At 40.6% G+C, this 144,179-nt stretch overlaps 3 long non-coding RNA genes across 4 annotated transcripts; 2 read left to right on the top strand and 1 right to left on the bottom strand.

Moving 5' to 3' along the window:
- Window positions 1–24,675: 24,675 nt before the first annotated feature.
- LOC110127316 (uncharacterized) lies at window positions 24,676–121,310 on the bottom strand. Its single transcript, XR_002310745.2, has 3 exons — window positions 121,146–121,310; window positions 120,486–120,705; window positions 24,676–26,843 (listed from the first exon to the last, which is right to left on the bottom strand). It is a non-coding gene; the product is annotated as an uncharacterized lncRNA (long non-coding RNA).
- On the top strand, window positions 61,600–68,662 carry LOC139030052 (uncharacterized). The gene is made up of 3 exons (XR_011482369.1): window positions 61,600–61,723; window positions 65,354–65,460; window positions 68,081–68,662. It is a non-coding gene; the product is annotated as an uncharacterized lncRNA (long non-coding RNA).
- Window positions 121,311–135,915: 14,605 nt separating the features above from the next.
- LOC139030051 (uncharacterized) lies at window positions 135,916–142,363 on the top strand. Of its 2 annotated transcripts, none has more exons than XR_011482367.1 (3): window positions 135,916–136,050; window positions 140,164–140,269; window positions 141,567–142,363. It is a non-coding gene; the product is annotated as an uncharacterized lncRNA (long non-coding RNA). The 2 variants fall into 2 exon arrangements; XR_011482368.1 differs by having other exon boundaries at window positions 140,161–140,269.
- Window positions 142,364–144,179: the final 1,816 nt, after the last annotated feature.

The raw sequence follows: 144,179 nt of genomic DNA, 5'->3' as shown, positions 1-144,179 counted from the left end.
TTTGCTTATCCATGATAGATGGAAATAATGTGTTATAATAAATATCTGACTAATAAATGCAAATTGCATTCCATAATTAATGTATCTCATATCCCGATGTCACTAGGAATATTTGTACTGTAGGAAAACACCTAGTGTCTTAATACTGCATTCTATTTTTCCTCTACTATGTAACAGTTTTTTCAAAGACAAAGATGATGTATCTTTGAATAGAGAAGTACATTTGGATCCAGGTACTTAGCAACTGAACAACAACTGAAGCTTAATTCATGCAATTTAAAAATCACTAAAATTATCATCACCTTAAGTATATTAAAGGTTCTCAATTAATATAGTCTATAATTATCACTATTATTATAAACACACTATTCTACTTCTGAAAGACAACCTTCAGCAAAACAATGAAGGTAATTGTCACAGCAATATAATTGTTTGAGAATGGCAATTGTTTGAGAATGGCTTAGCTATTTACAAAATTCAGCAAGCTTAATTTAATGGACAAAACAATCATGATATAAAACTAAATGCTTGATTCTTTCTTACCTAAAAAACTTAAGACTATGATCACCACCATGTATCTTCATCTCCGTAATCAAGAATTAGGAATGATAGAGTTTTAGACCAGAAACATACATAAAACAATGTGACACCATCATAAAATACATGTGCTAGCAAAGGAAGGTTTTGTAGCTAAGGCAAAGAAATGAAAGATTACCTAATAAATTCAAAACTCAATCAAACTGTCCACCTTCTCTGCTCAAATAGTTCAGTAAATGGTAAATTTTGAAGCATGTAAATTCTTCCCATATGTCTGAATATAAGGCAACCTCATTAGATGGTTTCCTGCCTTTCTATTTTGTTGTAGAAACCTGCAGTGTCACAAAATTTCAAAGAGACAGTATTAGCCAAAGTGACCCACGATATTAAGAGAGAAATGAAGTCAACTGGATTAAACTTTTTAGGAACAATCTTACTTCAAGGAAACAAGATAGATTCTGGTTACAGATGAAAATGATAGTGGTAAGAAAACTCCAACTGCTAGTTAGTTTGGTTATACTGTGCTCTGAAAAGTCTTTTGTTAACATGATCTCTCTATTTAGAACTCCATTACCCTGTGTTTAAAACAAAGGCACCCCATTCAAAGCAGGCTATAATTGCAGTCTTTCAGCAAAACAGCATTTACCAAAACATGCCTTTCAGAATGTGGTACAATTTATCACCCCTATGGTGCATGACACACAATTACATTTGTCACTGATTTAATTGGATTTTACATGTCAGTAATGACTCATCAGGTCCAGAAGTTATGAAAGATGAATTTTTTACTACTATATTTCAGAATTTGATCCAAAAATAAAACTTAAAAAAGAAAATTTATTTCTTAGTAAGGGCACAAGCTACACTTGGGAGAAACATTAATCCCTGTTTTAGAAAAATAATGACATATTTCATTTATTGACAGCAAGATGATTGCCTACAGTGTTTCTCATTACCTCTGGATCACAAATGAGTAAATCACTGTCAGACAAACCAAGGTTAAAATTGAGTGTGTACATTTTAACAAGGTGCAGCAATAAATATATAAAATAAACAACAACAAAAAACCTTATCACTGGGAGAGGATTGTTAATTCAGAGAATTTTTAAGATTCTGTGATCCGATAAGTTCTGCAACCTAGTCACTGCTGAAATTAAATTAGGTTGCAGAAAATGAATATTTCATTTTTAAGATGCTGTTGCTTAGAGACCTGGAAAGAGAAGGCTGGTTTAGCCTAAGATGGGAGAGATGTTATGAGGGCTAGCATTTTATACTCCTGAAAACTGCTGGAGAATGCCATGGGAAAAGTACATAAGGGAGACAAAACAATGATGATTGTACAAATGAGTTCATTATAAATGCCACCATGCATATCATTTATTCCAAGCCAAGGAAGTCTCTCTCCACCCTTAACTCTTACTAATAAGACTTAAGTTGGGGAAAAAAAATAATGTGATACCATAGACCCAATCTTTTTTTTTAACAGACACAATTTTCAAAAAGGCAAAACAAAGGATGTTTTTCTTACTAGGGAGGCTCAATAAGTAACAGAGACATATAAGCTCATGAGCTACATGTTGGATGGATCCATACTCACCTGGATACATTTTAATCAGCCATATAAACATTGATAACACTTTCTTTTCATCACTTTTGAAGCTAGAGCAGTTTTGAGAGCTCTTCTGCTGTTGGGGTATGGAGGAATGCTAATTTTTTCCCAGGATCTATAATTACAGAACCTCTGGAGCTTTACCTGGGCACACGGCTGCCCTCCATAGCTTGCTTTTCCCAGCCTTTCTGCCAGGTAGGTGTGACCACGTGAACATGTTTTGACCAGTGAGATGCAGGCTGAAGGCTTGTATGCAACTTGCTGGTTGTAATTTTTTGGAAAGAAGCCTTGTCCTGTACTCCTTCTTTTCCGTTTTGGTGGGCTGGTGTGCTCAGGTGATGATGTGAGCCAGATTCACCATATGGAGCCGTACTTAGCAGTATGGCAGAGCAGCAAGTTGGAAGAAACCTAGATGCCTGGACGACTCATGGAACAAAGTAACCAGCCTGTACTGCCTGCCAATTCTAGGCTGTATCATGACAGAGAAAAAAATAAATAATGCCCATCTCATAAATCTGCATTTGAGTATCTCTATTTGACAACAATATGTTGTCCTTCAGTTGCTAAGTCATGTCTAACTCTTTGCAACCCCATGGAATTTGCTCATGTCCATTGAGTCAGTGATGCCATCCAACTATCTCATCCTCTGTTGCCTCCTTCTCCTCCTGCCCTCAAACTTTCCCAGCATCAGGGTCTTTTCCAATGAGTTGACTCTTCATATCAGGTGGCCAAAATATTGGAGCTTCAGATTCAGCATCAGTCCTTCCAGTGGTTATTCAGGGTTTGTTTCCTTTAGGATTGACTGGTTTGATCTCCTTGCTGTCCAAGGGACTCTCAAGAGTCTTCTCCAGCACAATTCGAAAGCATCAATTCTCCACCACTCAACCTTCTTTATGGTCCAACTGTCACATTCATACATGACTACTAGAAAAAACCATAGCTTTGAATAGATGGACCTTTGTTGGCAAAATGTTCTGCTTTTTAATATGCTGTCTAGGTTGGTCATAGCTTTTTTTCCAAGCATCATCATTTAATTTTGTGGCTGCAATCACCAGCTACAGTGATTTTGAAGCCCAAGAAAATAAAATCTGCCACTGTTTTCACCATTTCCCCATCTATTTGTCATGAAGTGATGGGACTGGATGCCATTATCTTAGTTTTTGAATGTTGAGTTTTAAGCCAGTTTTTCCACTCTCCCCTTTCACCCTCATCAAGAGACTCATTAGTCCCTCTTCACTTTCTGCCATTAGAGTGCTATCATCTGCATATCTGACATTGTTGATATGTTTCCTGGCAGTCTTGATTCCAGCTTGTGATTCATCCAGCCTGGCATTTCACATGATGTACTCTGCATTTAAATTAAATAAGCAGGGTGACAATATATAGCCTTGATGTACTCCTTTCCCAATTTGTAACCAGTCTATTGTTCCATATCCAGTTCTAACTGTTGCTTCTTGACCAGAATACAGGTTTCTCGTCAATCAGGTAAGGTATCTTGGCATTCCCATCTCTTTAAGAATTTTCCACAACTTGTTGTGATCCACACAGTCAAAGGCTTTAATGTAGTCAATGAGGCAGTAGTAGATGCTTTTTCCAGAATTCCTTTGCTCTTTCTGTGATCCAGTGAATGTTGGCAATTTGACCTCTGGTTCCTCTACCTTTTCTGAATCCAGCTTGTACATCTAGAAGTTCTCAGTTCACATACTATTGAAGTCTAGCTTGCAGGATTTTGAGCATTACCTTGCTAATATGTGAAATGAGCACAATTGTACAGTAGTTTGGATATTCTGTGGCACTGCCCTTCTTTGGGACTGGAATGAAACTGACCTTTTCTGACCTTTCTGTGACCATTGCTGCGTTTTCCAAATTTGCTGGAGTAATGAGCACAGCACTTTTACAGCACAATCTTTTAGAATTTTAAATAGCTCAGCTGGAACTCCATCACCTCCACTAGCTTTGTTTGTAGGTATGCCTCCTAAGGCCCACTTGACTTCATACTCCAGGACGTCTGGCTCGATGTGAGTGATCACATGATCATGGTTACCTGGGCCATTAAGACCTTCTTTTGTCTAGTTATTCTGTAACCTAGCTCGCATATTAGATTTTGGTAGTCATGGTCTCAAGAGAGGATTTTTCCTCCTGTCATTTGTTCAACTTGATCATCGTTCTAACCTACTGTTGATTCTCATCTACCTTTCTCAGTTCTTAATAGTAGATAGAAAATCAGGATGACAATCTACTCTCCAACGCAGTTTGAGCCAACTTAGTCTTTTTGGTTGCTGCCAACCCCTATATAATCCTCATCCAGAATTTTAACATTTGTTCCAACTGTGAAATACATCTCTATATATGATCCTGCCTCCATGACCACAGTAACATCCGAAGAAATGAGCATGTGACACAAGCTGGGAGAGTCAAGTTTTCCTGGGTTCTTCCTGGAGAATGGGCGCTTTCTCTCTTGTGAAACATCTCTTCACTAACTTATGAAGCCTTTTTGCAATGACAAAGAATGAACAGAGAAGGAGGTCAGTGTATAGTGTAAGGAAGAAGACAAACCCCAGTGCTTATCACCAGTTATCCCAAGCCAGGAATCTGAACTTCACAAGCCATATGAGCAAAAAAAAAAAAAACACAGAAAGTTATTTTGGCCTAAGGCTAGTTTGAACTGGGTTCTTCCATTATCAAACAAAGGATCCCTGATTAATGCTCTCTGCAAATTAACCCCATTATTGCAACACTGACCTTGTATGCTTAAAATGGGCTTCTGGGCTTTCTTTTTCTCCCCTAGCAGCATCAAGAATCAAACAATAAAAGGTGAAAACCTAATGCCATTAAATATCTGGCTATAGATCCATAGCCTATATATAATCAAATTTCATTCTTCAAATCATGATTTTATTCTTCCAGGTTAAATAGGAGTTACTGGACTACATAAATACTGTCTTAATTTTGTGACTACCAAGCCACCCCAAATGGTTAGTTCAAAGCAGCAGCAGGATCATAAGAGTAAAGTATTTTTTGTTATAACTGCAACTCAGCACACAACATGGAGATTTACCACCTGGAAAAAAGAAACAAAAAGTATAATGCTATACCTAAAAGCATATACAACACCATCGAATGACTGCTTTTCTCTGTTTTTCAATGTTAGAAAATGAAAAGGTCGACAAGCTATTTGATCATAAAATAAGGACCATCTTGCAGGCCAGGATTGATTAAAAAAGGATTTTTGGTGATCTGACTGTATCATTTGAAAGTAAAATTGAAGGGAGGAGAGATGGCCACCTTTAAGTTGGGGGTGGGACATTCTGGGAATCCTGGGACCAGCGGCATTAATAGGGTGTGGTTGTTTCCATATTGCCAATGCCATGATCTGATCATGTAAGATCAGAACCTCTCTTTGAATAACTGATGAACAGTCATTCTTCCTGACAGATGGAAGACTTAATTTTAACCAAATAAAACTCCTTGCTGAAGAGGGTGCAGGAGCCATTTCTGAGGTGTGCGAGGACATGGGCAGTGCACATTTAACAAAGAATTTCTTTCATGTTCTTTAGCACTAGAACTACTCCCAAGAATCACAGTAGAGAATAACTCCTGTGACAAATAGATGCTGATAAGGGCCACCACATCAAAATTCTCTTCTCTCCAGATGTCACTCATCACTGATTGACACAGCAGTCAGTCCCGGTTGGTAGAGGCTCAAAGATGAACTTATTTTAAATCTAATAGCCAGTGGGTATGTGTTCTAGCCTTTTCTATGATTGCCGGGGTTATACTAATATTCTTCATCTTAAGTGAAGCCTTTAAGGAAGAAGAGTAGCAGCAGGTGAGGCACATTTTTCACTGTTTCTATAATTCTTAATTATTTTCAGTTTGTACAGATACAGATTCTTAACTATGGATGTTTTCTTAATTGTATGTAAATTCTTCATGTTCACAGCATAACTCCTTTTGTTTGCATTATACTCCTGTAACTGCCAATTTACAAGCCTGGGTCAATAAATAAGTTAACTTTCTTCTTCATTCACCTAATAAGCTGCTGTTGTGAAAATGAATCTATTAGGACTATTAGGATAGAAAGTTGAAAATAGTGCTAGACATTCTCTTCTAAGAAGTTAACAATCCATGTGAGAGGAAGACAGCATTCAGAGTAGGAAGCAATATAAAAACTTAAAAGGCAGCAGCCCACTTGAATGTACTTCTGCATAAGTGAAGCAGGCTGCTGTTTCTTAAATTTCAGTCACATGCATGCTAATCTGATGTGGTTTACCTTCTACCATAGTCACACACAATGGAATTATTATTACTTAATCAATATTTTTATATAAATGAAATTATTCATTTTTTCCCTTCATCAATCCCATAGTCAAAGGAAACTAGACAGCTACCATAGATGGAAACGTCATTTTCTAAAATTTAGTAAGTATAAAAGGGAATACACTAAAAATAAAACCGTGTTATAAAATTTCAGCTAGGTATTTTCACTTGCTGAGACCTGTTATGTATCTGTATAATCTCAGATCATTTTTCTTGTATTTAAAGTCATCATGGTGCAACCAGTAGTGTGTGCCCCACAATTAGGGATCTACTAGTTAGGAAATAACAGTGAAAGGGATTCAGAAGAGGAAGTGATCTGTGGGCCAGGTGAGCTACTAAGGCTTCCTGAAGGACACAGCCTTTGAGTGGGGCTTGAATTGATAGGGCTTGAGTTATCCAACTAGTGGACCCAAGGGCAGAAATGATTTGGGCAATTACGGAGAAAAGTTGAGACACAGGAGTCTAGTATAAGTGATGCTAAGTTTGCTTTCTTAATCAGCCATCATATATAACTTAGGACTTCAATAACAGTAGACAATTAACATTACTAATCACTTACTACGTACCAAGCACTAAGCTAGGCATTTTCACATATGTTTCCTCTTTTGATCCTAATAACTTAAAGAAACAGCTACTATCCCCATTTTATAGATGAGGAAACTAAGATACAGGACTAATTCAAGGTTAGCTTTGAAAGCAGTGGAACTGGGGATTATAACCCAGGTCCTTCTGTATCCAAAGTCCTTTTTCTCTACCTCACACTGTGTTTCCATTGAAATCATGAAATGAAAGCCGTGGGCCATCTTGGAAAATTCTCATTAAAGGACTCTGCAGTGGGAGCGAGGAAGGCAGAGGAGGTGAGGGGAGTTTCCTCCTTCACTAAGGCCCTGAGAAACTGAGGCTAACAAGCACCCAGGTAGACATGTGGGTGCTCCAGTATTTCCTTCTTTTCTGGAATATTCTAGTTTGGCCTTCAGTAATGAAAACAAGAGCCTCAAGTTAGGCCTCCCAGCTCTGAAACTGGAAAATATCAGCAGCATCAGTAACCAAAGGCTGACCTTGCTGAGTTAATCAGTAGAGAAACTGATCAGTTGGGAAAATGCAAATTTGTTTTCTGCACAGAGTTGGAAACTCATTACACTGAGCCACTCCTTAAATTAAGTTCCAAGTAGTGACTCAAAATCTGGGTCAGATAAGGAACACTGTTAAGACTGTAATAAGCAGATTGGAGAGCAGTAGCACTTGAAATTCTATCATTTGAGGCATTTGTATTCATTTCTCGTAGGCCCCTTAACAGTGTCTACAAAACAGCAAATGGCCAGCTCAGTTTGGATTAGACTGTTTTTCTAGATGTCACATGTTTATATGGATGAACATTTTTTTAATAACAGATTTTGGTTTAGAGTTTGATCAGTGCATCTGCTCTTTTACTCCAAATGTCAAACCTTAAGCTACTTCATCACCCTCATCAACAGTGGATTGTTTTAAGATTCCAGAGGTGAACATTATATCATGGACTAACCTCATCCCTTGCTCTCTGGAACCTCTGGATCACTAAGTCTGAGAAATCAAAACTATGTATTGGGCTTTTTTCAAAAATGCCAATTATGGTTTAAAACCAATGGCTGTCACCAGTACCCCAGTGGGACAGGTTAATAATGGGGCTTCATTGCCTCCTCCCAAATGTTCAAGCAACTTCGGGAAAATGCACACTGTCCCTCTTCATTCTTGCTAACTTCCAGTGTGCCTTGGCAAACCCCCATGACTCCCCTGCACATGACTTGGAAGACACCTGCCAGAAAGTTCCATTAAAGGAGCGGGCACTTAACAAAATGCACAGCACATGCAGTAAGAGGTTCTCAAATTTAGCACTTCTGTCTTGTGCTTAAATAATCACAAACAGGATGGAATTGTTGAGAATTTAAAAATAAAACATCTTATGATGAAAGCAAAGATTATTTTGACTAACATCTGTTTCTTTATGCTCCTACAATGTTCCTGGCATGGGACCAAATCATTTCCAAAGGTGACTGGACACAATACTTCAAAAAATTTATGATCCGGCATGCAAGGCAGATAAATTTTTACCAAACAGTGAGATACGTGCAAATACAGAAGCACCTACAAGGTGCAAGAGTAGTGTTTAATTTTTTTCTTGCTCCCTCAAAAATCTTTAATGTTAACAATAATTCAGGCAAGACTCCTTAACTTGGAGAAAAGATGATGAGTAGGCTGTGGGTATTAATTGCTGTCTTCAGACAGCTGAAAAGCTGCCACAGAGAAAGTAGAGGAATATTTCTCTGAGTTGCTCAGGAAAGCATATCTGGTTAAATATTTATAAGGTACATTTTAATTTGACATCTGAAGGAACTTTCTCCTAAGTAGGGTATTCCCATAAGAGGTTAGCTCCATTGAGAAGCACTGAGATAGCTTATTTCTATGCTATGAATGGCCAGTCATATAGTTTTTCTCCTTACTGGGCATGTTTCCTTGTCTTTGCCACCAGCTCAGTTCTCATTTGCCAACGTCCTTTATCCTTATGCCCTAAGAAGAGGCAGGTCCACTAAGCCATGTAGTATCTAGTGACCCCACCACACCCCAGCCTAGCTAACTGGTCCCTGAATGAAACACATAACCCAGGCCAGGCTTTCATAGCTGCTGAGCAGCCAGCTGTGCTCTCTTCCCTGAGAACCTGAGCTCAGAGTAGCAGAGATGGTGGCTGCTCAGTCTTGGATGGGTCCAGTCTGCAGACTCCTGGCTTGTGGCACTGTGGGCGCTGTGCCATAGATACAGTCAGCTCACAGAGACGCCACCAAGAAGAGGGATATAGCACACCATGTGTCCACTGATGGAGAGAGGCAGGACCGAGCAGCTCCTGAAACCGAGGACAGGCTTTGGTTTGTACCAGGTTCTCATTTCTGTTCCTATGAGCCTGGCTATGACCCTGAGTTCACCTGTCAAATCCTTAAAATAAGCCACCTTTCCTTGAACTAACATCAGTATCTTTCTGTTCTGTGCAACCAATGATCCCCATTGAAATAGTAACAAAAAGCTTATAGTTCTCTATCAAGAATTAAGCAGCATCTATACACACTCCTGCCTGCAACCTAAAAATTATACTTTAATTAAATTTTGATTCCTGGACATTGTTATTAGGATCATTTTCATTTTTCTTTTTCTTACACATGAAGAATAGTTTGAGAGAACCCAAGAATGTTGAAATCAAAATCATTTCCCCCCCCAGGATTCTGGAATTTATTTCTATTCCTTCTAGCATTTTCGTATTATAGGTGAGACATTGGATGCCAGACTGATTCTCCTTCCTTAACAATCACCACATTCATTTTTCATTCTGCAACTGTGCATTTTTCTCTACATATTCCCAAAACTCAAAAACAGCACATGTCTATATGCATCCCTTTTCTAAGCACCTGCCTAGGATTTAATGCACCCTTTTGATCTGAAGATTCAAGAATTTCTTTGTCTGAGGGAATTTTACTTACTTGCTCTATTATCACTTCTTTAAACTTCTTCCCATCTATGTTTTCTCTTTATATAATACACATTAAATATCTCATCTCTTAGGCTTATTCTGTGCTTCTTCCCTTTTATCCATAATTTAAATGCTGTCCTCTAGCTCTGAACTTTGAAGAATGTCTTCTGTTGGGTTATTGGTTCATTATTTCACTGTTCATCTATCTGGTGTCTGTATGCTGTTTTCAGTGTTGGTAAACATTTATTTTCTATGAATTCTTTCTTGGTCACCAATTACTTCTTTTCTTTTAAGCTCATGATACTCTTACTTTCCAAAGTTATTACACAATCATAATGAAATTAATAGTTTAAAACTTTACTTTTACTCCTGTTTCTTCCATCATATCCATTTCAGTAGAGGCCAAGGGTGGTGTAGATAGTCCAATCCATGAAAACCCCTTTGACTCCTATGTGTAGCAATAGAGAGTGAAAATAATAATATTGATAAAAGATATAATCAGAGTTTAAAGACAAGACTAATATCTCCTTGGCAGAAATAGGAGACAACTGCAAAGCACTGAATGAGGTAATATCAAAAGCCTACAGTGTCTAAGGTTTGGCTCCCACTATATGCGAGCCTAAATGTAACCCAAGCCAAGTGGAATACCATTTGCTAAATTTTCATTCAAAGGTGAGGCCAAAATAAATACATTTTTGAACATGCCAAGACTTACAGAATTTGATAAGAGATGTTCATTGTAAAAGAATTATCAGCAGACATACTGCACTGAGGCTTTAAGGTCCCAGATATATAAAGCTTCTCGTTCCCAAAACAGTATGCTTGTTAACAATGACTTTAGTGAGTATGGTCTCTAGTCTGGTATGTGTGCACATATATTATATAAAGCTACAGAACTTTCCCTGGTCGTACAGTGGTTAAGAATCCACCTGCCAATGCAGGGAACACAGGTTTGATCCCTACAGATACAGGAATATTCTACACGCCCCGGAGCAACTAAGCCAGTGCACAACAACTACTGAGCCCGCACTCTTGAACCCATGAGGGGCAACTACTGAGTCTGAATGCTACCACTACTGAAGCCTGGAGCATCTCCTAGAGCCCAGGCTCTGCAACAAAAGAAGCCACTACAATGAGGAGCCCCCACACCACCATGAAGAGTAGCCCCCACTCGTCGCAACTCGAGAAAGCCCTCGCACAGCAATGAAGACCCAGCACAACCAAAAAAAAAAAAATTTTTTAAGCTATATATCTATATGTGTGTACATGTAGACATATGTATATCTACATATATATGTCTAGCTATGTGTGTGTATATGTGTCAGTTGTGTCCAACTCTTTGCAACCCCCTATGCTATACAGCCCATGGAATTCTCCAGGCCAGAATACTGGAGTGGGTGGCCTTTCCCTTCTCCAGGGGACCTTTCCAACCCAGGGATCAAAGCCAGGTCTCCCACACTGCAGGCAGATTCTTCACCAGCTGAGCTACCAGGGAAGCCCAAGAATAATGGAGTGGGTAACCTAACCCTTCTCCAGCAGATCTTCCTGACCCAAGAATCAAACCAGGGTCTCCTTCATTGCAGGCGGATTCTTTACCAACTGAGCCAGCAGGGAAGCCCCTAGACATATGTATATTTACATACATGTGTCTATGATGTGTGAGCATGTGTGTATGTGTGTGTATATAATATGTATAGTATATCTATGTATACATGTATATGTATGGACATTTGTATATATGTGTGTATAAGTGTGAATATAAATTATTGTGTTGTTTATACAAGAAATGGGAGATCTGAAGATAATATGGCAAAATGTTCACATTGGTTAGCTCTATCTGGATGATGATGATGTCAAGGAGAGTGCTCTCTTTCTGTATGTCTTAACTATTCCTTATTAAATTTTTTAAGTAATTTGAAAGCATAAAAATCCATGAACTTGGCTTGTTCACAAGCACAGTTTCCAGGCATTTAAGAATATCAGTAGCTATTCTCTCACAAGCTCATCAGATCATTGATGCTGAAGCTTTTTCTTATGCTCATCTTAGTAATGCTGCCTAGCATGGATTGTTTACTTTAAAAAAAAAAAAAAAAGACAATTTTACAATCAGGCACGCATCTTTGAAAAAAATGTTTTCTCCCTATTTGAATTTAGCTTTACTTGAGTTGTCTTTTTATTTGGGGGGAGGGGCTGGGCTTGGCAGGAGGACTGTCACAAGAGAATGGTCATAGAAGCATGTGCTGTCTCCCCTGGTGAAGGGGGACCATCTTTAACAGTCTCTTTCCTTGGGTTCATAAATGGATTTCTGCCTCATCTTGCAGTAAATCTGAGACCAAAAGAATTCATAGAGCCTCCTAATGCAGTAATGCAGCATGACTGATGAAATGTGGCAGGCACAACCCAATATCTAGTTTTCTGAAAACCACACTGAAATGAACCATCCTGGCCAGAAAGTTAAAACAATATGCAGACTTGAACAACCACCAAAGTTATTTTCCTTGATTCAGTCGTATTCTCAGGCACTTTGCAATTTGGATTACAAAGCACTATCTGTGTATTTTGTGATGGTGGGTGACAGCTACTGTTTATTCCCAGAAACTCAAATTAATGGTTTTGTTAAATCGACTTTCACCACTGCACACATAAGTCATCCCCTGGGGATCTGTCTAAAGGTCTAAGCCAGTTTCATGTACTTCAAAATGAGTGCTCTTAAGCAAACAGCAAGAAAATTGGTTACCTGAATCTTGAAAGTCAATTGAGGTGCTGCCTGCAAGGACATAGGAGGGTCAGAAGAAACAGGTATAAAATCAGGACAAACTTCATTGGCCCTTCCCTAGCATAACAATCATGTCAGTAAAATGGACCAGTGACTTCAAGACAATGGGAAAGGTTGGAATTGAGAAGACTTTGGTTCCAGTCTCATTCTTTTCCTCAGTCCCTCTCAGGCTTAGCTATCCCACTTTTAACTCTTGATCCCAGCTCTCTGCTTAGTGATTCAACACCTGAGGATAAAAAGAAATTATAGAGGTGAAAATATATTGGAGATGGTAAAACACCTTGTATGTATAAGACATTAAATTATCTGCTGGATATTTAGTTGAAGTTTTTATCTTTCAAGCTGGTGGCTTGGATTCAGTGAAAACAACAGACTGAACCACATCTGACTTCTCAGGGTCTGGGAGTGTCCTGTAAATTGAGCGCAACCATCCTAAATTGAGCACCTTCTAGAACTGTTGTGAGAAGCACGTGAGAAAACAGATGCAAGATCATACTGCAATGTTAAAGAGATGGGGTAAATATCAAGTGTGGTTATTTTTGATGAGTGTTCTGCCTGCCTTTCTAAACAAGCCACCTTCTGGAATATGCTGGTGAAAAAGGCACAGAAATGCCAGTTCTGAGCAACAAAACCCCAGGAAGGGTCTGGAGGTCTCATCATGTGGATCAGATTTGTCTGTCTGGATATTTCAAGAAGCAGTTGTAATTATTTTCTTGCATTGGTTCTAGTCACCTGAAAAACTGTCACTGTTCTCAATTTCAGTTTTTAGTGGGCATTCTGAAATGGAACAAAATTAACCCATGCAGGAACTACATGCCTATGGTTTGGAGATTCTGCAGAATATATGTAAAGAAAGCCACAGAAGCTAAATTACCTGCGTACATGCCAAGCTGCTTCAGTTGTGTCCAACTCTGTGTGACTCTATGGACTGTAGCCTGCTAGGACCCTCTGTCCATAGGGATTCTCCAGGCAAGAATCCTGGAATGGATTGCCATGCCCTCCTCCAGGGTATCTTCCGGACCCAGGGATCGAATCTGCGTCTCTTAGATCTCCCCCATTAGCAGGCAGGTATTTTTTACCACTAGCGCCACCTGGGAAGCTAAATTAAGTGATGTGGTGGTGATTTAGTCACTCAGTCTTGTCCACCTCTTGCGACCCCATGGACTGTAGCCTGGCAGGCTCCTCTGTCCATGGGATGGCAAATGTCTTATCTGGCTTCCCTGGTAGCTCAGATGGTAAAGAATCTTCCTGCAATGCAGGAGATCCAAATTTGATCCCTGGGTCAGGAAGATCCCCTGGAGAAGGGACTGGCAACCCACTCCAGTATTCTTGCCTGCTGAATTCCATGGACAGAAAAGCCTGGCAGGCTACAGTCCATGAAGCCACAAAGAGTCGGATATGACTGAGTGACTAAAAATTTCACCTTCAAATGTCTTATTTAGAGTGAAAATGGTATGTTTTCTTTAGCAACAGAAACTCTCCAAATACTAGCCTAAGACATCTAAAATCAATAGCATCTACACAAAACTCATATGAAAGAACACAAGTAAATTATATCAAAACCATACTACTTCAAGTGCATGAAAACTAAAAAAGAAAAGTCAAGTTTGACAAGGATTTGATTCAGACTCAAATAAAGCCCTTGTCAGAGCAGTGTAGCAGCAGGAATGCAAGGTTAGGGATCACTGGCCTGGGGCAGGCACTTCACTTCCACATTTGCTTATTCTCCTGTGAAATGCAGATAATAATCTACTACAGTACTGACTCTTTGCTCAACAAGGCTGTAGATGGGAATGTGGTTTCCAAAGTGTAAGGCCCAGTGGAAATGCAAGTTATCTTGGTTACACTCTGTTCAATTCAAGGAATCAATTCTGTTCCTCCGCTCTGTGCCGGCCATCAAGGTAACTGTCAGAGGCAAAAGCAGAATTTAATGCCATGTCTCACTCTTTGCGATGCTATGGACGGTAGTCCAGCTGGCTCCTCTGCTCACGGAACTTCCCAGGCAAGAATACTGGAGTGGATTTCCATTTCCTTCTCCAGGGAATCTTCCTGATCCTGGGATCAAACCCATGTCTCCTGCGTTTGGAGGCAGATTCTTTAACACGACCACCTGGGAAGCCCAGCACCCAAGAAAATATGTTGGCAATACTGCTTGTGCTCGAACAGCGTCCTCAACCAGGTGCCCACCGTCCCTGGGAAGGTCTGTGGATTTCTTCAAGTGGGTCTCTGTTTCCTCTAAAGTGTTACTATACACATGTGTTTATTCATATGTATGTATAGTAAATATGTGTGTGCATGTGTAAGCATGTGTGTGTACATGTACTCAAGAGTACATGAGAAGTGAAAGTGAAAGGTGCTCAGTCATGTCTGGCTCTTTGCAATCCCATGGATGATAGCCCGTCAGGTTCCTCTGTCCATGGGATTCTCTAGGCAAAAATACTAGAGTGGGTAGCCATTCCCTTCTTCAGGGGATGTTCCTGACCCCGGGATTGAACCCAGGCCTCTAGCACTGCAGGTAGACTCTTTACTGTCTGAGCCACCAGGTAAGTGTACACAAAAGTACATATACTTCATCAAGTTACCGGAGGGATTCAGGTCCTAACCTCTTCTTAGGGAGAGGCATCACCTGTATGATCTGTATCTCACTCTAACTGTTCCCATTTTTAAGTGGAAGGAACACCTGCAGTGTATTTAAACTGAACGGTCTTATCTCAGTGTATCCCTTAAAGGCACTTATTCCTGCTGAGGCTGCCATTAAGTTCCTCTTCCGTTTACTCCCATCCTCTGGCAGGCACTGAAATATGATGTTTGGATAAACGTTGGGAGGGTGGCTCTGATGGCCAAGGTCCAGAGATAGTAATCAGGGGGTTTATTGTTTTGGTAAACCTTGAGTCACTCTTTAATGGAAAAACAATCATAATATGGTGAGTAGGAAAAGTAGCAGGCTACACATTTGAAAGCTGTTGCAGCCCTGCTGAAGACTGAACAATTCCTTTCTCTCCACTGATTTATTACCTAGTTGGTTGAGAGTTGCCTGATAAAACCCAGCACATAACAGCCCTCCAAGTGATGGCAACAGGTCCTCCACCATTCAGCTGCTGGATCAACAGGCAGTCTTCTCTAACTTTAGTAGAGGACTCTACATCATCCTCTTGAGAGTCCCTTGGACAGCAAGGAGATCCAACCAGTCCATCCCAAAGGAAATCAGTCCTGAATATTCACTGGAAAGACTGATGCTGAAGCTGAAACTCCAATACTTTGGCCACCTGCTGTGAAGAACTGACTCATTGGAAAAGACCCTGATGCTGGGAAAGACTGAAGGTGGGAGGAGAAGGGGACGACAGAGGATGATGGTTGGATGGCATCACCGACTCAATTGACATGAGTTTGAGTAAGCTCTGGGAGTTGGTAATGGACAGGGAAGCCTGGCATGCTACAGTCCATGGGGTTGCAAAGAGTTGGACATGACTGAGCAACTGAACTGAACTGAACTACCCTATCACAAACAAACCAAACCAAATCTGATGAACTGCTGCATTTGGCTCATGGATTCTCAATTCAATTGTAATAAAGTTAATTTTCTCCCAAGTCACATAACTGATATATAAGTTTCCTTTAGTTCTTAAATTGTAGGATTGTTAGGCTTATTAAGAAGAGGTCAATATACCCTGCAATTAAATTAGCCACTCAGTAAATAATATGTTTTTTTGTAAACCACGGCTGATTGCCCTGGAAGCAGCTGAGCTGAAACCACTAGACCCAGAGCTTAAATTTTAATCATATGAAAGATCTAACCAACAACAGAGCCATTACTTCATGTTCTTGACTGCAATAATCAAAATGGACCTTGCCATTTTGCCAGACTGCCAAAATGGAGTCTTAAGAAAAGGCTGTATAAAATGTTACTGTCTAGTACTTTTTCGTGTGTGGTGGGAAAGGGGTATTATATGCAAAATCTTTAATTCTTCCGAAGCAGTGCATAAATGCTCTCAAAGCTTTACCCCTTACTGCAGTGGAATATTTTAGTTATTTTACAATGTTTTTATGCATTCACCAAAGAGCTACGCTTCATTTTTTACACACACAAAAATAAGCTTGAAAAAAAAAATCTTCTACCGAATTCTTTTTGTCACCAACTCATGAGGAAAATTACCTCAAAAAAGAAATAGGAGGGTGGTGGTTAATAATTAGCCTGCATCGAAATTTAGCATTAATAAAATTAATTTCCGATCAAGTATCTATAAAAAGATGACTAATCAAACTTTTTTTAAAAATAAAATTCCCTAGAAACACAACTTGTTCATACAAATGGCAACTGGTAAAGAGGAAACAATATAAAAAATGTGCTTAATCATTTATTTCTTATGTTTCATCATGTGTGTGGTATTTCGCATGTAAATAGGGTGGTTTGTTGTGGAAACAGAACAAATGTGGATTGAATTCATGGCCAAAATAGCAAACAAATGGGAATTTTAACATGTTAACATTAACATGTTTTAATGTTTTAATCATAGTATTCTTTATCTTTGAAGGTAAATATATACAATATATATGCTTGTGTAAGCAAGCATACACACATACATATTGTGTATTCACAGACAGAGATATTTTAATCTTGAATCTCCTTTAGCTTTCATTTAAAATCACAAAAGTAAACAACAAGGTCCTACTGTATAGCATAGGGCACTATATTCAATATTCTGTGACAAGCCCCATAATGGAAAAGAACATGAACAAGCATATATATACATATATGCATAACTGAGTCACTCTCCTCTATAGCAGAAATTAAACACAGCATTGTAAACAACTATACTTCAATAAAATTTTTAAAAATGCTAATCAAAAGAAAGCTGTAGTTAGATGGTGTTGGAACACTAGATTACTATATGCAAAAAAATTAATCTGCATCTTACATCATATATATACATATGTAAAATTCAAAGTGGATTTTAGATGTAAACATAACAGATGCATTTTTTAAACTTCCAAAATAAAACACAGGGAAAAAAAGTTTAGCTAACATATCAGATTAAAAATCAGATTTTTATAAGTTTAAATATCAGATTTTTACAGCCAGAATACAAGCAAGAGGGTTAAAAAGCAGTTGCTACTTGCTTGCCTGAAAAGCATCTTATCTAGAGCTGACCCCATTGGCCAACGCCGTCTTCTCTTGTTCATTGTACTTGATTTGGTGTGTCACCTGTCTCTTGTTTGTCTATAGATTAGCACAAAAATGTCATTGCAAACTAAGTGAATAGGGCACAGCCCCAGCACCTGCCACTTTTAAAACTCTTTAGAAGATTCCCTTGTTTATTTTGTAGGCACCCAGGGGGGCACTTAAATAACTGCATTGAAACAAACAATGCTGGTGATGATTAAGGAGGCTTTCACATGAAAATTCACTTCAGAAAAATGTTTTGCAGATGTACTGAAGAAAACTGTATCACTAAGAACCACTCAAAATACTTCGGTGGACCAAAACACCTTTATATTTCTTCTGGCAGCCTGCCAAGTTCACTGCCAGCTTGAAAAGAATTCTATAGCTGGAGGCTAGAGCAGAAACTGCAATGATTTAAAAGAGAATTGGCTACAGTAAGAACGATAATGCCCTATATCGTTAAAATGCAACTGGCATCTTAGCCTCCCTACAGCTCTGTGAAAATGTGCTTACTCTTCAACTATTTACAAGGAAAAATGCAGAGACAATTGAAATCACAAGAAATAAAAATTATTTTAAAGGACTGAGAAGTCGTTTGCCAAATGATTTATCAGTAGTGCTTGTAAAATAATGACATGTTCTCAGCTGTTAAATGAGGAAGAAATCCATGCAGAAATTCTGCTCATTATGAAACTCAACCATCAAAAATAAACCATTTTCATGATGTCCTAAATTAATTGATACAGATTGTAAACACAAAAACAGTTGGCTTAAAATTAAGATGTAAACACAAACGGACAACGTTCTGATGTCATCGGTTTATCTTAGCATTTGACAGAAACAATATCTTTGGTGACTTTTCTGGGTGATTTTGGAGAGCTAAGATTTGGTCTGGCAAGCTAAGGAAAATCACAGAAAGCCCAACGACCAAAGTTCAAAGGATTTCCTGGCTGTTTCTACGAAAAGCCAAGAGAAGCATATGTCCGGTGCTCCAAATTTACAGTAAGCATCAAGAACGTGTCTTTAAATGTAGGACTCAGCAACACATTATACACTCACTTATTTTTTTCTTATGAAAGAATGAGCAAAATTCTCCTTTCAGTTGAGAACCTATACCACTCCCTTTAAATTTATTCTCATAAATACACAAATGTCAAAGGGGAAGTCAAGAGTAATTTGCTAGAAAATTCAACATGAAAACTGTGGAGATGAAGCACTCAGTTTAGCACACCCATCCTTGACTGCATGTCAAAGTAAGTCGTGGTACCTGGCCTCAGTGAGCTTAATACACAAGGAGAAACAGATGCATAAAAGGGGCCAAAGTTAAAAAGTACTCTTATGGGGGTGTGTATCAAATTAAGTAGGACCATCAAAGAGGGAATATTTTCTAAAAATAAATGTATATAATCAGATAAAAACCAAAGGACTGAGGACATTGGGTAATTGTAACCCAAACTCCACATTTCTATCCCCAAAAGCCATGCCCTTCCCTATCGTCAAGAAAATAACAGATTATCAATTAAACCTGCCATGCATTTGGGACTTCTCTGCCCACTGTGTAAATAGAGAGTGGCCTGTAAAATGTAAAAAGTAATGACTCAAATAACCAAACACAGATAATTTAATTCAACATGCATTTACTATTTCTCTTCTGATGGTTCCATGTTCCATCAGTATGCTAAATCTCTATCCGGCTTCACTACCTGAGTTTCAGATCCGTAAGTCTCTCTGACTTCCTTCTTGATCTTTCTAGATGCATCTCTGGCACATCCAACTCAGCATGTCCCCAAGTGAACTTCTCATCCCCCATAACCTTACTTAAACCAGAACCATCTTGCATCAACTAATGATGCCATTATCTAAAGACAAACCTTGGGCACCATTCCTAATTTTCCCTTCTCTAAATTCCCACTCATATCCAATGATTCTGTTGAATCTAGTTGTGTTGAACCCAACTTTGTTGTGTGTTATTTATGGACTAAATGTTTGTGCCCTCCCTAAATCCATATGTTGAAACCCTAACCCCCAGGGTTACAGTATTAGGACACAGGGCGTTTGTGGGATAATTAGGTCATGAGGGTGGAGCCCTCACAAAGGTGTAGTGCCCTTATAAGAAGAAACAGGAGAGTGAGGACTTCTCTCACCCATGTGAAAATATAATAAGAAGAACGTCATGTGCAAACCAGGAAGCAGGCCCTCACCAGATACTGAATCTGCCAATATCTTGACCCTGGACTTCTCAATCTCCAGAACTGTGAGAAATGAATGTTTAAGGCACGTGGTCTATAATACTCTGTTATAGCAGCTCTAACTAAGACACTGCCTTTCCAATATACGCCTGCCTCCACCCCCTTTCCAGTACCCTAGTTCAGGGCACCAGTCTTTCTCTAGATTGCCACAGTGGTCTTTTAAGTTCATTCCACCCAACGTACAGTAGTCAAAATGACCCTTCTTTACAGCCAAGAATTCTTTATAAATAAATCCTTCATAAATCCTTTGCCACTAGGAAAAAAGTCACATTAAGTATCCAGATACCTCAGGACCAATTAGTTTATAGAATCCCTTTCGCCTGTCACAGGAGCCCTGGGGATGGAGCCTGAGTATAGAAAGGACAGGAGAGACAGACTTCACTAGTATATCCAGAAATGTTGCAAAAGGGCCCTGTGCTTCTCACACTTTGGTTTTCCACAGATTGCTTAAATCACAAAAAAATAAAAATTGAAGTTCAGCAAAAGGCTGCTATTTTGTTTCAACTTTGTTGAGGTCTAACGGAAGTACCCTCAATAATCCATATTTAAAGTGTTACATTTGATCTGTCTTAAAATATGTATCCTAAAGGAGATCAGTCCTGGGTGTTCATTGGAAGGACTGATGCTGAAGCTGAAACTCCAATACTTTGGCCACCTCATGCGAAGAGTTGACTCATTGGAAAAGACCCTGATGCTGGGAGGGATTGGGGGCAGGAGGAGAAGGGGACAACAGAGGATGAGATGGCTGGATGGCATCATCGACTCGATGAACATGAGTTTGAGTAAACTCCAGGAGTTGGTGATGGACAGGGAGGCTTGGCATGCTGCGATTCATGGGGTCGTAAAGAGTCAGACACGACTGAGCAACTGAACTGAACTGAACTGAAAATATGTATGCACTTGTGAAACTATCACCACAATCAAGGTAAGAAAGATTTTGCCCACTCCCCAAACTTTCCTAATGCCCTTTTATAGTCCATCCCTCTCTCCTCCCACCTCGGTACCCTAGTCTGATTTCTGTCATTACAGATAGGTCTGCACTTCCTGGAATTTTATGTAAGTGAAGTCATATCGTATGCACTCCTTTTTCTTTTTTTTTTTGCGAGGCTTATATCACTTAGCATAAGGATTTAAGACTCACCACATTGTTGCCTGTGTTAACAAACTTTTTATTTACCAAGTAATAACATCATTTAAACCATTCTTTCTATCATAATTATTTCATAAAAGAAAAGGCACTTCAACCATCAAAAAGGAAAAAGGATTTGTATTCCAAATAAGGACAGTCATCCTTCAGAATGAAAAATTGGCAATCTTATGCTGACAAAGAGTGGGGTCCTCGGGCAAACTGTGTAGGCCCCATCACCCAAAGCCAGTCCTTCTCCTGGCCACGAAGCAGGAAGCGCTGCCCCTCACAAAGCCCTCTACTCCTCCTCATTCAAGGAGGCAGAAAAGCAGATCCCTCTTGAGACCTGTTTCCATGGTAACCAGCTAGCAATTGACAATGTGGCCGGCAGTTGGGCCTCCTGAAGGGGAAAATCTTCAGTGGAGACCAGGCCACGGAGAGGCCCAAGAAGGGACAGCTCAGACCCAGGCCTCTTGAGGAGGCCCCAGGAATCACTGGGCTGTCCTTTTCTTGGGAAAGGTCCTGGTGGGTTTTCAAAGAAATAGATGGAGAAGGAAGGGCCCCTCTGAAGGAAGCTGGTCCATAAACTAGCCAACAGGCAAGGCAGTGGTGGTCAGAGAAAGAATGTGGGCCTGACAGACACCACCCTTAGAATCAACACAACTTAAAGCAACTTCCTTGATCTCCATAAGGCTCAGTTTCCTCCAAAAGAGCAGGTAACACTGGGCTTCTGCACTGGGTAACTCCAGAGGGCATCACTGAGGTTACAGTCTGTTTGCTTACCTTCATTCCAGTGAGCGTGCGCCTGCCTTCCACTCTGCGCTGAGAACTGAAAGGGCAGGAGCAGGTATCTGGAGGTGGCGTTTTAGACCTGGAAGGGTTGGAAGTCAGTAATACTGGCTAAATATTGCAGGTGAGTGAGGGGTTTAAATTCCTCTCCTGGTCAGCCATCGAGAGGCCTCACATTTCCAGAATCTGTGGCTCTATATGAGAGCAAGAGTATCAATGAATACACTTCACAAACTGTTCCCCATCCGCTGCCAGGATGGGCTATCAGATCTTCAGCTATTGGTGGTTCTGTTCAATGACAACCTGGCCACCAAGCACATTGGGTAAGAATTAGGTTCTGGTAGAAAGCACATCCAGGTTCACATCCCTGGCTATACCTTTTGATAACTAGGTAACCTTGGGTGGGTTATTTAACACTCTTTAAGCCTCAGTTGCTTCATGATAATAATTTATTTAATATATTTGCTGCAAGAATCATTGTGGAAATGTATAACAAATGTTCAGCAAACATGGTAGTACTTTATTATAACTTTTCATACTTTTTCTGGGCAAGGTTGAAACTTCCTTGGAGACCTTTTCTTACCCAATCCTGCCCCAAACAGACATCCCTTCTGCTGAAACAAAGGCTGAAATTAATCCAATGTAGACCCAATGCTCTGCTCAATGTTTAAGTCCAAGACCAGCCATCAGGCAAGTTTAGAAAGTAAAAGAGGTACATCATTGCATCATTGTCATCTTGGTAATCCTTAGAAATACCTGTAATAGTTTATAAAAATGCAAACAACAGTTTGGAGACACTAACTCAGTCTAATTCAGTGAGTTTGTTTACGGCAGAATTATCTATTTATTTGTGTTGTTTTGTCTTTAAACGTTTCTTCAGGTAACCTTGATGTATAGTCACAATTGAGTCCCACTGGTCTACAACAAGGTCAGCCAATCTTTCCTCTGAAGGACCAGACAGTAAATATTTTATGCTTTGTGGGCCATGTGCTACATTCTCCATCACATAATCTTTGCTTTTTGTAATGCTTTAAAAATGTAAAAACCATCTGTTCAAATATATGCTCTGTATCTGGTGTGGGCTGTACAGAAACAGAATGGGTATACATATAGTATAACTGATTCACTTTGCTATACACCTGAAACTAACACAACACTGTAAATCAACTATCCAATAAAAAATTAAATTAATAAAATCACTGGCAGCAGAAAATAAATAAATAAATAAACTGGGGGGGGGGGGGGAGGCCATGGCCAAATTTGGCCCATAGGCTATAGTTTATCAACTCCTAGTCTAGAGATCATTGACTCAATGGACATGAGTCTGAGCAAGTTCCAGGAGATGGTGAAGGACAGGGAAGCCTGGCATGCTACAGTTCACGGGATCGCGAAGAGTCAGACACAACTGAGTAACTGAACAACAACTAGGATCTTAGTCCTGGAAGTTCCATGATCTAAAATATTCTTTAGTTTGACTCAGAATCCAAAGACCATTCTGACCGCACATTCCCTCTGCCCAATGTGGTGACCCCTCCACCATTCCCCTGCCTGCCTCTCTCTGCATCTCCAACAGGCTACCAGAGAGCTGCATGGTGGCGGAGGGCAAGCTCTCCCTGGCGGCTGCAGAGTGAGGAGTGTTGGCAGAGGAGTTGGGTTCCCACTGCAAGAGCATGAGTCAGCACCATGCTGAGCTCAAGCACAGATATATGCCAGTGCTGCCAGACCATCATCATTCACAAGCATTTATCGAGGACCCCTCATCTAATGCATCCTGCAGAAACTAGAGCTTTCTACCCTTGCACACAATAAAACTTTTGGCAGTTAGCCTTCTGAACTGGGACTCTGTGCCATTCCTGAGTGCAAAGCCCTTTCTGATGGGTGGAAGAGAAGGCCTCCAGTTACTGCATTTAACATAGCCTACTCCACAGAGCCATTGTTGGGAGACCCATCATATAACCTTTCATGGCAAACCAAGATATGGGGATCTATTTTCTGTGTCATTAAGATGGAGGTGTTTTTATTTTACCAGAACTCTTAGCTTGGAGAAGTGCTGTTCCTCTGTTTGGAAAAGTGCTTTGACTTAAAGGGGGCATGAATATGGGTGAGAGAGTTTAGGGTGAGACAAGGTGAAGAATTAAGCAGTTTCCACCACGAGGGAGGGAGGAGAAAGAGAAAATGGAAGGAGATGGGAGTGGGTGTACACTCTCCATGTGGCTTCTCTCCCAATTCTCCCCATTCTTTAACCATGTTATGAGATTTGTGTGTGAATGAATTTTTGTGGAAACAGAGCAGAGACTGAGTCTCATGCTGAGATTGATAGTGAGTGGGACAGAGCCTGAGTGGCACAGATGAATGAAGAAAAGGAGAAACAGACAAAAACACAGAGTTAAGTCCTGAAACCTCTACAAAATTATGAAGAACTCTTGAGACTTTCTCTGGATACTGTGACTAGCTGTTGTTTGAAGTTAATTAAATCCCCATTTCACATTAGTCTTTTATTTTTATTATTATTAATTTATACGGATTTCATCTGATACCCGAATCACATCTGGTTGTCCTAGCTCATGTTTTAGTGCAAGAATAAGTATCAAGTGGTAGATTTATTTCTCTTTAAAAAAAAAAAATCAATAACTAGTTTGCAATGCCTTTGATAGAAATTAAATGACTAACATCAGGTTTTACTTTATCAAGAAGTTGGATATTGTCAAGAGCTATCCAAGAAAGTAACTGATTCAAAATCCAATTGTCAAAACATTCATAGGCCCCTCACTGCATGCAAAACTGTGTGCAGAGTGCTGGGAAGATGAACAGAAATAAGATGCACTCTCTCTCTCCCTGGGAGAACTGTCACCAAATTGTGTGAGCATGGGACTAGAGAAGTGATTCCAACACACATTATATGGAGACAGACAAGCCAAAGACCATGGGACATTCTCAGCAGTTGTAAACTAAAGTAGGGCTACCTGATACAAATGATGCTACCAAGAAGGGATTAATTTCCAAAATACATAAAACAGCTCATGCAGCTCACTATCAACAACAACAACAAAAACCTGATCAAAAAGTCGGCAGAAGATCTAAATAGATATTTTTTCAAAGAAGACATATAGATGTCCAATAAACACATGAAAAGGTGTTCAATGTCACTAGTTTTTAGAGAAATGTAAATCAAAACTACAGTGAGGTACTACTACCTCATACCAGTCAGAATAACAATCATCAAAAAAGTCTAAAATAAATGCTGGAGAGGGTGTGGAGAAAGGGGAACCATTTTATAGTTGATGAGAATGTAAATTCATACCATCACTATGGAAAACAGTATGCAGGTTCCTTAAAAAACTAAAAATAGAACTACCATATGACCCAGTAATCCCACTATTGGGCATATACCCAGAGAAAATCATAATTCAAAAAGATACATGGATCCAAAAATTCATTGCAGGACTGTTTACAGTAGCCAGGACATGGAAGCAACCTAAATGTCCATCGACAGAAGAACAGATAAAGAAGATGAGGTATTAATAACATATATACAGTGGAAATTACTCAGCCATCAAAAGAATGAAACTCTGTCATTTGCAGGTATATTTGGACCAACCCAGAGTCTGTCATGCAGAGGGAAGTCAGAAAGAGAAAAACAAATATTTTATATCAATGCACCTACATGGAATCTAGAAAAATGGTATAGATTATTTTATTTGCAAAGAAAATAAGAGACACAGACATAAAGAACAAATGTATGGATACCAAGGGGGAAAGGGGTAGGGATGGATGAAATGGAAGACTGGGACTGACATATATATACATAAATGATACAGATGAACTTATTTACAAAACAGAAACAGACTCACAAAACTTTGAAAGCAAATTTATGGTTACCAAAGGGGAAAGGTGGAAGGGATAAATTAGGAGTTTGGGATTAACATAAACATACTACTATATATAAAATAGACAACCAACAAGGACCTGCTAACACAGGGAACTCTACTCAATACTCTGTAATTACCTGTACCCATAAAATTACCTATATGGGAAAAGAATCTGAAAGAGAAAGGATATGTGTGTGTGTGTGTGTGTGTGTGTGTGTGTGTGTGTGTGTGTGTATAACTGAAGCAGTTTGCTGAACACCTGAAACTAATACAATGTTATAAACCAACTATATTCCAAGATAAATAAATTCAAGGGAAAAAAATAAACAGAATGCTCTTCCCTCTTCAGAGTCAAATTATATTTATGGTATCACTTTAAAAGTCAACAGTGATAACATTACTGAGACCATTTCCACTGCCAGAAAAGTTCTGAGAATTCTGAAAACTTGTAAGAAGAGGCAGGCAAGACCAGAGATCATGATAAGCAAAGTGATTAACTGAGGAGCTGAGGGGGGTAGAAAAAGTCTCAGCTTAGCCAAGGATGAGAGATAACAGCAACTTTTCGCCAAATGAAAAGCGATGGAACAGACCATCTGTCATTGATTTCAGGGAAAGCTCATGGACAGAACAGGTAGACTCAGATAGTGCTTTCAAGCGAAGACCTCGAGGGAATTCAGTTAGTTTAGGCAGCTCCCAAGTCCTATGGGAATCTAGCTGATGTCTGGGAAACCTGAATAGGCAAGAATTCATAACTCTCAAAACTATGCATAGAGAAGTGTAACAATAAACACAGAAAAACATAAAATTTCCTGGAAATGTCAACTATCAATGAACATATTTTCAGGTGTGCTCCAGAATTCAGGTTCATCAACGTGCATCATGAAATGGAAATACTGCTGTTGGTGGTGGTCGTTCTGGAAAGGAAAGAAACAAAAAGTAAGCATTGCAATGCCCTTTTTTTATATATGAGGAAAAGGAAACTCAGAAAGATAAAGTGGCTCTCTCAAGGTCCCAGACCTAATTAGTAGGAAGTCTTTCTTCACAACTGCATATAATATATCAACTCCTGACATATATATTCTCCTACTGGAATACCATTTCTGTTAAAATGGGGACTTGGTCTATTTGTTCACTACTGTGTCCTCAGTACTAAAACTGCACCTGGCACAAAACAGGTGCTCAGTAAAAATGTTTGAAGTGAACGAATGATTGAAATCTTCAGACTCTTGTCCCGGTGCCCTTGGGATTACGTCATCCTGTTTCATAAATCTAGGGGGATCTTAAGTTAAGAAGCTAAGCTAAGTCACTTCAGTCGTGTCCGACTCTGTGCGACCCCATAGACGGCAGCCCACCAGGCTCCCCTGTCCCTGGGATTCTCCAGGCAAGAACACTGGAGTGGGTTGCCATTTCCTTCTCCAATGCATTAAAGAGAAAAGTGAAAGTGAAGTCGCCCAGTCGTGTCTGACTCTAAGCGACCCCATGGACCGCAGCCCACCAGGCTCCTCCGTCCGTGGGATGTTTCTTAGGCCCCTCTAATCAGCAAGTGTTTATCATCTGCACATCACATGTGTGGCACTGTGACAGTTTGCCAGACGGGAAGAGGGGATGTACTACTGAGGCTCTGTCAGAAACAAGATGCAAACACCAGACTGAAACTAGCTTAAACATAAAAATGGGTGTGGGAGGTGGCAGAGATACATTGGTTCATATACATGGAAAGTCCAAGGGTAATGTCCGCAGGGACAGCTGAAACTAGGCGGCACAGAAAGAGTTATCTGGATTTTATTACTCTCTCCACCACTCAGGGCTCTACTTTTCCTCTGCACTGGCTTTCCTCTTGGTCAGGATTTCTCTAGGCTGCAGCCTTGGTCATTCCAGGCTTACATCCTACTTAGTTAGCAGTAGAAAGATAATTCCTTTACCCTACCAGTTCAAGCAAAACTCTAGCTAGGGTTCCTATTGGTGCAATCTGGACTATGCACCCATTCTCAGTGAGTTACACTGACCAACAGAATATAGTCCTTTACTTAACCATATTTCATTCATGTGTCCACCCTTGGAGGCTGGGATGAAGTCAGTACCATCTAAACTACATGGATTAGACAAAGGGTAAGTTCCTAAAAGAAAACTGGGGGGCCCCCATCCAAAAGAAGAGATTCTGTGAAGATAAAGAGCATCCATATTCCCACCTCAAATCAGGGCTGGGGATCAAAACAGTAAGTACTTAAGCTTCAAAAATTTAATTTTTATTGGAAGCAAAACACAAATCAATTCATAAACAGCATAAAACAGTATTTAAGATCAAGTCTGAACATGTAACACAAGCATACCACACTCTGTAAAATCACAAGAGGAACTTCTGAAGGTTCAATTTCCTTTTAATATACAATTTTGTCCTCTGTCCATCAACACCCCTCAACCACCTGACTTGACATCTGTGTACCTGCTCTTCACGCTTCCTTCTAAGCCATCAATGGGGCTCTGCCTGGCAGTCAACAGCTCAGGTTTGACCTTGCTGCCCCTTGATTTACATTAGTATTCAAACAATTGGCAGCAATTTTGTTGTGCTCTGCCTTTTGAAATAAAAATTAATAGAAGATGAAGAAAAGAAAGCACAAGAAACAGTTACAAAAGTATAGTTCTCACAAACTTAATGAAGTTCAAGCATTAACATCACTAGATATGGCAGAAGTAACAAATCCTGTTCCTCAACTGATTGTTCATTGGACCACACCTGACTGGGAGTTCAGAGGTCAAAGAAGAAAATAAAGAACATGTGCCAAACTCTGCAAAAATAATTTGTTCATTCTCATAATAATTCTGCCTGCTGCACAGATTTCTTTTATATACCATTCAGGATTCTATGACAGATGACAGCACTACCTATCTGCATCAGAGCACAAGTATTATAACTATGCCTCTTAAGTTGTTCATGATGTTTGCTCTATCTGCATAGCTTCTTTAGTATTTCCTAGTATTTCACATCAACTTCCTCTTTTCCTTATATACATTTATTTTTAAAGGAAGATCCATAACACAAACATAAATGGAACACTGGCATCCCCCTTGCCATAAATAGAAAGTACCTGAAAAATAAAACAACGTTATTACATTCTAGCTAGACCCTGTCAGATGGCGCTACTGGTAAATAACCCACCTGCCAATATAGGAGACATAAGAGATGCAGGTTCAATCCTTGGGTCGGCAAGATCCCTGGAGAAGGAAATGGCCTTCAGGTTTTCCTGAAGGCTCAATGCCCAATCCTGTCTAGATGTCTTCAGGGTATTCATTTATTCTAGTGGGCAGCTGGGAGCCTCTGTTCCATTTGCTCCTCAATCATTTACTCATTTTACCTTATTTCTGAGTCAGTTGCTTCTCACTGCAGTTGGTATTAAACTCCAGTTAGAATTATTTTTGCTCAGGAAAAATCTGTGTAACTAATAGCACTGTTCTCACCAAGGACCTGGTGGGAAGCCCACATCCCACCCTTCTCCCTCTAAGACAAGGCGTTGGCAAAACCAGCCAGATGAGAAGTTGGGCTGCAAAGCAGAGACTGCTGTTGGACCTGAGGTAGGTTCACCAGAAAGTTACCACCACAGTGATCACTGCCTGGGGAAGGGCTGCTCCAGACCAAATAGATGTGTCCGGAAGGTCCCGGAGAACATGCCTCTGATAAACCTCACTCTGTCCCACCCCCGTTCCTTATAAGGGGCCCAAAACTTCTTTTCACCAGGAACAAAGAAAAACATACTTTACAAAAAGGCAATTCATCTACGAATATATGGCTTGGCTAAGACAGCACATCTTAGAGCTACATGTGTTATCAAAAATAGACTCATTTTGTATCTCCATCTACTGTAGATTCTTTTTTAAAGGCATATGAAGAGAAACCATGGGGAGTGAACTGAGGTCTGAGCCCACGAGCTATTAACACATTCCACTGTGCAGTACATTTCCTATCTTTAAATTTTTCCTAATGGGATGGAGGAGGAACTGAAAGCAGACAGAAGCTAACAACAGAGCATGTATGTGGACAAACAGAAATACATTCAGCATATCTTAAATGACTTGTCATCACCAAGATGTTTTGCAGTTTTAAAATGCTTTGGTATGATGATAACATATCACTGAATATTATATATGAGTCACACTATAATAAATTTTCTTTCTTCTTTTGGATCTTATTTTATTTAATAAAATAAAAAATCTTTTTTCCCCTCTTGCTTATAGAGTGTATGCTATACACATTACTTTTTTTCTTTTTTTGGCTATTTTTTCAGTTTTATTGAGAAATAATTGAGATACATCTCTGTATAAGTTTAAGGAATACAGCATAATGGTTTGATTTACATACCATCATAAATTTTAAACGGTCATCTCCCAATATATACTCAATCACCAAGTCCTATGTCTTCTAGCACCAAAATTCCCATTAAAAAAAAGATAGTGGGTTGGCCAAAAGATTTGTTCAGGTTTTTCCATAACACCTAAGAAGTGAAGTGAAGTGAAGTCGCTTAGTCGTGTCTGACTCCTTGTGACCCCATGGACTGTAGCCTACAGGCTTCTCCGTCCATGGGATTTTCCAGGCAAGAATACTAGAGTAGATTGCCATTTTCTTCTCCAGGGGATATTCCCAACCCAGGGATTGAACCCTGGTCTCCCGCATTGTAGGCAGATCCTTTACCATCTGAGCCACCAAGGAAGTCATAACATCTAAGAGAAAAACCCAAATGAACTTTTTGGCCAACCCAGCACATTTATGGAAATCCCCAACTCTATTGCCATAAACCTACTTCAAGCCAATGTCCTTCCTTATCAGGCAGCTGGGAAAGTCTCGTCCTTTGTTTTCATCTTTGTATCATTGTCCTCAACTGATTTGCCTCCCAAATAGCAGCAAGAAGAATCTCCTAACCCTGTCACTCTCACTCTTAATCTCCCAGAGGTGTCCTTCTGATCTCAGGAGGGAGTCCTATTTCCTTCTGGAAGCTTCCAAGGCACCAAATTTTTTGCATCTGTCTATGTCTCCAGCTTCATCTTTCAGCACACACCTCTCTCATGTCCTGCCAACCTGGAGCTCTGGCCTGGAGTCATGAATTCTAGTGTGGTGGTTAGAAGCATGAACTCTGAGGCCAAATTCCCCAGCTGAGAGCTGCATGATCTTGAGCAAATTACTTAACCTCCTCATTTCCTTCATCAGTAAGACAAGGGCAATATTGTTCCCTACCTCAGGGCTGTCATCAAGATTATGGGAGTTAAAATAACTTAGATCTGAGTTAAGCCTTAGGGTCTTTTCAGATTTCATCTACTCTGAGAAAGGGACCCTCTTCTTCCACCTCTCTCCCACTTTGAAAATCCTAGTATCCAGTAAATCCTATCTGTTATGGGATGAACTCTTATTTGTCTGCCCCAAAACTCATAGATTGAAGCCCTAATTCCAAGTACCTCAAAATGTGATTATATTTGGAGATGGGATCTTCAAAGAGGTGATTAAATTACAATGAGACCATAAGTGTGGGCCTTAATCCAATCTGACCAGTATCTTTAAAACAAGAGGAAATTTGGACACTCAAAAAGACACAGAGGAAGGACCACATGGGGCATGCAAGACAGGGGGCATCTGCAAGCCAAGGAGAAGCTTCAGAAGAAGCTAAATTTGATCTCGGACTTCTAGCCTCCAGGCTCATGAGGAAATTAATTCTGTTGTTTAAACCACATGGTTTGTGGTATTTTTCTATGGTAGTGCTAGCAAATCAATACAGATTTTGGATTTATCAAGCCTTCACAATTGCTTGAGTCAATTTGTTTTAAATCTTTCTAGATTGACAAATAAGTGGTTCATCTACCTATAGATATTTCTAGATATAGATAGATACAGATAAATAGAAAGATACAGCTATCCGCAGATATACAAAGCCCAATCTTCTCTCTCTATGTATATCTCTATCTTTCTACCTCTGTCAAGAGCCCTCCTGGTGTGTGTGTTTAGGACACCTGCACACCTCCTCCCAGGAGAGCCCTCCTGGGATTGAACGGTTGCACCTGTGATTACATGGGCACCATACTCTCCCCAGTCACAGTGACAGGCTGAAGTGAAGGGACAGCTCTGCTGGTCACTACTGCACCCTAAGAACCTATCCTGGAAGAATCAGTGTTGGATGAATAAATATGGGAGATTCTTAGTGAAGTCATAAATTCTTATAATCCTGTTGCTTTTACAATGCATAAGAAAATTGAAAGACCCCTTTTGTAGAGATGATTAATATGTCCATCAATATGAATAATATATTCATCAGCCCGGAATATATTGCTGTTTTAAGTCAATATTGTACTGAGCTCATATGTTCTATGGGAGAAATCTGGTGGCTCAGACAGTAAAGAATCCACATCCCACTGAGACTGGGAGACCTGGGTTTGATCCCTGGCTTGGGAAGATACCCTGGAGAAAGCCATGGCAATCCATTCCAATATTGTTGCCTGGAGAATCCCCATGGGCAGAGGAGCCTGGTGGGCTACAGTCCATGCGGTCGCAAAGAGTCGGACACGACTGAGCAGCTAAGCAAAGCATATAGTCCCTATTGTTATGAAAGAAAGAAAGAAAGTGAGGTCACTCAGGCGTGTCCGACTCTTTGTGACCCCATGGACTGCAGCCCACCAGGCTCCTCCGTCCATGGGATTTTCCAGGCAAGAGTACTGGAGTGGGGTGCCATTTACTTCACCAGGGGATCTTCCTGACCCAGGGATCAAACCCAGGTCTCCCACACTGTAGGCAGACGTATTATTATGGCTGCCTATAATATTATGGCTGCACTCTATTTTTCAACCCATAAGATGGCAGAGTAGGATTTTTCAACCCACAGGATGGTGGAGTAGAAGGACATGTGCACATTTTCTTCTGCAAGAATTCCAAAATTACAACTCACTGCTGAACAACCATTGACAGGAGAATGTTGAATCCCACCAAAAAAAAAAAAAAAAATGCCACATACAAGGGCAAAGGAGAAGCCCCAGCAAGAAAGTAGGAGGGACAAATTACATTTAGAATCAAACCCCATACCCACCAAAGACACTTGAAGGGCTCAAACAAATCTTGTGCTCACCAGGACCTAGAGACCCCACAGAGACTGAGCCGGAATTGTGTTTGAGTGTTTCCTGCAAAGGTACGGGTCAGCAGGCGCCTGCCGCAGGGGCAGGGGCTCTGGGTTCAGTACCCTGGGTGTGGCATAAATGCTCATGGAGGAGGTCACCATTAACCACCCCCCCCCCCCACACACACACACAGAGCCACCAGAACTTACACAGGACTAGGGAAACAGACTCTTGGAGGGCACAAATAAAACCTTGTATGTACCAGGACCTAGGAGAAAGGAGCAGTGACCACAAAAGAGAATGACCCAGACTTGCCTGTGAGTGTCCAGGAGTCTCTGGCAAAGGCATGGGTCGGCAGTAGCCTGCTGCAGGGTCTGGGGCACTGAGGGTAGCAGTGCCTGATGGGACATTTTGAAGGTCACCATTATCTTCATTACCTCCACCATAGTTTGGCCTCAGGTCAAACAACAGGGAGGGAACACAGTCCCACCCATCAACAGAAAATTGGATTAAAGATTTACTGAACACAGTCCTGCCCATCAGAACAAGACCCAGTTTCCCCATACTCAGTCCCTCCCATCAAGAAGCTTCTATAAACCTCTTATCCTCATCCATCAGAGGGCCAACAGAATGAAAACCACAATCACAGGAAACTAACCAAACTGATCACATGGACCACAGCTTTGTCTAACTCAATGAAACTATGAGCCATGCCCTGTAGGGCCACCCAAGACAGACAGGTCATGGTGGAGAGTTCTGACAAAACGTGGTCCACTGGAGAAGGGAATGGCAAACCACTTCAATATTCTTGCCTTGAGAACCCCATGAACAGTATGAAAAGGCAAAAAGATAGGACACTGAATGATGAACTCTGCAGGTCAGTAGATGCCCAATATGCTACTGGAGATCCGTGGAGAAGTAACTTCAGAAAGAATGAAGAGACGGAGACAAAGCAAAAACAATACCCAGCTGTGAATGTGACTGGTGATAGAAGTAAAGTCTGATGCTGTAAAGAGCTACATTGCATAGGAACCTGGAATGTTAGGTCCATAAATCAGGGCAAATTGGAAGTGGTCAAACAGCAGATGGCAAGAGTAAACATCGATATTTTAGGAATCAGTGAACTAAAATGGACTGGAATGCGTGGATTTAACTCAGATGATCATTATGTCTGCTACCGTGGGCAAAAATCCATTAGAAGAAATGGAGTAGCCATCACAGTCAACAGGAGTCTGAAATGCAGTACTTGGATGCAATATCAAAAACTACGGAATGATCTCTGTTGTTTCCAAGTCAAGCCATTCAATATTACAGTAATCAAGTCTATGAGGCAACCAGTAATGCTGAAGAAGCTGAAGTTGAATGGTTCTATGAAGACCTACAAGACCTTCTAGAACTAACACACAAAAAAGATGTTCTTTTCATTACAGGGGATTGGAATACAAAAGTAGGAAGTTAAGAGATGCCTGGAATAACAGTCAAATTCAGCCTTGGAGTACAAAATAAAGCAGGTCAAAGACTAACAGAGTTTTGCCAAGAGAATGCACTAGTCAGAGCAAACACCCTCTTCCAACAACACAAGAGAAGATTCTACACATGAACATCACCAGATGGTCAATACCAAAATCAGGTTGATTATATTCCTTGCCGTCAAAGATGGAGAAACTCTATACAGTCAGCAAAACAAGACTGGGAGCTGACTGTGGCTCAGATCATGAACTCCTTATTTCAAATTCAGACTTAAATTGAAGAAAGTAGGGAAAACCACTAGACCATCCAGGTGTGACCTAAATCAAATCCCTTACAATTACATAGTGGAATTAATGAATAGATTCAAGGGATTAGATCTGATAGACAGAGTGCCTAAAGAACTATGGACAGAGGTTCCTGACATTGTACAGGAGGCAGTGATCAAAACAATCCCGAAGAAAAAGAAATGCAAAAAGGCAAAATGGTTGTCTGAGGGAGACTTACAAATAGCTGAGAAAAGAAGAGAAGCTAAAGTCAAAGGAGAAAAGGAAAGATATATCCATTTGAATGCAGAGTTCCAAAGAATAGCAAGGAGAGATAAGAAAGCCTTCCTCAGTGATCAATGCAAAGAAATAGAGGAAAGCAAGAGAATGGGTAAGACTAAAGATCTCTTCAAGAAAATTAGAGATACCAAGGGAATATTTCATGCAAAGATGGGCACAACATAGAACAGAAATGGTATGGACCTAACAGAAGCAGAAGATATTAAGAAGAGGTGGCAAGAATACACAGAAGAGCTATACAAAAAAGAGCTTCATGACCCAGATAACCATGATGGTGTGATCACTCACCTAGAGCCAGACATCCTGGAATGCAAAGTCAAGTGGGCCTTAGGAAGCATCACGACAAACAAAGCTAGTGGAGGTGATGGAATTCCAGTTAAGCTATTTCAAATCCTAAATCTTAAAAGCACTTGTTAAAGTGCTACACTCAATGTGCCAGCAAATTTGGAAAACTCAGCAGTGGTCACAGGACTGGAAAGGTCAGTTTTTCATTCCAATTCCAAAGAAAGGCAATGCCAAAGAAGGCTCAAACTGCTGCACAATTGCACTCACCTCACATGCTAGCAAAGTAATGCTCAAAATTCTCCAAGCCAGGCTTCAGCAGTACATGAACCATGAACTTCCAGATATTCAAGCTGGATTTAGAAAAGGCAGAGGAACCAGAGATCAAATTTTCAACATCCACTGGATCATCGAAAAAGGAAGAAAGTTCCAGAAAACATCTATTTCTGCTTTATTGACTATGCCAAAGCCTTTGACTGTGTGGATCACAACAAACTCTGGAAAATTCTTCAAGAGATGGGAATATCTGACCACCTTACCTGCTTCCTGAGAAATCTGTATGCAGGTCAAGAAGCAACAGTTAGACCTGGGCATGGAATAACAGACTGGTTCCAAATTGGGAAAGGAGTATATCAAGGCTGTATACTGTCAGCCTGCTTATTTACCTTATATGCAGAGTACATCAAGAGAAATGCTGGACTGGATGAAACACAAGCTGGAATCAAGATTGCCGGGAGAAATATCAATAACCTCAGATATGCAGATGACACCACCCTTATGTCAGAAAGTGAAGAGGAACTAAAGAGCCTCTAGATGAAAGTGAAAGAGAAGAGTGAAAAACTGGCTTAAAACTCAACATTCAGAAAAAAAAGTTCATGACATTCAGTCCCATCACTTCATGGCAAATAGTTGGGGAAACAATGGAGACAGTGACAGACTTTATTTTGGGGCGCTCCAAAATCACTGCAGAATGTGACTGCAGCCATGAAATTAAAAGACACTTACTCCTTGGAAGAAAAGTTATGACCAACCTGGACAGCATATTTAAAAGCAGAGACATTACTTTGCCAACAAAGGTCCGTCTAGCCAAAGCTATGATTTTTTCAATAGTTGTGTACAGATGTGAGAGTTGGACTACAAAGAATGCTGAGCATCAGAGAGTTGATGCTTTTGAACTGTGGTGTTGGAGAAGACTCTTGAGAGTCCCTTGGACTGCAAGGAGATCCAACAAGTCCACCCTAAAGGAAATCAGCCCTGAATATTCATTGGAAGGACTGATGCTAAAGCTGAAATGCCAGTACTTGGCCACCTGATGTAAAGAACTGACTCACTGGAAAAGACCCTGATACTGGGAAAGACTGAAGACAGGAGGAGAAGGGGACGATAGAGGATGAGATGGTTGGATGGCATCACTAACTCGATGGACATGAGCTTGAGTAAGCTCTGGGAGTTGGTGATGGACAGGGAAGCCTGGCGTGCTGCAGTCCATGGGGTCGCAAAGAGTTGGACACGACTGAGTGACTGAACTGAACTGAACTGAACTGAACTGATTGTGGCTGCTTGTACCTTAAAGTCATACAGGTATATTCAATATCAATGTAAGTGGGCAAGAGCTGGAGCAGTCGTGATTGACAACAGACTTTGGAATAAGAAGTAGGTGGGGTGGGGGAGTTTGCAGACTGGATTCTATATTTAATATTTCACACAAATAAATTCTTTATCACTTCTCTGAGTCTTAGCTATAGTATGCTTCAGGGCATGGCATTTTAGCGATGATTTTTTTTTTCCAGTATTGGATTGCAAATTTCTGATCATTAAATTAATTTTCATTTTTAAATTTCTGTGGTAACCACACGGCACGGGGAAATGCACCAGGCGGCAACTAATAAAGAATAGCCAGCTGGCAGTGACTGAGTGCCTCTCTTGAACACCTGGGGCTTCCCTGGTGGCTCAGGCAGTAACAAGTATGCCTGCAATGCAGGAGATAGAGGTTCGATCCCTGAGTCAGGAATCTCACCCGGAGAAGGAAATGGCTACCCACTCCAGTATTCTTGTCTGGAGAATTCCACGGACAGAGGAGCCTGACGGGCTACAGTCCATGGTGGGGTCAAAGATTCAGACACGACTTAGTGGCTAAACAGCAACTTGGATACCTTACTTCTCATCACCTCTGCTTCCTCAACTCTAAAATGTCTGTTACAAGGAGGAGATAACTTAGATATTTCTAATGACCTTCTCCCACAGTGGTAGCTTTTGATTGAGTTATCAACTCATCTGGCAGGTTACACTTTTTTACACTTTCTAGTTGCTCAGTCATGTCCAACTCTGCAACCCCCTGGACTGTAGCCCACCAGGTTCCTCTGCCTCTCAGCAAGAATACTGGAGTGGGTTGCCATTCCATTCTCCAGGGGAATCTTCCTGAACCAGGGATTGATCCCAGGTCTCCTGCACTGCAGGCAGATTCTTTACAGCCTGGGCCACTGGGTTAGGTGTCCAACAAGACCAGTGTCTTCCATATTGCATCTTCCAGGATTTTTCAGCAAGTATCCTCAATGATTGTCTCTCTCATTTAAGTATTTCTGGGAAAAAAGAAAAGAAAACCACACAGTTATTAAGAAACTACCATGTCCTGGTGACAGATGCTGGGTAAAAGTGATGATGAGCAAGAAGTTCTGTCCTCCTGGATACAGGGGAGATAATGGGAGCTTCCATTATTGTGATGAGTGCTCTAATAACAGAAGCCCTGGGTTTTACCACATTCATACCCAGGAGCCTCCCATAATACCACGTAGAGAGGAATCAGGAAAGTCTTATTGCAGGGAGTGAGGTCTGCTGAGGCCTAAAAGATGAGTAAGACTCGCCCAAGTAAAAGCAGAGTTGAGGATGGCCAAGTGTGAAAAACATATTCCAGGTGAAGAGTGCAGCCACACCGAGCCCCGAGTCCCTCCCTGATCTGTGCTGCCTCACTTTCATCGCTGCCTCTTCTAGAAGTTCTGCCTCTTATCTCTGTTGATCCACATTTCAACCACCTTCCGAAGCCTAAGTAAAATACCAGCCCTTTTGGAAGCCTTCTCTGATTCCTCAGATAAGAAGTCAGCTCTAATCACCTGAATGTCCAGAGATGCCTGAAAGACCATCCCTTCCATCCCCATTCAGGGGTCACTTTACGCGCACCTCATAAAAATGAGCCCTGAGACATAAACATACATTCAATTAAATAACAGTACTGGGAAAAAATGACTGAAAATAATTTCTATCATGAGTATCTGCTCTTTGGAAAGTACAAAATGAAGGAAACCACACAGATATACAGCAATTTCTTTATGTTTTCAGTACTCTTTTCTTAAATTTCTCATGTTCAGTAGTCTTCATATCAATCAATTTCTACCAAATATATATCCAACTTGGCTCTTTATTCTGTCTGGCCACTTTGCTTCAGTCACTCCCTTCTTTTCAGCATAATATTAAGGGGAAAGGAAAAGAGGTGCTAATACTCCTATGAATCCTTATCACACCTTTATGAGAGTTTGTGCTATTAATATGTTGTCTTCCTCACCAGGCTTGTGATTAATGTTTAAGGCAGAGAGGTTCCCAGTTTGATCTTTAAAACTTCAACCCACAAAGATCCCCCCAAAACATAAGAGCATTCTCTCCCTGTAAAAAAAGAGTATATATCCTTTTCTAGCCTCCAATTTTTTTCCCATTAGTATCCAATCAGTTATTTAGCACTTATTGCATATGGACTGTGACAAAGTACATGGAAGAGCCTTCTTACTCAAGTTCAAAGTCTCAGTGGTTTTCTCCATGTGATGCTGAAGTTTATAGTAAGAAACATATATCTGATCTTTGATCTGTTCCAGGTGTAGAACTCCCAAAAGCCTTGGAATTTCCTAAGTGATCAGCTCTATAAAAGTGTCTTTTGTGATGTTAATTATGACTTTGGAAAAGCCCCTAAGTCACCTAAGAAAGGCGGCTGGTTGCCAACCAGGTGATTAGAGGGTAGGGAATTTCAGTCCCAAGCCCTTCCCTTGACACATCTCTGGGCAAGGGAGAGGGGCTGGAGATTGAGTCCAGTCCCCACTGGACAATGATGTAATTAGTTGTGCCTATGTAATGATGCCTCCATAAAAACCCATAAGGACAAGGTTCAAAGATCTTCCAGATTGGTGAACACGTGGTGATTTAGGGAGTGCAGCACGCTTGGAAAGGACATGGAAGAATCTTTCCCTTCTTGCCTCAAGCATGTCTTCCATCTGGCTGCTGCTGAGTTATAACCTTTTATTATACCAGTAATCTAGTAAGTTAAACGTTTCTTTGAGTTCTGTAAGCCACTCTAACAAATTATTCAAACCCAGGGAAAAAGTGGTTGGAACCTCAATCTATAGCCAGTCGGTCAGAAGCTCAGGGGACCACCTGGATCTGTGAGTTGAATCTGAAATGGGAGGAGGGTGCAGTCTTGTAGAACTGAACCCTTAATGTATGGGATCTGATGCAACATCCAGGTAGGTAATGTCAGAGTGGAGCTGGCCTGTAGGACCCCCAGCTGGCGCTGGATAATTGCTCGGCAGTGTGAGGAAGCCCTCCACATGTTGATCCTCAGAATCGTTAGTCTCCGAATACAAAATTTTCAAAGGACATAGCTTAGGGAAGACCTTCACCCAGGCTTCTTAACCTCGCTACTGTTAAAAAAGAAACCACAGCAATCTCCCTCGTGGCTCAGTGGTTAAGAATCCTCCCGCCAATGCAGGGGCCATGGTTCGATCCCTGGTTCAGGAAGATCCCACATGCCACAGGGCAACTAAGCGCATGCCCCACAACTACGGAGCCCACGAGCTGCAACCTCTGAAGCCCATGCGCCCTAGAGCCTGTGTGCGGCAACAAGAAAAGCCACCACCATGAGAAGCCGGTGCACCGCGATGGAGAGTAGCCCCCACTCACCGCAACTAGAGAAAGCCCACGCAGCAACAAAGACACAGCACAGCCAAAAACAAATCAATCAATTAAAAAAACAAGCAAAGAAAGACACTGCAGACTCAAAATGGAGTCACCAGTGCCAAGCACCGTATCAGTAAACCAAGACTTAATATCAAACTTAATTGTAGTTGCGACCTCTCTCAGGAATGTGACCTTCAACCGGTCAATCTGGAATTACCTGGTCAACACTCGGGAGGTAATCGGCCCGATAGACTCCCTTCTGTCCCCCACATAAAGGTGACCTTGCCTGAAACAATTCACTCTTTGCTAGGAACTTTCTTTTCTCACCCCTTTCTGCCTACAAAAGCCTTTCATTTTGCACAACTCCACGAAGCTACTTTCTGTTTGCTAGATGGGATACTGCTCGAGTCATGAATCTTTGAATAAAGCCCATTAGGTCTTTAAATTTACTCAGTTGGATTTTGTTTTTTAATAGTAGTGTGCTACAGGCTTGCTTAGAAAAGGGAACTAATGAGGTCAAAGTCTATCTAAAGTTTAGTGAGGTTTCCACAAGGGGAAAGTCTTTTCTTCACATCGGTCTGGGTCTTTGGATACTGCTAGATGTCTTAAAAACACAGGCCACTGATCAGAAGAAAAGTCAGAAAAGAATTAGTAAAGGCCTTAGGAAAAAAAAGTTAAAAATCCCCACCTCTGGAGAAATAGCCCAGCAGGAGGCCTCAGAGTCAGCAGGTCAATATATCATCTTTGTACACAAATCAGAGCTTTTTTTCTGACTCAGGATCTCAGAAGAGGCCAAATATTGGGACTATGAGTAAAGCTACTACATAAACACAGGAAAACTGTGACCCAGAGTTTAAGAAGGAGTTAAAGGTACTTCCTTGAGAATTAAGCAAGCAATAAATCTTCTCATTCACAAGAATGACCCATGTTCTCTCACCCTTGCCATCTATGCAATTTTTCTCATCCAGTATAAAGAGAATTATCTAAACTTATGCTAGAAATATTATTAAGAGCTGGCCTGCCTGTTTCAAAATTTCTCCCAGGGGAAATCTACACAGCACTTCAGGATAGGCTATGAATGTGATTGGATTAATTAGAATGCATCAGAAAAATTTCAAGTGGGGAAATATAAAAATTCTGATGGAAATTATTCCCAGGAATGCTCTTAATATAAGAGTTACCATATGAGTATTGAGATAGTGTGATAATTCACTAAATGGCCTGAAAGTGTTCACAGTAAATGAGTATGTAACTAATACATAAACACATATAATACATTCATTATTTAATTCTCAAATACCTATTTAGGGCCTAGTATGAGTTGACAGAGTTTAGGTGCAAGGAACATGGTAGTGAACAAGCAGACAAAATCCTATCCCCACGAGCAGACATTCCAGAGAGAGAAAGGATGTACTTTTATATTGTCAAGATGGTAATAAGAGGCACGAAGAAAAAGAGTAAGAAGATAGGGAGGGGTGAGGGTTGGAGCAGGATGGTTATTTTAGATAAGGTAGTCCAAAAAGTCTCCCCAGGAAGTTTCGTTTTTACAGAGACTTGTACAAGTGAGGGGACAACCCATGAGAGATGTGCTGAAAATGTCCCAGATAAACGCAAAAGTCTTGGGGGACTAGATTCCTCATGCTGCAACAAAGACTGAAGATCCTCTAAGTCCCAGTACAGCCAAATAAAATAAATAATTAGTAAATATTTTTAAATGTACAAGCCCAGGAATGGGGATCAGCTGCTTAGAGGTCTAGGATGATGTCATGGAAAAAGGATGACGAAAACAGGCAGCGTGCAGAAAGAAGACCTTTGGAAGGGAGGAAGGCAAGAGTGTAAGGTGCCAACAGGTTAGACGTATCATCCTGTAGAGGCTGGACTTCCCGGCGATGATAAAGATGTGACAATGCAAGAGAAGTTCTGCATTTTGTTTTTTAATTTATTTGTTTGCACTAGGTCTTAGTTGCAGCACACAACTGTTGCTGAGTATGACATCTTCGTTGCAGCATGCAGGACCTATTTCTCTGCACTGGTAGTCCAGAGTCTTTTTCAATGGATGATGAGGGAAGTCCCTGGGAGAGAACCATTAATCTGTTTAAGTTGTCAGTGAATGGGATGCAGAGTGGCTTAGTCATTAATAGGTGACTGTTGCAAAAAGTAGTGGGAGTAAACAGTTTGATAGCATGCATCTCAAAGGAACTGTTATTTAGGGGAGAGGAGAGGGAAAGAGCAATAAGGAAAAGGAGAGATGGTCAATCTCCAAACTCTGATCCAGGACTATGGGAAACAATATCTGCAAAGAGTAGCCAAGTCTCAGAATACGATGCTGGAAAGAACCTTTAAAGAACAGGATACAGGAGATTTTGATGATGATCATAAGTCTCACATGACACAGCTAGAAATGTCTGGGGACTGAAGAAGTTATAGGAAAGCAAAATAAATGTGGAGATTTACTGAGTCATATGTACCATTTGGGGGCAAAAGAACTAGAAATGTGTCAGAATTCCATAACCATCTATCTTACGATAATAGAAAATATTAGAATGACTAAAAATAAATAGTGATTGAGACAGTATGCTTAAAAGATGAAGGATTCCAATTGCTTACATTTTTCTCCTGACCCCTAAGCACATAATTTAACTGATATCGAACTTTATTAGCTGTGGCTCAGACAGTAAAGAATCTGCCTGCAAGGAAGGAGACCCAAGTTTGATCCCTGGGTCAGGAAGATCTCCTGGAGAAGGGAATGGCCACCCATTCCAGTATTCTTGCCTGGAGAATTCCACGAACAGAGGAGCCTGGCAGGCTACAGTCCATGGGGTTGTAAAAATCAGACACGATTGAGCAACTAATACTTTATCAGCTGCTCCAATATCAATTTTACAGTTTGACATGTTATCTCAATGGACATTCAGATTTCAGATAGCAGCTGCACTTCCAATTGAGAGAAATTTCAGGAGCTGAAAGATAAAAACTGACTTCTCACACCCCAACAGCACCTATCAAGTTGACCAGAGAAACTTCAAGATGCCTTATATTGCAGTGCCAAGGGCACATCACGAAAATGCACTGACTTTTCTATTTTGGTGAACAGAAGGGGGAAACGTCACTATCAGATAAGATAACATGATGAATGTTTCTGGACTACTCATGTATTTTGTGAGTCCTGGGGATCTTAAAAGTTTCCTTGGCTCAGCTGAAGCCTCAGAAACTGGTTGGAACTCAAGTTGGGTGTGCAATGCGAAATGGGTCACATCTCCTCCCTCAGTGCCTCAAATATATCGTCCAAACTGATCTGCTTAAATTGCAAAGTGAGCTGGCTCCTCCAGGGTCACAAGGTTCATGCTTCTCCTTTAAACTTCAAAGATAGTTACTGACAGCATGTGAGAAGCCCAGGTCCTTATCTCCAACTGTTTCATTAAGAGATTTCATCCCTTGCAGTGGAGTGGGCTGAGCTTCTACCACAGTTAGGAAAATAAGGACAAATAGTAGGACAAACAGAAGGAAAAGAAAACAGAAGTAAACACTAATCAGTGCAGCCATGAAGTATGAGGAAAGAGGGAGGAAAGCATAATGAGAAGAAACCAGGGGTAGTTTTACAAGGCCGACAGTACCTTTCAAGGAATTCAAGTAGTGATTTACTTCACGGTGCATATTGCTGTGCTTCTAGTGAATTATGAGGCTTGTTTCTGAGCACCACTACTAACGATTCATTAGCGAAGAACTTCATACACACAGAGCCTGAATCAGATAAGAGGCATATGCAGTTTTTTCCTTATGCTTATTGTAATCTGTTAATTCACTATCAGGAAGAAAGAGTAGAAAAATCAATTTAACTTCATAGTTAATATAAGGATAGCTTTGTGAACTAATTATTTTTTTATGCAGACATGTGCCATAATATCCTCATTTCTGTCTCTCCAGAAACAATATAAACACATCTAGGTAGAATGCCCATTTATATAATAAATGCTGCTTCCTTTCTGTTTTTTCTACCATCACCTTTGCACATTCAGAATCCTTGCCACCAGCACAGGTTTTGTCAAGGATTTCTGGAAAGGACCATGGACACCCCAGCAGTAACCAGCGTGGAGGGAGACCCAAGGGGCCCTCAGGATGATGTCTCATAAAGCCCTAGGATCCTGGCACAACACACGGGAGCCAGAGAAACCTTAACTTGAGGTTGAATTTCCTGCAGCTTATGTTCTAAGATCCGTAACGAATATACATGTCAGTTTCTCTGTAAATACATATAATACACACACACACTCCTTTATTTGTGTTATATAAAAAGAGAGTGTCATGGAACTATAGACACTAAACTGACAATGAGACTACTTTTGAGGACAGAGATAAGAGTGAAAGGGCAGGAAGAGGAAAGAAGACTTTCATTTTGTTACATTTCTTATTTTTGGATTAAAAAAATGTAAGAGCAATTACTTCTGTTATAATTTCTAAAAGAGAGAAAGGGACCCAGATATGCATTTTCATTTATAATCCAATGGGTTTTCCAACTAGCTTGAATTTTTTGGTGGTTAATAGGACAAGGCTTTGGACTTCTCAGGAACTAAGTGTGGTCCTGAACCACAATGATCAGCAAGAGTCATTCTCAATTCAATGACTTAGAGAGACTGAGACCCTGTTCCTTCCTCCTCTCATTTTTTTCTCCTTCCACCTCTCCTCCCTTCCATTCATTTCTTTACAGCTTTATTGAAGTATAATTGATCAGTGAAGAATCAATGTGGACAATCTGATGAGTCTGAACTTATGAAAACACTCATGACACCATCACCATAATCAAGATAATAAGACATATCCAACATTTCTGTTTCCTTGGTGTCTGCTGTTGTCCCTGTTGCTGTTTTGTGGTAAAAACACTTAACATGAGATCCAGCCTCTTACTAAACTCTGAGGTGCACTGTATCATATTAACCAAAGGCACTATGCTACGCAGCAACTCTTTAACTTGCTTCTCATCTAGCATAATTGAAACTTCCCTTCAAAATTTCATACAGTTACAGTGACCTCTTGAGTTGGCTGACCAATACTTTAATTTAAAACACAAGTCACTTCAAAGGAAACAACAAACCCTTCTCATTTAATAGTGAATGAGGGTCCCTGGTGGGCTGGATAACTTGAGAGCCACTGGGCACAGACAAGGCTGACTCAGTGATGTGCGCCTGACCTGGTGGAGATCATAGTCTACTAACAAATCCATGTTGACAATTCTCAGTGTGCAAAAGGAGACTTCTAGAACAAGAAGAAGCACTGATCAGGACTTGATGAATTTTGCTTCCATGAATGGAAAATGTACGCCTAGGTTGTCTGCATTGTATACGTCAATCTATTTGCTACTAGAGTAAATCTTGCCTTTTACGCGCCAGTCAATGTAGCCATGGCCTCCGTTCACACCCGAACCACAAAGGCAGTGCCATGCTGTTACATGAGGGTGGCTGCTGGCCTAAGAAGTAGCCTGAGAGAAAGAAAAGTATACTGACATTCAGGTTCCTTCCATTAGAAATCAAAGTCCAAAAACCATTTTTCCAGAAGATAACAGAATAGAAAGAGTTAACTCTAGGAGTGGGCTGAGCAGTGTCCTAGAATGAAGAGCCTTCAACTTTGCAGTTAAGAGCTCTGACTTTGGTGCCAGGCACATTTTTTGTCAAACTTTCTTCAAAATGCAATATCCGATTTCCATCTTTCCTGATGTAGCAAGAAGAACAAATGTAAAGTCAGCCCCAAAGAAAGCTAAATATGCATATAGCATTTACACACAGAGCAGGCTGCCCATCAACCCAGAAAATTCTCATCTTCATCTTCCAGAATTTAGGAAAAACACAGAAGTATATCTTCAGAGATAAATATGCCAAGGAAAAACAATCCAGGTGATTATACTGGTTTATTGTTACTGGTTGACTGCTTTTCCTTTGAAGTTGAAAGAAGCAACGGACATATGACATAATAAAGGACTCCAATTCAGTTTATACTATTTACAAGAACTTGAATTAATGAAAATAGTTGTTACTTATGTTTTATTTAAAAAGCACTTACAAAACACCTAAAAGGTTCCAGATTCTTACTGTGTGTTAGGGCTTAACAAATATTCCCATTTCTTTGTGAACTCATGAACCAGGCTCCTCTGTCCATGTAATTCTCCAAGCAAGATTACTGGGGTGGGTTACCATTCCCTTCTGCAGGGGATCTTCCCGACCCAGGGATCAAAACCGTGTCTCCTGTAGTACAGGCAGATTCTTTACCCTCTGAGCCACCAGGGAAGCACTGAGTACTCATAATTATACCATTAAACAGACACAATTATTTTCTTCACTTTATAAATGAGAAAACAAGCCTGAGAATGCTGCAAAACTAGCCTCAGGTCACATTGCCAATAAGTTCCAGAGTGGCAGAGCTGGGATCCAAAACTGGGACTGGATCCATATTTTAACCTCTATGCTATTCATCCCCTCTAGGGAATTGAACCCAGGTCTCCTGCATTGCAGGCAGGTTCTTTATCATCTGAACCACCAGGGAAGCCCTATATAAGGGACAGGGTCATCTTTCTCTGTATCTTCTAAATGCAAGGAAAAGTAGTATCAATAAAAATGTAGAGCATGTTTTTTGTTTTTTTTTTTTTCCTGGGGAAGTAAGGCACAGAATAGCTACTGCAGTTAGGGAATCTGTTCTTCAAGGGAATTTTCTGGAATCACTACTTTGTTATCTGGGCAGATAACATTGTTATCTGGGCCGGATGCTGGATACTCCTCTTGCAATAGACAAGATGGTATTTATCCTGAGATCCATCTCTGCTCTCAGAGTCTGCTGTTCTATTCATATTCCAAAGCCAGCATTAGCAGATCCAGGAAGGGGTCTGTTGTTCTGCTTTTTAAAAGATTTCAAATTTCTACCTAAATCTTTCAGCTTTAAATCATTTTTCTTTTATTCATTCTTCTGAAGTTTCTGAGGGATTGCCAATACTTGACTTTGCTTTGACAAAGCTATCCTTGGATATCAGATTAGATAAGACGATGAATTCGTCTTAAGACGCCACATAAGTTAAAAGCCCAGGAGTTTTAGCAGAAAACTTTCCCAAACACAGTTAAATCTCAAAGCCGGCAAAGAATGGAGGGGGTTGGGTTATTTATAAAATAATCCAAATCATTAAGGCTGTTGCTCGGATTATTGAAACCCTGCAACAGAAAGATTTTCTACATGTTTCCCCCCCAATAAGCCTACACAGCCAGCAAAAATCTCCTAGGTCATGAGAGAAAAACATTTTATTTGAAATGGAAAAGAACATCTAAGTTAGGACCAGGGATAATTTCCATACTTTATAGATTCTGAAATGTGTATTCCTCACCTTTTTTGCATCTCTAAAACTGGGTGCATAATCACTGTTGGCCAGGGGTCAGTCACAGTGTAGTTGTCATTGTCTCTTCATGGGCATCAACGTGTGTAGAATGGGTGTCAATAGTTTGCAAGAAAATCATGGGGGCAATAATTCTCTTAAGCAAAGTATTCATCACCAAGACTCTTGGTCATATAGAATACGCAAGCATTGACATCCCAGATGAAATGTTATTCAAAACATCTTCAAGACACCAAAAGTGAACGTTTTAGAAATAGCCTAACAAATTTATTTCAACTATATTTTCTATCTATGTGTAATAACGGTACGTCTAAACAAGTTTAAAGGAAAAGTTTTAACAAGTAGAAAATGAAAAGCGTTTAACAGGTAAAATGAGTGCACCAATTTAATTGGCACCAGTTTTCTCTAGGCTTCCCTCGTGGCTCAGGCGGTAAAGCGTCTGCCTGCCACGCAGGAGACCTGGGTTCGATCCCTGGGTTGGGAAGATCCTTTGAAGAAGGAAATGGCAACCCACTCCAGTACTCGTGTTAATCACACATAAAATAACGGTTTGACTTCAATGAGCACTGGCTTAGATTTGAAGAAATAATGATAAAGAGATGACGCTAGAGGTAAAGAACCCACCTGCCAATGCAGGAGATGGAAGAGATGTGAGTTTGATCCCTGGGTTGAAAAGGCCCTGACGGAGGACATGACAACCCACTTCAGTATTCCTGCCTGGGAAATTCCATGGACAGAGGAGCCTGGCAGGTTACAATCCATGGGGTCACAAAGAATGGGACATAACTGAAGTGACTTAGCACCCACGCACACAGTATATAACACAATGCTTATGAACTCTGGTTTTGGCAGCAGATAATCTGGGCACAAATTTTGAGCTTGACACATATGTTACTTTTAGTTGATTTTCTCAAATTATTCATCTTTTAGAAGTTTCTATAGTGTTGGTGTTGGTTTCTATAGTGTGTGGTGTTGGAGAAAACTCTGGAGAGTCCCTTGGACTGTGAGGAGATCAATCCTAAAGGAAATTAGTCCTTAATACTCAATGGAAGGACTGATGCTGAAGCTGAAACTCCAACACTTTGGCCACCTGATGCTAAGAACTGACTCATTTGAAAAGACCCTGATGCTGGGAAAGATTGAAGGCAGGAGAAGAAGGGGACAACAGAGGAGGATGAGATGGTTGGATGGCATCATCGACTCAATGGACGTGAGTTTGAGCAAGCTCCAGGAGTTGGTGATGGACAGGGAAGCCTGGCATACTGCAGTCTGTGGGTCGCAAAGAGTTGGACACAACTGAGTGACTAAACTGAACTGATAGCTCATCTACAAAATACAGATGCTTATTTCATAATGAGGATGACAACGCATGTAAGACACTTAGCAGCAAGAACACAAGCATTTAATATATGAGCAGCTCTTGATTTTTACCTACTTCAGCACAGGCCTCACAGCATCCTGTCCTTTTTCCTTTTCCCTTGGAAACAGAAGTTTCTGAGAGAACTGTGGTTGGATTTGATTTTTTTTTTCTTTATCATTTCTGCAATACCACTTTAGCGACCAGAAAGGAGAAAAAGTCAATAATAAAAATGGATTAAGTTAAGCATACATGAGCAGTGCAACCTTCTCTCATCACCCTGGGATATATATTTAGTGCCACAGAAGGTAAAATGAGGTCACCCGGAAGTGGGTGGAAGGATAGTCATCTCATCACGGGATGAATAATAACCAGTGGGAAGAAAGAACCAGGGGGAAGGCAAGCAGATAGTTTCTCCTTCTTGTCACCATTTTCTGTGGTCTTCCTTGAGCCCTTCTGGAAAACTCCAGTGTGCCAAGCAAATTTACACACCGAGGGGCTTCTTGTGTTACCCCATGGCCCACGGAGAAGACGTGGCCGGTCCAGGAACTGTCTCCTCAGATGCGCTGCGTTGTTTCCTTCTGCCTCACCTTCACCACTGTGAGCTTGCAACTTCCAAGTAAAAACATCAGGACTTCAATCCTCACCTTGCCTCTGCTTTCCAGAAGACTCAGCACATTCCTGTGACCCACATGTTGGTTATGCCATTGAGTTCAGGGGGAGCCTTGGAAATGGAGGTCTCAAGTGTTTCTAGAACCAGGCAATGTGGTTTAGTCAAATATAGAAGCAAATGTGGAGACAGGTGTCCTAGATTCAAGCCTTGGCTCTGGTTCTTATTAACTGTGTGACCTTTAATCCCTCTCATCAGCCTAATGGACATGACAGTACCTGCCCTCCTTATCTTGAAATGCCATCATCAGGATCAGACGGAGATAAGGTTTGAGAAAGCAAAGTGTAAGCCATGAAGTAGCATACAAATATACTAATAACATAATAGTTATTGCTGTGGAACAAGAATTTAGTCTCACAATCTCTGTGGTTGCCTTCAGTCAAAACAAGATCACTGCTAAAAGTTTATAAAATTGTGCTAACTGCAGGTAGGTTATGTGTGTTTTGGGGCTTTTATAGAAATAATACCCTACTAGAGCAGGGGTCACTAAACTATAATCAAATTTTGAGAGTTATTATCATTTTTATCATTCATCTCATTCTTTTTCACTTCCATTGTAGTATATACTTTAGAAACAAAACTGAACGTGTACATAATGTATAACTAAATACATATACACATTAAGTATGTTCAGGGTGAACAGCTGAAAGTATTTACAACAAGCCTCTCAGACCTAGCCATGTTACTACATATAGATACAGTTATTCTGCATGAACTCTTGTATGATGCTACATTATTTGAATATATCACAGTATATGGATCAACTTCCCTTTATTAAATTTGGCTGCCCCTAGTTTTTACAGCCACAAACAATGATTCAGTAAACATGTATGACTTGCTTTCTTCCAGACCCATGACTACTTGGTAAAGCCTGGTGATGGGAACTTACTCTGACCTTGTCCAGCTTTGAATTCTGCATAGACCTAGAGCTCAAAATCCAGACCCAGACACAACTAGGCCATTGCTAAACTTTCCTTGGCTGACTGCAAATGTGCTTTATCTGCCTTGATGACAAATGGATTACACTGAAAATTTCCAAAGACTCCACTAATGCAGGAATCTTTAGAAAGTAAAACTAATCTGAGGTGCCTCAGACTCCCCTACTTCTTACCTGTCCCCAGTTGTTCCGGACATAGTCCAGGGCTCGCTCTCCCTGGTGCTGTGGAAGCTGACCCCACCTGACTCTCCCACCCCAACTCGTGCTGGCTGGCTTCTACAAACTCTAATTAGGCTGCAGCCTTTCCCGCCTTAAGTATCTTTGATTTTATGGAGGATTCTGGAAGCTCCGTGAACCTGCACTCTGATTTGAATTATTAAAGCAGGTCAGTATGTATGCGTTTAGAAGCAAGATTCTCTATTCAACCATCCTCTATATGAAAAAGGAAAATTTGCAACCATCAGTTACCCACATGAATAGTCTTTTTATCCCCTCCCTTTTTTTCTTTCTTTGGCAATTTCTCCATTCTTTAGCTTTTCTCTTTTTCCTGCACCCCCTTCTATCTTAATATAATGTACTGGGCTGTGAGCCAAGCAGCGTTCTAAGGCCTGTGGGAACTGATTCACATCAGGTGTATGCATGTTGCTTTTTCTTTCTCCTTTTGTTTGAGTTTTAAGTTGATTTGACCCAAATCATTTTTAACTCTAGTACCAAATGTGAAACACTGGTTTGACCTATGAAGCCAATGTTTTAATTACCATAAAACTGTAAGTTTTGTAAGGGCTTCTTTTGGTCACCACTGGAACTCCACAGTTAAGAGTATAGTTGATGTCCAATAATATTTGCTGAATGGATGAATGAATAAGCAACCACGCACTGAGGTGGAAGATAGGTTTAATCCAGGAACTGGCCCATTCAGACTTAGTATAAGACAAGGAAGAGATGCCTCAACCATAAAACTTGGACACTAAAGTAAAAGAGATTGGGGAACCATTGTTCACTATTCAGATCATAACTTTAAAGTTCTTCAGTGTCTAAAGAGATGGGTCTATTATTACCTACCATATTTACTCTAGAATTAAATTAAGAATAAGAAAAGTCATCTTGAGATTTTGATTCAGAACAGTAGAGTTTGAGTCATGTATTCCCCTATTTGATGAATCTTTAGACATGACACAAGTCTTCTGAGCTTCAGTTTATCTATAAAGGGTTTCCCTGGTGGTTCAGATGGTAAAGCATCTGCCCACAATGCGGGAGACCTGGGTTCAATCCCCGGGTCGGGAAGATCCTCTGGAAAAGGAAATGGCAACCCACTTCAGTATTCTTGCCTGGAAAATGTCATGGATGGAGGAGCCTTTTATGCTACAGTCAACGGGATCGCAAAGAGTCGTACACAACTGAGCAACTTCACTTATCTACAAAACAAACAAAAACAGCATCTCCCTTACAGGCTGGTTATGATGATGAAATGAAAGAATCATTGTAACACTGAGTAATGATAAGGCTTCAATAAATTTTACTTCCTTTCTCCATTTTTCCTTCTTTTCCCTTGCCAAGATGATTCAGTTACTGAAACGCTGGAAGGATTTCTTCAAAGGATGGTTTCATGGCACAGAAATAAATGACCATTACATGGCTAAGTTATGATATATTGGGAGCAGGGCATCTGGAATTAAGGGGGACATTAATTTGAACATAGATCTTGGGGAAAGGTTCCTAAGAGCTAGATTATTTTGCTTATTAGTAAGAACTGTACATCTCTTCACATCATTAGCTTCATAAATCTATAATATTGTATATAATATACATACACATACATATACAAATATATATATATATATATATATATTTTTTAAGAGCTTTCACAACTCTTGTAGGTTGAATTGTAATCCCCCCTCCAATAAGATGTTCAAATTCTAACCCCAGGTACTTGTGAATGTGACCTTATTTAGAAACAGGATCTTTGTAGGTGTAATCAAGAAAAGATGAGATTGTATAGGATTACGGTGGCAGAAATTCAAGGAAAAGTTTCCTTGTTGTTGTTTAGTCACTAAGTCTGACACTTTGAGACTCCACGAAGTGTAGCATGCAAGGCTTCCCTGTCCTTCACTATCTCCCAGAGTTTGGCAAAGTGATATCTCTGCTTTTTAATATGCTGTCTAATTTGTCATAGTTTTTCTTTCAAAGAGCAAGGTCTTTTAATTTTGTGGCTGCAATCACCATCAGCAGTGATTCTGGAGCCCAAGAAAATAAAGTCTGTCACTGTTTCCATTTTTTCCCCTTCTATTTGCCATGAAGTGATGGGACTGAATGCCATGATCTTAGTTTTTTAAATGTTGAGTTTTAAGACAGCTTGTTCACTCCTCTCTTTTGCTTTCATCAAGAGGCTCTTTAGTTCCTCTTTGCTTTCTGCCAATAGAGTGCTATCATCTACATATCTGAGGTTGTTGATATTTGTCCCAGCAATCTTGATTCCACCTTGTGATTTATCCAGCCTGGGATTTCGCATGATGTACTCTGCATATAAGCTAAATAAACAGAGTGACGATATACAGCCTTGACTTACTCCTTTCCCAATTTTGAACCATCCATTGTTCCATGTCTGGTTCTAACTGCTGCTTCTTGACCTGCATACATGTTTCTCAGGAGGCAGGTAGGGTGGTCTGGTATTCCCATCTCTTTAAGAATTTTCCAGTTTCTTGTGATTCACGCAATCAAAGGCTTTGGCATAGTCAATGAAGCAGAAGTAGATTTTCTTTTTTAATTCTCTTGCTTTTTCTATGATCTGATGGATGCTGGCAATTTGATCTCTGGCTCCTCTGCCTTTTCTGAATCCAGCTTATACATCTGGAAGTTCTTGGTTCATGCATTCTTGAAGCCTGGCTTAAAGGCTTTTGAGCACTACCTTGGTAACATGGGGCCAGCACTTACACCACAGGACTAGAAGGAGATGACATCAGAGGCAGAGAGCTTGCCCAAGATGCTGAACCTGACTCAAAACACCAAGATGGCAGAGTTGAAGGACATGTGCTCATCTTCTCCTGAGAGAACACTAAAACGCCAAAATCGCAACTAGCTGTTGAACAACCATCAACAGGAGGATGGTTTCCTGTGAGGAGAAAAAGATTTGGCAACATAGAGACACACAGAGAGAAGACAGCCAGGTAAACATGGAAAGAAACACCTGGAGCCACCAGACGTTGGAAGAAGCAAGGAAGGATTCTAGCCTTTGAAGGGAGCATGGCTCCACTGGCTCCCTGATTTCAGACTTCTAGCCTACAGAACTGTCTGAGAATAAATTTCTGTTGCTTTAAGTCACTCAGCTTTTTATAGCAGCCCCAGACAACTAAAACAATAGACTTCTTGAAGTTTCACAATTTTACAAAATTTTAACACTCATCTTGTACTGACTAAAAAGGCAACCGAACTCATTGGACCAAATTCATGTCTGATAGTGCTACTTATTAATCTGTATGTCACCTTATGGCTTACACATAAGGCTTTCTCAAACCTTATCTCGTCTAATCCTGATGATGGCATTTCAAGATAAGGAGGGCAGGTAATATCATTTCTATTAGGCTGATGATTGAGATTAAAAGTCACACAGTTAATAAGAACCAGAGCCAAGGCTTTAATCTAGGACACCTGGCTCTACATTTGCGTCTTTATTTGACTAAACCACATTGCCTGGTTCTAGAAACACTTGAGACCTCCATTTCCAAGGCTCCCCATGAACTCTATGGCATAACCAACATGTAGGTCACGGGAATGTGCTGATTCCTCTGAAATGCAGAGGCCAGGCAAGGATTGAAGCCCTGATGTTTTACTTGGAAGTTGCAAGCTCACAGTGGTGAAGGTGAGGCAGAAAGAAACGACGCAGAGCCTCTGAGGAGTTAAGTTCCTGGACTGGCCACATCTTTGTGAGCCAAGGTGGTGTAACACAAGAGGTCCCTCGGTGAGTAAACCTGTCTGATACACTGGAGTTTTCCAGAAGGCTCAAGGAAGAACCACAGAAAATGGTGACAAGAGGGGGAGCCTATCTGCTTGCCTTCCCCTCTCTCTTGCTTCCCGTTGGTCGCATGGTTTAAAATAGACTAGAAACTTACAAACTCTCCTTTAATCCTGGGGTTGATTTTGAGAAGAATATCAGAGGGGCTTCTCTTGTGATCTAATGGACAGTTTTTTCGAGAGTATCCCTATAGGAAATAAAACAATGCATATTTTACAGAATGAAACTGTTATTTTCTTTGTGTGTGTGTGTGTGTATTTTTTAAATAAAACTGTAGAACTGAAAGATACAGAAAATCACAAACAATAACATAATAACATGTAGCTTCTTTGTTTCCTATGTATCTTTTCTTAAAGAAATAAAACATTACAGATAAACATGAAATACTTTGTGCTTCCCCATTTGTTTTTTCAAGGCAATCCTTCGCCTAACTACTGAGTGTATCTAATCCACTCTGAATGTGGTAGAGGTGCTATCTAAAAAGGTGTGGTATCTAACTCATGTTTCATACATTTTCTACTATATTTAAAATATATAATTTTGTATATATGCATATATGTATATAGAAGGTACTTAGTACATATATATACTACACACCTGTGTGTATGGAATTTGTCTGGAAAGATACATAAGAAACCATTATCAGTCTGAGACTGGGAAAGTAGACAAGAGGGGAGATTTTATTTTCCTCTATTTTTCAGTCCTTAGAAAAAATTAGAACACATTAATTTTCTAATGAAAAAATACTAATAAACAGAAAGCTGTGCAGCAGTTCTCCCAGGAGGGGCAGCAAAAAAAAAAAAAAAACCCTCCAGGACAGAGGTGAGAGAAAGTGTGGTAGGGGTGGATGGTGCAGCTTGGGGAATGAAGAGAAGTGAACCTGAGTCCCACTTCTGTCAGGGAACATGAGCCGTCCCTGGGCAAAGCGAGCTCCCTCCCTTGGCAAGGAAGGCCCCCTCTGACTTGCCTTGCCCGCCTCTCCGTCTCGCCCCATCGCCCACCATGCTTACCGAGCCCGGCCCACTCGCGCTGTTTCTTCTCCCCGAGCCCGTACTCACACCTCTCCTCCACATCGTTTGCCTGACTCACCGTAGATACCATGGCCCTGAGGCAGCTGGAAGCCCCTCCTCGTCTCGCCCTGCTCACCGGCTCCACCCTGCTCCTTCCGAGGCATTGCCTCTGTACTACCTGCTCTCCCACTGAACTCTCAGCTACTGGAAGGCAGCAGCCATGGATGGTTGATTCCTGGGCCTGGCCTAGGATACACTTTTGGTGAAAGTACTTTTTAACTAAATATTTAACTGTGTCCTAGTCACCTTCTCTATAAAGTGAGAAGGCTGCATTTGTTTAGCTCTGTTCAGCAAATGTATACCAACATCTTGGCTAACCTAGGCACCTTGCTTGGATCTACAAAGAACAGAAACATGGGCGTAGCCCTCTAGTGGGACAGATGAGCGAAGATTCCTCAAAGCTTAGTCTTCCACAATCAGAATTTAAAAGGTATGTGTTCAGTGTTTGGCTCTGTCCTGATTGCTAAATGATCCTGGGAATATCATTTTACCACGTGGGGAAGTGGTGGGAAACACTGAATGAGGTAGCCTGACCTCTTGAAGGCATGGAGGAGGGGCATGCTACTTTTCCTGATATTACAAGGTACTATTACAGGGTTTACTGCTCTCTAATCATGCAATCTACATAATTTATCCTTTTAAAATGAGCCATAATCCCCCAAGAGAGCTTCCCTATTGATATCAAATATAAGAGGGTATTTTTAAGGACACGGCAGCACCACTGCTTTACATTGACCTACACAAAATCAATCCATTTCCAAGTTAAGCACAGCCCTAAAAAATCACTAATGGAGCTCCATGTAGTTTGTTCATGCGATGTGCAGTCAGGAATCATGCATAATGTAATAGTGCAAATGCTAAAAGCAGCTCCCACAAACTAATTTAATCTTGGTTTAATGGACATTGGGAACTGATCTTCAAAAGAGCCTGCCAGTGAGATTCTTGGGGGCCTCCCAGCAGCCTGAAAGCAAGCTCCAATATTAGCTTTTGGTTAGTTCCCCCTTTCACCTAGTGCATATTAAAGGCAATCCACTATTGTCATTAAAATTATGAATAAATTGTGTCAACTTGCATGGTCTATGTAATATAGATATCTCCATGCATTTGCATAGATCTCTGGGATTGAAAGTTTGCTCCCCGTGCCTTTTAGACCATGAGCTTCTACCTCAGTCAAGGAAATCTTTTATATTCCGGAAGATCAGAAAGCTCCACAGTATCCACAGCCCCCAGGCCATGCCAGAGAGACAGTGTATGAACAAAGATCCAGGATGTGAAGCCTGTACACAATCAAAGGGATCAGAACCACACTGTTGTAGCTTGTTTCCATGGGACCCCCAAAGCCCCTAAACAAGCACCTCCTACCTGACATGATCAGAGAAGAGCACTCCCCCATGCAAACAGGAGTGTGCATTCACACACACACACAGACACACACAGACTCTCCCCTCACTGGTGTGAGTCGAGCTTCTATCAGATGACCTAACATCAAATCTAGCTAAGTAGATAGCATGTAGAATACCCCAAATTAGGGGACCTTGGAGTGTTTTAAGTTCAAGCCATGTATTTTGTTTCATATGAATGTCACTAATTGGCTTCAGGCTTTTAGAGCTGAACTGTGAAGTGAGCATAGAGAACACAGCTTCGGTGGGCAGACAGAATATACAATATGTGGGTAAGAGTGGCAGCATAGGCTGAGACTTGGAAATGGCAGGAAGAGACGAGGGGAGGGTTGAGGAGTTGATGTTGCAAGTCCAGGGCAAGTGGATGAAATAAGAAATGGGGGTTAAACAATGTTAGTTAGAGTTAGAGGGGCAATTAATAGAGAGTAATGATTTCAAACACGAGGAGGAGGATAAAAAGGGAAGAGGTCGATATGGGCGAGCTAATCCTCATCTTCCATATTGAGGAGTTAATAGATATTGACTGAGTGATAAATCAAGAAATGGAATTCTGGAAGCAGTCGCGAAAAGAACAAAAAGTAGAAACAGTAAACAGACTTTGTCTCCATATGATATGACTGGAGATGGTCAAGGGCGCTTTCCTTGTGCTTCTGCATTATTTAGCTTGTTACAATGCATAACTATAATTTGACTTGAAAGATGATAAGTAGGTGCTTGTGGGAAGCTGAGCTGGGGATAGTGAGGGGTGGAAAAAGGCAACAAGGTTTTTCCTTAAAAGCAGCTGAACTATTTGTGTAAAACCATGAGTATGTGTCCTGTGACACATTATTACTTCTAAGTACAACTGAAAGGATTTTGAAAAATTATACGATAAACTGTTAACAGTGAATACCTCTAGAGCAATGGTGTCCAACAGAGTTTCCGTGAGAACAGAAATGAGCTATTTCTGCACCGTTCAGTACAGGAGCCACAGGCCACCTGTGACTGCTGCGCTCTGCTCGGCCGGTCAGTCGTGTCCGGCTCTTTGTGACCCCATCCTGGGACTGCAGCCCACCAGGCTCCTCTGTCCATGGGGTTCTCCAGGCAAGAATACTGGAGTGGGATGACATGCCCTCCTCCAAGGGATCTTCCCAACCCAGGGATCGAACCCAGATCTCCTGCATAGTAGGTAGATTACCATCTGAGCCACCAGGGAAACCAAGGATACTAGAGTGGGTAACCTATCCCTTCTCCAGGAAATCTTCCTGACCCAGTAACCGATCCAGGCCTGCATTGCAGGCGGATTCTTTACCAGCTGAGCTACCAGGGAAGCCCCACCTGTGACCACTAAACACTTGAAATGTAGCTAGTGCAACTGAGGAACCAGATTTTTAATTTTAGCTGATTTTAATTAATTTAAATTTAAAATATCAACACATAGCTGGTGGATACCATATTGGATAGTACAGCTAGAGAATCATATGGAGGTGTGAAAGACTTTCTTTTTATCACTCTCTACATTTCCACACTGTTTGAAATTCTTGTAATATGAATATGAGACTTGCATTAATTTAAAAACCTTTAAACTTTCTAATTTGAAAAACAAAGAAAAACCAAGAAAAAGGAAACAATCATAAAGCAATGCATTGGAAAGTAAGAATTCTACAAAATGGATTAAAACATTTTAAAAGAGTAGAGTTTCCTGTCCTATACAGTATGTCCTTGTTGTTTGTCTATCTTACTTTACTCAGTATTCTGTGATAAACTATATGAGAAAAAAATCTAAAAAAGAATGAATATATGTATATGTCTGAATTAATTACTTCGCTATACACCTGAAACTAACACAACATTGGAAATCAACGATACTCCAATAAAATTTTAAAAATTAAAATATATAGCACGAGGAATTCTGCTCAGTGCTATGGGGCACACAGGATGGGAGGAGAGTTTGAGAGAGAATGGATACATGTATATGCGTGGCTGAGTCCCTTTGCTGTCCACCTGAAACTACCACAAAACTCTGGCTACACTCCAACACAAAATTCAAAGAAATTTATTCCAGAAAAATAAGTAAAATATTTTAATAAAAATAACTAGATAAATAAATAGGTGTTCTTTGGGATTCCTTCAATCTCTGAACTTTTTCATGAATCTCCAGAGCAAACATCCTTGCTTTACCCCCTCATATCACAAGCACTTGGGCTACAGTTCTCTACATTCTGTCTAAGGTAATCACTGCCCTATGTTCTGCTTGCCATCTTTTATAAACATCCTGACACCTCTCATCTGTGACCTCTCCTCTCTGTCTGCATTGGCACAGATCTAGGCATACACATAGGTAGATAACTTTTATTCCCTTACTATCATGTGAATGGGTAGTCAGGATGGCAGGTGGGTCTAAGGCGCTGCCTTCAGGTCACAGGTTCCCCTGGAGGTGTGGGTTCAAATCCCACTTCTCTGGTGGCTCAGATGATAAAGAACCTGCCTGCCATGCAAGAGACCCAGGTTCGATCCCTGGGTTGGGAAGACCCCCTGGAGAAAGCAGTGGCTACCCACTCCAGTATTCTTGCCTAGAGAATTCCATGGACAGAGGAGCCTGGTGGGCTACAGTCCATGGGGTAGCAAAGAGTTGGACACAACTGCATGACTAACAAGCAAGCAATCATGTGAATGAGAGTGTAAATATACATGCCCTCTGTTTGCCATATTTACTCCAACCCAAAGGGAAAAAATGGCCAAGATTTAACAGCAATATGATCTCAGTCATCTAATCAGTCCCTTTTCATTCATCGATTCCACCATTTGGAATCTGATCATCTCTCAATTATCAGGAAAAAAAGGACTTCCCCTTGTTAGCTGTGGAATCCAGACAAGTTGCTTAATCAGTAAGTAACAAACTCAGTGTCCTCATCTATGAAATTAAAAATAACAACTGAACTGACCTCCTAAGACTGTGAGAAAGATGAAATAAGATATTGCACAGAAAGTGCTCAACACAAACTTGTCAAATAGAAAGCACTCAGTGCATTCTAGATGTTATTTTAAATATAGGAAAACTAAGAATAATCTGCCCTGACTGTACAAGGCAAGAGATTCCCGGTCTTCTAGATTTTAAAGTATCAACTCATCTTTTTCTCTTTTACCGGGTAGCCTGTCAAACCACTTCAGTCTTACAAAATTAAAGGTATACTTACTTTCAAAGAAATGGCAGATAATGCTAAAAAGATTAAAAACTTGTTGATAAGCAGTATTTTTCAATGCAAAATGATTTAAATAAATAGAAAATGGTCTGTTTCACATGCAGCCCATCTCCTTATACAAAAAGTAGGTACAATCAGCTTGTAAGAAAGCGTATCCATCAATCAGGGAATGAGGCCATTAAAAGAGTCCCTTATCCAGATCCAAACATAAAAGTCATTCCCAAACAGTGTCCCAAAGTGTCTCCCACTTTGTTTTTGAGCTTTCTTTTTACTATTAAAGTAATACCTAAACACAAGAAATAATTCAAAATGGGGCTTCCCTGGTGGTCCTGTGGTTAAGAATCTGTCTTGCAATGCAGGGGACACTGGTTCGATCCCTGGTCCAGGAAGATCCCACATGCTGTGGAGTAGCTGAGCCAGCGTACCACAGATACTGAATCCCGAGCTCTAGAGCCTGCAAGCCACAATAGCTGAGCCCACACACTGAAACTACTAAAGCCCACATGCCTAGAGTCTGAAACAAGAGAGGCCACCACAATGAGAAGCCCTCACACTGAAACTAGAGAGTGGCCCCTGCTCGCCACAACTAGAGAAAGCCCGCAGGCAGTGATGAAGACCCACCATAGCACAAAGATAAATAATAAAATAAATAAATCTTTTTTAAAAAGAGTGAAAATGAATTGCACTTATAATCTTGCCACCTAAAACCACCCAAATATAAATTGTTAAAATTTTGATATATGTGTAAATACATATTATATATATAATCACAAACATGAACTTGGGCAAACTCTGAGAGATAGTGAGGCACAGGGAGGCCTGACATGCTGCAGTCCACAACTTAGCCACCAAACAACAATAAGGCACATACCCTGAGGAAACCAGAACTGAAAAAGACACACGTACTCCAAAGTTCACTGCAGCACTATTTACAATAGCTAGGACATGGAAGCAACCTAGCTGTCCATCGACAGATGAATGGATAAAGAAACTACGGAACATATACACAGTGCAATACTACTCAGCCATAAAAAGGAACACATTTGAGTCAATTCTAATGAGGTGGGTGAACCTAGAGCCTAATATACAGAGTGAAGTGAGTCAGAAAACAAATATCGTATGTTAACACATATATATGGACTCTAGAAAGATATTACTGATGAACTTCTTTGCAGGGTAACCACGGAGACACAGACATAGAGAACAGACTTATGGACATGGGCTGGGGGTAGGAAAGAGAGGGTAGGGTGAACGGAGAGAGTAGCATGGAAACATATACACTACCATGTGTAAAACAGCTAGCCAATGGGAATTTCCTGTATTACTCAGGGAACTCAAACTGGGGCTCTGTAACAACCGAGAGAGGCAGGAAGGGGTGGAAGGCGGCAGAGAGCTTCAAGAGGGAAGGGACTTGTGTGTATCTACAGCTGATTCACGCTGAAGTATGGCAGAAACCGACACAATATTGTAAGTATCCTTCTATTAAAAATAGGTAATTTAAGAATTAAAATAATTTGGAAAGGATATGCATATGTGCGTGAATCTGTATCTAACTGAAGTCCAAAAATATATAAAATATGGTATGTATGAAAATATACTTAGGCATTATGTAAGTCTACAAATTATAATTCTAAACTCTAAAAATACATCATACAATATATATCTTCACTAGTAACGGCATAAATAGGACACACTGTAATGATCTAAAACATCTTTTTATTAAACTATATAGTATGGATCTTTCTATGTCAATAGGTTTACACATGGATCATTTTAATTAATAATGTTCTCATATATGGCATAATTTTTTTATCCATCCCTGACAGACATTTAGATTGTTTCCTGTTGTGGGTTGTTTTATTTTTTAATCTTTTTTCTCTGATGAATATATCCTTATAATAATCTTTGTGGAATCACTGGGTGAAAGACAAACACATTTTTATGTTTACTGCCCCAAAACCTCAGCGATGTAGCCAGTTACCCTTCCACTGGAGGTCAATGAGAGCTCCATTTCACCACTCTCTCACCTGCACTGGATAGCATCAGTCTTCATATTTTGGCCAAAGTGATGGGTAAAAAAATCATATCTGTTTCGTGTTTCAGTATTGATACATTTTTATCTGATTATCTTGCTTACTTGTGGGAGTGAATATTTTTTCATATGTATATTGGTCATTCTTCTTTCTTTCTTTTTTTCTAAACACTTATGCATTGTTCTCCATCAGAGAACATCACTTCACTTGAGGAAGTGAAACACAGAATGCCTTGCACACTTCTAGACTGGCTTATCTCAATACTGTCCATCCTCTAATGCTAGCTATACATCAATGAGTTTTCTTCCAGAACTTCTCAGCTATAAGGAATCTCTTCTAATTTCTCGGAAGTCCTTTTGTGAAACTATCTTTGCAGCTTTAGCAACATTTTGCCTTATTCTACAGTTATTTATATCATCATCTTTCTTCCCCCTTCTTTTTTTTCCTCTCCAGTTAGAAACACTGAAGAAGAGAACAGAATAGTCAGATTACATGCCATTTGAGTACATATTTACTGTGTAGCCATTGGTAGCAAAATAGATACACATAATTACCAATACCAACACTTACTGATTTATGTATTAGGCCTACCTCTGCTATATGCAGCAGCAAATTAATAATGACTGCCAGCAGCTAAACCCAACAAAGATATATTTCTTTCTCATGGGAAGCCCAATGGGGGGATCAGTAGCACTTCTTTATCTTGTAACTATTCTGTCTGGAACACATCGACTCCAAGGTTGCCTTGGCAGGGAATGAGAAAGGTGGAGGAGACACACAGGCGGTTAAATATCTTGGCTCAGACATGGCATGCAGTCCTTCTATTAATAGTTAATTGCCAGAACTAGTGACATGGCCTCAACTCAATTGCAAAGGACTAGGAAACCAAGAGGAACACAGGAACACGAATATTTAGTGAGTATTACCTGTTATAATTAGCTTCAATATTTCAGGAATTTTAAAGGCATAAACTAATGTCCATGTATGATCTACATAATTATAACTATCTCAGACTTTTTAGATGATAACAATAAGTCCAGGGAAGTGAAGAAACGTGCCTAAAATCTCTCAGCCAGTAAGTACAATACTTGCTCTGGAATTTAAATCCCATTGGAATGAGTCTGAACTCTGTACTCTTAATGACTAGATTATGAAAATATGAATAATCAATAGTTGCATGAGAGAAGGGCTTCCCAGGTGGCACTAGTAGTAAAGGACCCACTTGCCAATACAGGGGACATAAGAGATGTGAGTTCGATCCCTGGGTCTGGAAGACCCACTGGAGAAGGAAATGGTGCCCCACTCCAGTATTCTTGCCTGCAGAATCCCATGGACAGCAGAGCCTGGACGGCTATGGTCCTTAGGGTCACAAAGAGTCTGACACGACAAAAGTGACTTAGTACACACCACACACAGCATGAGAGAAGCTCCAATTTAAGAAATTTAAGGAAAAAAAGTAGAGAATCTTTGGTCATAGAAATCTAGCCATTCTTACCTACAGAAATGTATTATTTAGCTCCTCTGTATGAACTCTGTACATACTCATGGACTGTGTGGTGAGGTCCAAACCAGTCTGTGCATTTTAAAAAATAAATCATGATTCTGAGTCTATTAGGAAACTGTGTATTCATCTCCTGATAGCAACTAAAGTGAAAATGGCTGAGAGCAATAAAAATCCATTTTGCTACTTAGTACAGTTTGTCAGACTAGAGAAATGGGATTGAATTTCAAAGCCACAGGCAAGCTGGCTGCAATCTGCGGCTACACAGTTGATGGGTTTTTTCCTTCTTTATTTACAACTCTTTTGATAAGCCTTCAGCAAGTTACATAGGTTCTTCTAGTTGTATCTCGTTTGACTGGATTAGAATACTTGATGACAGTTTGGATAAGTTTGAGGCAGATGGTTCTTGACATTTTTCATGGCATCAGTTACAAACCATGCAAGAAACTCTTTCATCCTTTGTTTATCCTTCACTTAGAAGCCACTATAGTAGATCGTTAAACTTTCATTTTTCACAGAGCTGATTAAGGCACACTACAAGGCAGATGTTATTCTGTACCATTTTTAACAATTTACATTTAGCACCAAAGCTGGCTTTGTACTTGTTCCAGTGGATCAATTCACTTTTTTTAAACTTCAAGGTCAATTTCTGAAATACTGTGACTCTCTTAACAATTAAATGTTTTGCAAACTTCTCTTGGTTACAGGAGCCCAGCTACTATTCCATTTATATGTGTTTGCTAGTCAACACACACATGACAATTCAATAGCTCTCTCTCAACAGGGTAAGAGCATTATTTAAGAGGCAGTTCATTAAACAAAGAAGAGAGTCTCAAAAATATATATATATAACTATCAGGATGCCTTATTTTTACTAAAGCAGTTCCAGAATCAGAAATGATTCATAGTCCTGAAGCACCAGACTCACTGCACCTCACAGGTGAGATGCAGAAAAAAAGAGTAAGAAATATTTTGCCTTTCTCTTCCATGTTTTGATGATTTAGTAAATTACATACTATTTAGTTCAACCTAAGACAAATAAGAGTGAATAAAAGCAACTTTAGATACAATGAAATGTTGACAAATAGACTCACTGAACGAAAATTTTGACAAAATTTGATTGGACCTTAGGAAAGCACAGGGTTCCACTTTTTCTCTTCCAGAGTAATTGCAAAGTACAATTATTGTCTCCCCTTTAGAGACAAAAGATGACATCCTGCCCAGGAAAACAAATGCATGGGAAATCCATTTAACAGTCTACATGATGTCCGCCCAAGTACACCCCCACCACCTTACTCAAAAGGAAGGACTTGAGACACGATTATGGTTTGACAAGCTGACATGCTATTTCTTTGAAAACAAAGGAAACAAAAATATAAACATTAAGAACATAATGAGTAAATGACAGTATCGACGATCTTCATCCTACCATTCTCAGAACCAATCCGCAAACAAGCCAAGCAACTTTCAGGACTAAGTAGGACCTTGAAAGTCCATCTGACCTAGCCCTTTGACTAAAATAACAGGAACTAACTTCTTTCTTTCACTCCTCTTTACCTGCAGGGGCAAGAGGTGAGGTGAGAAGGGTGTGAGCAACAAGTAATCTGACCTTTAAAAGTAGCGCTTCCAGAGCTTTAGATCAGTCTCTGCGTAACTCAGGGCAAGCTGAGGTAAGCGGGGTATCCTGTTCTCTAGTAAGGCCCATGTCTTAAATACTGATGAATCTAACATAGAATCTGAAAGTTGTAATAAACAAAGGAGAACTGATGCTGATTTTCATGTTAATAGTCAAGGGAATCTGCACAGGTCAAGTGCACTTACAAAAGTGTTTCTCTTATTGTGCGTTTAGCTAATATGGGTCTCGGAGAAATAAGATTTTCTTCAGGTTATGTGCAGTCATAGCCTTTTATTTAAAAGCAGTGAGAGGAGTCAGTACAGGAAGAAGACAAGCAAGAATAAAGGGAGTTGTGTTAATAAAGGTTCTGTTATGACTTAGGAATGGTAAGGCCAACAGATTAGAAGACAACTGCTATTGAAAAGATATTAATAGTTATATTCAAGATTCAAAATCCAAGAGGAGGGGGCAAACCCTGGAGTGGGGGACAAACGGGGAAGAACCAGCATCAAGAGGCAGAAGAAGAGGGAACTCTGTATAAGAGCCTTCACTGTGGCTTCTTTGAGTAGAAATGGGCAAGGCAAGCAGGCTTAGGATTGGCTGGCTTGAATAGTTTCAGTGGGCTCTGGAGTACAGAGGTCATCCTAATTGTCTAGCACCTGGCCCTGTGGTGATCAGGACAGGAGGTCAGTAGCCCACAGTATAATTGCCCAGTGAAGGAAGTAGCCGGGGGTGTGATTCTGGGTGGGTTGGTTTGTATTTGGATAGGATACTCCCAGGAGAGCTGTTTATTACCTCTAGAAATTCACTAACCCTGAGATGGAGTCCCTCTGGGGTCAGCAAGGCCCCAGATATCAAAGCATTAGAATACAGAACATAGAAGATGTGGTTAACACAGGAGTGTAGCACTCCCTGACCCATCCACTAGGACTGACCAAGCACACTGAGGCAAAGAATACTGAGCACCCAGTGGTGACCAGTGATGGCAGGGCTGGGGCAGGGTCAGGCCAGGAGCAGGAGGCAGAGCGCAGTGCACTCAGTGCCAACTCCAGGAGGATTGCTCAGGAGTTGTGTGAGTTACCTACTGCTGCGTAACAAATTGTTCCAAGACTTCCATGCTTCCTCTATAGAGTTATGGCTCTGAGAGAGACAGTGAGAGAGGGTCAGAGATGTGGAGCGAGTAGAAGCCAGAGTCTCTGTAGTCTTAGAAGAAGTATCCCATCACTTCTGCTGTATCCTATTAATTGGAGGTAAGTCACAGGGTCCAGTCACATTCAAGGGGCTATTGTACCCGGATGTGAAAACTAGGAAGTTTGGAATCACTGAGGGGCCTTTTACAGGCTGCCTACCACAGGAGTGAAAGGAAATTTACCAAGCAAACAAAAACCCCAAACCCAAAACAAACACAAAACCTCCTCTTAGCAGTTATGTAACAGAAGGAAGTAGTCATCATGGCTGTGCTGGGTTATAACTGCTCCCATTTTACAGATGCATCTAGTGAGAATTAGGGGCTAAATGTCAGACCTGCTAACTTCCAGATTACATCACATAATCTCTTTAAAGTACAATGAAAATGCCACACAATGAATGGAGTTCGGAGTCTGGACATCCATCGTGTTCTGTGCAAAGGGCTAATTAATGTGCAACAAGATGTGCAAATTCAATAATAATCTTAAATACACAAATAAGACAACAAATGGTAATGCCATGGCTGTTCTAGCTTTTCAGCTTGGCAGAGATTAACTGGATTGATATTACTCAGTGTTAGGGAGCATATGGAGAAAAGACACTCTCATACTCTGTTGAAGGGAGTATAATGGGTATGAAATTTTGGCAAGCAATTTGGCAATATCTATCAAAAGTTAAACTTGTGCAGACCCGTTGATCCAGCAATTCTGCTTCTGGGAATTCAACCCAAGGAAATAATCAGACAAACATACAGACAAGTAAGTGGATTGAAAAAATAGATAGATAAATAGATATATTTCACTGTGTCTACAAATGGTGGATAGGCTAGAAAAAGTATAGATAAAATACAGGCATCTATTAAACTGACAATTTATATTTGTATTTATTGACAAGTAACAACGTCTATAACATACTGCTGGGAAAAAAACAGGAATATGAAAAATACATATGTAACTGGAAAATTTAAAATAAAATGTTAACTTTGATCATTTTCTGATAAAACGATTTCTGGTGATTTAAACTTTTTTGTCTGTATTTTCTTACATTTTCTCCAATGAGTATGCATAAATTTTATAACAAGAACTAAACAGTAGAAGTTAATTATTTTTCATGGCTTCTCCTTTAGCAATATGGTCCCTAAACTGAGTATAGCAGCTGATTATTTTTTCACTTTTAAAGGAATATTCGACACAGTAAACATTCATTCCCAGCTTATTAAACATGGGAGAGACAATGTTTGTAATGAACAAAGGGCTTAGGGCTCCAAGGAGTAAGATTTCTCTTGGTCAGAGCAACAGCAATGCTACTCTAAGTGGAAGATCTAAGGACACTTAGCATAATTTAACCACCATTGAAAAACTTTAACACTCAAAACACATATTTAAATCGATTTAAAAAGTACACTCCCAGACAATAACTTGTTGCTTAAATATTGTAATAATTGTTCTGATAAACAGTTCATTAAACCTGTATTCTCGATTTTTCAGCCCTCCGTGTATCTGGATCTTTCCTACCCCAGACTCAGCTACAAAATGGGCTTCTTCTTTCACTCTGAACCCAAGCCAAGAAGACATCTGTGCCCTCAGCCCTTCCAATGTATTCCATCTGCTTATTTCCCCAAGTCCAGAGTAATATGGAATTTATGATGCTGGCTTTTGCATATACACTTAAGTTGTGCTGTTTTGTTTTTTCAAATGTAACTTTTCTAGGGTTACAAGTTTTAAAAGGAAATCTCAGCATTTGAATGCTCCCATTTGGACAATAATAACTGGAAGTCAGGTTGGAACCATTGCTTTAACTAGCAGGGACATCAAAACTCACCTTCTCTACAGAGCTCTGTGAAATAAGCTTGCCATCAGAAGGTACTTCAGTCAAGCAATTTCCTGCTGCTAAGTTAAGCATCATCTTCTACCTAAATAGACTAGAATAGAATGGTGTCTTTGGAATGAAGGAGACATTTGTTTGGCGTTCAGCTTGTTATGCAGAGAAGACGTAAGTCAGGCTGTCCTTTTGACAGATCAGCCCTAAAATACTAAACTTTATTTAAACAATAAATATATACCACGTGTTTCATAATGGAATAGAAAAATGACCCTACTCACTGATCTTCCGTCTGCTTTGCCAATTCTCCCCACCCCCCGCAAAAACCCTCTTATTTATAGAAAAGGAATAATTTAGCTTATTTTCAAGATTAGATAACATTCTCTCATAATTTTTCAAATTATCACAAGACAATTTGATGTGGATTAATGAATGTCTGGCTTTTATCACCTAGATGAAAAGAGTATCAGCAGTAAGATGGGTCTTAGGAGCCATCCTGTGATTTAATTATTCTAAACAATCTTGTGCTTTAGTACACAAAAGATAACAGTTAACATACTGCTAAACATTTACTGATATACAAGTCAAGACAAAGATTAAAGATTTAATTCGAAAGAAAAAATATCCTTAAGGAAAAACTGCTGTTGTGGGGTTTGGACACAGATGTTCAGGAAACAAAATTAATAGTGGAGATGGGTAGGGCTTATATAGGAACATGATTGGGGGCACAGCTTCTGCTTCAAAATTCCATCTTCTTTTCTTTCCCCTCACAGATTCACAAGAACAATTTATACATATTCCATGCGCATCCTACTTTTTACCTTTAGAATGGGCTCTGCTTCGCTCCTTTGATAAACCTTTAGAGAATCTGCTCTTCCTAAAAGTATGTTTTGCTGCAAAGAAAATGTGTGACAGTGCATTTGGTGACAGCCCTATTCTTTTCCCCCATGCTTAACACACCCTGGGTTTGGGGGAGCTCCACTTGAGTCCATTCAAATCACTCTGAATTTATGCTCGAAGATCCACTGTGGTTAGATGAAGTCAGAGACAGAAAAGAGGTGCCAGTGGGTTCCAGCTTGTCCCAGCTTTCCCCTGCACACAGCTCTTCTTCCTGACTCCAGGCCCGACTATCATGAGCCCTGGTTCACCACCAGACAGTGGAAACAAACTTCTGGAAACTTCTTTACCAGATCCCTTTTGTGGCCCTGCTCTGGCAGCTGCACATGCCTGACTTTCCAGATTTCCCTACAAGTTATGGCTTGTTCCCTTGTGCTCATGTCTTGGGAGAGCTGGTTAGTCATTTTCTCTGATCCAACAACTCCCCTTTCTAGACATTACCTCTTTAGGTCCTCTTACCTTTTGTAAAATCTAATCTCACAGTAAATCCCACAGATCCTATTATTCACAGTGGTTCTGCTCCCTGATTGAGCCTCATGGGGGTACAGCCATCACCTGGTTCTGACCTTGATTAAACTCAACCAAGGAGACTAAAGGAGCAAAGGGTATGCAAATAAAGTCCTTTTCAGAGACAATGAGACCCAAAGGAATGATAAGCCTGGAGAAGTGGCAGTTTGGGGGAGACAGGGAAGATGCTTCAGGAACAGCTGTGGTTAGCTAGCTAATGCACAGCCATTCCCACCCCCTTCCCTCCTGCCTGCATCACTTTCCCAGCTCACCTTGCAGGGAGCATGGCTCTGTTACTCAGTCTGGCCAATGAAAGGCAAGCAAAAGTCTGCAGAGAGGCTTCAGGGAACATTATTTTGTTCCTGAGAAAAGGAAAGAGAATGGAAAGGAGTTATAGATGCCACTCTCCTCTCTTTCTTTCTGACTTAAATTCATCCATGATGCCCGGAGCTACCGCAGCCATCTTACAGCTAGAATGCAGAAAGCCTGGAGACAGAAGCCAGTGATGCTAAGGGTGGTGGAGCAGAGCGGTAGAGCGTGGGTCCTTCATAAGATCAATAAGTGACCATACTTAGCCTACAGCTGCCAACCTTTGAGTTGCTTAATAAATGCGTCCCTGATGGTTCAGCAGGTAAAGAATCCACCTGCCAATGCAGGAGATGTAAGAGATGTGAATTCAATACCTGGGTGGGGAAGATCCCCTGGGGGAGGAAATGGCAGCCCACTTTGGTATTCTCACGTGGAAAATCCCATGGACTGAGGAGCCTGGTGGGCTCCAGTACAAAGAGTCGGACACGACTAAGCAACTGAGCATGCACTCACAGTAAACAAATAATAAACATCCTTATGAGAGTCAGTAACATTTGGGTTCTCTGTGACTTGTGGACAAAGGCAACCCTTATCTATAGTTGTCCTCAGACTCTTTAAGTAAACATAAGAAAGAAAATGGGACAGAAAAGTTACTGCCCACTACTCTATGTTGGGGATAGGTTAATTGTTTTCACACCATTTTCCTATTTAATCCTCACAATGATTCAGTGAGATAGGGGACTATCCACATTTAACAGAGGAGGAAATTGAGCCACGGACGTTTAAAATTTGCCAAAGATGAACTAATCTGTGGAGTCACAATTCAAATCTTCCAAGTCAAAGCCTAATTTAGTTTAAATTAAGCCATAGATAACACAAGTTCTTAGGATTACTGGAAAGATATTAGAACTGTGGGTTTTGTCTCACTGAAGGTTATGGGATAAAACTGGTATGATAAGTAATACCTAATAACCAGAGATAACTAAAAAGCAGAATAATCTGCCTTAGAAGGTATTATGTTTCTCATCAAGGGAAATATTTACGTGAAAATGAGATGTATGACCATTTTTCTGTGCTATTATAAACAAATTCCACACTGAATTTCCAAGGTATCTTCTAATTCTTAAGATCTGATGACCTTTCAGAGAAAGCAAGGTGTTTTTCACTTTATTTTGATTACCGTATGTTTCTGAAATTGGAGTTGTTCTCTCTAGTGCCTTAGTCTGGAAGATGCTATCCCCAAGGGACAAACCAAAGATACTCTGGTTTCTGGTTTAGAAAATAAAATTCTCTCCATGCCTTAAGGCCAGACCTTACGGAAAAATCAAGATGAATAACAACTCATTAAGTTGGTAAAACATCACTACCTCAGTTTAGAGTCATGGAGAGGCGATTATAGGCTGGGTATATTCTATAGTCCATATACTCCACTAAAGAAAATAATTTCTGATCTACCGAAACTATACTTTCTCTTTCCTATTAAAAGAAAAAAACAAAACCCATAGGCCTGAGGGAACACAAAGGGAAGAAAGCACTTCCTCTTTAACAAGACTTTAAATGATTTTAAATAAAATTTGGCCTAAGGATCAATTCTATCCAACCAGAGTTGGATTAGTAGATAATGGAAACCTTCCTTTCCTGGTAAAGAGTAAAGCTCTCACATCGCAGAGAGGCATAAAACCATTTTAATATGCAGTTCTGAAGATCATTTCGAAATAATCTCTGTGTCTTTAGAAACTCTCCAGAGAGGGTATCAGTGAAATCTGAGATATCTTTGAGACAATATAAGGAATTCCTTCTTCCTGCTTTGGAGTCCACAGATGCCTGACTCTGCCCACACACAGAAAAGCTGCCCCCAGACCTGAAAGTCAAGAATATGAACACTGAGCTTCCCTGATGATCCAGTGTGGTTAAGGAACTGTCTGCTAAAGCAGGGGACATGGGTTCGATTCCTGCTCCAGGAAGATCCCACATGCTGCTTGGCACCTAAGCCCGTGTGCTGCAACTCCTGAAGTCCGTGCACCTGGAGCCTGTGCCCCACAGCAAGAGGAGCCACTGCAGTGAGAAGCCCGGGCACCTCAACTAGAGAACTGACCCGGTTCACTGCAACTAGAGGAAGCCCACACGCAGCAATGAAGACCCAGCAGCCAAAATAAACACATCTTTAAAAGAGAACACAGACATCATATGTACAACGAACAATTTGATAAGCAAATACAGAAGGGTTTCAGAAGCCAAAGAATCATATATATTATGTTTCCCCTGTGAAAACATCTTTATACCTCCTCTCCCTCATCCTTTGATATATTTCTCACTTTTTCATTTTTATATCTTAAGATAAATGCCATCTCCGATCACCCCATTTAATTTGGTTGTTGTTTCTTTATTCTCTATCAGAGCATCATGTTTATTTTTTTCGAGCATTTATTATAATTTTATATTTATTTGATTGCTTGATTATTTATTTTCTGTCTTCTCTTTATAACGTTATCTTGAAGAGGACAAGAATAGTATCTGCATTACCTTAAGTACCACACTGTATTTGACATTTAGTTGCCATTCACTAAATAACGAATGGATAGATGGATGGATAAGATGAATGCTAAACAAATGAGAAAAAGTGTCATGGGGGTGGTTGAATCAAGATAGGTCTTAAAGGATGAGCAAAATTGGTAACTAAAGATACTAAGAGCTGGGAAAAGAAGGATTATAGGTGTAAAGGACAGCATGAAAAAATGGTATAGATACATAGGAAAGTAGGTCAGCAGCATTAGAGAAACCACGATTCCTACATGATGTGATTAGATCCCCAATCCATGACTACTGCGGTCATTTGGAACTGGCAGGAAATACACTAGAGCAGAAAAGGGACCATCAGTCAGTTTGTCACTGGCTAGTAGATTTCATTTGTCAACTATAATCTTCCTGCAATTTTTTAAAACTGTAAATAACACATGAATATATTTTGGTAGGAAAAAGATGCCAACATTTTAGCATTATATAAGGCTAAAAATTAAACAATTTACTTTACCTTGGTCCATTCTTTCTTTTCTGCACAGAGTCAGACACTTAACCATTGGGAGGGTATACACTCAAAAACTGCTCCCATGTATTTATACACACTCATGTCTACACACTCACATTCACATATACATAAAATCCACAGACGATCAAGTCCTTCACACATATAACACGGTGGAGTGCAGTCGGCCTTCCATATCTGTAGGTTCTGCATCTGCAGAGATGGGGGACTGACAGGTGAATCAGTGACAAATCTGTAGCAAGAAGAAAGATGCTGAGAATTCACAGCTGAGAACAGGGAGGCTCCTGCCCCACTCACTATGGGAATTCACCAGGGGATTTGGGATTTCTCATTCCCTGCTCAGAAAGCAGGGCTTCCCTCCTGAATCTCAGAGGCCCTCAGCTCTCTTAGACAAAGATGGGAAGTGGGGTTTCAGAGCAACACACTTGGCAGAGCATGCTGTTGGAACTGTATTCAGCACATCTATACACATGAAGGTCTTTTCTTTCAAGTCCCATAAAAGCTCTCTAATTTCTATCAGTTTTAGGAACTAGCTCTTCCTGAACCTCCAGTTCCAATCTTCATTTAAAGCACTTGCCCCAGTCAAATATTCTCTAGACTGCAGAACTTCCTGAGTTCCTCCGCACTCAGTGCTACCTGAGGCTGCTCCCCTCCATGGTCCTTTTCTTTTACCAACAGTAATCTCGTCTTCCCTTGGGGCTTTGACCCAACAAAGAGATTGCTGGCCTTGGCGAAGAAGTGGGAGGGGGCCCTGAAAACAGACTCCCAATGATGGAAGAAGTTCCCATGAGTTCTCTATAAACACTGAGCACTCTCCACTCGGCTATGTATCTGTTGCCCAGAACAGACACGACTTAAAGCCTCAGAAACAAAGCCAAGCTCTTCTAATAAAACAAATATTTCACAGTTCATTTACTCCAAGATATTGAAAAGACCTGCAGAGCCTCAGGGTTACCCTCTCCCTGGGGATGCTGCTACGTCTGAGTAATGCAGATGCTGTCCTCGTCCCAGCTCAGCAGTGGCTATGCCAACACCAGCCTCCCTGCTCTTCTGCTTGTTCTCTGGAATCATCACTGGCTTCCATCCAAAGGAGGCCCAAGTGGGACTCCCTACCTGGGAGTTCCTAATCATGGAAAGTCATAGGCAAGTATGGCTGGGGAATAACTATGGCTGTCCAAGAAAATGTACATGAACTTTACTGACCACTCAGTATTTTCCGAGTGCCTAATATATGCCAGGCATTGCTCCAGGTGCTGAGGATACAGCAGTGAACAAGACAGACAGACCAAAAAAAAAAAAAAAAAATCCCTGACCTTGTGAAGCTGATGTTATAATGAATGAAAAAGACAACAAATACATAACACAGGGTATGACAAGTGGTAATGTGTGCTGTGGATAAAATTATCAGGGACTCTTAGGAGCTCTGGGGTAGGAGAAATGCAGTTTTAAATAAGGTAAACAGGGGGAGATTCACTGAAATGAAAACAACATTTTGGCAAAGACCAAAAGGAGGCGAGGGAGCGAGCCTTGTAGATTTCTGGGGCAGAATTTTCCAGACAGTAGTAATAGCAAGTTCAAAGGCTTTGCCTGGGAGGACAAGTGTGACTAGAGGGACCTGAGCATAGGAATGATATGATGTTCAACGATGAAGTTAGAGTGCAGTAACAGGGAATTAGATCTAGGAGGGCCATTTATATAATTTTAAGGACTTTGGTTTTGGTTCTAAATCTAAATTACCCTGGCTCTATAGCAATATCAAAAGAAAAGGTTCAAGGAAAGTCTCAGCTCTGGAGTGAACATCTAAGTAACTGTTCACATGCATGTCACCCCATCCTTTTCCTGATAACTGTCACCAGTCCTCACTGACGGCTGGGAGAGGAGCTGCCATGGGCTTACATGATGCTGGCCATGTTGAATCCACCCAACAGGAAACATCTGACCAGGAACAGGCCACTCAGTCTCCTCCCTGGGAACTTCTCAGACGTGGGATTCAAAGAATAGAAGTCAGACCCTCTTGTGGCAGAAGCTTTCAGGCGTAAAACTTAAGAGTTGAGAGCCCATGTTTTCTGCATTGTGGGAATAATGGAATACAAGACCAACAGGCAGAGAGCAGGAAAAACAAGAACGGAGTATTTCAAGTTGCACTCAAGCTCCGGGTGAATCCTATTTACATACCTACCACTACAGCTGACTTATTTAATCCTTTTTGGCTACAGTGACACATAGAATCGGGCAACTAGAACCTGCTGAAGACAGAGGCCAGTTCTCATGGAAGGAAGCACAGCACAAATCTATAGGGCAACTGGAAACTGTGCTGCAATTACTGAGCATAGGACACAAAAACATTAGCCTGTCATCACCAGGCCTACTCCCTGCCAATAAAATAACTGAATCCAACACTAATCATATTGGTTTCAATGTTTCATTGCCCTGAAAAGGGGATCCCGAGATGTTGTAGCCAAAATGAAGCTGGAGCTCACGATGGGTTGGATCTAGAGAGCTGGTCCCCAGACCTTACAGATCATCTAAACTACCTGGGAAGCTGTCTACAAAGACAGGTACCTGGCCAGCACCCCGGACTTACTCAACTGGAATAGCTTGTGCAGGGATTCCAACATCTGTATATTCCAAATGCTCTCTAGGGTTAACGACAATCCAGCCAGTACAGAAATGATAACGTGTACTATGTTAGGTCAGATCTTAGGCCTTCCCTGTGCAGAGGAGAAATGAAAAACAACTTGGACAAGCAGTTCATTCCAGCACACGAGGCCTGCTGTCGTCCTTGAACAAGTCAGCTCAGCGCTTTTGCATTTGCTCTGCCCTTTGCCTGACATATCGCTCTACTATACACGGCTTGGTCCCATTCTAGGAAACAGCCAAAGGAAGTAAGCAACCTTGCTGTAAGATCTTCCCTGGCTTCCCCAGTTATTGTTTCAAATTCCCTTACCTTCACCATTTCCTTTCTCCCGAAATTTTTTCCTTTGTTAGCACTTATTTTATTTACTATACTGTTTATCTTCTCCCCCTTCCTCCCTTCCTCCCTCTCTCTCTCTCTGCCTCAGTACAATACAGGCTCCACAGGGATATGAATTTTTCTCTGATTTTTCTCTGTTTTGCTCACTGGACCTCCAGGAGCCTGAAGCAGTCTTTGACATAGAGAAGGTGGTCAAATATTTACTGAAAGAATGAACACCTTTTTGGCTGTGTTTCTGCAATGGTTAATGACCCTGTTCTCACAGATAAATACCGAAAATTCATTTTTATTCCTACAATTAGGAGCCAGATTTTCAACAAGTTAGTTAACCTCCTACATGGCGCCCAGACACATGCCCTCTTGCATCCAAATGGACTTCTACATGCTCAAAAAAGCACCGGAAAATGTTATCTGGCTGAGAAAGGGCAGACACCGGCCAAAGCAGAACTCGAGGCCAGCTGGTTGTAAACTGGCAGGAAGATGGAGTGAGAGTACGCACCTGTGTCAGAGAACTCCAGCCCAGGTCCCAGAACCCCGCCTCCACAGAGCCTCCATGGACCCTGGGTCTTAGAGAGAAAACGAGAAAGTGCTCCCTCTCTGTCAAGAAAGTGCTCCCTGTCAGCTCCCCAGTAAGTTTCCATTTCTTCTCAGAGTCTCTCTAACAGGATGAAAAACACTAGGGGAAATGTGTGCTGAAGGATGGAGAGGAGGGATTTAAAGGGAGGTATCACACGTGCGTCTTCTATATAAAGTGCCCCACATCTGTGTAGAGAACTTAGTGTTGTTCAGACACCAAGATAGAAACATAGCCTTTGCACTAGGCAGTTGGTAGGAAAAGGTGATTTTTCTTGGAAATGAGAAAAAGAAAGTACCTCTCTGAGCACTTAGCCCCCATTTTTTAATTTTTTCTGGTCACCTCCTCTTCAAGAGAAGACCCTAATACACATAAAGAAATTCACCTTTTCTCAAGTTTCCAGTGAGAAACCAAAGGTGGGAAGTGAATCCACAATGAAGGTGAGCCCTTGAGACTAATAATTCACTTCATTTCATCTTCCAAAACATACGTGGGATACAGAATCTTGATGATTTATTTATTCTTAACAGCAAAGTGGTGCACACCTACATGGCTCATCTACAGCTGGAATAGCTGCAAGATCTAACGTTGATTTCCTGTTCCTTTTATCCCAGGGGGATCTGGATTAGCCAATAAGCCATGCCACCAAGTGACCCAAGGAAAAGGACAGGAAATCATGTCCCCTGTCCATTAATGTCTCAGTTCAGTTAAGTCACTCAGCCATGTGCAACTCTTTGCGACTCCATGGACTGCAGCACACCAGGCCTCCCTGTCCATCACCAACTCCCAGAGTTTACTCAAACTCATGTCCATTGGATGGTGATGCCATCCAACCATCTCATCCTCTGTCGTCCCATTCTCCTCCTGCCCTCAATCTTTCCCAGCATCAGGGTATCAGGGTCTTTTCAAATGAGCCAGTTCTATTTGTAATGAGAGATTAGGATTTGGGGAGGGGGACGGTAAATAGCAACAGGAATCATTTTAGCACTCAGTTGCTCAGTCATGTCTAACTCGCTGCAACCCCGGGGACTGTAGCCGACCAACCTCCTCTGTCCATGGAATTTTCCAGGCAACAATACCAGAGTGAATTGCCCTTTTCTACTCCAGGGGATCTTCCTGACCCACAGATCAAACTGTGCCTCCTACATCTCCTACGTTGGCAGGTGGGTCCTTTACCACTGTGCCATTTTGTCCTAGAGTTCCTTCTAAACTTCTATTGAGGAATTAGTGTTACATAGCAATAAATTACTCCTGTTTCAATTATTTTTAAAAGCAAGAACTTACCATGTAACAGGTACTGGCACTGGTATATTACACGCTTTCACTCCCCTAATCTTACAGAAACTGTCGTTCCTATTTGACAGAGAGATTCAGATCACTGTATGTGTTATTTAGTGCAGAATTCCTTCAAATAAGTTTTGAAACAGTTACGTCCTAGTCGCTGTGTGAAGTTACCCCATAATTTGGCACCTTAAAACAACCATTTTTTTCCATCACATTCTGTGAATCAAAATCTAGACAGGGCCTAGAGGGAACAATCTGTCTCTACTCCACAGTGACTGAGGCCTCAGCTTGGAGTTCTTGATGGCCGAGTATGACTAGATGGCTGAAATCTGAAATCTCCTGGAGGCGTCTTCTCTCAGGTCTGACAGTTCATGATGGCTGCTGGCTGCGCCCTTAGGTGGAACCGTGGGCTACAGTCCCCCCTCCTCCTTGTCTGGGCTTCCCCACAATATGGCAGCCGCGGGGCCATCAAACTACGTAACTGGCAGCTCTAGGTTGCAAAACCAGCTATCTCAGCAAACAAAAGGAGAGTGCCATCACCTTTCGTTATTTACACTAGGAAATCACAGTGTTACTGCTGCCACATTCTACTGGCTCCAACTGAGTCATGAGCTTATTTAGATTCAAGTAAAAAAATAGACACAGATTCCTTCTTTCAATAGGGGTAGTGTCAAAAGCTTTGTGGCCACTAATTTATTTTATTTTTAATAGTTTTTATTGGAGCATAGTTGATGTACAATGTCGTGTTACTTTCAAGTAGACAAACATCACAGGATATCACTTATACATGGAATCTAAAAAAAGTGGCCATTATTTTAAACCACCAGAAGATAGAAGTAATAAGTTTAAAGTGCATTTTAGAGCAGTCCTGCTTCAATGATGTATTTTTACTACTCACAATATTGTAGGCATTATCTTTACTAGGAAGATAGTTCAATGAAAAAAAAAAATAGGAAGGGTGAAGTACTGAGAATGGGGTTGCAAATTCAGATAAATACACATCAACTAATAGAAATGAATAAAAGGGGTCGGATTTCTTAATAAGGGAGAGTCTTCATCAAAGAGAAACTGAAAATCTGGATGAATCAGTGAAATATCCTGATTTTTAAAATACAAATAATACACACAAACCACCAGTTTGCTATTGTTGTAAGATCGACAATACTGTTTTTATTTGATAAACATCTATGAAAGTGATTATCATTTACCTGAGAGTTTTCTCAGCCTTCTAAGTCAATGACAAGCTAACTCCTGTTCATTATAAGGAATGAGTTTTCCCATATCATAAACAAAATCCCCTGGTTAGAAGAAAATGAATTTATTCTCATCTTGAGCATCGACTTGTAGACACAGAAATTAACTGCCCATCTGTTTTAAAACTTTACAGAATCATTATTTGTTCCATTAGCATCATAGATGGGCTGCCATCAGTAATTGGCCTGTATACTGAGAACACTTTCACTGATATTGTGTCAAATTTAACTGCCAGAGTTCTAAACGATTAGTCAATCAGTAATCAAATACTTTTCTGCTATACTCACACTCCTTGCACCTTAATATTAGAATATTTTTAAACTAAAATGCTCATCATCTTTTGTAATGAGTATGTAATGAATATGCACTGCCCTCACATACTATGCTAAGTCATCCCAAGAGTTATCTGAAAGCCAAGTGGATCACATATTATTAGTAACCCTTTCTGTTATTAAAAGTCATTTACTTAAAAAATGACCCTCAGGGTTTTTATTTTCAGCCATGATGTAGTAACAGGAACCTTTGATCCTGAAATCACTATAACACAGACAACATGCATAAAATAATGGTTTTCAAAACATTAGGCATTGTCAACAAAGGACAGTGGAACCTGAGATACAGGAAACACATGAGGAGGGCCCTGCACTTTTCCAAGTTTACTCCATTGAGAAATTTCCTGTCCACAACACAGGCAAGGGAAGCTCTGGTGGTCCTAGGCAAATTCCCTGATTGGGGACACAAATATGAGTGTCCAAGGAGAGCATGCCAGCTAGTGTTCACAGGCAGAGCACCAAAAGGAAAGAGTTACACAGAAAAAGACCCTATAAATCTGCAGATGGTCCACCTGGAGAATTTGTGGTACTACGGGTAAATATCTGGTATCTAATCAAAAATTACCAGGCATGTTAAAAAATGGGAAAAAATAGAATCCATCACGTTCAGTTCAGTTCAGCTGCTCAGTTGTGTCTGACGCTTTGTGACCCCATGAACTGCAGCACGCCAGGCCTCCCTGTCCATCACCAACTCCCGGAGTCCACCCAAACCCATGTCCATTGAGTCAGTGATGCCATTCAACCATCTCATCTTCTGTCATCCCCTTCTCCTCCTGCCCTCAATCTTTCCCAGCATCAGGGTCTTTTCAAATGAGTCAGCTCTTTGCATCAGGTGGCCAAAGTATTGGAGTTTCAGCTTCAACATCAATCCTTCCAATGAACACCCAGGACTGATCTCCTTTAGGATGGACTGGTTGGATCTCCTTGCAGTCCAAGGGACTCTCAAGAGTCTTCTCCAACACCACAGTTCAAAAGCATCAATTCTTTGGCGCTCAGCTTTCTTCACAGTCCAACTCTCACATCCATACATGACCACTGGAAAAACCATAGCCTTGACTAGACAGACCTTTGTTGACAAAGTAATGTCTCTGCTTTTTAATATGCTGTCTAGTTTGGTCATAACTTTCCTTCTAAGGTGTAGGCGCCTTTTCATTTCATGGCTGCAATCACCATCCACAGTGATTTTGGAGCCCAGAAAAATAAAGTCAGCCACTGTTTCCCCATCTATTTGTTATGAAGTGATGGGACCAGATGCCATGATCTTAGTTTTCTGAATGCTGAGCTTTAAGCCAATTTTTTCACTCTCCTCTTTCACTTTCACTCTTGATAGAGGCTCTTTAGATCTTCTTTACCTTCTGCCATAGGAGAAAAAAAATCAATCCACTGAAAATAACCCAGAATTTACCCAGATAGTAGAATTAACAGAAAAGAACATTAAAATTATAATTCACTCCAGATAATGTTTTTAAAAACACAGAGGAAAGACTGTACTTGTTAAGTACAAACATGGACAATACACAAAACACCCAAACTGAACTTGGACAAATAAGAACTACAGTGTGTAAGAGGATATGTACTGGATGGGATTAATGACAGACTAGATGCTACAGAAGAAAAGACTAGAGAATTTAATGACACAAAAATGAAATTAACATGAAAAAGAGAAAGAAAAAAGAAAAGAAAAATGAATAGAGCATCAGTGGGCTGTGGCACAACTTCAAGCAGTATAACCTATGTGTCACTGGTGGTGGTTTAGTTGCTAAATCATGTCCAACTCTTCTGACCCCATGGACTATAGCCTACCAGGTTCCTCTGTCCATTAGTTCAGTCACTCAGTTGTGTCCAACTCTTTGTGACCCCATGAACCACAGCACGCCAGGCCTCCCTGTCCATCACCAACTCCCGGAGTCCACCCAAACCCATGTCCATTGAGTCAGTGATGCCATCCAACCATCTCATCTTCTGTCGTCCCCTTCTCCTCCTGTCCTCAATTTTTCCCAGCATCAGGGTCTTTTCCAGTGAGTCAGCTCTTCATATCAGGTGGCCATTAGAGTACTTGAAAAAGTACAGGAACAGAAAAAAAATATTTGAAGAGTTATGATTTTTTTTCCAATTGAACATAACCTATTAGCCCAAGAATCCAAGGCAGTCTATAAATGCCAAGCACAAGAAAGATGAAAAAATGAAGCTTATAACATAAACAGCATAATCTAATTACTTAAAAAGAGAGAAAATCATTTTTTAAAACCACTTTTTAAAAAACTGAAGTTTAGTAAATTTATAGGTATGTAAGAAATTGATTCATATGTAAATATATATATGCATATATATATACATTCTTTTTCAGATTCTTTTCCATTATAGGTTATTACAAAATACTGAGTATAGTTTCCTGTGCCATCCAGTAGGTCTTTGTTGGTTATGTATTTTGTATATAATAGAGTGTATATGTTAATTGCAAAATCCTAATTTATCTCTCCTTCCAATTCTGCTATCCCCTTTGGTAATCATAAGTTTGTTTTCTGTGTATGTGAGTCTACTCTATATTATAAATAAGTTCATTTGTATCATTTTTTTAGATTCCACATATAAGTGGTATCATTAGATACCACATGGTACTTGTCTTTCTCTAACTTACTTCACTTAAGACGTAAATCTTTAGGTCCATCCATATTGCTGCAAATGGCAGCATTTCATCCTTTTGAGTGGCTGAGTAATAATCCATTATATATATACAAAGTAATCCAAGTCTATGCCCCAATCAGTAGTGCTGAAGAAGCTGAACTTGAACAGTTCTATGAAGACCTACAAGACCTACGAGAACTAACACCCAAAAAAGATGTCTTCTTCATTATAGGGGACTGGAATGCAAAGGCAGAAGTCAACAGATACCTGGAGTAACAGGCAACTTTGGCCTTGGAGTACAAAATGAAACTGAGCAAGGCAAACAGAGTTTCGTCAAGAGAATGCACTGGTCATAGCAAACACCCTCTTCCAACAATGTAAGAGATGACTCTACACATGAACATCACCAGATAGTCAATAATGAAATCAGATTGATTATATTCTTTGCAGCCAGTGATGAAGAAGCTCTATACAGTCAGCAAAAACAAGACTGGAAGCTGACTGTAGCTCAGATCATGAACTTCTTATTGCAAAATTCAGACATAAATTGAAGAAAGTAGGGAAAACCACTACACCATTCAGGTCTGACCTAAACCAAAACCTTTATGATTATACAGTGGAAGTGACAAATAGATTCAAGGGATTAGATCTGATAGACAGAGTGCCTGAAGAACTATGATGGGGGTACAAGTGACATTGTACAGGAAGCAGTGATCAAGACCATGCCCAAGAAAAAGAAACGCAGAAAGGCAAAATGGTTGTCTGAGAAGGCCTTACAAATAGCTGAGAAAAGAAGAGAAGCTAAAGGCAAAGGAGAAAAGGAAAGATATACTCATTTGAATGCAGAGTTCCAAAGAATACAAAGGAGAGATAAGAAAGACTTTCTCAATGATTAATGCAAACAAATAAGAGGAAAACAATAGAATGGGAAAGACTAGAGATCTCCTCAAGAAAATCAGATATACCAAAGGAACATTTCATGCAAAGATGGACTCAATAAAGGACAGAAATGGTATGGATCTAACAGAGGCAGAAGATACTAAGAAGAGGTGTCAAGAATACACAGAAGAGATATACAAAAAAATCTTCCTGACCCAGAGAACCACGATGGTGTGATCACTCACCTAGAGCCATATATCCAGGAATAAGAAGTCAAGTGGGCCTTAGAAAGCATTACTACGAACAAAGCTAGTGGAGGTGATGGAATTCCAGTTGAGCTATTTCAAATCCTAAAAGATGATGCTGTGAAAGTGCTACACTCAAAATGCCAGTAAATTTGGAAAACTCAGCAGTGGCCACGGGACTGGAAATGATGTTTTCATTACAATCCCAAAGAAAGGCAATGTCAAAGAATGCTCAAACTACCACACAATTGTACTCATCTCACATACTAGCAAAGTAATGCTCAAAATTCTCCAAGCCAGGCTTCAACAGTACATAAACCAAGAACTTCGAGATGTTCAAATGCATTTAGAAAAGCCAGAGGAACCAGAGATCAAATTGCCAACATCCGCTGGATCATGAAAAAGGAAGAGTTCCAGAAAAACATCTATTTCTGCTTTATTGACTATGCCAAAGCCTTTGACTGTGTGGATCACAATAAACTGTGGAAAATTCTGAAACAGACGGGAATACCAGACCACCTGACCTGCCTCTTGAGAAACCTATATGCAGGTCAGGAAGCAACAGTTAGAACTGGACATAGAACAACAGACTGGTTCCAAATAGGGAAAGGAGTGCGTCAAGGCTGTATATTGCCACCCTGCTTATTTAACTTATATGCAGAGTACACCACGCGAAATGCTGGGTTGGATGAAGCACAAGTTGGAATTAAATTGCCTAGAGAGATATCAATAACCTCAGATATGCAGATGACACCACCCTTATGGCAGAAAGTGAGGAAGAACTAAAGAGCCTCTTGATGAAAGTGAAAGAGGAGAGTGAAAAAGTTGGCTTAAAACTCAGCATTCAGAAACTAAGATCATGGCATCTGGTCCCATCATTTCATGGCAAATAGATGGGGAAACAACAGAAATAGTGAGATACTTTATTTTGGGGGGCTCCAAAATAACTGCAGATAGTGACTGCAGCCATGAAATTAAAAGACACTTGCTCCTTGGAAGAAAACCTATGACCAACCTAGACATCATTTTAAAAAGCAGAGACATTCCTTTGCCAACAAAGGTCCATCTAGTCAAAGCTATGGTTTTTCTAGTAGTCATGTACGGATGTGAGAGTTGGACTATAAAAAAAGCTGAGTGCCAAAGAATTGATGTTTTTGAACTGTGGTGTTGGAGAAGACTCTTGAGAGTCCCTTGGACTGCAAGGAGATCCAACCAGTCCATCCTAAAGGAGATCAGTCGTGAATATTCAGTGGAAGGACTGATGCTGAAGCCAAAACCCCAATACTTTACACCTGATGTGAAGAACTGACTCACTGGAAAAGACCTTGATGCTGGGAAAAACTGAAGGTGGGAGGAGAAGGGGAAGACAGAGGATGAGATGGTTGGACTGCAGCACTGACTTGATGGACATGAGTTTGAGCAAGCTCCGGGAGTTGGTGATGGATAGGGAAGCCTGGTGTGTTACAGTCCATGGGGTCGCAAAGAGTAGGGCATGACTGAGTGAGTGAACTGAATTGAACCGAAGATGAGTAAGTCTAGAGATAGAATATTCAGCATGATGACTACAGTTCACCATATTGCATTAAATAGTAAAAATCTGCTAAGAGCAGACTGGTATAAACAGTCTGAAGTGAAGGCCTAGTTTCATTCTTGTGCATATGGATCTCCCACATCATTTACTGACGAGACTAACCTCTCCCTACTTGCATTCTTGGCATCTTCGTCAAAAATCACCACGCTTCAGTTTATTTCTGGGCTTTTTATTCTGGTCCACTTGTCTATGTGTCTGTTTTTAAACCAGCATTATACCGTTTTGATGACTACAGCTTTGTAATATAGTTTGAAATTAGGCAATGTGATGCCTCCAACCCTGCTCTTCTTGCTCAATATTGCGTTGGCTATTTGGAGTCTTCTTGTTCCTTGTCAATTTTAGACTTTTTATATTTCTATGAAAAATTCCCCTGGAATTTTCAGAGATTTTATTGGAACAGAATAAAAAAGCCCAGAAATAAACCCAAGCATAGACAGCCTTAGATCAAATGCCACCCACCCGCCTCAAAGAAGTCTTCCCAGATGCTTTGGTCTAGCCAGTCTCTCTCTAACCTACTATACTGCTTTACTCTCTGCATGGCACTGATTTATCACTACTTGAAATCAACACAGTTGTTTGCTTGTTTCAGTCTATCTATCCCCATTAAAACATAAGCCCCAGGGGACAAGGACCAAGGTGTCATGCTACACTCCCAATATTTTTAGTCTACAGCCAAGGCCTACTTCATGGTTGCATGATGTTGGTTAAACGAGAGAGTTACAAATTCCCTCCTACAGTGAAGAGTTACCAAGCCTTTTATTTCCTTCAAACCTCCAAACTCTGGAACTTTCCCTATCTCCCTACTTTTGTCTTCTACAGTGCATACCAAATTTCTGGCTTTTCCATCCTTTAAGACACTTATTCAGTGTTAGGATTAGAGAAGCAGTCTCTAAACTTTCAGTTTTTCTCCAAAGATCCCTCTCAGGGAATCTGAACTCTTTAAGTCTACCTGGCATCAGAGGGCCATGAGTTGAAATCATTCAAAGATGACTGATGTTTACAGGAAAACACAGAACAAAGAAGAAAAACTCCCTTTGCTTTTCCTTGCATAGACATGAGATTTTTCCTTATTGGATGTACTATATCCATCAAGAGTCAAGACCACTTTCCCCATACATCCATGACATGCATGGATACAGCATTCAATCCAACATACACAGTACAGGTAGCTTGGGTTCAAATTCTAGCTCCAGCACAAATTAGCTGGGTTTAAATGGCTTAACCTCTTTACCTCTGTTTATAAGACAGAGTTTGATCAAATCTAAGTCATAGGATTATTGGGAGTATTCAAAGACATTCCATTTGAAGGACTCTGCATAATACCTAGTGTGTAATTAAGTGCTCCACAACCAGTGATGGTGTCAACAATGACGGATTGCCGATTAATGTTATTAGTGACACCTGACATCTTTCCACCACTTGTGATGCCTTCAAAAGCTTTTAGGATCTGGCACGTACAATGTATGAGCTAGGAATTGTATGGTATGCAAAAATAATGTATAACACTTGCATTTTACAGTTTACAGCTTACAAGAAAGAAGGAAAGGTGAAGGGGCATTAACAGTCTTATTCTCTCCTACGGGCAACCTTTCTGGCTATCATTGGGAAAATCCACTTGACTACTGACACTGGTCAGGCCACATGTTTGTGCCACAGAAAGCACACCTCTCTGCTCTCCCCTTTCTGCATTTCCTTCTCCCAAGTTTGAGAAGAAAGCTATGCCTAGAATGAAAGGTCAACCACCAAAGTCAGCATTCCCCCTGGAACAAGGTACCTCAGCAGACAGCAGAGGGATAGTGGTGCCAAGGCCAGCTACTCTGGGGTCAAGGGCTCGGCAATCCTATATCCCTGTGGCTGGCCTAGCTGGAGCACGGTTGCACCTCCATGCCAGGGGAGAGGGGACACGCTTGAGCCCCGGGAAAGCTTTCTCATGGCAGGAGAAGAAAGGGAAGCTGTCCGCTCAAAAAGTTGAACACAGGAGGTTCAATCGGCAAGAGAGTCTCCTCATTCAAGTAACCCGAGACCTGGGAGAAAAAGGCAAGAGAAGAGCTGGAACCCAGTCAGGTTTTTTCTTTCTTTTGCCAAAGCTCCTATGGGGCATGGTGGGGAGGGTGGAAAGGGAAAGGGCTGCATGACACAAAAGATACTGTTCAGACCTGATGCCAACTTGGTACCTTAGAATACTGAGTTGCAGGGGTGGGGGAGAGGGCTGGGGCCTCTCCCCAGTTCCCAGTAGATGAGGGAAAATGATCCTTTCAAAGCCATTTGCTTAGTGAGAGCAAAGCACACCATTAAGAATCAATGCCAAGATTTTTTTGGTTTTTTGTTGCATATCAGGGGAGGAGGTAAAAATAACAATAGAAATTAAAGGAGAAAAGGAGATGTTAAAGAGGCAAACCAGAGAGTGTAGATATTAATAGATAGTGAAGTGGGTGAAAAAAGAAAAACCTTCATTTAACCAGCTACTAGTGTGTTTTCTCAGCTTCCCTGGTGGCTCAGTGGGAAAGAATCCGCCTGCCAATGCAGGAGAGAGGGGTTTGAACCCTGAGTTGGGTAGATCTCCTGGAGGAGGATATGGCAACCCACTCCAGTATTCTTGCCTGGAGAATCCCATGGACAGAGGAGCCTGGTGGGCTACAGTCCATGGGGTGGCAAAGAGTCAGACATGACCGAGCAGCTAAACAACAACAGCAGGGACGGAGGAACTATCTTCACAAGCAATGTATGTCTCCAGGCTGCTCTAGGTGGGAGGTTCCACATGGAGACAGTTAAAGCAAAAGATAAAAACTTGTCTGCATGGGAATTTCAAAGAATTCAGGACTAGAAAACACAGCAAGGGGTAAGGTGAGAACAACAGGACTGGAAGCAGACACCTACAGTGAAGAGTGATCACTGAGATGTTCTAGGTTGTTTCAAGAAGACTTGATGTCTAAATTTAAGATGTTTGCAAGTTTGAAATGTCAACATCTCTGCCATCCCAGACTTCAAGCAAGATGTACAACATCGATGCCTGGTGACAGTGATTTGGGATAACTGCAGTAACAGGGCGATTTTCCTGAACTGGAAGACAGAGAAAGAAGAGTTGCCAGATGTGAGAAGTGAACACGGCCAAGAGTTCACTGAGGACACAGCAGGATACCAGAGAATGTCCACATTCTCCCTTCTTCTCCTTCCCCTATTTCCTGCTCCCACCTAGTTTCTCTCTCTCTCTCTCTCTCTCTCTCTCTCACACACACACAGAATCCCAGGTAAGAAACAAAGCCCTTGCCCTGTGCGTGTGGGATGGAAGTATGTGCCAAATTTATTTAAATTCAAAGGACAGAGTGACTGACCCCAGCGAAATCTTGAGTTAAACTAATTATCACAAAAAGCAAAACTTGTTCCCTGAAACAACGTATTGGACAAGGCTTTTCTGGTTATAAGTCGCCTTGAGCACATGAAGAAATCTGTTGGCCCATGAAACACAAATTATAGAAAAAATATGAATGGAAACAGTTTCAGGATTGACTGGATCCACAGAAACTCAAATATCACAGGGGCTCTCGTCTCCCATCTATACCTCGCTTGAAAAATCTGTTTCATTCTTTCCCACCACAGAGAAACTTCATTCCTACAGTTTTTGATGTCAGCTTCCAGAGGAAGATGATTTGCCTAAGCCAAGAAAATACATCCAAAAGGTGTGGGGAGACCATTAGACAGTGGGTGTCATCACCAACCATATCATTAAGTGCTGATGCCAAGCTTTATGACTTTCACTGTGAAGAGACTGGTGCCCCTTAAGAGCCCAGAGGGAATAATCATGGAGGACACTGGTTCCAAACAAACCTAGACTTGGACCAATGACTCTAAGCCTCAAACTATCCACATGGCGGTGGTCATGGGTGTAATCTTCCAGACTAAATTTGGTCCCTTCATTGTCCCCTCCTATCCCATTTAAAAATCTGCAATTTCCTCAACTTTTTCTTATAATACAAGCCTTCACAAAGCTCAGAGGCCTGCCCCAACGTAATTCTCCAGTTTGTTTCACCCTCTTCAAGTGCCATTCTCCTGTGAACTCCCTCACTAACCACAGCATCAACCACATCTGTTCCGGAATATGCCACTCTCACTACAGTGAAGGGTCGCTGAAAGCGCTGTGCTCTCTACCCTTCCTTACCAGTTGGCCAATTCAGCTCCCACTCATTATTCAATTCATTATTTACCACCTTCTTCCTTCACCTCCCCTAGTTAGATTAGATTCCTCTGTTATATGTTCAGAAAATATTATGTACTTTTTCTTCAGTGTATCCATTGTTCTTTGTAGTTGTATCTTTAGATTCTTAGTTATATTAATTCTTTGATTAATGTAACCGCCATATTGGCAGGAATCATGTCCATTTTGCTCACCAGTATTTCCCTGGCACCTAGCACATGTCCAGGAACAAAGTAGGTATTTAATACATTTTAAATTAATAAATTTATAAAAAAATGATTTGATAGATAAATGTATGAAGAAGTAGCACTAGGACAATAATCAAGAACAAAGAAGGGCATTGTGCATTTTCTTTTACAATAAGAGGGAAGGAATATTTACATTGCTCCCCCCAAGTGACTGATATTGAGCTAGGTATTTTAAATTGATTTCAATTCAGATCATCCTGATCCTAATGCCTATGGTGTTTTTAACTCTACTCTATATCCTTCTACAAAAAAATGATAAGTTAAACACCAAGGGAATTGGGAAATGCAGAAGTGAAACTCATTCCTTATAAACCATGGAGCCAACAGATACTAGTTTACACAAAAAACACTTCGATATCATTTACTATGTGTCAGGCAAAGTTCTAATGCTTTATAAATATAGACTCATATTAACCCTATGAAGTATTTTGTTATTATCAAAGATGTCTCTTTGAATCACAGCAATCAAATAACTTATTAAATGCTGTACAGTGAGAGTGTGACAGAATCAAGACTGAATCCAAGCAGATGGCTCTAGAGTCCATGTGCTTGACTATCACTCTATGTAATTTCCATGATTTAAAAAATAACTGGAGCTTGCTTATTGCCTTAAAAGGTCATTTTTCCTTTGTCCAAAATAAAGGAGCATTCAGGTTCAAAATGAAGTAGGCACTCAATGAAACTAAAAATTCTGGACAGAAAGGATGGAGCAGCTAGCCAAGGATTCTGATAAGTGAATGGCAACAGGTATTCAGGATGGAACCCAGAGTTCTAAATACTATTGTAGTAGGCTCCCACTTGCACCTTTCCAGAATCTTCCAACCTAATTCAAAGGCATCTTAGAACTCTGAACTGCATAGGGACAGCAGACAGGGGGACCTCCAAATGAGCTCTGTTTCTGGTCCAAAGAATGGAAAGGGGGCTCTCTGGATAACAGAGAGTTGGAAAAATCCCATTTTCCAGTAGCAGGCAATCACATAGTGTTGGTGGTAGTAATGACACCATAAGATGAGAAGATGCCTAAAACTCAGGGAGGAGATTTTTTTTTTTTTCTGACCAGAGAAACTTTTCCTAAAAGCAAGAGGAAAATGTTCATTGTTCTTTTTCTCTGTATATCCTCCCACCATTTAGCCCCATACACTGATAAATTGTGGGAAGATCATGACAGAGAGAAGAAATTAAGCCACAGCCTTTTAGTCAAAAAACCAGGAGAGGAAATTCTTATAAGCCAACTGGTGTCTGGGAAGTCACAGAGAGTTGAGAGGTAGACACAATGAGGTCAAAATGTTTTGTATGAATTCTCATACTCACTCTGAGCTATACACGTATGGATCCGATCCCAAATAACATGCCAGAAGCTTCAGAACTAAGTTACAGAGTAGTCAACTGCCTCATTCCCAAGCAGGGACCTAGATGGCACTCACCACGGAGGCTCTGACACTGACCTGACACTGTTACAACAGCTCAGAGGAGGCAGGTGGAAATTTGCAGTCTGAACAGAACCTGCCTGGTAAAACAAACACACAAATAAATAACATTCTCCATATGATTTAATAAAAGCAAGAGTGCCCTAACATAACATTAGAAAAGTCCAAGACATAATTTAAAGTTAATCCTACAGACAAACAATGAGAAAAATCTCAATATCTGGAAAAAGAAAAGACAATCAACACATACCTACCTGAAGATGACATGGATACTGGAATTATCAGACCTATAAAGTATCTGTTTTAATCATGCTCCAAAAAAGGACAGTGAATAATCTTTAAAAAAAAAAAAAAAAAGAAGAAAGTTTTAAAACACTAAAAGGGTGAATTTTATTATATATGGATTATTTCTCAATTTAAAAAAAAACTGGGCAGATATGAACAGATTATCTTAGTAAGCAGGCTATTCTGATCAGAAACAGGCAAACAAATAGATGCTTAATATCATTAACAAGTAAAGAAATGCAAGTTAAAACCTCAACTATTACAGTAGCTAAAGCTAAACTATAACTGGCAATACCAAGTACTGGTGAGGATGTAAAGCAACCAGAATTCTCAGACATCACGGGTGAGAATGCAACATGGTACAGTCACTCTGGAAAACTTATTGGTGGTTTCTTGTAAATTTAAACAGACACCTCTCACATGACCCAGTTATTCTACCCCAAGTATTCACCCAAGAAAAATGAAAGCATTTATCCAAGTAAGGATTGATTGATCACATGAATGTTTATAGCCAATTTATCTGTAAGAGCTGAAAGCTGAAGGCAACACAAATATCCTTGGAAGGGCAAATAAACAAACAGCGGTACATTTATACAATAGAATACTTCTCAGCCATAAACAAGAATGTTTTCTTGATAAATAGGCATTAAATGTACATCAAACAAAGACAGTTAATAAACAAGGACTTAACTGCTGTTGTTGTTTAGTCACTAAGTCCTGACCGACACCCTTGCAATACCATGGACTGTAACCCACCAGGCTCCTCTATCCATTGGATTTGCCAGACAAGAATGCTGGAGTGTGTTATCATTTCCTTCTCCAGGAGATCTTTCCAACCCAGGGATCAAACCCAGGTCTCCTGCATTGTGTGAATTATTTTACTGCTGAGCCACAGGAAAGCCACCCTAATGCTGACAGAAAAACAAATCTCAAAGCATTACATTTATATGTTTCCATTGACATGACATTCTGAAAGAGGCAAAAGTATCCTGACAGCAAATAGAACCGTGGTTGCTGAGGGCAGAGTGAGGATTTGGCTACAAAGGGGCATTGCAGGGGGTACTGGGGAGGGTGATAGAATCCTGATTGTGGTAGGGTGGTTATGTGACTCCAGGAATGTGTTAAAAATTCTTCAATCAACACACCCACACATGGACACACAGACATAACATTTAAAATGCAAAAGAGAGGAAATAAAGTAAATGGTTCAGGATCAATAATCCAACACTTCAGAAGATGCCAACATGGTACGCTCCGTTCTTAATGAGATTTGTGATCTAACTAAAAAGACAAAATGAGCAAATTCTGGGGAGCTATCACTAAGCATAATATTAATTCCTGTCATTTGTTAAGCATTTACCCTGTACCAGGTTCCTTAGTGATGCTATCTACCATCTAATCCTCCCAACAGTATTATGAGTCAGAGAAATGGTGTCAAAGCCAGGAATGACTCCAATGGCCAGGTTACCCTGCACATAAAAGCCAGAAGAACAGAACTGTTTCCATCTTTGTAGGGTCTCTATCAGAAATCAGAGTTCCAGAAACACACTGGCATGCCATTTTTCACAACAACTGGTGTGTTGCTGATGAAGACACAAGGGTATTTTTTAATGTGTATTCCGCATCACAACAAAACCGTCTCAGCACGAACTTAAGTGATGGCTCATATGATCTCATCATTTCTTGCTGCCATGTGGTACAAAAATGGCTCCTGATCTAAATAGAAACTGTTGGCAACTTCTCCCCAGAAGGAAATGAGAGGTAACTGTCTAGTCTGAAAAATTAGATTGCGTCCATCAGAAAGGTAGTTAAGGTACAATCAGGACTGCAGAGACTTCCCTATAAAGGAAAAATAGTCAACACACTAGAAGCTGGAGACTACTAATGTTACTCAACCCTGAATTCACACTTAGTGCAACATCTACAGTGATTGATAACTTTCAGCATCATTAAAAAGCAAATATTTTCTAGGAAACAGGTTCCCCAAGTCTGAAAAAGGAGGTCAAGGCTTTCCTAAAATGCTCACTTGTGGGTTTCATGCCCCTGTTCAGAAAGCCCTGCTTGTTTATCAGATGAAAAACCAATGTTAGATGGGTCTCAAAGCCTCCCCTATCCTACCTTCTCTGGTCCACACAGCAGGAAATCCAACCATCATCTTGCTAAGCTTTACTTCTCACAGTCTCAGCCATCATGGGGATAATGGCTTTCCTAGCTCTACATTTTCTGGGGAGGAACTCTGATTTGCTCTTCCTCCACCAGATGACCATGCTTAGACCAACCAGCTGTGACCAATGAGGCAGACAGGCTATGAAATGGGGCGACAGTGGAACAAAAAGACAAAGCAGTATTTCCAACCCAAAGAAAGCCCGTTTTGACCACCCCCAGGGTTCTGTTCCTTCTTAACTCTTTACCATAAAAGCTAACAGGTACTGAACACTTACTATGTGCTGAGCCCCTTACACAACCTTCTCGTGATGTTTGATGACATAAACATTATCATGCCTATATTATAACTGAAAAAGCTGAAGCACGTGGAGGTTACATAACTTGCCCAAGATCTCACAATTAACAAGTGACAGAAGCGGGGCCTGGGCTGTGACCACAGTGCATCATTTCTAATTTTTGAATATGTACTGTCTGATCAACCCTTAGAGGTACTAATACGCCTCTAAGGGTATTTATCATTTCACTCTTATTCCCACCTCTCCAGCTAGACTAGGGATGGAAGTCAGGTCTTCTCACTCTCTCTATATACCCACATCCTAGCCTCAGACCTACCCTGCAATCAAAGCCCAGCAGTGCCAGCGCCCCAGGTGACATGCGATCAGAGTGCCTGCCAAGGAAGGAACAGATGGGTCTGCTAAATGGTGAAATCAAGTCCCTGCCACTGTAATGGCAATAAGCATTCCACATAAAATAATTACTTCCAGTTTGCTTGGCGGGTTGGACGAAGTCCGAGGGAAGGTTAATTTATCTTTCACAGCTTTGAGCCTTCAAGCTGTGGTTTCCCAAGTGAAAAGGGCCTCTCTTCAATGATTCTTTGCAAGATCCATTTAATCATGACAGAATTACCTCCTCATCACTGAGTGGCAAAGTCTATTTGGAGTCCACTTGCCAGAGAGGAACCAGAATGGAGGGGATTATTTAAGTCACATGGAAATTTAAGTCTATAGCAAAAGTCTACGGTACAGTAGGTATTAGAATACTTGAAGAGCATCAAGTTCTAGATACCATGTAAAATCTGTGCAGTGATTTTCTCATCTAAGGAATGGGTACAACCACATACGGCCAATATATTTACAGAATATGTAGGACATTACATAAGATAAAGTTTACTAAATAAAACCTAGAATGGTTAAAGGTGCTTAGATACTTCCAGGAACAGAATCCATTCATTGATAGAGCCTTTTAGTCTAAGCTCAAATGGCAGAACTTTCTGTCTTTCCTTGTAATTAATGCTTCCACCCTTTTTCATCACCTCTGTTTTCTGAGGCTCTGCCTTTCTCCCTTTAGAACCATCTGTTAAGATTTTTGCATCGAGAGGGTCGTAAAAGCCAACTTTTTTGTTTATGTGTCTTCAATAAACAAATACCTACTCCCACTGAATGGCAAAGGTCTAATATTGGTAAGAATTTGATGTCATCATTATAAATGATTCAATTCAACCCAATCTCTTTTTCAGAGAAACTTGGTTTGTCAATGCAATTCCTGGTGGCCAAAGCAAAGATAGGACGTGGATTTCATCCACAAATGCCATATCTGGTACCTCAAACAGACACTAATCCTAAAGCAGCCTTGCCTACTCAGTCTGTTCAGAAACTACTCTCTAGTAGTAGCAAGAAGATAATTCCACACTCTGGGAAGACAAGCACAGAGTAATAAATGTTTATAGAGATTTGTCGGTGGTGGGAGACATCCAATATACTTTCTAAAAGAATACACCACTACTATTCAACATAGTGTTGGAAGTTTTGGCCACCGGAATCAGAGCAGAAAAAGAAGTAAAAGGAATCCAGATAGGAAAAGAAGAAGTGAAACTCTTGCTGTTTGCAGATGACATGATCCTCTACATAGAAAACCCTAAAGACTCTTTCAGAAAATTACTAGAGCTAATCAATGAATATAGTAAAGTTGCAGGATATAAAATTAACACACAGAAATGCCTTGCATTCCTATACACTAACAATAAAAAAACAGAGAGAGAAATTAAGGAAACAATACCATTCACCATTGCAACAAAAAGAATAAAATACTTAGGAGTATATCTACCTAAAGAAACAAAAGACCTATACATAGAAAACTATAAAACACTGATGAGAGAAATCAAAGAGGACACAAACAGATCGAGAAACATACCGTGTTCATGGATTGGAAGAATCAATATTGTCAAAATGGCTATACTACCCAAAGCAATCTATAGATTCAATGCAATCCCTATCAAGCTACCAACGGTATTCTTCACAAAACTAGAACAAATAATTTCACAATTTGTATGGAAATACAAAAAACCTCAAATAGCCAAAGCAATCTTGAGGAAGAAGAATGGAACTGAAGGAATCAACCTGCCTGACTTCAGGCTCTACTACAAAGCCACAGTCATCAAGACAGTACGGTACTGGCACAAAGACAGAAACATAGATCAATGGAACAGAATAGAAAGCCCAGAGATAAATCCACGAACCTATGGACACCTTATCTTCGACAAAGGAGGCAAGGATATACAATGGAAAAAAGACAACCTCTTTAACAAGTGGTGCTGGGAAAACTGGTCAACCACTTGTAAAAGAATGAAACTAGAACACTTTCTAACACCATACACAAAAATAAACTCAAAATGGATTAAAGATCTAAATGGAAGACCAGAAACTATAAAACTCCTAGAGGAGAACATAGGCAAAACCCTCTCTGACATAAATCACAGCAGGATCCTCTATGACCCACCTCCCAGAATATTGGAAATAAAAGCAAAAATAAACAAATGGGGCCTAATGAAACTTAAAAGCTTTTGCACAACAAAGGAAACTCTAAGTAAGATGAAAAGACAGCCCTCAGATTGGGAGAAAATAATAGCAAATGAAGCAACAGACAAAGGATTAATCTCAAAAATATACAAGCAACTCCTCCAGCTCAATTCCAGAAAAATAAATGACCCAATCAAAAAATGGGCCAAAGAACTAAACAGACATTTCTCCAAGGAAGACATACAGATGGCTAACAAACACATGAAAAGATGCTCAACATCACTCATTATCAGAGAAATGCAAATCAAAACCACAATGAGGTACCATTACACACCAGTCAGGATGGCTGCTATCCAAAAGTCTACAAGCAATAAATGCTGGAGAGGGTGTAGAGAAAAGGGAACCCTCTTACACTGTTTGTGGGAATGCAAACTAGCCACTATGGAAAACAGTGTGGAGATTTCTTAAAAAACTGGAAATAGAACTGCCATATGACCCAGCAATACCACTTCTGTGCATACACACTGAGGAAACCAGATCTGAAAGAGACATGTGCACCCCAATGTTCATCACAGCACTGTTTATAATAGCCAGGACATGGAAGCAACCTAGATGTCCATCTGCAGACGAATGGATAAGGAAGCTGTGGTACATATACACCATGGAATATTACTCAGCCATTAAAAAGAATTCATTTGAATCAGTTCTAATGAGATGGATGAAACTAGAGCCCATTATTCAGAGTGAAGTAAGCCAGAAAGACAAAGAACATTACAGCATACTAACACATATATATGGGATTTAGAAAGATGGTAACGATAACCCTATATGCAAAACAGAAAAAGAGACACAGATGTACAGAACAGACTTTTGGACTCTGTGGGAGAAGGCGAGGGTGGGATGTTTTGAAAGAACAGCATGTATATTATCTATAGTGAAACAGATCACCAGCCCAGGTGGGATGCATGAGACAAATGCTCGGGCCTGGTGCACTGGGAAGACCCAGAGGAATCGGGTGGAGAGGGAGGTGGGGGTGGGGGGGATCGGGATGAGGAATACACGTAACTCCATGGCTGATTCATGTCAATGTATGACAAAACCCACTGAAATGTTGTGAAGTAATTAGCCTCCAACTAATAAAAATAAATGAAAAAAAAAGAATACAGAAATAGGCATAACCATAGAAGCAAAAAAAATTTTAGCTCACTTGGAAAATGGCTTTAATTACCCATTATATTTTGCGGCAACATGTATTCTTGCAGTCTCCCCAACAGCTAGATTCCCTTCTGCTGTTCAAATCTTTTTTGTGTAACTTCCTTTTCCCCAAGTCCATGTAGTTTTCTGAATTTAGAATTTAAGGTTGACAGACCTTTTATTTCAATATTTGAAAAATGTCAACACCATTTTTCTTACATCCATGGTTTCAAAAGACAAATCCACAATCATTTGAATTCTGTGTTCTCCTTAAAATATCCTTTGTCTCTCTGTAGTAGCCTTCAAGATGTTTACTTTGTCTTTAGTTTTCAGTACTTCAATTATGGTGTGTCTTGGCATAGATTTCTTTATGTTTATCCCATTTGGGATTAACTCAGCTTCGTAAACATGTAGGTTCGTGGTTTTTGCCAAAGTTACCAAGTTTCGGTCATTATTTCTTCAAATATTTCACTACTACTCTATCTTTCCTCTCCTTCAGGAACTCCAGTAGTACATATGTCAGCTCTTTTTGTTGTCCCACAGGTTCCTGAGGACTTTGTTCATTGTTCTTTCAATTTATTTTCTCTCCTGTTTAAACTGAGGAAAGTCTATTACTCTGTCCTCAAGTTTACAGATTTTATCGTGTGTCATCTCTACTCTACTATTCACCCATCCAGTGAATGTTTTATTTCAGTTATTTTATTTTTCAGTTTTACAATTTCCATTTTGTTCTTTTTTTATAACTTCAATTTTTTGCTGACATTTGATATTTTTTCATTTGTGTCAAGAGAATTCATAACTGCTATAGACGGCTGCTTTAAAATCCTTGTCAGATAATTCTGCTTTATTGTAGTCTTGGCATCTATTGATTGCCTTTTCTCACTCAAGATGTGATTTTCCTCATTCCTGGTATGAACAGTGATTTTTTTTATTGTATCCTGGGAAGTTTGGATATTGTATTATGAGACTCTAGATTCTATTTAATCTACTTTTTAAAGTAGGAAGTCCTCTTGTTGTAATGTAGTATGATAGCTAAGTAAAATGGAATAAAGTATATCCCTTAAAGAGTTATTTCAAGCATTTAATGAAGTAATGTATGCAAAGCAGTTCAACCAATGCTTAGCATGTTGTGAGTTCTCACTAAATGAAGAGAAGAACTGAGATAATTGATACAATTGAATAACTGATAACGGTTGCTAACAGCAGGACAATGTCTTCTACTTGTCTTTTATCTTTCATAGGACTGAGATCATGGTAAGTGCCTAGTGAATACACCACACTAATCAAGGTATCAGGAAGGAGCAGATTAAACCTGCTAACTCAATTTCTTATCCCACAACGACACTTGTTTTAATATGAAGATTAGAGCTCGCTGACCAATTGCATTCCCACCATTTGCTGTCACACAACATAACATTACTGTCTCTTCCACGTCTGTCTCTCTAGGGACTCCTGTATCAAAAGCAATTTCCCATGGGACTGACATCCTTAGCTGCACAGAATAAAAATCCTTTATCCACAATGATGCGGATAGGCTTCCCTCCCTCCTCCAGTCCACTAGTTTCCTATTGCCACTTTTAAAAAATATCCCCAATAGAACTTGGATTCAAGTAATAAAAGTACGAGGAATGGAGGGCAGAAAATTGTCAGATGACACTGATAGCAATATTGTACTTGTGGGCTCATATTAGGTTTTTTGAGACAGTTAAATTGAGAGAAACGCAGACAGACTGGTGGTACTCTGCACTCACATAGAGAGCAAGACTCACCCCTGCCAAGCTGACAGAACCTCAAGTAAAGAGGGGGTCTGAAGAGAGTTTATCTGAGGGCGACTGTGTTGGAAGAACTTCTCTTATTCTAAACCCTAATTGTCAACATCATTGGAAAAAATGGTCAAGGATTCCCCTCTATCTCATCTTCCACTATCTAGCTGGACGTTTCATTCCACTGCCATTAGTATATCTAAATAAGTATTAGTATACCTAAATATCTAAATAGTATTAGTAGATCTAAAATTACATTTTTGTTTACTGATCCTTGAGCTATCGAAGAATTTCTTTGTCTTCTACACTAACCTCCTCAGTGATAAAGAATCCACCTGCCAACGCAGGAGACTTGATTTCAATCCCTGGGTCAGGAAGATTCTCTGGAGAAGGAAATGGCAACCCACCCCAGTATTCTTGCCTGGAAAATTGCACGGACAGAGGAGCCTGGCGGGCTACAGTCCATGGTGTCGCAAAGAACTGGACATGACTTAGCAACTGAACAACAACAACAAACAACAACCTCCTGTTAATCTATTTTGTGGAGTGTGGCAGTTTATTTAGTCCCATTCCCACTCCATTCCACCATGCTTTATTACTCTGGAGGAGCACTTCCCAACAGGAGGCAATTTTCCCCCCATGGGATATTTGGCAATGACTGGAAGCATTTCTGGTTGTCACAACCTGGAGAGGAGAGGAGAGACACAGGCCAGTGCTATCAGCATCTAGTGGATAGAGGCCAGGGATGTTGCTAAGTATCTTACAACATGTAAGATGATCCCCATCCCCCAACAAAGTATCTAGTCTAAAATATCAATAAAAATCAAAGCTGTGAAATCTGCCTGGAGATGGGAAAACAAAGCTATTTCCCAAGACAGACATGTCTTGCAGCTAGAGTTCCACATGTACTTAATTGGAAAGCAGAAGTGAGATCCATGAGGCCACAGTTGTAAAGTCCTCCCGCAAGCTCACTTGAAGTTTTTCTGCTGAAGTTGTGGTGCTAGCTCTACTCCCTGAGTGTCAAGTATTAGAAGCATCAAGGTTTTCACTGAAAGTATGCTACATGTGACTGGATTTTCTCTTGGCTTCTCTGCTCCAGGCTGTGTAGTGCTTAACTTTCTTCCACTGGCTCTCCTACAAATTCTTGTAAGTGACTTAATGACCTATCATAAATCCTTTCCTACTTAAACTAGTTAGAGTGCATTATTTTGTCTGCAATTAAAGAAGCTAAGTAATACAGCAGATGATCACAGGCAATCAATCTTCAAGGAAATAGGAAATATGAGATTGATTAGGACCTGGTTGAGTCTGAAATCAATGCAGATTCAGTTAGCATTAGAAAATGGAACTCTTGTAAGGTTTTGGAGGACTAAGTGGATGATGCTAGAGACCATTACAAGGCACAAAGAATGAAAAAATAGAGTGGATTGATACAGTAGATTAAAGATGGTTACAAATTCTGTGACTTATCCATCTGTTCCCTCCTTCCCCCAAACTGCAATTGTCTCTTAATTTGAATGAATACATATATGACAGAATTAGTCCTGTATAACCACGGAGGCAGAGCCTTAGGTCTACAGTAAATGCCTTTCCCTCTCAGAACATTCTCTCTTGGAAGCCGGTCACCATGCTGTGGGGGAGCACAAGCAACCAGGAAGAAAGGCTTGAGAGAGCAGGACCAAGGTGTCCTCAGCTGACAGCCCCACCTAAATCTTCAACCAGCATCCAGAATCAACTACCAGCCTCTTTTTCGTCACCTGTCGAATATTCCAGCCCACGCTGACCCTCGGACTGTTGTCCCAGCAGTCACCACTAAATCCAGTCAATCCACAAAACCGTGAGAGACAGTAACTGGTTACTGTTGGAAGCCACCAAGCTTTGGAGCGATTTGTTACGTAGCAGCAGATTACCAAAATGGCTGGCTAATTCTAACTGCACTGGCAAGTCTAAAAAGATAAAATGACAAATTTTTAATTTGTCATTTAAATTTGACAAAAATTTAATTTTTTTAATTAAAGACTTCATTCCCTATTTAAGGCATAATTAGAGAATCATGGTTTCCATGAGTAACCTAAAAGGAGGTGGCTACAAAAATAAGAGATGCCAAGCCTAATCCTGTGGGATGCTCAACATTCAACACAGATTAATTAAACAGCCTCATTGGACTCCTTATGTACAAATCAGAAAATGATTTGGAAAGAAAAGGAGGTTTAGAATAAGAATGATGAGAGTGGAGAGGATTTGAAGGCTTCTGAAGACCTCTAACTTTCCAAATGTGACCTCCCATTGCCAACAGAAGCAGCCCATCTTTAGCTGTCTGATGAAGCGGGCTCTGCTTCCTGAAACAACCAATAAAAGCCTCACTGAAGAGAGTTACTATCACAGAAATCCAACTATTTCTTTGACTCAATATACTACCTCTCAGGGGCTTCAGACTTAAAACCAGAGTAAGATCCCAATCTGCCCTGGGTCGTCCATTTTGGGGTAAAACCAGAAAATAAGGGCCACACTAAAACAACGGCAAGATTTTGCTAAACTATGTCAACACAGCCCAGGAAACATGTGAGATTAAAGAAGGAGTAACATAACTCTGAATATGACTAAATTTAGTTATGCGGGTTTATCTATCAGAGATTCTAATATCAATGGGCTCATTCAAGCAGCTAGGAGTGGTTGCAGATGACGGACAGAAATTTTGACTCTGTGGTGTCATACTGTAAATAAAGTCAATATTCATGGTAAAATGTAGAAGGAAGATGACAAAGATGCAGGGAGAAAGGACGCTGGAGCAAATTCATTATATTCCGTTCACTCACCCACCTTTGAGAGCGTTCAAAAACACCCCCTTACCAAAGCAGTGAGAAATACACTGACAACAGAAAAGCAGAGTCTTTGAAAAGGGCTGTAGTGGCTTTTACTCCATGCTAGAAGTGAAGATTCAAGACACTGTCATTGAAAAGCACCCTCTGATTTCAGTGGGGTTGATGGGGTGGCACAACCACCAGAAGCAAAGTTAGCATGATTGCCATAACAGGCAGCATGGCTGGAAGGATGATCATAAGGATGATCAGCATGGCTGCAGGATGACCCAGAGGGGTTTCTGTTATGGGGTCTTTTTTTGAAGGTTTTTTTTTAATTAAAGTATAGTTGATTTAGATGTAATCATTAAACAAACCTCAGATGTTATCATTAAAATATATGTTTTCTAATTTTTATATGGTTGCCTTTATAGCAATTCTGTAATACAGAGAGACTGAATTTATAGTCATGACTATAATTAGCATTTTTATAATCCTAGTTAGGTTTGAATATTTTTTTGTATTTATTGATCATTTTTGTCTCTTTAGTGATTGGCCTGTTCATGACCCTTCCTAATTTTTTAGAAGATGAATAAGCATAATTTTAATATAAAAAAAACCTTCTATTTGAGTACATGTAACTTTTTGTCTCTTGCACATAATTCATCTTAATCTCCTATTTGGATTTTAACTCTTATTCTGTCAATTTTTAGATGTTTTATTCTAATGTAGTCATATTTGCATGTACGTATAATTTAGGAGTTCTTTATTTTTTATAGGGGACTTTCCCATTATGAGATTAGATTTAAATCAAATTATGTTTTGATTTAGTTATTTTTGCTTAACACTTTATATATTTACATTGTCATTCCATTTGTATATTATTGTCTCTGCCTTCAGAAAATCTCTAGGTTCAAATAACCCAAAATAGAATAAAGCACTGGAGAAAGTATTTTCTGTCTTTCCAATATTTGATGCAGATTTTTCCCAATACACTTATTCTCTCTTTGTAATATAATATAATACAACATAACATAACCTAATATTGTAACTGGAGCAGGAAATGACAACCCACTCCAGTATTTTTGCCTGAAGAATCCCATGGACAGAGAAGCCTGGCAGGCTACAGTCCACGGGGTCACAAAGAGTCAAACACAACTAAGTGACTAACACATAGTTGATTTACATTTTGTGCAGTGGGAAAGGGGAACACAGAACTTTGTAGCATCACTGGACTTAATTCTTCTGAATTATCACTAATCTAGGACCTCACAATGCAATTATGGACCCAGGGTTAGAGCGGGGTTGGTAGTAGAATTTAGGCCTAAGCCACATAATCATGGATTCAATGGATACATGAACCCATGTTGGTTATTTCACTAGTTTCCCAGTTAACAGTAGGAACAGATATTCTCAAAACACTGTTCGAATGAGAGGTTTATGGGAAAAGGATTGAAGGGAAGCTCCTTAGCTCTCCTCTATAGTAAATAGTAAACCAAAACAATAGTAAACCAAAAACAATCCTAATCCCTATAGGAATATAGAGATTAGTGCTACCAACCAAGTCTTGGAAGATCAACCCTATCACAATCTCATTTAGTTTGTCTATTTAATCTCAGCAGAAGATGATGGATCTTGGAGAATTACAATGGCTTATTCTAAGCTTAATTAGGTGTTGACTTCAATTGCAGCTACTATTCCAGATGTAGTCTTCTCAGTGGAGTAAATCAATACAGCCTCTGGCACCTAGTGTGCAGATATTGATCTGTCTAATGCATTTTTCTCTATCCCCATTAGCAGAAAATATCAAAAGTAACTATTAAGTAACCCATAAGGCTGCCAATTTAGAGGGAAAGTCAGAGCAAGAGAAGACTCTCCAGCTGGCCCTGCTCAGTCAGTTGGCCTTTATGATTCCTCAGATCCAGTGATGTTTGATTTGCGAATGGTCCAGGTACTGTTAAAGGCTTGCGGCAACAAATGTTAGGAGAATCAGAGATGCAGCCTTTAGAGTTGGCAGCAAAGCCATACTCTTTTCTCCTTTGAGGAAAACAGCTTTCTCAAAGCACCTAAATGCCATGAAGTCATAAAAACGAAGCTTGCTATCATGAAGTGGATGTTGTCTGATTTACCAAACCATAAAGTCAGAGAGGCCCTGCAGTGGTCCATCATCAAGGAGATGTGATATATATAGAATTGGGCTTGAGCAGATATTTAATGTGTAAGTTATTTTCTCTCTCAGCATAATTATTCCTGCCACACTGCAGTCCCAGGACTCATAAGGAGTCCTTATGATCAGATGGCTGAGGAGGAAATCAGGCCTGATCGATGGTGGCAGTGAGAAATGGATAGCTGTGCCATTTCAGACCCACTCAAGAATGACCTTAAAGGAAAATGGAGAGTGGGAAAGTTTTCCAGTAGGTAGGATTTTAAGGACTTCGTCTCATGATGCAAGGTCTAGGCATTTGGAAAGAATAAGATTCCAGGATTGGTAACAAGGAGGTTTTAATGAAGGTCAGATGATTCTAAATGGGCTCAAAATATGAGAGTACTTTTGTTCCATGTGAGTGTTCAGAAAAAACCCCACTGTATAAGTTCTCAAAAATAATGCTGTAAATCATATCCCCGTGAATGTCTGTCAACCTTTTTCCAGACACTAATGAATGGGTTGATGGACAAAGTGGTCAGAGGCAAAGACAGAAGAAATGCACAGGCTTAATAACAAAAGTAATTCCGGTTATCATCAATCAGTGCACCAGGGTTTTAAATACTGCATCATTTTCTGAGGACCAGACTGCTACCTGGTGGCAAATGATTTCATTGGAACTTTTCCTTTAAGAAGGAACAAAAATGTGCTCTTACTGGAATAGATATTTATTCTATGGATTTGCAGTCCTTGTTCACCATGTCTCCCACAGTCCTACCAGGCACAGAATCACTAAATGCTTTGTTTGTGATCATGGTATCATACACAACACTGTCTCTTTATTTTACCGCAAAAGCAGTAAGGCAGTATCTAATGTTCATGAGGGTTTACTTTTCTTTCCATGTACCACACTATCCACTGGAGCTGGTATTACAGAATGATAGAGTGATCTACTGAATTATCAGCTGTTGGAGATAATATCTTGAAAGACCAGATAACTGTCCTATGGCATGTAACATCATGCATTGAACAAACAAGAGACCAATATTGTGGTGCCATTTCTCTCACAGACCGAAGAGACGAGAGACAGAGACACAAACAGAAAGGTGAATGGCTCCTTTCACCACCGCAACTAGTAACCCCTAAAAAGGTATTTCTTTTTTATTTCCACAATCCTGACATAGCAGTCTTGATAATTCAGGCAGACATATCTTCTATAAAGAACAAGTGTGTTCCATTGAATATGAAGTTGAGTCCCTGTTGGCCACACTATGTTCCTCAAAAGAAAGTGCTAGATAAGATGATCAAGCCTTACTCTGAAGGAGAAAGAGAATTTAAGAGAGGAACCCAAAGTTTTCTATTACTACCATTTTCAGTGATAAAACTTAATGAGAAATGACAGAAACAGCAACTTAGTAATACCAAGGCTTGTACCCCTAGAAATGAATGATCCAGTAGATAAACCCCAAAAAGGTAAAGTGAACAGGGATACAGAGGAAAAAAATTTTTAATTCTAACTATGAGCTCATGACACACTGCAGAATCAAAGACTGAAGACGTTACCCATACTTATCCTTGTTCTAATATATAGATATTTATTTATATTAACTAATTTTATTTTCCCTATTATTTCATATGATGAATGTTCACAGTAATTACCTTTAAAATTAAAGTATAGCTTGCAAGTATCAAGATAGATTGTGACCAGAAAAATAAGGTAACATCACTCAAGAGATGGAGGCAATGACTGATAAGAATTTGGATCTTACCTTTTGGATATGAGGATGAGCCACTTAGCTTGTTTGAGAGGTAGGTTTCATTGTATTAAGCAAGAGCATGTTATTGATATTCTTATTCTCTGGAAGCTTCAGTGGAATAGAAAGAGTAGGTAGTAGGTATGCTGCTGATATACAATGAACCAGAATATGATAGAAAATGCAGAATGGCTCACCCACTACTATTCTAAACTCCTTGTATTTCTTTTTCACAGTAGAAGTCACAAAGCCAAAGACAGCTTTTCCCAGACTCTCTTGCAGCTATGGTTCTGCAAATAGCTTCCCCTCATCAAGGAGACCTATCTGTTTGAGATTAAAAGGATGAAGCAAATATCACAAGGCTGAGGCCACATGACTCTTCTGGCACACATAATGCAAGTGTTTCTTTCTTCTGTGATAGTTATGTCCATGTTTCTCATGATCATTCCCTAGTTTCATGAGTGTGGACCTAGGCCAGTGGCAGAAGTATGGTTCTAGCTTGGCAGGGTAGAGCATCTTTCCCAGTATGTAGCATCCAAGCTTGATTCCCCAACTACCCTAGACCTTAAATGAACTACTTTGTATCATATATCAGCATGGATCTGGTATGTGCAACTAAATCTCTGATTAATATATGGAGAAAGATAAACATTCAAATAGAAGAGTTAGCTTAATTGTCTCTTTCTCTGGAAAAGCTTACCTCTTCTCCTGTGCACTTAGGCAAATTCTAGGTGGTCTTGCTATAATCTCCAATAGTTATTTATTTTCCTCACCATAGTAATTGACACTGTTGTTCAAGGCAGTGTTAGATCCTCCCTCCCCTCCCCTCAATTTAGAATGGATATATTCTGGTAATAACTCCCTGTAATTTACCCATATTCTGATAAGAGCACATGGGGTTTCCTTTAGCAAACTGCTTTCTCCCACTGTCAGTTCAGGGTATTTGGGAATGTAACCCCAAACTGGTCAATTAACATTGGCCCTGGCAACAGTGGTTGTTCCAGGACTAGATTGTGATGCAAAGTAGGATCAATCAGAGTATGAACTTTTTGTTGGAACTATTACAAACAAGATATTCTTGCTATGGGCCCCCTGAGGTAATAATATATTCTGTTCTTTCTTGCTATATTATTTATCAATTGAAAAGAAACAGAATAAAACCAACAAAACACAGAATTCAGATACAGAGAATGAGAGATCAGTTCTGATGACAATATTTGACCACCATGAAAAAAAATAATCAAAAAGTACAAAGAAAATGCAAACCCCATCTGAAACCTCATCATTCAGAGATAGTCTCAGTTAAGATTTTTATTATATATATATATATAATAAGAAAGAACACACACATAATTTCATAAATTTTTTCATAAATGAGATCATCTTATGGAAAAACTTGAACAAATTTTTGGCCAACCCAATAGATACTATTTTATTATAAACATTTTTCTTTTTATTCTGCAATTTAATTTTGTTCCCCTTTCCCTGTTTCTTCTCTCAATTTTTATTCCTCTCCCCCACCTCCCAGGAACTGTTATAGGCCTAGTGTTTTTATTCCATACATTTCTTCTTGATCAAATACATATATGCATTAATATATGTATTTAGAATTATATTGTTATTGTTGTTTCTCGCTATTATAAAAATTGTATAATATGGTATGTCTTTGCACATAACTTTCCTCACTTAACAATACATTACGAAAATTCATCCAAGTTAAATGATACAGATTTAAGCTATTATTTTTTGAATTAATTTATGTATTTTAATTGGAGGCTAATTACTTCACAATATTGTAGTGGTTTTTGTCATATATTGACCTGAATCAGCCATGGGTGTACATGTGTCCCCCATCCTGAACAACTCTGAGGGATGGGATGTGGAGGAAGATGGGAAGGGGTTAAGCCATTATTTTTGTTGATTACAATTCATATATTGTGGATGAATAAGCCACATTTCACTAAGCCATCTCTTTGTTATTTGATAGTTTGTTTCATTTTATTTTTCTTTTTTTCCCCACCCCACTACAAACTATGCTAGAATAAAGACAATATAATATACTGGTCTTTTCTTTTTTTTTTCACAGAAGATTCCCAGGAATGGTATTGCAGGGAAGGGATATTGCCAGACTGCCTTCCAACAGGCTGCAACAGTTTCCATCTCCATCAGCAATGTGTGAGCGCCTCCTTTTCCTTGGCACATCACCAGCATGAGGTGATAATGTACTTGAAATGTTTGCATTATATCTTTAATTAGAAATATTGCTGACTAGCAGTGAGGTTAAGCATCTTTTCATATGCTTCCTGTCCATGTGGATTCTCTCTTCTCTAAAGAACTCTGAGTTGTTGGTCTTTTTATCATCAATTTGATGATGCACAGGATACAATGCATAAAAATCACAAGAAAATCACTCTTTTAGGAAAATCTGCAAAACATATATGTTATATATATATATATATATATATATATATACACATATGAGACAAATATACATATGACAAATAACTAGTTAATAGATCTAATATACTAAGAAGGTCTTTATGATTCCAAACTTTCACCCTCAGACAATGAAATATGGCAATAAGAACAATGAAAAAGATGGTTGATTTGCTCAGAGATGTCCCCCCATAGCATGCCAGAGAAGAATTCAGAACCCCTAAAAAGTCCGGTGGTGAAGAGCAAGTTTTATTCATCCCAAATAGGAGAAAGTAATGGAAAGTATGAAATGAAAATGATGAAGAGGAAAGAAGAAGCTGGAGCTTTAAATAAAATGAGTCAAGGCATGGCTGTGCTGCTCAGACTTAAGAGTCAAAGGTGGGAGTGAATCAGAGCCTGACAAAGGTCACCCTTAACCCGCCTTTCTGTGCCTCCCATGCTGTTCACCACTTTTAACTACAGCCAAGGTGTCTCATCACCCATACCATGCAGAGGCCCAGATCTTTGCTCATTTGTTCTTCCAAGCAGACCTAAAAGGTAGAGTGCCTTTGTGGTCCACAGAGCTGGCAAGAAGACCAGGAGTCACAGGAGAAAACGGTTTGCAGCGAGATCCAGGGCCACTCCTCACAGCTGCCAAGCCTTGAAATGTTCTTGAATTGTTCAAGTTGCCATAACAACATGTTACTGTTAAGTATAAAGGTGACCCTACTGGTCCACCCCAAGAGGGCAGCTTAGACTGGTTTCCTGCACACATGAGTTGTTGAAACATAATCAGAGAAGACTAAATATGGCAGAAACATAGAAACCAACCAGGTCAGTAAACAGCACATTCATGTACTTGGCAGACATCACCAATCAATCCAAGACCGTTTTATTTTGAGCCTGAACACAGCTCCACAATTCTCCTTCATTCAGTGCTCCTTAAACATGGATGCACATTGGAACATGAGACTAACACAACCTGCCATCCCTGACCAACCTTTAGATGATAAAGGAGAAGTTGAGAGGGGGAAATGAGTTATCCAGTAGCACAAAAGGAACAAGTATCAGAGCAAGGGAGAATGAGGCTGGGAAAAAATCAGAAAAGGAAAAGAAATTCAATTTACTGAGTGTGTTTCTGCCATGTAACTGAGGCATTGTGCTTGCTGCTTTGCACATATCATCTTAGGACAGACCTCAGGTCCTGCAAGTGTGCGGTATCAGCTGTTCTCTTGATCAGTGTCCTATATGGACAACATCACAGATATACAAGACACAGTGCTAAGATGATTGCTCCTACTGTGGCAATGAGCTGAGTGATGGTAACTAGGTCATGGGTGCAGTGTGATGAAAGGCACGACCTTGCTATCATCACCCCTAGGCTCTAATCAGACATTTTCACTTTAGCATGATGACTTTGGACCTATGCCCAGAAAGCGTGGCACTCTTAAAGGCAGCTGCCGTGCCTTATCAGGTGACAATCTCAGCCATGTACTTAATATGTACAAGAACCAGTTTGCTTGGCACAGAAAAATTCCTACTCCAGGACCACATGCTGTATCAGTAGGAAGTACTGTACTTTCTCACCACAGCCAAGTGCTACCCTTTATCACAAAAAGAGCCAAGTAAGAAAATGAAAAACTCAATCCCTCCCCAAAACGCACATTACCACCATCACCGCTGCTGACACTGGGCAAGATTATGGCAAAGACATAGGACAACATCATTGCCACTGAGGATGATGTTCAAGTTATCTAACTATTAAACACTGCATGATTTCACTGTTTCATAAAATTTAGTCAGCATTTGCCAAACTCCTCTGGGATCTCAGAGAAAAAGACCTGGGGAAACAAATTCAACAGCACATGTTCAAGAACTATATTTTCATATAATGCAACATGAACTTTGCAGTCTAACAGACACTGGTTCATGTCCTGCCACTCAATCATGTGACCCTGGGCAAGCTACTTCTCTGAGCCTCAGTTCCTTCAACTGTAAAACTGAAGGTAAATAATAATGAACTAATAGAAGGGCTTCCTGGGTAGCTCAGATGGTAAAGAATCCATCTGCAATGCAGGAGACCTGACTTTGAGCCCTAGGTCAGGAGGATCCTCTGGAGAAGCAAACAGCAACCCACTCCAGTATTCTTGCCTGGAGAATCCCATGGACAGGGAGCCTGGCGGGCTACAGTCCATGGGTCACAAAGAGTCAGACACGATTGAGTGACTAACACTTTGAATAAAAGGCAAAATACTTGTAACAATCCTTACCACACAATAAACTTTTGATATTTAATATTATTAAATATTTTAATATCAAGCCCATAAGTGTAATAAAAATAATGATACCAACCAGGGCTCTTGGTCTTCCTCAATTAATAGATATTGATTAGAGGCCAGACAAGATATTCAGGGAAGGCTTTATTTGGGCCCCTGCTGCACCAGGGAGCAGGGAAAACAAGTAACAGGTTTCCTTGTTGCTTGCTCCTGGAGTCCAGGTGAACTGGTTCCTTACATGGGGTGAGGGTAGCGGTGCATCCAGGAGTGATGTCAAAGGGATGGCTTAGGTGTTCTGCCCAGCCCTCTGTGATGCTGTGTGCAGGGAGCATGCACAGTACCCCTGCTTTAGCTCCCAACTCTTCACAGTAGCCTCTGTGTTTTTAGTCTTTTTGTACCTTTTGTCAAGAATTTGCCCCAATTGCGCATGCACACCATGCCCTTATAGTTTCTTTGTATTTTTTTGCTCAAGGAGACATCTGTCCAGGTGAAAGCATTGCAGCGCCACAGCAAAGGGTTCCAGGTCCCAGCCTGTCTCATTAATAGACGATTACTATTTCTGCAGTCCCCACAGTCATCCTCACCACTCTTTCAACTCATTCTCACATTCTCCTAAATGAGACCACCCTACAGAGCACTTTTGTTCATTCCTTTTCCCAGGGAAAGGCCAACCCTTCCCCATCTATCCAGAAGGTTTCATCTTCAGAGTCAAGTTAAATGCCTCCTTCTGGGAAGCTCAGTCTCACCACCGTCCTTTGTCTCTGACCTTCTGAACCATGCACTCTGGCACTTCTTTTAGTCAACACTGAAAGAACATCTACACTGTACTAAGATTTTTTTTCATCACATTGTCTCCTATCACGTAGGATTGCATTTGAGTCTTTGCACTGACTGGTCCCTCCATCATCTGCCATGTTTTCCTATTTCCCCTGCAACGTCACATAATTTGATCCTCCCCATTTTACAAGTGTCAGATCAAATATTGCCTCTGCAGAACATATTTCACTGTTTTCCAGTTGCATCCTACTCCCACCAGTTATTCTTCATCAGTTTTCTTCATTCATTTACACAATTTTCCATATTCCTCCCCTGCTGTAAGATATAATCCATTAGAACAGGAATTTTATCTATTGTGTTCACTGCTGAACACCCAACACATAGAAAATTACCGATCACATAGTATATACACAATAAATATTTACTAGGTGAATCAATACTTTTTTCTTTATTCTTTCAATAATATTAGAAGCTTCAGGGAAATACATTCTAGAGCAGATATTCCATTCACCATCCCTTTACTGTGTCTGAAACAGCATTACTCAAGAATTGAATAAAATAACTGATAATATACAAACTCAGTGGGAAATAATAGTAGAGTATATATCCTTGTCACATACTCACTAGATTATAAGCTCCTTGGGGGTAAAAATCATCTCCTTTTCATCCTGTGCTTCCTTTAGTGCCCAGCAAGCACCATGAAATGCACATATATAATAACAGCTTAGCTGTGTCAAATGGAATTGAATAGAATAGCACAAGCATCTGCAGAAATGTTCGAACACATACAAGCAGCAACAATAAAACTGCAGACTCATACCCAGCTCCTCTGCAGCACTGGCTCAGATCTTAGAAAAGCACTATCTATAATTAGGCATTTTGTTCTTTTTATATCAGAGGGATGAGAAAGGAGCTCTTACTTTCTGGGTGGCTGGGGAAGCAGAAAATAAACCAGTGCCTCAAACAGAAATGAAGATGCTTCGATTCTTTATGTTTTATCACCAGAACCCAGATTAAATGTGCCAGTCTGCATTTCCTCATTCTTAAGTGGACCCTCTTTCCAGTCTCAGCCTTGTCATACCTGGCCAAATATATCTCTTCCCACTGGAAGTCTGGACTGATAACAAAATATTAGTCACATTTCCTGTCTAGGAAACATCATGTAGGTGCTATGGCTAATGATCTTCTTCCCATTAACTTATATATTAATGAGGAGGAAGACTGTTCAGTCTCAGTCATGTCTGACTCTTTGCAAACCCATGGACTGCAGCACACTATTAAACATTGATGAAAGAAATCAAAGATGACACAAATAGATGGAGAAATAGACCATGTTCATGGATCCAAAGAACCAATACAGTGAAAATGAGTATACTACCCAAAGCAATCTACAGATTCAATGCAATCCCTATCAAGCTACCAACAGTTATTTTTCACAGAACTAGAACAAATAATTTCACAATTTGTATGGAAATACAAAAAACCTCAAATAGCCAAAGCAATCTTGAGAAAGAAGAACGTAATTAGAGGAATCAACCTTCCTGACTTCAGACTACACTACAAAGCTACAGTCATCAAGACAGTATGGTACTGGCACAAAGACAGAAATATAGATCAATGGAATAGAATAGGAAGCCCAGAGATGAATCCACGCACCTATGGACACCTTATCTTTGAAAAAGGAGGCCAAAATATACAATGGAGAAAAGACAATCTCTTTAACAAGTGGTGTTGGGAAAACTGATCAACCACCTGTAAAAGAATGAAACTAGAATACTTCCTAACACCATACACAAAAATAAACTCAAAATGTATTAAAGATCTAAATATAAGACCATAAACTATAAAACTCCTAGAGGAAAACATAGGCAAAACACTCTGACATAAACCACAGCAAAATCCTCTATAACCCACCTCCCAAAATAGTGGAAATAAAAACAAAAATTAAAAAATGGGACCTAATTAAACTTAAAAGTTTCTGCACAACAAAGGAAACTATAAGCAAGGTGAAAAGACAGCCTTCAGAATGGGAGAAAATAATAGCAGATGAAACAACTGACAAAGAATTAATCTCAAAAATATACAAGCAGCTCAATACCAGAAACATAAACAACCCAATCAAAAAATGGGCGAAAGAACTAAACAGACACTTCTCCAGAGACATACAGATGACTAACATCTCTCATGCTCAACATCACTCATTATCAGAGAAATGCAAATCAAAACCACAATGAGGTACCATCTCATGCCAGTCAGAATGGCTGCTATCAAAAAGTCTACAAACAGTAAATACTGCAGAGGGTGTGGAGAAAAAGAAATCCGCTTACACTGTTGGTGGGAATGCAAACCAGTACAGCCACTATGGAGAACAGTGTGGGGATTTCTTTAAAAAACTGAAAATAGAACTGCCATATGACCCAGTAATCCCACTGCTGAGCATACACACCAAGGAAACCAGAACTGAAAGAGACACATGTACCCCAGTGTTCATCGCAGCATTGTTTACAAAAGCTAGGACATGGAAGCAACCTAGATGTCCACCGGCAGATGAACGGATAAGAATGTTGTGGTATATATACACAATGGAATATCACTCAGCTATTAAAAAGAATGCATTTGAGTCAGTTCTAATGAGGTGGATGAAACTGGAGCCTATTACATAGAATGAAGTAAGGCAGAAAGAAAAAAACAATACAGTATATTAAAACATATATATGGAATTTAGAAAGATGGTAATGAGACACCAAAAGAGACACAGATATAAAGAACAGACTTTTGGACTCTGTGGGAGAAGGGGAGGGTGGGATGATTTGAGAGAATAGTATTGAAACATGTATATTACGATGTGTGAAATAGATGACCAGTCCAAGTTTGATGCATGAAATAGGGCACTCAAAGCCGGTGCACTGGGACAACCCAGAGGGATGGGATGGGGAGAGAGGTGGGAGGGGGGTTCGGAATGGGGGACACATGCACACCTGTGGCTGATTCATGTCAATGTACAGCAGAAGCCAACACAATATTGTAAAGTCATTATCCTCCAATTAAAATAATTTTTTTAAAAAAAGAAATAGAGAACAAACTTGTGGTTGCCAAGGGTGAGAGGGAGTCGGGGGAAGGAATGATTGAGAGTTTGGGATTAGCTGATGCAAATTATTATATAGAAAATGGATAAACAACAAGGTCCTACTGTATAGCACTATATTCAAGGTCCTATGATAAACCATAATGGAAAAGAATGTGAAAAAGAAGGTATGTATGTATAACTGAATCACTGTGCCGTACAGAAGAAATTGACACAACATTGTAAATCAACTATACGTCAATAAAATATTAAAAACCAAAAAAATAAATAAATAAAGAGTCTCTTTAGTTCCTCTTCACTTTCTGCCATTAGAGTGCTGTCATGTGCATATCTGAGGTTGTTGATAGTCCTCCCAGCAGTCTTGATTCCAGCTTGTGAGGCATCCAGCCCAGCATTTGGCATGATGTGCTCTGCATATAAAGTAAGTAAGCAGGGTGACAATATACAGCCTTGATGTACTCCTTTCCCAGCTTTGAACCCATCCATTGCTCCACGTCCAGTTCTAACTGTTGCTTCTTGTCCTGCAGAAAGATTTCTCAGGAGACAGGTAAGGTGGTCTGGTAGTCCCATCTCTAAGAATTTTCCACAGTTTGTTGCAATCCACACAGTCAACGCATTTTAGCATAGTCAATGAAGCAGAAGTAGATGATTTCCTGGAAGTCTATTGCTTTTTCTACCATCCAGTGGATGCTGGCAATTTGGTCTCTGGTTCCTCTGGCTTTTCTAAATTCAGCTTGAACATCTGTAAGTTCTTGGTTCACATACTGTTGAAGCCTAGCTTGAAGAATTTTGAGCATTACTTCGCTAGCATGTGAAATGAGTGCAATTGTACAGTAGTTTGAACATTCTTTGGCATTGCCTTTCTTTGGGATTGGAATGAAAACTGACCTCTTCCAGTTCTGTGGCCACTGCTGAGGTTTCCAAATTTGCTGATATATTGAGTGCAGCACTTTAACTGCATCATATTTTAGGATGGGAAATAGCTCAGCTGGAATTCTATCACCTCTACTAGCTTTGTTTGCAGCAATGCTTCCTAAGCCCCACTTGACTTCACACTCCAGGATGTCTGGCTCTAGGTGAGTGACCACACCATCATGGTCATTATCTTAATAACCTATTTTGTATAGTTCTCATGTGTATTCTTGTCACCTCTTCTTAATCTCTTCTGAGGAGGAAGGTAGTGGCTACCATCTATTGAATGCATAGTATGTGGTTGATTAAATGTTAAGTGAGTTACACATGCCACGCTCTGTAGTTGTTATAAAAACCCTATGCCTAAGGATTATTGTTGTTGGTGGTGTTTCCCTTTTTAAAAAAAACTAAACCTGGGAATGGTGATATCTGCATATGGCATGTTGTTTGGTCCATAGTATTATATCAATTACAATGACATTGATATATCATGACATCATTGATATCAACATCAAATTTCTTGGTATTGATCATGTCCTTTTGAATCTGAGATAATATCATCGGGAGAAGCTGGGTGAAGAATGCAAAAGAATTTTGAACTATTCTTACAACCTCTTATGGGTGTAAAATTATTTCAAAATAAAAACACTTTTTTAAGATAAAGAATAATCCTGGGACACAGGGTGATTATACAGCTTGCCCAGATCACAAAGTTTGTATATGAAGAGATCAATTTGAACCCATGTTCTTCTGGTTCTAAAGCCCAAGTCTTAAGGGTTGTAGTCCATGTTCCTGTCTTCACCGGTTTTTCTTTCAGATAACATAAGCCCTTTAGCACCATGTTGTTCTCCTTACACTGGTTACTGGGAAGCTCAGGGTTAAGTGGTGCCAAACTGCAGCATAATTGGAATGCCTATTTCATTTCTCTTAGGTCTATTTCCTTCCAGCATTTATCCAACTTGGTCTTTAACAGACTCATTTTTTCACTTTTTTTGTCTTTTAGCAAACTAGCTAAATCTTCTTGGAAAAGATTCCAGGTTATAAATAAAGCTAAGACTCTTTCTCCTCAAGTTTCAAGAATATTCTTACCCTTGATTTTCTGAAACTAGAGATTACTTGGTACCACTCAGCCAGCATCTCTGAGTCCACATCCTAAAACAGGGAGGCACTCGAAGCAAGAGATGAGATAGAAAACAATGGCTTCAGGTTGCAAAGGTGAGAGGGCTTTCTTATCTTCATTTTATTTTCTGAAAATTAAATACTTGGCAGGGTTTTCCTTGAGCTAATTACCATCCCTTCTTAACATTTTAAGTAACTGCTCATTTAGAGTAGTGAATGATTGCTCTGAGATTAGAGTATAGGGAAAATCTTTCTGTTGGGAATAATCCACTTATGCGGCTGTTTGTCTGAAGCAGAGATAAACAGAGATTTTTTTTTTTTCTTGACATGCCAGGCATAAGAGAGAACAGGGTGATTAATGAAACTCTGCTTTTTGCCAATAAATTTCTGACTTCAGATACAAGCTCATAGTTGTTGCGTTTTCTGGGGATTTTTTTTTTTTCTTTTTTTCCTTCTTTCCTTTTAACCCAAAGGAAAAAGAAAATGGCACCACTCAGATTCTAGAGCCCATTTAAATCTGTTACACTGTAGACTATTTTTGGTTCTTAAAATGGTTTAGGTAATTTTTCATTGGCTCTACTGGGAATGCCACTTTGTGCTCTGTTATTTATAATCTGCAGAAATTAATTATGCTGCTAATTAACAGCTTGCAAACAAATTATTGCTCAAGGAGTTATTTATTCAGTTATGAAAGCACAACTTCAGGGTTCTATGTACATTCCTTCTGACAGCTCTTTTATATCTTGCTTTTGTTTCTGAATTTTTCTGCTTCTAAGGTTCAGCAAAGGTCTGCTTGCAAGGGAGGACAATTAGTCAGGATCTGGGTAGCCAGGAACTGGGTCAGCTGCTCTACTTGGGGGGAGGAAAAGGCAGGAGGGTTGCAGAGCCTGCTTAGTATGCACTCTGGAATTGATAAAGACATTCCTTATGTGAGTGGTAGCTCTTGGAACAACCACCACAAGGTTTCATATGCCCATTTTTGCACCTCCGAGACTCTTATGAGAGCCCTGGAGGGCAGTGCTGACATCATACAAGGAAGAAAGCAGAAATGTAAACACATGCCATGTATTTATCATTGGTAACACTACCATTCTCTATGCCCATGTTCACAGCAGATAGGAAAATGGATTACAGACCCACTTCAACCTCTGAAAATTTTTCAACATGGTCTTCCAGGTTCAGTTCAGTTCAGCCCAGTCGCTCAGTCGTGTCCGACTATTTGTGACCCCATGAATCGCAGAACGCCAGGCCTCCCTGTCCATCAGCAACTCCCGGAGTTTACTCAAACCCATATCCATTGAGTCGGTGATGCCATCCAGCCATCTCATCCTCTGTCGTCCCCTTCTCCTCCTGCCCCTAATCCCTCCCAGCATCAGGGTCTTTTCCAATGAGTCAACTCTTCACATGAGGTGGCCAAAGTACTGGAGTTTCAGCTTCAATCAGCCCTTCCAATGAACACCTAGGACTGATCTCCTTTAGGATGGACTGGTTGGATCTCCTTGCAGTCCAAGGGACTCTCAAGAGTCTTCTCCAACACCACAGTTCAAAAGCATCAATTTTTCTGTGCTCAGCTTTCTTCACAGTCCAACTCTCACATCCATACATGACCACTGGAAAAACCATAGCCTTGACTAGACGGACCTTTGTTGGCAAAGTAATGTCTCTGCTTTCCAATACGCTATCTAGGTTGGTCATAAGTTTCCTTCCAAGGAGTAAGCGTCTTTTAATTTCATGGGTGCAATCACCATCTGCAGTGATTTTGGAGCCCCAAAAAATAAAGTCTGACACTGTTTCCACTGTCTCCCCATCTATTTCCCATCAAGTCATGGGACCAGATGCCATGATCTTAGTTTTCTGAATGCTGAACTTTAATCCAACTTTTTCACTCTCCTGTTTCACTTTCATCCAGGTAGGCATTGCCAACTGTTGATATCCTGGTAGGAGCAAAAGGGTTTGCCAAATTGAGTGGTTTGATATTCCCAACTCATGTAAACAACTCTCCATGTCTAACCATGCTGTGGGACTGGAAAATGGGATGGAAGAAACTATAGACAAGAAACCTCTTTCTTCCTTGGCAAGACCTCAGAGGGGCACTCAGGACACAATCTGACTCTAACTGACCCCACCTGCCCAAGGAGACACCTAAGAACTGCCCCCAGGCAAAGTCACAAAGTGCCAGCTCTGTTGAAGGGCCATGTTGGACAGTTCATGCAGGAGCAAGGAGTTCATCACAGAAAGAAAACAGAACACTGGCAGGGTTTGGTGTACCTGCTTCTGATTCTTTGTATTCCATTCAGTGGCTGTGAGATCCTTAGTGAGTCTCTTTCTCTCTGGTCCTTAGATGTTCATCTGCCAAATGAAGATGGTGCACAGGGTTTCTGAGATCCTTCTAGCTCTGGATGCCTAATGTTCCAATGCTGCTGTGAGTATCAGATACACATGAAGATTCCCATGATCAGGTCTATTCACCAATTAGAAAAACGAAGACACCAAAACAACTCACTAAACCATTCCTGCACTCAGATAAGAGAAGCAGAGATGGGTTTCAGGATCACACTGAAGAACACAGAAGAAAATAATATGAGAAAAACAAGTGTGAAAGTCACCATGTTGGCATTTGATAGTTGGCAAACTCCAAGCAAAATTTACCCCTAAGTTCAAAGGAATCAAAACCACCTTGTGGCTCTGGAGACATCAAGATCCCCAACCTCCCTTCAGTACTTCAACACCCCTAGAAGCCCATCTGCCTCTGTCTTAAGTCACCAACCCACCTCTCACATATTTCAGAGCTCAAGGCCTAGTCCATTTTCAGCAAATGTGATCACTTTCTTTAAGCCCCTCTTTTTAAGGCCAAGAAATAAGAACCCACATTTATCTCATCAGAGAAGTCAAGTCACAAGCCCAAGTTCTACACCCCAGAAGTGGCAAAGCTAGACTTTGACCCCATGACTTATGATCATTGATCCTGTACTGTCTCCACACCACTGGGTTCCCTGTCATGTCTTTACTTAGTGATCAACTTCAGAACTGAGAGGCTAATCTCAGGCCAATTCAGTGAGGCACTCATGAAGCTCCCTTTCTCAGGGAGCTTACTCCCTCCAAGCAGTAAAAACTTTGTGTGAGGACTTTGGGGGAGGCTAAATGCAGCAAAGGACAGAACATGGGCTGAATTTGAGTTCTGGCTAGCCCTATCCTGATTAACTTTCTGACATTAAATAAGTTTCTGAAAATGCTTTGAGCTTCAATCTTTTCATCTGCAAAAGGGCCACAATAAATTACTACCATGCCCAGAGACATGTACAAAGATGTTCATCACAGCCTGGTTTATCATTGTAAATACAGGAAAGAACTGACAATAATCCATCAGTAGGAATATAAACAAAGAGATTGATGTTTAGTCATAAAATGGAATAATTTATACACAGTCAAAATGAACGAATTAGATATGCCTGCATTAAGGTGAAACAAATTTCAAAAACTAAGAGTGAGTAAAGCAAAACACAAATGGCTGGGAAGTATGTAATACAAAATATAGTGTATATTCCATATTTTTATGTTTGTATGCCTATGTACTAAGAAGTAAAAATATACTTGGGAGTGACACTCAGCAACCTCAGAATATTGTTTCCTCTGCAGAGGGAAAAAGGGAAGGCCTGTGAGTAGAAACTTCTGTTTCTGACATGAGTACTACATGATTGCCTTTAGGTCCACTTCCTGTTTCTAGAAAAATTTCAGCAATTTGGGGCTTTCCACACTACATCCTATTTTAGGTATACTATGGAGGTTCAATATTTAAGGGAACCTTGAGTAATCCCTGCTTTAACAAAGAATTCTTCTGTTAAGTAGTCAACGCCTAATTCTGTCTATAAACTAGAGTAGGGTTTGAAGTTGCTTTCTAAAAGATGCTCATTCATTTAACAAAGATTAGTTAAGGTCATCTCTCCACCAGTCACTGTGCTAGGTTGCTAGGTAGGCGCATACAGAATTAAGTAAAATAAACATGGATCCTGCGATCTGAGAGTTTGCAGCATGGGAAAAAACTAAAGATGTAAACAAACTAAATTCTGTGTAAGAAATGAACAGTGCTAAATTCTGTGTAAGAAATGAACAGTGTCTTACGATAATACTGAATAAGTGGCAGAGTGTTTCAGTCATCTATGAGGTGTAAAAACCAATCCAAAATTCAGTGTCTTAAAATAACAACTTACCATTTCTCACAATTCTGTTGACTGATTAGAAGGTTCTTCTGCTTCCCATGGTATTGGCTGGGGTGCAGAGCTGCCTGAAACGTCCAAAATGGCCTCATTCCCGTGGCTGTAGGGGTGCTGGCTGGGAGCCCAACTTGTGACTGGAGCCCAAGTCCTCACAAGCCTTTCCACAAACCTTTTAGAACCTCATCCACATGATGGCTGCCTTTCAAGCAGTGTTCTGAGTAGAAAAAACAAAAACTTCAGATATCTTAAGGCCCAGCCCCCAAATTACACAGGGTCACTTCTGCTCCATTCTGTTGGTCAAAACAAGTCATGAGATTATTCCAGGTTCAAGAGTAGAGAAATCTGACTCTATTTCCAAAAGAACTGATTTTTTTTTTTTTTTAGAAAATTTTTAAAACATGAGTGTTGGCGGTCAGGGCCAAGGTAAAACCTGTGCTGCTTTCAGGCGCCTCTGAAAACCGTGAGGGCCCCTTCGCAGCCCCCCGATCCATCACCGTCACTCCCAGGGCCCCCATGCCGGACCTGGGAGCAGTGGAAACACAAGGCGTGTGCTCGTCAGGTAAGCAGAGAGGACAACTGCGAGGAGGCGGCCCTGGGTCCCACAAAGCAAAAGGCGTGCCTCCCTGACCATCTCCACCACGGAGAGCTGCTCACCGGAAGCACCTCCTCAGTGGGAACCCAAGGGCCTCACTGGGCACAGGAGACGATGCCACTGCCGGGCCTCGGGGACCCGATGGACTGCCCGGAGCTCTCCAGGAGCATCGTCCAGGGCCTCCGCCGCGCACAGCACTGAAGCAGGAAGTCCCCACCGCTATTCCCGCCCAGCCGAGCGAGAGGCCCTCTCGCGAGACAGCAAGGGGACCGCGGGAGAGCTTGTGCTGCACCGAGGACCAGGACCGTACCGCGCTGTGAGGTAGTGGGTGAGACGTCCGGTGTCTGACCTGAGGCTGCATCCCAGCCTTCCACACACTACAGGCCACCTACAGGCAGGGAGGGGAGGCGACGGTCGCGCAGAGGGAACCAGAAGAGCAGCTGCGTTTGCTATCATCTTCCATCCCTTGTCTGGTGTGGCTTAAGCCTGGGCGTAGCGAGAAGGACATCATTACATCCATCTGCCCCATTTCTTCTTTTTTTTTTAAATTTTTTAAAAATTAAAATATAGTTGATTTACAATGTTGTGTTAGTTCCAGTTGTTCAGCAAAGTGATTCAGTTATACATAGATATAGATCTATTTTTTATATTTTTTATTATAATTTATTTATTTTTTAATTGAAGGATAATTGCTTTACAGAATTTTGTTGTTTTCTGTCAAACCGCAACATGAATCAGCCATATATATATATATATATATATATATATATATATATCACCTCTCTTGTGAAACTCCCTCCCATCTCCCTCCCCATCCCACCCCTCTAGGTTGATACAGAGACCCTGTTTGTGTTTCCTGAGCCATACAGCAATGTCCCCCCCTCCCCTGGTCTGGAACAGAGAGTCCACAAGTGGTTTGTTGTGGCATTAAATGAGATTAAAACAAATACCCAAAAACGAGAAACCAAAGATGAACCCCAGACAAATGGCAGTTACAAAATCAGGCAAATAATATTTAAATTAATGGACTATCAGTTCAGTTGCTCAGACATGTCTGACTCTTTGCGACCCCATGAATCGCAGCACACCAGGTCTCCCTGTCTGTCACCAACTCCCAGAGTCCACTCAAACTCATATCCATCGAGTCGGTGATGCCAGACAGCCATCTCATCCTCTGTCATCCCCTTCTCCTCCTGCCCTCAATCCCTCCCAGCATCAGGGTCTTTTCCAATGAGTCAATTCTTCGCATCAGGTGGCCAAAGTGTTGGAGTTTCAGCTTCAGCATCAGTCCTTCCAATGAACACCCAGGACTGATCTCCTTTAGGATGGACTGGTTGGATCTTCTTGCTGTCCAAGGGACTCTCAAAAGTCTTCTCCAACACCATAGTTCAAAAGCATCAATTTTTCAGCGCTCAGCTTCCTTCACAGTCCAACTCTCACATCCATACATGACTACTGGAAAAACCATAGCCTTGACTAGACGGACCTTTGTTGGCAAAATCTACACATATACATATACACCCATAAGCAAAATCAAAACACTCCAACTAAAATAAAGTACAATAGTTTGACCTGGCAAACAAAGGAAATCAAAAATTTTATCTACCAGTTAAGAACAAACCTAACTGAAGCACAAGCTTTAAAACAAAACTAAATCAAGGTGCCAAGTGGGGAATAAAGCAATGAAAACAAAACTAACAAATATGTTGAGAGGAAAGGAAAGAAAGAATAGATATGCAAAGTTATATAGAGGTAGATAAAGAAGGTTTATATACATTAAAGATTAACTGCAAGGGGAAAAGAACAGGAAAATCAAACAAAGGAATAAATGCAGAAAAAATATAATAGGTTTAAAAAGATTAAAAATTGAAAGTTAAAAAAAAAAAAAAGGAAAACTCCACAGATCTGCAAAAGCCCAACATAGAGGGAGGCAGAGGTTTATAACAACAATAAAAAGTGTGACTGTGAATATACACATATACATATACACCCATGAGCAAAATCAAAACACTCCAACTAAAAAAAAAGTACAATAGTTTGACCCAGTGAACAAAGGAAACCAAAAATTATATCTACCAGTTAAGAACAAAACTAACTAAAGCACAAACTGGAAAACAAAACTAAAGCAAAGTGCCAAGTGGGGAATAAAGCAATAAAAGCAAAACTAACAAATATGTTGAAAGGAAAGAAAGAAAGAATAGATGTGCAAAGTTAAATAGAGGTAGATAAAGAAGATTTATATACATTAGTGATTAACTGCAAGGGGGAAAGAACAGTAGGAAAAGCAAACAAAGGAATAAATGTAGAAAAAATATTAAAATTTTAATTAAAATTAAAAAAGAGAAAAGATAGAAAAAGGGAAGAAGAATTAAAAAAAGGAAAACTCCACAGAACTGCAAAAGCCCAATGTAGAGGCAGAGATTTATAACAACAATAAAAAATGTTACTGAGAAAAAAAACAGAACAAAAACTTCAAAAGCTTAATTAAATTTCATAGTGTCAATAAAATCAACAACTACAATGGGAGGGGGGGTGGGGGGAGAAGAAAGTAAAAAAAAAATCCAAAAGAATCTATAGAGCAAGTCAAAACATAAGAATGATAAATGTCTTTCTTGAGTCACTGCTGTCAGAGTCATTTCTCTGTTTGGAAGTCACACTCCACCTCACGTCCCTAGGATGCCGTCCAACTCTGTGGTCGCTTCTGGACCTGCTGTGGGGGCAGCTCAGATTCTAATCTGTTCCTACTCCTGTGTGTTCCCACCTCCAATGTCCACAGTTATCAGAACTAGTGCATTTTCTTTTGTGGGAGCTCTTAATGTCCTTATGTATATTCCATAGACACAGAGTCTGCCTAGTTGGTTGTGTGGATTTAATCTGAGCTTGTATAATTGGTAAGAAGGTTTTGGGTCTTCTTCCTTAGCCACACTGCCCCTGGGTTTCAACTGTGGTTTCATTTCCACCTCTGCATGTGGGTCGTCCACTGGGATTTGCTCCTGAGGCTTCCCTGGAGGACTTGGGTCTGCCCAATGAAAGCCAGGTGTGGAGGTGGTGCAGCAGCTTGGGTCACGGGGTTCTGGCAGCACCAGGTACTCAGGGGAGTTGGTGTCTAGGGCAGCAGGAAATATAGTGCTCTAGAAGGGTATGGCAACCAGTAATGGCCAGTACACTCCAGTATTCTTGCCTGGAGAACCACCCTGACAGAGAAGCCTGGCAGGCCACAGTCCAGAGGGTTGCAAAGAGTCAGACATGACCGAAGTGACCCTGCACACAGACGCAAGACTTTTTTTGCCTGTGGCAGCTCTGCCCCAGTGAGGGTTGAGCGTGGAGATGGTGCAGCTGCTTGGCTTGCGGGGAGCCTGGCAGCGCCAAGTGTGCAGGGACACGGACTGCCTCTGCCACGGTAGTTATGGCCATATCAGAGGCTTTTTTCAAGCCTCTTGTAGCTGGCGATCAGAAAGCCTCTTTGGCTAGTCTTTCTCCATAGCTCCGCCCGTTCAGGCACTTAAAGGGGCTCCCTTGCCTGGGGTCCTTCTCTGCTGTTCCGTGCGTCAGGCACTCAAAGGGGCACCCCGAGGTAGCGTCCTACTCTATAGTTCGGGGCATCAGTCACTTAAAGGAGCACCTTAGGTGGGGTCCTACTCTGTAGTTCAGTTTGCAGGCGTTTGATAGGCCAGCCTCTCTATTGTTCAGCCGCTGATGCTGGCACAGGGGGAGAGAGAGCCTATGGTGATGGCTGCACCCCCTGTGCATGACTCAGCAGTATAGCCTTGCTTCCACGGCTGCCTGGCTTTCCTCCACAGGCATTTCCCACCACAGTCTCCTCCCTCACATGCCCTCAACCTGTCTCTCTGCAGTTAACAGCAGCCCACGCCCTGGGATTGCTCCACAATCCCTAAACTCTAGCTCCCCGCTTCTGCAGCTTCTAGGGGACCTGTGTCCCTGTCCAGGGTATGTATGGCTGTGGCAAGGACTGTCTGATTCTCATTCCATTTAGGCTGCCACGGATCAGCTGTTTCACTCTCAGCCTTAAATGTTTCTTCTCCTCTGACTCAGACAATTGCCCCGATGTGGGGATTGGACCCCTGCTTCCTGCCAAGGGCACGTCCAATCCTGTTAACACTCCTGTTTTTCCCACTAATTCCTTCATCCTACCTAGTTTTATGTGGTTCTATATATTCTTTTCGCTGGTCAGATACTCCTTCCTGCTCTCAGCTGGTGTTCTGCATGCACCTCTGTGGCTAGAGGTGTATTCCTAATATATCCATAGAGAGATGTATTCCACGTCCACCTACTCTTTCACTATCTTGTTTCCATTGTTTTCTTTCTTTTTTTTTTTTAGGTTATTTCCCCTTATCAAAGTGAAAGTGTTAATGGCTGAGTCCTGTGGGTCTCTTTGCAACCCAAGGGACCATAGCCCACCATGCTCCCTTGTCCATGGAATTCTCCAGGCAAGAATATTGGAGTGGGTAACTATTCCCTTCTCCAGGGGATCTTCCCACCCAGGGATGCAACCCAGGTCTCCTGCATTGGAGGCAGAGTCTTTACCATCTGAGCCACCTCGGTAGCCCCATATACATATTTTTTTTTTCCCCAGGTTCTTTCCCTTTATAGGTTGCTACAAAATATTGAGTAGAGTTTCCTTTGCTATACAGTAGGTCCTTGCTGGTTGCCTCTTTTGTAGGTAGGAGCATGTATTTGTTAATCCCAAACTCCTAATCTATCCTTGACCCTCTGGCTCTACTTCTTGATAAGAGGATTGGTGAACAATTGACCACCCAGTTCAGTCCACCGAGCAGAAACAGAAACTGACTACAGTTGAGGAACTGCTGTGTACCATATTTTTTTTTCACAAACATTCACTGAGCTCATCATCAAAGCAAAGTCTCTAAGAAGTCTCATGGTGAAGAACATGATTTCACTTATTGTTTAAGAAAAAATGTATCTTTTATTTATTTACGTCCGTACACATTTTTCATTTATATTAAGCCAAGTGTCTTTCAAGGTAAGTTGACCATAGGCACTTTTTTTATTCAGAGAATTCCTGGAACTAGCATCTTTGCATTCAGTTTGGGAAATAAGTGTTCTAAAAATGAAGTCGATTTTTATAGATTAGAGTTGCCTAATGCAGAATCCAAAATGACATGTATCTCATGTTCTTTGGAGAAAAAGTTCTTCCGTGTAAATCAGAAAAATTAATAAACACTCTGACACAGCCTGCATGACACAGCCCAGGCCTGAGGTGGGAGGGGTGGGTCTGTCCAGGAGAGAATGGAGGAGAGGGATCTGGGTTCTGTCACCTGCTCAGGCCTCCCCAGACCTTCAGCAGTTCCCTAATTACTCCGGTCTAGGAATGACAAACTCTGGAATTTAAATTTGTGTCTGGAATAAAAATCTACAAGTAAAATGCCATCAACCTATATAATACTACAACCACCTGGATAATTATTAGAGATGAACTGCTGTGAATTACATGAAAGACGAAAAAACCTCTCTTGAACACAATCCAGCATCCAGCAGACAAGCTGTGATGTTCGGCAGCCTTGGTGGTTGTGTTACAATTGAATTACAAGGAGAAAACAGCTCTGTGCTGATTTCATAATTATCATGATCTACTATTATGATCCATCACCAACAGAGCAGTTGGTGAAGCTGCAATAAATCACCATTATTTATATTGCAACAAATCACAAGGAAGTATCATTGAGAATCATAATTCACATTCACTTCAAATCATAATTACCCACATACGACTGTCTAGGTATGTCATGAAGGAAGCATGGAAAAAAATCATAAACCACACTGTCTTGGAGACTTGGCTTCCCTTTTTAAGATGTGCTAGGAAGGAGAAGAAAAATCTTGCTATTTGTTACCCCACAATTATCTGTCCTGGCCCTTCTCAGATCACACCAAAAGTGGGCTAAGTTGTAGGGTCCACCTTTAGGGTGAAGACTAGCCAAATTTACAAACTTCTGGCTTGACACATGTCCTAGGACATGCTTTAGGCAAGATTAAGGTTCCAGACAGAAATTGAATTTAGATAAGCCATGCCAGTTTTTTTTTACCATATACCAAGATTTTAGGATCAGTAAGAGTACTATGCTCTTCCTATTGGGACATGAGGCAAAGAAAAAAACAGTGATCCTGTCTTTCTTTAAAATTATGATATTTTGCTCATCATGGATTGTTTATATTCATTTTAATTTTTTAAACTCTTCCATGAAAACATTATTTATCTCAATGACTGGGTTTTCTGACTTTCTCTTAAATTCTGCACCCTAGAAGAATGCCTCAGCTCCTCATTCTAATCCCACTCTGTAATTTTCTCAATTGCCCTATGGGGTAGATACAATTATTTCCATTTTAGGGATGAAAAACTAAGGCTCAGTAACTTGGTCAAGTTATATTCTGGATGGGTTTGAAAGCTCACTGCCAGGGAGAATAAGTTATGTACTTCTTTTATCTTCTTCTCTCATCCTACACGATATCACTGAATGAGGAAGCTGAGTTAGATTGGGTTCTAGTTCAAAGGCAGAGACCTGCAGTAACAACTTACCATAACAGAAAGGAGAGTGGACTTCTTGTTAGGGAACCATTGAATGAAACCTGCCTGCCTTGACCAGTCACAATAATAAGCGCTTACATGAGTTGTCACGCAAGAGGAGGTCCCAATAAGGAATCCTGGTGCTGCTGCCAAAAACTAACCAGGAGAATTCGGGAGGGGCTGAGTGCAGAGAGGAGATGCCAGTCAGCCTCCCAGAAACCTTCACTCTTGAATCCATCTTGGCTGAGAGATGCATGTGCCACCAGGAAAGATCTTGAGTCAGACCAGATATGAGCACAAGCAAGCTGATTGGCCAAAGACAACCAGAAAGCTAACCCCATTCTCTTAAAACCTAAGACTGCAAGCCATGTGGCAGGGCAGTTCTCCTGGGTTGTCTTACCTGCTGCTCTTCACCCCAGCACCCCTTTTCAACAGTCTTCTGCTTTTGTCAGTATGTGTGTCTCCTCAGACAATCCCTTTCCAAGTGTTAAACAAGCACCCCTCTCTGGGGTCCCCCTTCCAGACACATTCTTTGCAGCCCACTTTCTTATTCCCCTGAGAGCAAGGACTCTTAACTAAGAGCCTACAGGGGTCAACAGTGTTTGCAGGGTCCACAAACTCCCTCAAAACCATATGACATTTGTGTGTGTATACGTGTGTGCTCTGGACAGAGGAACTATAGGTGCTATCAGCTTCTCAAAAGAATTTGATCCCCCCAAAAGTCAGAACCACTGACTTATGACAGCTGAGGTCACTTATAGTGTAAAGTCTTACACTAAGTGATCCAGACACAACATGTTAACTATACTTTTATCACAATCAAAGAGGCTCCATCAAAGTAGCATGCAGGTATTGGTACCAAAGGTCCAACAGAAAGTCTTACAGCGCACTGTCCCTCTCCAGAAGCTTGAAGTATGTTAGTTGCCCAGTTGTATCTGACTTTTACTACTACCCCATGGACTGTAGCCCACCAGGCTCCACTGTCCATGGAATTCTCCAGGCAAGAATACTGGAGTGGGTAGCCCTTCCTGACCCAGGGATTGAACCGAGGTCTCCTGCATTGCAGGTGGATTCTTTACCATGTGAGCCACTAGGGAAGTCTCTAAAAACGACGAGATCACAGTAACTAAAATCTTTATTGGGTAAGGTAAGTGCTTTAGGTGAAATAACTCATTTAGTCCTCACAGGGATCATCAAAGGGAAGATGCAATTCACTCCCTCTTCCTCATCAGTGAAAGGGAATTGAGACCACTTTGGGGGAAAATATGGGGGAAAAGAGTCCACTCCTATAGGAACCTCATTTGGAAATAAAGAAGCAATAAGGTGATTGCCCTCTCTTCCTTATTCCTTCCTATCGCCACCGCTAAGCATCCACATCAATAAAGAAGAACTGCGAAACCGTGGGTCAAACATAAGGAGGCTGGTACCAAGTTAGATGCACAATTCAACCCCTCTGCTCCACCCTGGGCCTAAGTATTGGGTTCTCCGAAATATTTTACACAAAACCCAAACAGAACAAACATTTTGGCCAACCCAATATTTTCCTGGTTTATGAAGCAAAGGAACCAGCAAACACCCTTGATCAGGACAAAAATAACCTGTAAAAGTAGAATGGAGCAGGACCCTATGGGGCCTTCCCAGACAGACTCCTTCCCCCATATCCTCCACTTTAGCTCCTCTCTGAAGCACCTAGTTAATAGTATATGATGCTGGTTTCCCGATTTTTTTTTTGGATGCTAAAACCACCATCAAATGGAAGAAATGTACTACTTGAACATTGGGAACAGTAGCCCGCAGACCTAAAGAGGGATGATGTTAACCCCTGTGACATCACCTGGTTATCTCACCATAAACCAATCAGAATTATGCATGAGCTGACCACATATCCTGGACCACCCTTCCTTTACTTTGCCTTTCAAAATGCTTTGCTACCTGGATGGGAGAGGAGTCTGGGGGAGAAGGGATACCTGTATATGTATGGCTGAGTTTCTTGGCTGTTCACCTGAAACTATCATAACATTGTTAATCAGCTATACCCCAATATAAGACAAAAAGTTTTTTTTTAAGAAATGCTTTGCTGACACCCTTCCCAGAGTAACAAACCCCCATGCTCCTTGTATTGTTGTCTTACAATAAAGCTGCACTTTCCTTCACCACAACCTGGTGTCAGTAGATTGACTTTACTGCTCATGGGGAAGTGGACCCAAGTAGTTGGGTAACAAACATTTCCTCGACACAAACTCAAGTGCTTTCCCCATGAATATAAGGGCTGTTTGTGCATGTATGTGTGTGTATGCACCTACACACACACACACACACGCCTCCCTTCTTGGATTAGAGCATCCTCCAGCCCTGGGAAATTCACTCTCTCTATAGCTCATCTTTTCTAGTATCTGAACCCTCCCAGAGTAATCATTCTCACTACCTTGCAGATAATGCCAAGACCTTACCAGCCCATTCAAAAGTAGCATCTCAGTCCCCCATCTCTCTCATACAGAGCAAGACTCCCAGCTAACACTGGGCATTGCACAGTCACATGTGAATCCAGTTCATGTTCCTGACCATTGATCCACCATCAATTTTTTCCAAGCCCCAGGCATGTGATTATCTGCAAAGCTGACTTACAAGATAAAATCCCCAGGCCTCTCCCCTCCCCCTCCTCCTCCAACAAGCAGACATTGATTTTACACAGAATGTGCGTGGCTTTGATGGTGTTATTGCAATCAACATGAAAAATACCACCGCAGTGCTTATCCGGATGTCTCAGTTGTTTTGCCTCATAGCACAAGTGATTGTTTAAAGAGGCTTGACACTGTTGGAGTCTTTTGTTTTATGGATTTTGCAAAGCATTGCTCTTTGTCTCCCGGGCTGGCAGAGGAGAAAGCTCTTTTTTCAAGGCAATGGGCAGTGCTTTTAGAAAATAGGATCCAAGGTGGGAGCTGATTCTATAATTCCTTTAAGCGCCTGCATTTAGGCAGCCATGGTTCCGCAGGAAAGCCTGCACCTAGCTTGTCCATGCTTGTAACTTGCTTGCTCTGGCCAAGTTGAGGCAGGAGATAGACAGACCCCCAGGGCAAAGAGCTGGACTGCATTCTCTGTGGACAGATACTCCAATAAGAGTATGGCAGGACAATCAAGGGAGGAGGTGAGGCCCTGTCCAGATATGAGATAAAAGACCACATATTCTTCACTCTCAAGGCAGGAGACTTCCCCACCTGCACACAGGCAGAAAAGCTCCTTGGAGCTTGGAGGTTTAAAAAGGAGGGTGTGCCACCCCATAGTAAATGATGTTAACTACCCATAGGCCTCTTCGGTAGAATCCATCTTGGTTAAAAGATGCATCTGCACACACGGGAAGATCCTGAGCTAAACCAAATATGCACTCAGAACCAGGCAAAGTAAGATGATTGGCCAAAGGACACTGGAGAGAAATGCCCCATAGAAGGGTCTCAAACCACCAAGAGGGTGCAAATCTCTCCCCGAGCCCACCTGTGTGTCTATCCACATATACTGTACTGACTTTCCTCCTAATGAATGCTTTACTGCTTCCCTACCATCCATATTCATGTTGGAAATTTACTTCTACACAGCTGACAGGCCAGGGCCTTGTCACTGGCCACTGGTTCCTGGTGGTCTAGAGGCTAGGATTCTGCTCTTTCACCTCCTCGACCCAACTTCAACCTCTGACTGGGAGCCAAAAGTCCGGCTTCAAGTTGCTGCAGGCCGAGACCACCCAAAATCATGTTCACTCCCATCCTTATCACCATCTGTTTTCCATGATATTCTGCATTCTTATTTCAGTAATTAAAGGGGTTTACTCCCTCTCTTTTACTTTCCTACGTCTCTCTTTCACTTCCCTACGTCTCTCTTTCCCCCACGTCATTGCTTAGTGATTATCTGACTCATCTGATCCCCAAAAAAAAATGTCAAGAAAGAAACTTGGAACACACACCATACCTCTCCCACACAAGCCAAAGATCCAGACACCCACCGCCAGTCTCCTCTCTCCCCTCGCTTGTAACAGCACAATCATTTGTACCCAGCGTGCCCACCTCTCCCATCAGAATGAGAGGCCCTCCAAGAGGCTGGAACTCTTCAACATGTTTGCACTACCTACCTGTGGTATATTGTCCAATTTAGTGCTGAGTTTTAATTATGTTGTAAATCAAAGTGCAGATAAGGATTTAGTTGGCTAATTATGAGACTGTGTATGTGAAAGTGATTGATAAATTCTCAAACAGGTTAACTAAACCTGGGCATTACTGACGTTTTGGACCAGATAACTGTTTGTTTGGGGGAAATGTCCTATACTTTGTAGGATGTGTAGGAGCAGCAGAAGTCTGCAGATACTGCCAAATAGCCCACGAATGGCAAAATCACCCCAGTTGAGAACCACCATTCTAATGCATCACAAGATTACAAGACCAACCTTAACACAAGTTCATGAAGAGGTGATAACCTAGGACAAAGTGAACTGTTGAATTTAAATTTAGGCTCACTTACTCATCATGCCTTTTCCTACCTCTATTCTCCTTGGCACCCTCCACCAAACCGACACAATGATATCATGTCAAAATCACTGACCTGTCTTCTGAGGGTCAACATGAAGCTGTACATTTCTATTAGCCCATCAAATCTCCTGGCTCTAAATTTAATTGTTTTGCTAGATAATGCTTATGCCCAGGTTGGGGTTCTCTGCTTATTGAAGTATATAGAACAAAACTGGCCAGGACTTGATGACATCCTTAAAGAAAGGGATCTAAGCTCAGAGTTAGGGCAAGTGGATTTGGGGTCCAGGTTAACTGGGAACCACTGAGCACCTCCCCTGCCTTATTTGGCTGCCTTGTTTGACTTTCTTTCAGTAGAAGTGCAGCAAAAGAAGAGCTTGGACCCAATTAAGGATCTTCAAACTGTTGTGTGTATTTCTAAAGTTAATAAAGGTATTATTGCAGGAACCCCCTTGGGAGAAAATGTGAGATGAGGGGTGCCAGTCTGCTGCTCAAATGCTTAGTCAAGAAGATCAATTTTCTTCTTATCTATTCTTCATACTGGACTACTAGGTTAAATTTCCTTCCTGAGAGAATGTTTCAGCATCGTGTGTGTGTGTGTGTGTGTGTGTGTGTTTAAAGGAAATAATTCAATGACACTTGTTAAATCACAGTAAGGAAGACTTCAGTCGAAGGGTGGGGAGGCTATCTCAGTTGTTATAACCATAGGCACGGGATTTTGCAGAGGGCAGAGAGATTACACTCAACTCTGAATGTAGCATGGGCAAGAGGAAATTTATGGGCAAGTGCATGGGGTCAGTGGATGGAAAATTACTAAGAGAAAATAATAGGGGTAGGGGGCGTTCCATCTAAATCCAGCTAACACACCTCTTGCTGAAAACTGGCTGGGGTGGTCAGATATTACCTGGAGGTGGGTGGTAGAGAATGAGGAATCTGATCAGATATCAAAGGTGATCAGATATTGAGAATGAGGGATTCTGGTTAAACTTCTTTATCAGTATTCTTGCTAAAACTAGATTTTACCCAACAAAATGCACAGATAGGCCTGGGAGAAGGCTCAGGAGCCTGACTAAAGTCTGGTCAAGCAAAGACTCTTTATCAGTGTGTATAAGTGTTATTGGAGCTTCCCAGGTGGTACTAGTGGTAAAGAACCCACCAGCCAATGCAGGAGACATGAGAGACTTGGGTTTGATCCCTGGATCTGGAGTACCCCCTGAAGGAGGGCATGGCAACCCACTCCAGTATTCTTGCCTGGAGAATCCCATGGACAGAGGAACCTGGCAGGCTACAGTCCATGGGGTCTCAAAGAGTCGGAAACGACTGAAGCAACTTAACAGGCAGGGCGGCATAACTGTTACCAGAGCTTTAAAATCTCTAGGTTAGATAATATCAACAAACCCTTCCGGTTCTAGGATTCTAGAAAAACCCTTAATATGGTTGTGTACAAAAATACATGAATAGCCACTAGAAGCCAGACTTGAAGAGAGCAAGAATTTGAGGGCGAGCAGGGTAGGGGTTTCCTCTAGCTTTCTAAGTTCTCAGCTGGAGTCCCTGTAGCAAAATACAGATTAACAGGAGAAAAATGTACAAATTTACTTAAAGTAAGTTTTATGCAACTCAGGAATTTTCCTAAGGAAATGAATACCCAAAGAACAGTCAAAGGAGTATTTTTATGCCAGGTTTGATAAAGAATGAAACAGTTGTGGGGGAAAGTGATGGGACAAAATGGGATAGGAGGTCGTCCAGGTAAATGGAGGAAGCTTAAACTTATCAAGGCCTGTTTATTTGAATTCCTGATGGTGTCCTTCCACTTCCAGAGATAAAGGTGCTCTTATGGGAGATGGGAGGACTCCTCTCACCTGAGGATCTTAGGATCTGCTTCCAGGGAAGGCCAGAAAATCCATCCTGCCCCTCCCATTTCCCAAATTCCATCAGCTTAAAATAACTAGTTTTGCCACAGGACCATATCTTGGCATAGAGTGTTCTGAAGCCTGTCAACCCATTTCTCCTTCACTTCACTGATACAGCATAACTGCGATGGGAAAGGACCAAAAATAGAATACAAGTAAGTCCTCTACGGAGAAGGCAGTGGCACCCCACTCCAGCACTCTTGCCTGGAAAATCCCATGGACGGAGGAGCCTGGTGGGCTACAGTCCATGGGGTCGCCAAGAGTCGGACACGACTGAGCGACTTCACTTTCCCTTTTCACTTTCATGCATTGGAGAAGGAAATGGCCACCCACTCCAGTGTTCTTGCCTGGAGAATCCCAGGGACTGGGGGAGCCTGGTGGGCTGCCGTCTATGGGGTCGCACAGAGTCGGACACGACTGAAGTGACTTAGCAGCAGCAAGTCCTCTACACACAAATGTCAAGCCTCGAACTTTCAAAGACGCACACGAGCATTCACATATGCAGCCATGTAAGTTAGTTCGCCTGTCTGGCATACATTGTCTCGTCCATGCGTCATCTAGAGATAGTTGTGCAGCTTGCCCTTCGTCTCCTATTGCTGACGGTCCTTCATCTCTACCATCTCCCACCCCTTCTCCCTCCTGCAGTCGGTAACTCTTCTTGCCTGTCCATTCAATGCCCACCCCTGTACACCGGCTGAGACAGTAAAGAACCTACCTGCACTGTAGGAGGCCCAGGTTTGATCCCTGGGTCAGGAAGATCCCCTGGAGAAGGAACAGGCTACCCACTCCAGTGTTCTTACCTGGAGAATCCCATGGACAGAGGAGCCTGGCGGGCTACAGTCCATGGGGTCCCAAAGAGCGGGACAGGACTGAATGACTGACACTTTTCACTACTATTTTCACACAGTAAGGCTAAAAATGTTTTCTTTTTTTCCATGTGTTTCTTTGCATTTTATGTATTATTTGTGTGAAAAGAATTATAAGCCTATTATAGTACAATACTGTATAGACAAACGTGTCAGGTGGGTACCTGGGCTAATTTTGTTGGACTTAATAAACTGGACTTAACGAACACACTCCTGGAACAGAACTTGCTAGTATCTAGGAGACTTACTATACATTGAGAAGAGTCTGAATTTAAAGGATATATGAGATGGTAGCAAAGGAAAAGGGTGGGGGGAAGTTGGGGTTTAATCGTCTAATCATCTCATCTCTCCTCAACCGTCTCTGGCCCAACTCCTTGCCTCTGTGCTCTGGGCTTGAGTGAAGCCCAGATCTACCAGTGCAGGCAACCACTTCCGCCTCGCCCAGCCCCTCTGAGCCTCAGCAGGGGACTGACTGGAGCCCTCTGACTTATTTCTGAAGCCTGAACCTTTGACAACAGGCCGGCCTAGCAGTCCAGCTCTGCAAAGTTTGCCCTGAGCACCACAGTCCTCCTGTTTTATTAATACTGCACAGAATGAGAAGAACCAGCCTGAGTGGCAGCTACAAAGACACTCGTCTCCTAAAATGTGATATTTGATCACAGGAGGATTTTGCGGTGGGATAGTTTATAATCCTAAATTTAAATCCTTCCTGAATTTCAGACGTTCCAGTATCAAAAATCCTTTTAGGATTTTTCAAAGTGTGTAATCTGTTTAGAAATTTAAAAAAAAAAAAAAAAAACCTCTCTGGCCCATTCTTTCTCCAAAAATAGGCTTGCTACATTTTTAACTTCCTTTAAAAGAAAGAAAGAAATGCCTTTTAAAAAAATTAAATTTCTTGTTTATTTCACTTCAGGGGCAACTGTTTCTAAGACATCCAATGAAATATTCTTACTAAAATAAAGTGAGATTTTTTTTCCAGTGACTGCAAAGGAATCCAGAAGAAACATTTATTTTAAAAGGGATTAAGGAGGGAGAGAAAGGAGAAGCTGTGTTAAGGAAAAGAACTAGAAATACACAAGAAAGGAAAAAAAAAACCTGTCTTCTCTTTCTGCCACACCTCAAGCAACCTTAGGAGTAAACAGGTGAGTTTGCCATTATAATTTAAATGAGAGGGTGGAGAATAAGTATTTCCTTGAGAGCAGAAGAAGGTGAATGATTGGGAGGGAGGAGGAAGTGGGGAGGGCAGAGAAGGAAGCCAAAAGGAGGAAGAATCAAAGGCCACTGAAGCTATGTGTCCTGTTCTCTTCTGAACAAGCCTTACTCTCTGGGTAGACCTGAGACCTTTCTGGGGGTTGAACAAAGGTTGAAGTTAGGAAAGAGTCCCTAAAGACAGTCCACAGGTAGAGATTGCCTCAGAATGGCTGAACCTCCTGGACAAATTTTTCCGTGTGATTTTCATTCCATTTTCATCATCTGTTATAACATAAAATTTCATCAACTGTAAATGTCAGTTCTTCCCTTTATTATTTGCTAATGTCATAAAAATCTGAATTGTTTGCTTTGTTAAAGGGCTTGCTGGGCATTGACTTTTCCTTATTTGTACTTTACTACCCCAAATGTGTGGGGTTTATTTATTTTTTTAACAAAAAATAACATCCCTTTTGAAATGGGATTTAAATAACAGAGCAAGGTTTGCCATTATCATAAATGTATAAAGTGCCTTGTGAGTAATAAAATGGATCATGGATTCAGGATAATTCAAACTGAAATGTTATGTTCAGTATCAAGATTAGATTACGTTAATGCAGTTCATTTTAAATGGTTTAAAGGCCATCAGATGCATGTGAAAAGAATCTGTATCATAACTTAGAATAAATAGACTGAGACATTTGTTTATAATGTCAGTGCTAAACAAATCTATTACTACATTTCTGCATGTAGCGTTATATTACCACTGCTATTAAACAAACAGAGCATGAAGATAAATTATAGCTTTAATTATAAACATTACCTTTGCGTATTTATTAATTTAAAATGGAACAATGTTCAATAACCTTAGGTTATTTATATCAGCTAACATTTTAATTAACTTTGTTGTATTTATGCGTCTTGGTAATTGTTGCTACCAGGCACATGGAGCTCCTTGAATAATGGAAGCAATCTAACCTATCCCTGTGCATATTACCCATTAATGGGATGGTAACGTCGTAACTCCTGCCAGAGTCAGACTCGGTTGCAGTCAGACTCGGTTGCAGTCAGACTCGGTTGCACGGGCTTCCTGGGTAAGAGCCTAAGGCTCCAAAATTTGCCTTTCTCCTTGGAAACCACCACTGAGGAGCACCTGGAATTCCTGGACAGACTGTGGAGAAAGGTGGCAGAGGAGCCAGGAATTTTCATGTGAAGTAAATAGTCAGCATCTTTCAACAAGGTTGAGCTATAGAATCAGCATAGTTGAGCATATGGCCAGAGGCCACAGCCCTGCCTCTATTGAGCTTCACCTGAATATACCCAGCACAGATAGGAACCTTGGTTGAAAGATTCAGACAGGCAATAACACAATTCTTTATTTTTCATTAATCAATTTAATTTTTCTTTTTCTTGAAATCTTAATTCCAAGAGGTTGGTGAGAAATCCTTCCTCGGTCTTTAACGAAGCTGTACTAAAATTCAGAATGCAGAACAAAAAGGGGGACAATTCTAGACCCCTCCCACTGTATTTTTCTAACAATAATCTTTGTCTGCTTTTCCAGTGCTCTCTTGGAGCCTTACTGCTACCCACTTTCATGCCTGGAGAGGTCTGTGAGAGCTTTCCCATGCCTCTGAACTTTTCTACTCTAGATAGACCATGCATTCACACCCTCTAAGCCAGGCCAGTTCTTCAGGGAACTGGCCCAGGGCAGTGGTTGAGTCAAGTTATGGCGACAGGGCTCTCCTATCCAAAGCCAGGGGAATCTCCACTCCCTCCTTCCTGTGTAGTTTTCTATTCATCCCAAAACATTGCTTCCTTTTGTCCTTTTCAGTTCAGTTCAGTTCAGTCACTCAGTCGTGTCTGATTTTTTGTGACCCCATGAACCGCAGCACGCCAGACCTCCCTGCCTATCACCAACTCCTGGAGTTTACCCAAACTCACGTCCATTGAGTCAGTGATGCCACCTAACTATCTCATCCTCTGTCGTCCCCTTCTCCTCCTGCCTTCAGTCTTTCCCAACATCAGAGTCTTTTCAAATGAGTCAGCTCTTTCAGGTGGCCAAAATATTGGAGTTTCAGTTTTTCCAATGAACATCCAGGACTGATTTCCTTTAGGATGGACTGGTTGGATCTCCTTGCAGTCCAAGGGACTCTCAAGAGTCTTCTCCAACACCACAGTTCAAAAGCATCAATTCTTTGGCGTCAACTTTCTTTATAGTCCAACTCTCACATTCATACATGACTACTGGAAAAACCATAGCCTTGACTAGATGGACCTTTGTTGACAAAGTAATGTCTCTGCTTTTTAATATGCTGTCTAGTTTGGTCATAACTTTCCTTCCAAGGAGTAAGCGTCTTTCAATTTCATGACTGCAATCACCATCTGCAGTGATTTTGGAGCCCCCAAAAATAAAGTCAGCCACTGTTTCCACTGTTTCCCCATCTATTTGCCATGAAGTGATGGAACTGGATGCCATGATCTTAGCCTTCTGAATGCTGAGCTTTATGCCAACTTTTTCACTCTCCTCTTTCACTTTCATCAAGAGGCTTTTTAGTTCCTCTTCACTTTCTGCCATAAGGGTGGTGTCATCTGCATATCTGAGGTTATTGATATTTCTCCTGGTAATCTTGATTCCAGCTTGTGCTTCCTCCAGCCCAGCATTTCTCATGGTGTACTCTGCATATAAGTTAAATAAGCAGGCTGACAACATACAGCCTTGACGTACTACTTTTCCTATTTGGAACCAGTCTGTTGTTCCATGTCCAGTTCTAACTGTTGCTTCCTGACCTGCATACAGGTTTCTCAAGAGGCAGGTCAGGTGATCTGGTATTCCCATCTCTTGAAGAATTTTCCACAGTTTGTTGTGATCCACATAGTCAAAGGTTTTGGCATAGTCAATAAGCAGAAATAGACGTTTTTCTGGAACTCTCTTGCTTTTTTGATGATATTGGCCATTTGATCTCTGGTTCCTCTGCCTTTTGTAAAGCCAGCTTGAACATATGAAAGTTCTCAGTTCATGTATTGCTGAAGCTTGGCTTGGAGAATTTTGAGCATTATTTTACTAGCATGTGAGATGGGTACAATTGTGCAGTAGTTTGAACATTCTTTGGCATTGCCTTTCTTTGAATTGGAATGAAAACTGACCTTTTCCAGTCCTATGACCACTGCTGAGTTTTCCAAATTTGCTGACACATTGAGTACAGCACTTTCACAGCATCATCTTTCAGGATTTGAAATAGCTCAACTGGAATCCCATCACCTCCACTAGCTTTGTTCATAGTAATGCTTCCTAAGGCCCACTTGACATCACATTCCAGGATGTCTAGCTCTAGGTGAGTGATCACACCATTGTGATTTTCTGGGTCATGAAGATCTTTTTGTATAGTTCTTCTGTGTATTCTTGCCAACTCTTCTTAATATTTTCTGCTTCCGTTAGGTCCAAACCATTTCTGTCCTTTATTGAGCCCATCTTTGCACGAAATGTTCCCTTGGTATCTCTAATTTTCTTGAAGAGATCTCTAGTCTTTCCTATTCTATTGTTTTCCCCTATTTCTTTGTCCTTTTAGACTTTTTAATCCATTAAACCTAAAGACCTGCGTGCTGAGTCACTCAGTCCTGTCTGACTCTTTACAACAACCCTATGGACTGTAGCTCACCAGGCTCCCTTGTGCCTGTGATTCTCCGGGCAAGAATACTGGAGTGTGTTCCCATACCCTCCTCCAGGGGATCCTAAAGACAAAATATTCAAAACAGCAAAATGGATTTCCCTGTTGCTGAGGGCAGACAGATTTTCATATGCTATCTCAAATGAAAATTAAGATTTTCATATGCTATCTCAAACTCCAAGAAATTAGGGTGAAAAAGAAAGTAGGATTACACAGGAATAGGGAACAGGGCTCTCTCTAAATCATTGTCCCACATTTGTGTATCCATCACATCCTTTATGCTCCAGTCCCAGTAGTCACCACTCTATCTGAAGAGCCTCTGGATAGGGAATATGTTGAGGGGAGGAATTCTTTGTCACTAAACTATTAATATTTCTCTGGGATTCCCTGATTGCTCAGCAGGTAAAGAATTCACTCTCTTGGTGTAACACGACCTGAAAAACAGCACTGTCTCCACCTTGAGCAAACAAGAGGATCAGCCCTGCAGGTCAACCTGTCTTGTCGACCTGTAAGTATTTTCACTCTAGACCTGGTATTACAGTGATGCCTGCAGCCAAAGTGTGCATGCTTTGTTTTCCATGACAAGAGTATGAGGTGATCAAAATGGGAAATGTTTTAAGGGACATACACAAAAAAATGATCTCAACAAACTCTTCTTATATACTTATTCTTTTTGTTTGTTTTCCTCCATTCTTGAAAAAGTTTAGCCAAATGGTGAGAATATGCACACGTACACACTCTGCAGTTTTCACCTCCATCCTCTCACCCTTCCCACAGACCCATTTATCATCACCTCCATCTAGAAGATAGGAGATCTGGATTCTATTTTAAATCTTCTACTGACCAGTTAGGTAAGCCTTAAACATCTCCAGATCCCTAAGACCCTGCTTATTCATTTGTGGAATAGGACCGATAATTTCATCCTTACTTTACGAGATTGCTCACTGCATTCAATAATACAATGAATATGAAGACATTTGAGCAGAAATAATATCTCATCTGGTGGAAGACATTATTTTACTAAAAATTTCTTTGGGAGGATTCCTAAATATAAAGCACTTTTAGCAACAAGGTCATGGACCAGCTCAAAAGTGCTGCATCACATTGTCAGTGGTAGCAAGGAGCTAGATGTCACTGGATATACATAAGTTGATGTGGAGGTGGGTAAAACATGGTATATGACAGTGAAATACTACACAGCAGTAGAAAATAATGAACTCTGGTGACAGAGCAGAATCTCATTGAGTAAACCAAGTTAGAAGTAGAGCAAGGTTGATCAAACAATATCATAATTTAAATTCAAAGCAAACGCATGGAAGACAACACTAGTGTTTTTCAAGGCTGCATTCTCTGTACATGTATAAATATATATAAAGTGGATTGGAAGGAGTGTGTGCATTTAAGATATTAGCAAGGACATCTATAGGGAAAATAGGTATGGGACTGGAGATGAAAAGTGATGCAGAACACAATCAGAAATGAAATAAAAATGGTTCAAAGGCTCAGATGATAGTATGCTGTGACCTGAGGAATAAGAATGACCAAATCTCTGCACTTGATATATAAACACGAATTTTTTTTTTTTTTTTTAAAAAGCACTTGTATTAATTTGCCAGGGATGTCATAATTAGCTACCACAAACTGAGTGGCTTACAGAACAGAAATTTGTTATCTCACAGTTCTGGAGGCTAGTAGTCTGAAGCAGGGTGTAGGCAGGGTGAGTGCCCTCTGAGGTTTGAGGGAAGGATCCATCTCAGGCTTGTAGGTCGCTATCTGAATGTTTACACGGTTCACATTTCTTCCAGGTAAACCTGTCTGTCTCCAGATTTCCCCCTTTTAATAAGGACATTGATCATACTGGTGAAGAGTTCATCCAGTGAAGTCTTCATTGCCAAATAAGTTCACATTCTGAGGTATCAAGGATTAGGACTTCAACTTGCAAATTTGGCAGGGGCACAATTCAACCTCTAAGAGAGATAAATCTCAAAGACAACTTAGACAAGCATGGATATGATGACCTAAAAATTATTTTGGATGTCTCAAACTGTGGTCCTCAAGATCATAAAATATTGACATTGAAAATTAGGAGTTATGATAAGCATTTCTTTAATTATGAGCACAAAAGCAATATGTATAAATAGGTATGTTATGTAATTCATGATTTTTAATATGTATGTCTAAACTCATCAAAGGAACATAATAAAATATTTGACTGTTTCTAAATATCTCTAAAAGTTTATAAATTAAGTTAGCTATAAAACTTTAAAAATCTTCTCCTAAGGAAGTTAAAGGATCATCCCAAAGTCAGCTCTCTTTGTATGAGAATATGTATCTGTAGGTTTAGCTAGAAAAGTGCATATTTACTCAACTCTGGCTCGCCTAGCCAGGAATCCTCTGTACGAGAGGCCCTCTCATTACCCATTAAGAATTAATCACTCTGTTTCCTGGATAACAACTTGTTTATTTATTCTCTTGTATGCTATAGTCATTTAAAAATACACATTTGTCTTCTGTATTAAATTATGACTTTCTTAGGGGAAAAGACTGTGTCTCATTCACCTTTGCAGCATAACACCTGACCCATTTTTCCTAGATGCATAATAAATATTGTGGAATTGAACTCACCCTTTGCGTCAAGATTTCCTTTTCTTTAATTAAATATGTAATACATGTTTCTTACAGAAATTTTAAGCAATGTAGATTTTTAGATTGTCTGGAAGAATGCTTTCTAACAAAATTTAGGCCATGGAGTATATCTGTCCCTCTCAACAGTATATCTTGTATAATAAATAGTTTCTTCACTGTTACATTTAATGGCTGTACCATGTTCTACTAAATGGATGTTGTAATTTATTTAACCTAGTACTTCAATATTAATTAAGTATTTATTTTCAACCTAGTACTTCAACATAAGTAAGTATTTATTTTCAAGTTTTCAGCATTGGAAATGCAAGTAGAAACAGGTAGAAACTTATAAGACTTTAACAGTGTCTAAGTATAACAAAAATAAATAATAATATAAAAGACTTGAATAGCATAAGTATAAGAAAGATCAGATCTTGAAGGTAAACATTAAAATGTCCTTCCCAACAACAGAAAAATTTTCTTTTCTCTAAAGCATCATACAATAAATAGCTTATGAAAAGTGAACACTATTCACAGAAAAAAAATGATACTTTCCAAAAGATATAAAAAATACAGATAACATTCTCAGATTTTTTCAATAAAATAAGAAATTGACAATAAAAAGAAAGAACAAGTTCTCCTCTCTGAAATTAAAAATTAATCCATTTACTATTCTCAGGTAAAAGTTGAAATATAAACCAAGATGGCATAAGTCTAAAAATATTAAATTATAGAATGTGCTACCTGCCAGAATCTCTGGGGTACTAATAACGTGGTAATCAGAGAAAAATTATAGCCTTAAATATGTATGCCAATAAAAATAAAGCCATTAAAACAAATTTCCATCTCAAAATAGTAAAAAAAAAAAAAAAGAGTGAAAGGAAGCAGAATACAAATAGTAAAGATAAAAGCATAGTTAATGAGATAAAATCCAGAAAACAGTTAAGAAGTAAATCAAGGATGATTTCCTTTTTAAAAAATCAACAGATACACAAATCACTCAATAATCTAATCGTGATGAAAAGGCTGGTGGGAAGAGATGGGTTGGGGAGAATACAAATACATATACATAAAGTACATGTTGACTTTGAAATACTTGAGGAAGATCCAGGTGAAGATGTCTACAAGTGGTGGACATGTGTGTCTGAAGCTCAGGAAAGAACTGCAGGCTGGAAATAGGACCTTTACAGCCCGTAAGTGTGAGTGAGTGAGACAGACTATTGTCTGGCTATCTCCTATTCACTCAGGTCCATTCTTTGTCCCTTTCCTGCCAGTTTAGTACATTTCCTGAGCGTCACTGACGACTAGCTTCTGCCTGGCTTCACCCAGTGGGAGACTCTGGAGGAGACAGGAGGGCAGAGATGGGAAAAGTCAGGGCATTGCTTCCTCTGTCTCTGTTTCTAGTCACTTCTCCCACACTGGTTGCCCCTTCCTCTAGGGCCCAGCTCCGGGCTAGGTAGCCTCTGCTCTGGCTCCAGCTTCCATGCCCAGCCCTGGCTCTGGGACACAGATCCTGCCACCTGCTCCCATTATACCTCCAAGCCTAGGAGCGCCGGAGGTTTCCCCTTGTAGCTCCTCTCTGGGTTGTCTCAACTTCCTGCATTCAGCTTTGCCCTTTTCCCCACCCTTTTCCTGGTTTTCCTGGTGGCTCAGAGAGGAAAGAATCCACCTGCAAGGCAAGAGACCCAGGTTTAATCCCTGGATTGGGAAGATCCTCTGGAGAAGGGAATGGCTACCCACTCCACTATTCTTGTCTGGAGAATTCTCTGTGGACAGAGGAGCCTGGCGGACTA

The sequence above is a fragment of the Odocoileus virginianus genome, chromosome 20 (assembly GCF_023699985.2).
Source record: "Odocoileus virginianus isolate 20LAN1187 ecotype Illinois chromosome 20, Ovbor_1.2, whole genome shotgun sequence".
NCBI classification, from domain to species: Eukaryota; Metazoa; Chordata; class Mammalia; order Artiodactyla; family Cervidae; genus Odocoileus; species Odocoileus virginianus.
This window is presented reverse-complemented; position numbering and strand designations above follow the sequence as displayed.